The sequence below is a fragment of the Oncorhynchus masou genome, chromosome 31, assembly GCF_036934945.1.
Source record: "Oncorhynchus masou masou isolate Uvic2021 chromosome 31, UVic_Omas_1.1, whole genome shotgun sequence".
Taxonomy (NCBI): Eukaryota; Metazoa; Chordata; class Actinopteri; order Salmoniformes; family Salmonidae; genus Oncorhynchus; species Oncorhynchus masou.
Window position 1 is genome coordinate 55,679,971 of NC_088242.1, and position 144,179 is coordinate 55,824,149.

The window sequence follows — 144,179 nt, forward strand, 5'->3', positions numbered from 1 at the left end:
TAGTTTGCCTTGGGCCGACTCCAATACCAGCAAGTGAAGAAGAGAGCCCATCTCATGAAGCCTGGTGATCAATAATAAATCAGTCTACAGTAGCAACAACTTGACATGTAGTACATCTAGAACTACTGTAAAATTATTCTCATCAACTGAAAATTCAAACGACAATAGAAGTGAAACCTACTACACTTTGCTACACATATGCTCTAATAAATATGACCAATACAACGACTCAAGTTCACCTCAGTCCTAAATTTATTATTTTTTTAAACAGAATGGAGTAGACAATAAAATCAGACATAGAAGCTGCATTAACATTCATTTATAAAATAGAATAACAACCATGCACACATTGTCCTGCAATTGTCAAAATCCTTAATACTGAAAATGAAGCTGTTTATGAAAGTAATGGAATCAAACTCTTGGAAGACAGATACAAGGATGAGTGTGTCGCTAATTGTTTACTGGTACAATTCACAACCCTCAAGCAAATGATTTGTAATGAGAAATGTCTGTCTTTTCTGTTAAAGATAAATAGTTTAAAGTACATCAAACATGAACTGACCAGAAAGTTATCTAGTTACAATGGATGTATAGCAATTTGAAAGCAATTATGTAATTATTATCAATGACAAATTACATCCTTTAAACAAAAACACATTGTTCTTAGGGTAAAACGTTGAGCCAATTATACTTTTAAGTGGTAGCTGGTAGTTCATTTGTACAGTTGCACATAACACAATTATATGGCAAAGAAAACACATTGTATACTGCCAAGTGAAAAGTGTGAATTCTCTAACATATGGGCATGAGAACCAGGACTGCAAAAACATTACCGGGGATAAGTAAGGCACCTTTAGGATTTCAGGTAAAGAGAGTGTGAGAACATTAGGGTACAGGTACATCATACTGGTTATATTCATAGGGGTGCATCCCAAATGGCACCCTATTCCCTACATAGTGGACTAATTTTGACCAAGGGAATAGGGTGCCATTTTGGGAAGCAACCTATATCCCCCATGACAGGAATCACATGACTCATGGCAGCTGAGAGATTAGTCTACTATTTATGAAGTACAGTGCCACACACAAGTACATTACAACAAACACTCATGCACACTTAACCTACATATCTCCACACACACATATACAAAAAAACGATAATATCATTACAAATATATAACAAAATGATTATTTGTGTGCTAGTGTCATTCAGAACAACACAGAAACCTTCCCCATAAGGATACAGTACAGGATACACCTGGCTATTGCTAAAATGCACTTTGATGAGATCAGAGATTGCATGACTAAAGATGAGACCGTGTGGTATTAGTGCAAAACCTCATTGAGGCGAATCTTTTGGAGTTCATAAGACCATTTTGATAACTGTATGGAGTTAATACATTTCTTTAAGCAGAGTACACACTAAGTACTTTCATGTTGTGGATGAAAATACATATAAAAAGGGATAGTCAAATTAACTTACTGATGCAATGAATGACTCAGTATTTGTTGATACTATACTTATTCTACCAACCTATGAATGAAAAAGTAAATAGACAAATAAAATAAAAACATTTTGAATTCAACAATTCTTCCTACGGCCAATGTTGCTCTCCTCAGATATGAAGTACTTTACAGGAAATTAGGTAAAACAGTAACTGATAGCTAAAGCTGGTGTCTTAGTCGATATATGTGTTTCACTTGAGTGTACATAGTGTGGTCAGTATAATTTCTCTAGTTACCAGTACCTATAGAGAAGCCAACAGTTACCTATAAAGAAGCCAAGGCATCACTAGAAACCTATTATTAATCAGATAATGAAGCCTAAATATTGTTCCTCACAAGAGTTTTTTTTTTTTTTTTTACTACAAATAAGGTTGTATTGAACATTGAAGGTAAGCTAACATCTGTGCATTTGTACATAGCAGTTTCTTCACACCAGCAGAGAAAATAGAGCAAATGACTAATTTGCAACACTCGTACCATGGTATACTATGAAAACCCCCAAACGGTTTCACATTAGGAAAAGTTGTAATTTGTAGTATATATATATTTTTTTACCTTTAACTAGGCAACGTAACTACATACGCCTACCTTAAGGTACTGAAAATGCTACAAATATCACTTTAATTGTTATGAATCAGTGAAAAAGACGCTGAAATAAAATGGCGTTTGCCACACATCGTGTTGGACAAAACCAGTGTTCAAAAGTGAACAAAATCACATAGTTTGAGTACAACAATGTTGTTTTTCTTTCTTTTTTGGAAAACTAAATGCACGCCAAGAATTAGAGAAAGCCGTGCCTGATTTACAGAAACAAGCTTATCCCTCTTTCCATCTCAATCTTTCCACTAACCAAACCTGACAAACCTGTGGTATTGGTCTCTTTAAGAGAGATTTAAAGTCAGCAGCTTTGAAAATGTTGATTGTCTTCTGTTAGTAGAGCGTGACAGATCACAAAGATGGGATGAAATGCAAGGGGCAGGCTAACTACATCTATCCTGAGGGCATTCAGCAAACATGTCTTCATTTTTTTTTTTTTACTCATTTATTGTGTGTGTGTGCAGTTGTGTTGAGAGACTAACCATGTAAGATATCGAATAATAAACAACTCACTTCTGTAAACGTATTTTTCTTCCAATCTGTGCAAACTGCGTTGTTTAGTTAAGGGAAAAGACGGGTGTGAGAAGAATGCAGCAGGTTCATTTGGCAGCGCAGCAGTTGGGGACAGAGACAGCCGGTCTCAAATTGCTCCCCATCCCTCTCACTTGCCCCTCCCATGTTGCATGTCTGAAGGCTCTGGTTAGGTATAAGCAGTGCAGTGGCAAAGCTACAACAATATTGCTTTCCTCCTTACAGATCTGCAAACATTGAAAGGTTAGGGCCACGGGGAGCCTTAGGGATTGAATAAGGACTTTGAGAGAGAAGCTAGTAGGGGTTTAGCTAGTCTAGCTCAGCTCTGCAGCAGTATGGGGTCCTCCAGCTCGTGTAGGAAGGGCAAGGAACTGCTCTGACTCTCTCCTGAATCCGAGTCGTAGGGCGTGTCCGGCAGCTCCGTAAAGCCCCACGCCAGCTGGTCGTCCTCGAAGACGGAGTGCGCCTGAACCAGCACGTCGGTGTAGTCCTCCTCCTCGTGGGATTGGAAGTCCTGAGGGATGTAGAGCATCTCTGGGTAGTTACGGCTGACCAGGTCGCTGGTGGTGGTCAGGGACACCTTGCGGAAGGCGATGAGGTGCATGTGGGAGAACTTAATGTACTTGCAGCGCCTGAAGCCCAGTGACTCCACCGCCACGCGCCAGCTGCGCATCATGAGGGCGTGGCGGTTCTGGTGGGAGGAGTCGGGGGTGATGATGAGCAGCAGGCCGTGCAGTTCCAGCAGCTCGTGGGCCTTCTTGCAGCAGATCCAGCGCTGGTAAGGCGAGGGAAGTAGGAGAGGAGCAGGGAGAAGACCACCACGTTGAAGAGCTGGGCGGGCAGTGCGTCGATGGGGCTACACAGCTGTCTCAGGAAGGCTTCCACTGCGTCACCAGCCAGCTGCAGGGGCTGCTGGAGCTGGAGGTTAAGGAAGTCACACTTGTATACACTCTGGGGTGGGGGGGGAGAGAGAGAGCAGAAACAGATACTTTAGAGTAGCTCCCAGAAGATTATCAAGTTGCAGTATTTTAGACCCACATTTAAAACCCACCGTTCTTATTCCATTTGGTTACCCAAATCACTCTATGCTAATATTCTGCCAGTTCCTTCACAGCAGGTCAAGTTTCATTGCAGTTAAGCATCGAAACACTCACTGCCAAGGGGCGGCATTGTTTTGTGATCTGATATTCAAACAATGAACCAACTACCCGTCGAGAATACGGCCGCGACAGAATGTCAGGGGTTGAGGAGTGAGTAAGACAGTAAGAGTCAGGATTTGTTTTAAAGCAGGGACCGAGGGAGTGACCACTGACTGTAAATCCTTCATACCTCGACCGCAGGCACTATGTCAATACCGACTGTGAGGAACTCGTCAAACTTCAGGAAGGGGTTAAAACAGCTGCCAACGTCCAGCAGCCGCATTTTACCAAGCTGGGAGATGGACCTGAAAGTAGAGAAATCAGAGGCATTAAAGAGTTAGACTTAACACTGACACACAGGGAGTGTGCTTAATGAGAGCAGTGGCTAATAGAAGTCAATATGAATATTGAATGTCAATTATAAATCGTACAACAGAGCTGAAGTTGGGCAAAATAGTCCTGAAAATCATCAGGGTCATCCGGGTTGTAACAGTGCAGTACCTGGGGATGAAGGAGCTATAAGGCTGGGTACTCAGAGTTGCAGCTGAGGTGGCTATGGCAAGCCTGGCACTCTTCTCATCCTTCTCCAACATTCTTTTCATTCCACCATCCAGGAAATACTCCTGACAAACACTGGAAAAACAGTCCCAAAACATCATACATCATGGTATTGATGGCTCACCGCTAAAACGACACAGATGTTCAGAAATTCAACGAACAGAAGTTAGGATTCACCCCACAGCGTTGACATCGAAAAGGCTTGATGAGTCATCGCACCTAACATAGTGCATTGGAGTTCTGAGCTAGTACAGCGCTGCCAGAGGGTTATTTGTTTTACCTGCGGCACCACTCGATGCGGCCCTCTCCCTCACAAGTCTTGGCCCAGTGGTTGTCGGCCAGGTTCTTCATGGCCAGGGCATATTCACTCAGAGTCTGCTCATCCTCACAGTGCTCTCGCCAGATCTTCTCAAAATCCCCCACTGTGGAAAGAATGAGATACATTTTTTAAAAAGGCAGGAAGAAGGTACAAACAGAGAAAATAAACCAAACACGCCTACCTCACAATATACAGTATGACATAGCAAAACAAATAAGCACAAATGAAAGTGGGCCAGGCAGAGATTTGTTTCCCCATTTCATTTCATCACATTCAAATTCATAAATGGTAAGAATTGAAATTGAAAGTCCTGTCAGTTTTGTTTCTAAAAATGGCATGCAAGCATAGTACATACAGTACCAGTCAAAAGTTTGGACACACCTAGACATTCAAGGTTATCTTTACTATTTTTTACATTGTAGAGTAATAGTGAAGACATCAAAACTATGAAATAACACATATGGAATCATGTAGTAACCAAAAAAGGGTTAAACAAATCAAAATATATACGTTAGATTCTTCAAAGTAGCCACCCTTTGCCAGCTTTGCACACTTCACATTCTCTCAACCAGCTTCACCTGGCTGCTGGCTGCTTTTCCTTCACTCTGTGGTCCAACTCATCCCAAACCATCTCAACTTGGATTGAGGTAGGGTGATTGTAGAGGTCGGGTGATTGTGGAGGCCAAGTCATCTGATGCAGCACTCCACCACTCTCCTTGGTCAAATAGCCCTTACAGAACCTGGAGGTGTGTTGGGTCATTGTCCCGTTTTTTAAAAAAAGAAAAAAAAAAAAAGAGTCCCACTAAGCGCAAACCAGATGGGATGGTGTATCGCTGCAGAATGCTATGGCTGGTTAAGTGTGCCTTGAATTCTAAATCAATCACAGACAGTGTTACCAGCAAAGCACCCCAACACACCTCCTCCTCCATGCTTCACGGTGGGAACCACACCTACTCTGCGTCTCACAAAGACATGGCAAAAAAATCTCCCATTTGGACTCATCAGATGAAAGGACATATTTACACCAGTCTAATGTCCATTGCTCATATTTCTTGGCTCAAGCAAGTCTCAACTTCTCATTGGTGTCCTTTAGTAGTGGTTTCTTTGCAAAAATTCAACCATGAAGGCCTGATTCACGCAGTTTCCTCTGAACAGTTGATGTGTTTGTTAGTTGAACTCTGAAGGGTTTATTTGGGCTGTTATTGGAGGCTGGTAACTCTAAATGAACTTATCTTCTGCAGCAGAGGTAATTCTGGGTCTTTCCTGTGGCGGTCCTCATGAGAGCCAGTTTCATCATAGCGCTTGGTGGTTTTTGCGATTGCACTTGAAAAAATATTTTTAAGTTATTTTCATGATGGATTATCATTTCTCTTTGCTTATTTGTGCTGTTCTTGCCATAATATGGACTTGGTCTTTTACCAAATAGGGCTATCTTCTGTATACTTAATTTAAACGCATTCCAGGTGACTACCTAATGAAGCTGGTTGAGAGAATGCCAAGTGTGCAAAGCTGTCATCAACACAAAGGGTGGCTACTTTGAATAATCTTAAATATAAAATAGATTTTGATTTGTTAAACACATTTTTAGCTACTACATGTGTGTTATTTCATAGTTTTAATGTCTTCAATATTATTCTACAATGTAGAAAATTGAAAAAAATACAGAAAAACCCTGGAATGAGTAAGTGTCCAAACTTTTGACTGGTATTGTACATTGTGTAGACAATAAGCCAACATTAAGATGTACCTACGTGTAAAGTTGTTGTTTTTTAACATTAATTCAAGAGGAATCACTATCATTCAGCCCCACACAGGCTAACAACATTGCTTCAACATTTTCTAAAAACAGTTACTCATGCCATCCTTCTGGCATTATAGAGGTATAGCTGAAAACCAGACTTTCAACAGAAGTCTTCACATCTGTTTATTCACATCTGTTTATATATATATATATTCACAAAAATCCCGTCACCAGGTCTTCACAGGCGTACCGCAGAATGTGTTTAGCTTGTGTGAGCAAACATCCTGATAAAGAAATCCCATGATGACAAGAGGAAAGAAAGCGATATCAGATTGGCAGAAATAAAAACCACAAGACGACCGGTTGGAATAAACAGCAGTGCCCTAGTACAAAGCATGACTACTGTGGTACCAATGCCAAGCAGACCAGATCATGCTTTACTTATTAACTAATCATGGCGTCAGCTGACAGGACAACTGCCCAGTGTCTTGTCTTTTAAGACCAGTTGCTAGGCCAGTCAGTCCTTCTGCTGGTAGAGTGGAAAATACCGGTTGTATGCCGTTTTTAAACTTGTGTGAGGAGTGCAACACAGTGAGAAATAGACCTAGGCTATTCATAGATGTCACTATTTTTCACCAGGCCGGTATCTAGCCAAACCGATGCTAAATAAACCAAATGAAAACATCGAGTGGCTATTAGACCTATATTCTGCCCAGGTTGACAACCACATTCCACTATTTGCAGCCGAGCTACACACAGAACGCAGAGCTCCATTACGGTTAGACTAAAACTGAAAATGTGGCCCTGGACATTCTTCCAGTAAGATTAGCCAATGTCACGTTCCAAAATAGCTGAAGTTGACATGAGAGACTTGCCTCATCATAAACAAGCTGTTAAGAATAGGATTACTGGCAGATTCCTCAATTGGTTGTCTCAACAACCCTACATCTAAATGCAAGACTAATTCCTGCAAAGGCCAATAAACTGAATTGAACCAGAAATGCATATCATGTTTTTTACACTCATCTTTCCTCCCCAATTATATAGGCCTATGTGTAAAACAGCCGAAGTAATAGAACAACTACCCTGGTGTAGAATTTTTTATTTTTTTTTACAAAAAAGGGAAATCCCAGAAAATATACATATTTTTAAAGATCTGCTGTCGGGATGAAATATAAGAGGTATGCATGTACAGTACCAGTCAGAAGTTCGGACATACTTACTCATTATTTATTTTTACTATTTTCTACATTGTAGAAAAGTGAAGATGTCAAAACTATGAAATAACACATATGGAATCATGAAGTAACCAAAAATGTGCTTAACAAAATGGAAATATATTTTATATTTGAAATTCTTCAAAGTAGCCACCCTGTGCCTTGATGACATCTTTGCACACTCTTGGCGCTCTCTCAACCAGCTTCATGAGGTAGCCACCTGGAATGCATTTCAGTTCATTTGTAGAATTTCTTTCCTTCTTAATGCGTTTGTGCCAATCAGTTGGGTTGTGACATGGTTGGGGTAGTATACAGAAGATAGCCTTATTTGGTAAAATACCAAGTCCATATTATGGCAAGAGCAGCTAAAATAAGCAAAGAGAAACGACAGTCCATCATTACTTTAAGACATGAAGGTCAGTCAATCCGGAATAGTTCAAGAACTTTGAAGGTTTCTTCAAGTGCAGTCGCAAAAACCATCAAGCGCTATGATGAAACTGGCTCTAATGCGGACCGCCACAGGAAAGGAAGACCCAGAGATACCTGCTGCAGAGGATAAGTTCAGTTGAGTTACGGGCCTCAGAAATTAGAGCCCAAATAAATTCAAGTAACAGATACATCAAAATCTGTTCAGAGGACACCAAGTGAATCAGGCCTTCATGGTCAAATTGCTGCAAAGAAACCACTAAAGGACACCAATAAGAAGAAGAGACTTGCTTGGGCCAAGAAACACGAGGAACGGACATTAGACTGGGGGAAATCTGTCCTTTCATCTAATGAGTCCAAATGTGCGATTTTTGGTTCCAACCGCCGTGTCTTTATGAGACGCCGAGTAGGTGTGTGGTTCTCACCATGAAGGGGGAGGTGTAATGGTGCTTTACTGGTGACACTGTGATTGGTTTAGAATTCAAGGCACACTTAACCAGCATGACTACCACAGCATTCTGCAGCAATACGCCATCCCATCTTGTTTGCACTTAGTGGGACTATCATTTGTTTTTCAACAGGACAATGACCCAACACACCTCCAGGTTCTGTAAGGGCTTTTTGACTAAGAAGGAGAGTGATGGAGTGCTGCATCGGATTACCTGGCCTCCACAATCACCCGACCTCAACCCAATCGAGATGGTTTGGGATGAGTTGGACCGCAGAGTGAAGGAGAAGCAGCCAACAAGTGCTCAGCATGTGGGAACTCCTTCAATACTTTGGAAAAACATTCCAGGTGAAGCTGGTTGAGAGAATGTGAAGTGTGCAAAGCTGTCAAAAGCAAAAGGGTGGCTACTTTGAAGAATCTAAAATATATTTTTGATTTGTTTAACCCTTTTTTGGTTACTACATGATTGCATACGTGTTATTTCATAGTTTTGATGTCGTCAATATTTTTATACAATGTAGAAAAGAAAAAGTCTTGAATGAGTAGGTGTCCAAACTTTTGGACTGGTACTATATATATGCATGTATGTATAGCCTATAAATATATGTATGTGGAGAGAAAACAGGTGCACATGTTTACTGGCTGAAAATTGTCAGAACTGCATGTGCTTTATTTAGGTCTTGCCCTGGCTGTGTCAGGGTCGATCATAAGTGAAATGTATGTATCCCTTCATGGGTAGTGTGATGTGTATGGCGGATATTCACTCGCAGTCATTTGCGGCTGTCAAAATATATCTTCCATCTTCCTTTTTGCGAGAACATAACAAGGACTACATGAAATACGGAGCGCACAAAACATTAAGAATACATTCCTAATATTGAGTTGCACCCGCCACACAGAGCATTAGAACAAGTATTTTTTTCCCCCAATTTTTTTTTTTTTAAAGGTCACATTTGTCAAATTGTCAAGAAAGACTACTAAAGTGTGACTTTGTCCTTGTGTTTCTTGGCTAGTTATATTATTTTGTTCACATGCTAGGTTGTTTTTCAATGTTAGTTTAAAGCTACAATATGAAACTTTTTGGCCGATTGGACCAAATTCACAGAAATGTGTGTTAGAGATCTGTCACTCATGGAAAGTAAGTCTAAGAAAACCTTCAGTTTTGTACAACAGCTTCAAAAAGATGAAGACAAAATGTTTGATTATGGAAAAGATATTTCATGACAGTGTAGATGGTACAATGATGTTCTATACTATAATTGCTTGTTTTGTCACAAACTGAAATTAGGCTATTAGAATTTTTGCAACCAGGAAATTAGAGTGATTTCTGCATAGTGCATCTTTAAGTTTGCTGCTCGGAAGACATTGCAGTGTGAGATTTTTTCCATCACAGACAAGAGAGTGCCCTACTTACCATGGTAATGGCCAGTCCCTTAAAACGACAGCTGAACATTTGTCTCACCTAATGATTGCAATTGAATCATGGTTCACTCCTAAAAAAATAAATGCATGAACTTTGTCAATTCTTATCATTAAAACACTCAAATACTTTAATTGTTCTCCTAGATTAATTTGTGTGCTTCTACATTTCTATTTAGGAGCACATTATGTACTCCTTGTAAAAAAATGTCAGCGTAGAGCACTGAACGAAACTTAGCAAAAAAAGAAATGTCCTCTCACTGTCAGCTGTATTTATTTTCAGCAAACGTAACGTGTCTAAATATTTGTATGAACATAACAAGATTCAACAACTGAGACATGAACTGAACAAGTTCCACAGACATGTGACTAACAGAAATGGAATAATGTGTCCCTGAACAAAGGGAGGGGGGGTCAAAATCATAAGTAACAGTCAGTATCTGGTGTGGCCCCTAGCTGCATTAAGTACTGCAGGGCATCTCCTCCTCGTTGACTGCACCAGATTTGCCAGTTCTTGCTGTGAGATGTTAACCCACTCTTCCACCAAGGCACCTGCAAGTTCCTGGACATTTCTGGGGGGGATTGGCCCTGGCCCTCACTCTCCGATCCAACAGGTCCCAGACGTGCTCAATGGGATTGAGATCCAGGCTCTTTGCTGGCCATGGCAGAACACTGACATTCCTGTCTTGCAGGAAATCACACACAGAACGAGCAGTATGGCTGGTGGCATTGTCATGCTGGAAGGTCATGTCAGGATGAGCCTGCAGGAAGGGTACCACATGAGGGAAGAGGATGTCTTCCCTGTAACACACACCGTTGAGATGGTGCTTGTTGTCATTGCAGGCAGTCCGATGATGCTGTGACACACCGGCCCAGACCATGACGGACCCTCCACCTCCAAAATCGATCCCGATCCAGAGTACAGGCCTCGGTGTAACGCTCATCTCTCCGACGACAAACGTGAATCCGACAATCACCCCCGGTAAGACAAAACCGTAACTCGTCAGTTCAGTGACGGTGGGACTGGTCAAGTGACAGTGGGTTTGTGCCCATAGGCGATGTTGCCAGTGATGTCAGGTGAGGACCTGCCTTACAACAGGCCTACAAGCCCTCAGTCCAGCCTCTCTCAGCCTATTGCAGACAGTCTAAGCACTGATGGAGGGATTGTGCATTCCTGGTGTAACTCGGGCAGTTGTTGTTGCCATCCTGTACCTGTCCCACAGGTGTGATGTTCGGATGTACCAATCCTGTGCAGGTGTTGTTACACGTGGTCTGCCACTGCGAGGACGATCAGCTGTCCGTCCCGTCTTAGGCGTCCACAGTGGCATGTTGATTAATTGTTTATGGTTCATTGAACAAGCATGGGAAACAGTGTTTAAACCCTTTTACAATGAAGATCTGTGAAGTTATTTGGATTTTTACTAATTATCTTTGAAAGACAGGGTCCTGAAAAAGGGACGTTTCTTTTAATGCTGAGTTTATAATTATAAATAATATGACTCAGCCTTTTGTGGCAGGGCAGCCACTCCGTTGATTCTTCATGTTCAGTAGTAAAACTGTTCTTATTATTCTATCTATTTGAACATAAATTGGTTAAAGATGCAGGTTACAGAAATGAAATTATGCAATACACCCCATTACTTCTTACTAGTAATACATTTCTTGTTTGAGAAAAACAGAAAGCATGCTCATCCAGCGCGAACGTGATGTAATTACACAAAATATTTTCACTGGTAAAAAAAATACATCTGAGCTGAGGGTAGATTTAAAAAAATCAAATCTCCCCACAGTGGCTTGTGGACCAAAAAGGAAAAATCTCCCACCCTGGTCATGGAAAGAGCAGGTGTCCTTAATGTTTTGCATACTCAGTGTTTTATTTATTTCACCTTTATTTAACCAGGTAGGCATGTTGAGAACAAGTTCTCATTTACAATAGCGACCTGGCCAAGATAAAGCAAAGCAGTTCGACACATACAACAACACAGAGTTACACATGGGGTAAAACAAACATACAGTCAATAATACAGTAGAAAACTAAGTCTATATACAATGTGAGCAAGTGAGGTGAGATAAGGCGGATAAAGGCAGATAATGGCAAAAGGCCATGGTGGCAAAGTAAATACAATATAGCAAGTAAAACACTGGAATGGTTGATTTGCAGTGGAAGAATGTGCAAAGTAGAGATAATGAAGAATGAAGAAATAATGGGGTGTAAAGGAGCAAAATAAATAAATACAGTAGGGAACGAGGTAGTTTGTTTGGGCTAAATTATAGATGGGCTATGTACAGGTGCAGTGATCGGTGTGCTGCTCTGACAGCTGGTGCTTAAAGCTAGTGAGGGAGATGTGTTTCCAGTTTCAGAGATTTTTGTAGTTCGTTCCAGTCATTGGCAGCAGAGAACTGGAAGGAGAGGTGTATATAGTCTAGTAGCAGAGTGAACAGTCTATGACTTGTATGGCTGGAGTCTTTGGCAATTTTTCAGGTCTTCCTCTGACACAGAGGTCCTGGATGGCAGGGAGCTCAGCCCCAGTGACGTACTGGGCTGTCTCCACCACCTTCTGTAGCACGTTGTGGTCAAGGACGGCGCATTTGCCATACCAAGCGGTGATGCAGCCAGTCAAGATGCTCTCAATGGTGCAGCTGTACACCTTTTTGAGAATCCGAGAGCCCATGCCAAATCCTTTCGGCCTCCTGAGGGGGAAGAAGTGCTGCCGTGCCCTCTTCACGACTGGGTGTGTGTGGACCATGTTAAGTTCTTAGGGATGTGGATGCCAAGGAACTTGAAGCTCTCAACCCGCTCCACAACAGCCCCGGTGATGTCGATGGGGGCATGCGCTCCCCTCTTTCTCCCTATAGTCCACAATCAGCTCCTTGATCTTTCTGAGGGAGAGGTTGTTGTACAGGCACCACACCACACTGCCAAATCTCTGACCTCCTTCCTGTTGGCTGACTCATTGCAGCAGTCGGTGATCAGGCCTACCACCGTCATGTCGTCAGCAAATTTAGTGATTGTGTTGGAGTTGTGCGTGGCCACGCAGTCGTGGGTCAACAGGGAGTACAGGAGGGGATTACGCACACACTCTTTAGGGGGCCCAGTGTTAAGGGTCAGTGTGGCAGGTGTTGGTGCCTACCCTTAGATTCAAGCAAAGACCAGGGAGGTTTTCAATGACTCACAAAGGTCACCTAAATCATGGAGCATGGTGAAGATATCTCCTGCATCGAAGTTAAGAAGAATTCCTGTATCCTTGTTGTGACGAGATGTACTGATACACCTTCTTTGCGAGACATTGGAAAACCTCCCTAGTCTTTGTGGTTGAATCTGTTTGGAACTCATTGCTCGACTGAGGGACCTTACAATTATCTGTATGTGTTGGGTACAGAGATTAGGTAGTCATACCATGAGGCCAATTGTGACGTTAACACAGTTAAAGTTACAAAGTTGAATGGCTGTGATAGGAGAAAACTGAGGATGGATCAACAACATTGTAGTTACTCCACAATACTAACCTAATTGACAGAGTGAAAAGAAGGAAGCCTGTTCATGCATCCTGTTTGCAACAAAGAACTAAAGTAATACTGAAAATAAAGTGGCAAAACAATCCACTTTTTGTCCTGAATTCAGCACAATAAATACCACTACCCATATTTTCAAGCAAGCTGCATCTTGTTGTGGGTATGCTTAATTGTTAAATACTGGAGAGGAGTTGTTCAGGATAAAAAAAATAAACAAACAGAATGGAGCTAAGCACAGGCAGAGGAAAACCTGTTTCAATATGCCTTCCACCAGAGAGTGGGAGATACATTCACCTTTCAGCAGGACAATAACAAAACACAAGGACAAATCTACACTGGAGTTGCGTACGAAGAAGACAGTGAATGTACCTGATTGACCAAGTTTCTGTTGACTTAAATCTACTTGAAAATCTATAGTAAGACCTGAAAATGGTTGTCTAGCAATGATCAACAACCAATTTGACAGAGCTTGAAGAATTTAGAAAATAATAATGTACAAATGTTGCACAATCCAGGTGTGGAAAGCTCTTAGAGCCTTACCCAGAGAAACTCACAGCTGTATTCGCTGCCAAATGTGTTTCTACAAAGTATTCACTCAGGGGTGTGAATACAAACGTCAAATAGATATTTCAGTATTTCATTTTCAATATATGTGCTAAAATTTCTAAAAACATGTTTTCATTTTGTCATTATGGGGTAATGTGTGTAGATGGATGAGAACAAAATATATTAATACATTTAAATTCAGAATGTAATACAAACAAGTAACAAAATGTGGAATAAGTCAAGGGGTATGAATACTTTCTGATGGTACAGATTCCGGTGTGTGACAATAAAACATTATTTTCATATTTTTCTCGTTCTTTTCAGTTTCAGAACAGGTGACACAAAAGCCATACAATCCAGGCTCACCTGTCTGACAGTGCCCATGAGCCAGTATGTTACGATCGAACAACCTTCCCAAATGACTATGACTGTAGGTAAGAGGAGGCTATTATGAATTTTGTTGCCAAATCATACAATAATATCCAAACAAGCCTAGTTGACGTTAGTAAATACATACTGCAGCTTGAAATATTCCCAGGCGGCCCTGATCTAACGTTACATTAGTCTAGTTTGGTCATAAATAAAGTGAAATGTAGCCACACCAAGCTAGCCACCGAGCTACTATTGTATGACAATGTTTTTCTATACAGTACAGTCGAGCCTGACATGTTGCCCGTCACTTGCAGTATGTGCGAGGCACCCCAAATAATAAATAATGCTAGCAAGCTAGCTAATGTTACTTAGCTACGTTAGCGTTCTACTTGGGGCCTTATTTTCGCCAAATTTAATGGCCCGTTTGGACCCCTGACTTTCTTTTCTAGCGGGTTAAATTAACTGACGTTAGTTAGATAGAGCTAGCGACGCGTAACTACCTTCTCTGTATTTTCTTCGCAGTTTTCTATGGACATTCTTGACGACTCCGGACAGCTTTTCCTGTTCCTTCTTGCACCTCGTTTCTTTCGGAATAAGAACACAGACCGGCTCCAGTTCGGTTTCTGTATCTCCTGTCTCAGCATTGTTCACCGGGTCCATAGTCCTGCGCCGTTTCTCCTTCCTCACTAGAGCGAGGTTTTTATTTTTACAGACTAGCTACAATTCTTCACATCCTAGGTTAACTACCGGTGCCAGCCTGCACACCAGGACCACAAGCAAACAACGTGCGTGCTGATTGGTTCCCCTGGACACACATGCTGCAGTGCTGACAGCTATATGACCAATCACAGAGCTGAAAACAGAAACACCTTCTGCGTTCAGTTGCATGCGTTATTTGCTGTTTAAATCGAAATAATAGCTCAATTTAGAGGTGGCAGCTTTATAATGTAGCCCATTGCTATCTAAAATGTGTGTGCAAATGAGGATGTATGGGTACAGGTAGCTCTGGGTTTAAAATATGTCCACATTAGCTACTGTATGGAGGCCTTTCTCCTGTATGATGTTCCTGGCACAAGAATTAGTCAAATAAATTCCATCCTTTCTGCTTTAGGTTTGACGTTCCTAAATGAAGTCCCTTGGAGCCTCTCTGGCAGTCCCTGTAGAGGCCATGCCTTCAGATACAGGCCTTGTAACACACGGGGTTTGTAGCGTAGTTTGTGGCTACATACTGCCACCTTATGGTAGGTAATATTGAGACAGATTCCTCAGATCTTTCAGTCCAACATCGGACCACATGTTAGAAAACCTTTTAGAAAAATAAATAAAACATTTTTTTTTTTTTTAAATGTAAAAAGTTTGCTCAAACAGGGATCTCAATTCAGCAGCTCTGGCTGTACCATGTGCGCATAGTATTAGCATAGGCCTGTGGCTCATAAAATCCCATTATGGATTAGAGTGAATTTGACATTCGATTTATAAGATCTTGCTCCAGTCAGTTTCAGAACAGATAGTAATGACCTCACACAAAAGGCATACAACCCAGACTCACCTGTCTGCCAGTGCCCATAATGAGAAAGTGGGGTAAGTTGAGCAATTTCTTACATTCAGCATCACTCCGTCAAGGGAAATATAGTATTCTTTCTAACAAAGATATCTACATACTGTATATTTCAGGATGTTGTGTATCCCTGGAATTTATCAGAATTCATGTAAACATTACAGTTTTGAAAACCTAGCTTGTCCTAAAAAAAATGTTATCTTGGTACAATTTAAGGTGACGCTGGTCTACAAAATTCTGTACTGAATCAAATATTACCACTATTCACTGGACGTTGATTCAACCAGTTTTTGCCCAGTGGGTAACTTTTTAAAACAGTGTCTATCTTTATTTCCCAAACATATTTTAACACAATCATAATTGCTTTTTTTGTCTTTTAAAAATGTTAAGCATATTTTAACACCTAACAAACACGTTGTACTTTTTGAAACACTTTTAATTCATTTGACTTGGTGAAAATCAGTTATTCTGCCCTAACTTGCTTACCACTTTTTCCATGTGACTTCTTCCTTCACACACTCCATGAAATGATGACCTCTTTCTAAATATTTGGTCAAATTATAAATGTTGTGTATGGTTTCCTAGAAACAAGGGTGGCGCTCAACTTACCCCTTGTGCTCAGTTTACCCCACTCATGTGTGATTGAATAATCCATTTATGATTTAAGTAAAATGCTATCACCAATTCATGTATTCACCAATTCAAACCTCACAGACCTGATTTCTCACAGACCTGAGTTCTCCCAGGACTGACGAGATGGATGCATTTCCTTGAAAATATAGGCCTTCCATAGATTTAGGGCAGTCTAATAATAATAATGCATTGTATTTAAAGTACCTTTCAAAAAGAAGCAAGACCACTATATAACAAAAGACAAGAGATAAAAACATAACTGTGAGTACTGTGAAAGCTAAATGTCTCTTGTGTTCCAGATCTAGGCATTGGATCTAATGCTTAGTGAACACAGGATGTCCACTCTGCATGTGGCTGCCTCCCAGGGTCACTCTGAGGGCCTCAGACTTCTAGTGGAGAACACAGGCGCCAGCTGCTCCCTCTCACACACACACAGCTCCATCTTAGTTGAACAGGTACTCTACAGTTAAGTAGAGAGGCACATAAATAGCACATATGTCAAAAATAACTCAGTACTTGTCGAGACACCCCAAAATATATCGCTTTTCAGTAGATTGAAGAGATATAACAAATATTTGATGGGATTTCAATGGGTAGTTTTTTAATTAAAAATTGATTTAGTTGTAGTCTAGATTTTGGTCAAGATAAAACTTTGAAAGCAACCAATTGGCTCATACAATGTTGCAATCAAATGTACGAGATAATCCAATACAAAAGTTTGGAGGAATAAAATCATTGCAGTCTCATGGTAAAAAGTTAGGTCAAACCTTTACAGTCACGCTTTCAGCCCTTTAAACTTTGGTTTACATGCTTAAGAACAATTATTAAGTTAAATTATTTTTAAACTGGAGGGGCATTTCTTTGGAAACATTTCAGAACAATGCACATGTTGCTTTTTATTTGACATTGTTAGGATGTTTTTCGTATTCCAAACATCAGTAAGCACTGAGAAATTTGCCTAAAAGCTGTGATTCTAAACCATAACAATCTCGCATATGCTAGTATTACTACCACACAAGGCAGTTGTAACATCTGTGGGTGGTTCATGTCTCTTTGTATAGGCAATGATGGCTGCTGTAACTTGGCTGGCAAACTCATTGGCAGGATTCAAATTTTAACTTATCCTTTCTCCTTGTTTCCTACAAATAGAAACATGTTTCTACTTTTTCATCCCCTGCTTTTTCCACACAATTGCCAGTTGTTTTACTTTCACACAGTACAAAAGTAAACCAACATTTTCCATTTTAAATGATGAAACCAGGGAGTGTGACTGAGTGTCCAGTCTAAAGGGGCAAGTGTCAGTAATATATAGATTCTCCAGTACTTTTGTATACTTTATCCTGTAGTTCTGAAAGTAGTGCCCATGAGCCAAAGGTGGACACTGAAGATTGTCTACTACCTCACATATGTGCAGATATGTGCACCACGTCATTGCTTGCTCTCTCTGTTCTGTTGTGGGTGCAACTTGTGCATCTTGCTAGCTGTCAATCATACCCCCTAAAATAAAAAACAAAAGAGCTGTCAATCATATGGCGAGGGGCTGAAGCTCATTGGTTGAACTCAAATGACTAGGGGGCTGGCCCATGTGGGAGAACATTTTGGGAAAATGGTGCTGCACAGCTTTCAAACTAGGGATTTCGTGGCGAGTTTAGGTAAGACAGTAATTCTGCTCATAGATTATGCACGTATGAACTACACATTGACACATCCAGCCCAAAGCGGGAGGTTTAAAAATACTAAATAGTCGCTAAAGTTCAGGAGCATGTCTTTAAATGGCTTCTGGTTTCAAATTTCCATATCCTTGAATGCCATTAATTTTGGCTTGGGGGACCAAAACCCCGGACTGGAGGTTGTGTTTAAAACAGACAGGTGCTGTAGACAGTGACTTTGTGACTGATGTCCTGCAGAAGCTCTTTGATGGACTTCTCCAGATCCACCAACTGGTTGGCCTTGTCTTCCAAAGTCTTCTGGTTGTCCTCATACGACTTCTCTAAATCTAAGTGGGAACCAAAACAGGAGAGTCATGCTACCTTCAATCAAGGAACAAGATGTGTAGTATCCCTCCACACACCGGTTTTATAATCAGAACATGTGGAATTTCACACAGTGAATAGGCACACATGAGAAGAGAATGTTAGAGGGACTGCGTAATTTTATGTTCAAATCTGCATTGGAAAAAGTGAGTCAACAGGATATGGAGAGCTCATAGGTATTATAAAGTGATCATGTTTATATTGTATATCCACTAAGCAGGAACCATTGGCTCCCGAGTGGCGCAGTGGTCTAAAGCACTGCATCTCAGTGCTGGTTCGTTTCCAGGCTGTATCACAACCGGCCGCGATTGGGAGTCCCATAGGTCGAATTAAGAATAAATAAGAATGTAAATAAGAATTTGTTCTTAACCGACTAGCCTTGTTAAATAAAGGTTTAAAAGTGTAGTGTTCGTGATAATGCCTCAACGTGTTGTGAGGACATATCATGATTGGACCCCAAGGGTGTTTGTTTTAGGTTGTGATTGTACATACATTACATGCAAGGCCCTCTCCAAGCTGTTATTGATGTGTGTGTGTATAGGAGTATGCATATGTACCTTTCAGCAGCTGCAGCTTGTCGCTGGCCTGAAGCAGCAGGTCTTTTGCTTCCTGCTGTAGAAGCTCCGCCCTCTTCTTGGCATTGGCCACGCCCCCAGCCTTCTGTGTGATCAGGTCCTCCACAGTGCTGTACTTATCCTTCAGCTCCGAGTCCAGGTCCTGTACACACACACACACACACACACACACACACACACACAGTCATATACAAGGTCGGCAATTTATTTTAAGACGGACGAGGCCTGAAAATGAACCACAAACTCTCACATTTGTCCCAATATAACACGGAGTGGATCACACACACCTTTTTGACCTGCTCAGCCACTTTGTTGATGCTCTCTGTGTCTTTTTCAGTTTGTTCAGAGCTGAGTGAGGTGTTCAGTGTCTTCTCTCTGAGCAGCGTGACGTCGCGCTCTAACCGCAGCAGCCTCTGGGTGGCGTTGTTCAGCTTGTACTCCGAGTCCACTGTCTCCGACTCCACCTGTTCCAAGATGTAAAGACGGGAACAGGGTTCATTTCTGCGTCTTTACCATATTAGCTGTCAAGCAAGATACAGTGCCTTGCGAAAGTATTCGGCCCCCTTGAACTTTGCGACCTTTTGCTACATTTCAGGCTTCAAACATAAAGATATAAAACTGTATTTTTTTGTGAAGAATCAACAACAAGTGGGACACAATCATGAAGTGGAACGACATTTATTGGATATTTCAAACTTTTTTTACAAATCAAAAACTGAAAAATTGGGCGTGCAAAATTATTCAGCCCCCTTAAGTTAATACTTTGTAGCGCCACCTTTTGCTGCGATTACAGCTGTAAGTCGCTTGGGGTATGTCTCTATCAGTTTTGCACATCGAGAGACTGAATTTTTTTCCCATTCCTCCTTGCAAAACAGCTCGAGCTCAGTGAGGTTGGATGGAGAGCATTTGTGAACAGCAGTTTTCAGTTCTTTCCACAGATTCTCGATTGGATTCAGGTCTGAACTTTGACTTGGCCATTCTAACACCTGGATATGTTTATTTTTGAACCATTCCATTGTAGATTTTGCTTTATGTTTTGGATCATTGCCTTGTTGGAAGACAAATCTCCGTCCCAGTCTCAGGTCTTTTGCAGACTCCATCAGGTTTTCATCCAGAATGGTCCTGTATTTGGCTCCCTCCATCTTCCCATCAATTTTAACCATCTTCCCTGTCCCTGCTGAAGAAAAGCAGGCCCAAACCATGATGCTGCCACCACCATGTTTGACAGTGGGGATAGTGTGGTCAGGGTGATGAGCTGTGTTGCTTGTACACCAAACATAACGTTTTGCATTGTTGCCAAAAAGTTCAATTTTGGTTTCATCTGACCAGTGCACCTTCTTCCACATGTTTGGTGTGTCTCCCAGGTGGCTTGTGGCAAACTTTAAACGACACTTTTTATGGATATCTTTAAGAAATGGCTTTCTTCTTGCCACTATTCCATAAAGGCCAGATTTGTGCAATATTTACGACTGATTGTTGTCCAATGGACAGTCTCCCACCTCAGCCGTAGAGCTCTGCAGTTCATCCAGAGTGATCATGGGCCTCTTGGCTGCATCTCTGATCAGTCTTCTCCTTGTATGAGCTGAAAGTTTAGAGGGACGGCCAGGTCTTGGTAGATTTGCAGTGGTCTGATACTCCTTCCATTTCAATATTATCGCTTGCACAGTGCTCCTTGGGATGTTTAAAGCTTGGGAAATCTTTTTGTATCCAAATCCGGCTTTAAACTTCTTCACAACAGTATCTCGGACCTGCCTGGTGTGTTCCTTGTTCTTCATGATGCTCTCTGCGCTTTTAACGGACCTCTGAGACTATCACAGTGCAGGTGCATTTATACGGAGACTTGATTACACACAGGTGGATTGTATTTATCATCATTATTCATTTAGGTCAACATTGGATCATTCAGAGATCCTCACTGAACTTCTGGAGAGAGTTTGCTGCACTGAAAGTAAAGGGGCTGAATAATTTTGCACGCCCAATTTTTCAGTTTTTGATTTGTTAAAAAAGATTGAAATATCCAATAAATGTCGTTCCACTTCATGATTGTGTCCCACTTGTTGTTGATTCTTCATAAAAAATACAGTTTTATATCTTTATGTTCGAAGCCTGAAATGTGGCAAAAGGTCGCAAAGTTCAAGGGGGCCGAATACTTTCGCAAGGCACTGTACTTTAAAATATTTGAACTGCGCTTTATTTAGTTTCCCCAGTATAATGGAAACAATGTATTAGTCCCAAAAGTTCAAACTCACTGTATGTAGTAAAATGGAGGATGTTGACTCACTGAGGTCAGGAGATCATTGGTGCCTTTGATGTCAGTGGTGGCCTGTTTGATGGCCTTGGCCGCTGCGCTCTGGGCACGCTCAGCCTCCTCCAGAACCTGCTTCACCATCTCTGCTGTGTCCCTCACGTTTGTCGCCTCTTTACTGTGGGACACACACACACACACACACACACACACACACACACACACACACACACACACACACACACACACACACACACACACACACACACACACACACACACACACACACACACACACACACAGGGGGAAAATAAGAAGCACACCAAGCATAACAGTGTGTGTATGTGTGGAGTACCTGGCTTTGCACACTTGCCTCATCTTCTGCACTCTGTTCAAGGATGATCTAGAGGTTTATGTTTGTGTTACCTGACTCTGCGTGCCTGCTCCAGTAGGCTCTCGGCTCTCTGGATTTCGTCAGAGCTCTGGTTAAGGATGGTCTCCACGTGGGCTAGGTCTCCTACTCTCTCCCTGATCTCGTCTGTCAGGGTTTGGAGCTGGGCTGGTGTGGTGGGCATCTGCATGGCCAGCACCTGGTTGGCCACTGCCTCAATGCTCTCCAGGTCTGCTGCATCCTCTAGGGGGCGCCACAGGAGAGACAAGGGTTACGATGGGGGGACTAAGCTCATGAGACATTTATAAGTTACATTCTTCGAGAATCAAATGGGTGAAAGTAAAGTAAAACATTTAATTGAACAGCTGCAGATTGTACAGTTAAATAACGGGGTAGTAAACAAATGTAGGAGTTAAAGTACGAGGGCTAAGTGGAAGTTGATTGGAGGAGTACACATACGTGTGAGGAAGTCTCTGATCTGTCGGATGAGGCTGCGCAGCTCCTCGTTGCTCTTGTCCACACGCTGCTTGGTACCGTTGGTCTTCAGCAGCACGTTCTGGGCACTCAGCTTAGCCTCATCCGCCTTCACCTTGGCCTCCGACACCTGATCATACACATGCAGGTTAGGAACCAGAGGAGACGTAGTGGGGGGTATTTCTCGTCTAAAGAGAGTTGGTTCATTTGAATTTAAAGACAGGGTCTCACCATTTTGGCGAGCTTGTCCACTTCCTCCATGGCCGTGAGGATCTCCTGGTCAAAGTCCTTGGCCTTCTGCCAGGCGTTATTGGCCAGGGTGACCAGACCGCCGCACCCTTCGCCACCGCACCTCCTGTTCCCCTCGAAGTCCACACAGCTCAACCCCCCGCACGGAGAGTCCACACACGACGCATCAGCTGGGCTGCCACACGTCTGCAGAGAGGAACAGTAGAGTGAGAAGAGTTCAACTTGGATGCAAGATCGTGGTTATCTTTTTAGCAAACCTACAATTCTTCCTGACCCACATAAATAAAGCTTTGATTTAACAGCTCAAGAAAATGTCTTCTTTTTGGTGGTTTTATCTCACAAACTGGGATTAGATTGTCCCATCTGTGTCAAACTCAGTCACACCTCTGTTATGTCAACATCAGCAAGCCAGTGTCAGGCCTCAGATATGGCCTTGCTTGGACTTACCTTCACACTGAGTTCTGATAGGTCCAGTGTCTCCAGTTGTCCTGCCAGGTCATCCAGTCTCTTGGCGTGTTCTTCCTGCCTCCTGTGGAACTCCTCCCTGGTGTTGTTCATCTTGTCCTCTGTGGCTTGCCGTAAAATGGCAGAGCTCTCCACAGGGTTGCCTGGGCCACTAGTGGAGGTGTTGGCGCGAGCATCTGCAGCCAGAGACTGCTGGTAGTACTTGGTGACACTGTCTGTCGCTCCTGTCATTACAAAAACAATGTTGAATGTCACAAAGTTGACAAATGGAAGTATAATGGAGATTGACATTGTATATCTCTTCTACAGTGGGGCAAAAAAATATTTAGTCAGCCACCAATTGTGCAAGTTCTCCCACTTAAAAAGATGAGAGAGGCCTGTAATTCTCATCATAGGTACACTTCAAATTATGGTGGAAAATAAGTATTTTCTAGCTCTCACAGACCTGCAAGATTTCTAGCTCTCACAGACCTGTAACTTATTCTTTAAGAGGCTCCTCTGTCCTCCACACATTACCTGTATTAATGGCACCTGTTTGAACTTGTTATCAGTATAAAAGACACCTGTCCACAACAGTCACACTCCAAACTCCACTATGGCCAAGACCAAAGAGCTGTCAAAGGACACCAGAAACAAAATTGTAGACCTGCACCAGGCTGGGAAGACTGAATCTGCAATAAGTAAGCAGCTTGGTTTGAAGAAATCAACTGTGGAAGCAATTATTAGGAAATGGAAGACATACAAGATAATCTCCCTCGATCTGGGGCTCCACGCAAGATCTCACCCTGTAGGGTCAAAATGATCACAAGAACGGTGAGCAAAAATCCCAGAACCACACGGGGGGACCTAGTGAATGACCTGCAGAGAGATGAGACCAAAGTAACAAAGCCTACCATCAGTAACACACTACGCCACCAGGGACTCAAATCCTGCAGTGCCAGACGTGTCCCCCTGCTTAAGCCAGTACATGTCCAGGCCCGTCTGAAGTTTGCTAGAGAGCATTTCGATGATCCAGAAGAAGATTGGGAGAATGTCATATGGTCAGATGAAACCAAAATATAACTTTTTGGTAAAAACTCAACTCGTCGTGTTTGGAGGAATGCTGAGTTGCATCCAAAGAACACCATACCTACTGTGAAGCATGGGGGTGGAAACATCATTCTTTAGGGTTGTTTTTCTGCAAAGGGACCAGGACGACAAATCCGTGTAAAGGAAAGAATGAATGGGGCCATGTATCGTGAGATTTTGAGTGAAAACCTCCTTCCATCAGCAAGGGCATTGAAGATGAAACGTGGCTGGGTCTTTCAGCATGACAATGATCCCAAACACACTGCCCGGGCAACGAAGGAGTGGATTCGTAAGAAGCATTTCAAGGTCCTGGAGTGGCCTAGCCAGTCTCCAGATCTCAACCCCATAGAAAATCTTTGGAGGGAGTTATGAAAGTCCGTGTTGCCTAGCAACAGCCGCAAAACAACACTGCTGTGAAGGAGAACAGCAATGGAGGAATGGGCCAAAATACCAGCAACAGTGTGTGAAAACCTTGTGATGACTTACAGAAAACGTTTGACCAACAAAGGGTATATAACAAAGTATTGAGATAAACTTTTGTTATTGACCAAATACTTATTTTCCACCATAATTTGCAAATCAATTCATTAAAAATCCCACAATGTGATTTTCAGGATTCTTTTTCTCTCATTATGTCTGTCATAGTTGAAGTGTACCTATGATGAAAATTACAGGCCTCCCTCGTCTTTTTAAGTAGGAGAACTTGCACAATTGGTGGCTGACTAAATACTTTTTTGCCCCACTGTATATCGCAATCCTCAAGATGTACCCTTACCCCGAATGTCAGTGTTCTTGATGAACTCCACTTGGTCCATCAGATCCTTGACGGTGCGATCCAGCTTCTGGGTGTCCTCTTTGAGTGAGTCCAATTTGGTGTTGGTGCTGTTGTCATCAGATGATACCTGGGCCAGCGCCTCCTCAGTGAGGTTCAGCTTGTTGCTCATCTTTTCCATTAGATCTCTTTAGAACATAAATATATCACAAAGAAAGAATACAGTACATAATTGGTTTTGATGCGGCAACAACATTTCTTGCCATTCATGAATATTGTCATTGACCCATTTTGACCCCACTTACGTGGCCTGCTCCAGTAGCTGCTGTATCTCTGACAGCGGCTGTGTAGCCGGGTTCTGGGCCAGGATAGTTCTTATGGCCACGGCGCTCTGCTCCACGTTATCTATGGTGTGTTTATAGGGTCCGGTGATGCCGCTGGCCTTGATGGTGTTCACCTTGTTGACCAGCCTGTGGGTCTGATTGGTCAGCTGACCCACGACCAGGTCCCAGTCGGCAAAGCACTGGTGGCAGCGTTCGCAGTAGGGGAAGGTGCCAGAGTAGCCACGCGTGCAGACGTCACAGCGGGGACCAGACACGCCCTCCACGCACACGCAGCGACCATTGGCCTTGTGGCACTGCTGCTCGGCGATGCCTCGCGGGTCGCAGTCACATGCTGCAAGGCAACAGGAAACCAGTTACTACAATAATGCATGACTCAACTCACAAAACATCACTTTTTCCACATTAGCATTTTGTTCCATCCTGATCCTGATCAGTCAGTCACCCTCCAAAGGTCCTGAATGGGAGGGAGACATTTCAAACAGCTTGGTGACATCCCACAACAAGGGGACAACAGCCTACACAGTGGTCTTACAAAGCCAGGGAAGTGCTTCTTAGCAGCCCTCCTCTCTCTCGCTACCTCTTCGAAGGACGCATCTGCCTCATCAGGTCAACTCATGAACACATTTAGTCTATTGGGATCCTCTTAATCTCATTTGAAAGTGTGCCACTCGGGACAGTGCTCCTGTCGCTTTATGGGATTGAACCTTTATGGGTTTATATTTACATGTTACTGCTATGCTTGGTGGTGTTCAGCATGGTTAGCACCCTGTTGTAAGCACCTCTGAAATGTGGACTAGCTATCCTAACTCGTCTAATTATATTTGAGACTTTTTCCATTAGAATTCAAATTGTATCAAATATCCCTGTTATTTAATGGTAGAAACTAATACGCCTTGCCATATCTTCCATTTTTAAATCTACTGGTATGCCTATGTCTTTCTGGGTGAGTTAAGAGTAGCCAGGTGATGTTTTGACTTTTCCATTTTTGGAATTTCACCTAGTTTAGATGTAGTCTACTTAAGTTCTGGGGAGCCAAAGATCAATGAACTACAGCCAACTACATTACCCTGGTGACTTTAAGCTTACTACAAGCTTTACGCAGATGCAAGATTTGGAGTGTTGCAATGTCGTTTTTCGTCACAAAAAGGGGCGGCTCCTTGTAATTCGCTCCAGCTGTCGACGTGATTTTTTACTCCCTGAAAATTGAGACTGGACAGAAAAATGTGTTGTGGACAGACAAATGTAAGTTTGTGTTCGGATCACAAAGAAGAACATTTGTGAGACGCAGAAAAAAATGAAGATGCTGGAGGAGATATGGCTTTTTCTTTGCAACTCTGCCTAGAAGGCCAGCATCCCGGAGTCGCATCTTCACTGTTGAGACTGGTGTTTTGCGGGTACTATTTAATGAAGCTGCCAGTTGAGGATTTGTGAGGTGTCTGTTTTTCAAACTAGACACTCTAATGTACTTGTCCTCTTCCTCAGTTGTGCACCGGGGCTTCTGGTTAGAGCCAGTTTGAGCTGTTCTTTGAAGGGAGTAGTACAAAGGGTTGTATCAGATCTTCAGTTCCTTGGCAATTTCTTGCATGGAATAGCCTTCATTTCTAAGTACAATAATAGACCGATGAGTTTCAGAAGAAAATTATTTGTTTCTGGCCATTTTGAGCCTGTAATCAAACCCACAATTGCTGATGCTCCAGATACTCAACTAGTCTAAAGAAGGCCAGTTTTATTGCTTCTTTAATCAGGAGAACAGTTTTCAGCTGTGCTAACATAATTGCAAAAGCGTTTTCCAATGATCAATTAGCCTTTTAAAATGATACATTTCGATTAGCTAGCAACATGCCATTGGAACACAGGAGTGATGGTTGCTGATAATGGGCCTCTGTATGCCTATCTAGATATTCCATCAAAAATCAGCCGTTTCCAGCTACAATAGTCATTTACAATATTAACAATGTCTACACTGTATTTCTGATCAATTTGATGTGATTTTAATGAACAAAAAAGTAGATTTTCTTTCAAAAACAAAGAGATTTCTAAGTAACCCCAAACTTTTGAACTGTAGTGTATATTCACTTGTCTTTGTCATTGGGTCAGTGCCACTTTTGTTAAGTTTTTGGACAATAATTTCCTCCTCCAGGATGCCACCTTTCCAACAAGTCAGTTTGTCAAATTTCTGCCCTGCTAAAGCTGCTCCGGTCAACTGTAAGTGCTATTATTAAGAAGTGGAAACGTCTAGAAGCAACAGCGGCTCAGCCGCGAAGTGGTGGGCCACAGAACAGAACCGCCGAGTACTGAAGCGTGTAGCGCGTAGAAACCATCGTCCTAGTTTGCAAAACTGCCTCTGGAAGCAAAGTCAGCACAAGAACTGTTTGTTGGGAGCTTCATAAAATGGGTTTCCATGGCAGCCACACACAAGCCTAAGATCACCATTTGTAGTGGTGTAAAGCTTGCCGCCATTGGACTCTGGAGCAGTGGAAACGCGTTTTCTAGAGTGATAAATCACGCTTCACCATCAGGTAGTCGGATGGACAAATCGTGGGTTTGGCAGATGCCAGTAGAACGCTACCTGCCCAAACGCATCGTGCCAACTCTAAAGGAGGGAGAATAATGGTCTGGGCCTGTTTTTCATGGTTCGGACTAGCCCCTTAGTTCCAGTGAAGGGAAATCTTAACGCTATAGCATCCAATGACATTCTAGACTATTCTGTGCTTCCAACTTTGTGGCAACAGTTTGGGGAAGGCCCTTTCCTGTTTCAGCATGACAATGCCCCCGTGCACAAAGCGAGTTCCATACAGAAATGGTTGTGTCGAAATCGGTGTGGAAGAACTTGATTGCCCCGCAAAGAGCCCTGACCTCAACCCCATCAAACACCTTTGGGATGAATTGGAACGCAGACTGCGAGCCAGGCCTAAATGCCCAACATCAGTGCTCAACCTTACTAATGCTCTTGTGGCTGAATGGAAGCAATGTTTCAAAATCTAGTGGAAAGCCTTCCCAGAAGAGCGGAGGCTGTTAAAACAGCAAAGGGGTGACCAACTCCATATGAATGCCAATAATTTTGGAATGAGATGTTCGACGAGCAGGTGTCCTCATACTTTGTCATGAAGTGTATGTATTTAGCTAGGCTAAAGCCTGCTGCCAGATAGCTTCTACTAGCAAGGGAAGGCTACTCTTCCTTATTTTCACAAAATGAAAACACAAATATTTAAAAAGAATCCCATCACCCTCTTGTGAATGGGATCCTGCTACCAAAAGGTGTCCATTCCACCCATGTGCACACACGTAGATCAACAGAGTGAAGCTTGTTGTAACCTGTAGGCGGGGCTGGCTGAGTGAATAGGGTGGGATAGAGAGAGGGTGGAGGAGGAATGGAGAAAGAGGGAGATGTTTGCCCACTTCAAAGCCTCAGTGTGGAGCATGTGGAGAACAAAAGGGCCCCCCTACAGACTCTGCAAACAACCCTACATGGACAACGTGACATTCGGGAGTCTCTATTTACATTTTTTTTATGGGTCTAAAAACAAAAATGTAATTTAACGGTAAAAATGAATGACCTTTGAATGTGGCATGAACATGAACACAACCAGTCACGATGCTTTCCCCTGATTCTCAAACAAATCACATAAAGTAGGCTACCTGTGCATGTTTGTCCACTCCAACATAATCCAAACACTGCAATCCATGAACACTCATTTGATGAATGGAAATACAGTGCCTTGCGAAAGTATTCGGCCCCCTTGAGCGACCTTTTGCCACATTTCAGGCTTCGAACATAAAGATATAAAACTGTATTTTTTATGAAGAATCAACAACAAGTGGGACACAATCATGAAGTGGAACGACATTTATTGGATATTTCAATCTTTTTTGGGCGTGCAAAATTATTCAGCCCCTTTACTTTCAGTGCAGCAAACTCTCTCCAGAAGTTCAGTGAGGATCTCTGAATGATCCAATGTTGACCTAAATGAATAATGATGATAAATACAATCCACCTGTGTGTAATCAAGTCTCCATATAAATGCACCTGCACTGTGATAGTCTCAGAGGTCCGTTAAAAGCGCAGAGAGCATCATGAAGAACAAGGAACACACCAGGCAGGTCCGAGATACTGTTGTGAAGAAGTTTAAAGCCGGATTTGGATACAAAAAGATTTCCCAAGCTTTAAACATCCCAAGGAGCACTGTGCAAGCGATAATATTGAAATGGAAGGAGTATCAGACCACTGCAAATCTACCAAGACCTGGCCGTCCCTCTAAACTTTCAGCTCATACAAGGAGAAGACTGATCAGAGATGCAGCCAAGAGGCCCATGATCACTCTGGATGAACTGCAGAGATCTACAGCTGAGGTGGGAGACTCTGTCCATAGGACAACAATCAGTCGTATATTGCACAAATCTGGCCTTTATGGAAGACTGGCAAGAAGAAAGCCATTTCTTAAAGATATCCATAAAAAGTGTTGTTTAAAGTTTGCCACAAGCCACCTGGGAGACACATCAAACATGTGGAAGGTGCTCTGGTCAGATGAAACCAAAATTGAACTTTTTGGCAACAATGCAAAACGTTATGTTTGGCGTAAAAGCAACACAGCTAATAACCCTGAACACACCATCCCCATTGTCAAACATGGTGGTGGCAGCATCATGGTTTGGGCCTGCTTTTCTTCAGCAGGGACAGGGAAGATGGTTAAAATTGATGGGAAGATGGATGGAGCCAAATACAGGACCATTCTGGAAGAAAACCTGATGGAGTCTGCAAAAGACCTGAGACTGGGACGGAGATTTGTCTTCCAACAAGACAATGATCCAAAACATAAAGCAAAATCTACAATGGAATGGTTCAAAAATAAACATATCCAGGTGTTAGAATGGCCAAGTCAAAGTCCAGACCTTAATCCAATCGAGAATCTGTGGAAAGAACTGAAAACTGCTGTTCACAAATGCTCTCCATCCAACCTCACTGAGCTCGAGCTGTTTTGCAAGGAGGAATGGGAAAAAATGTCAGTCTCTCGATGTGCAAAACTGATCGAGACATACCCCAAGCGACTTACAGCTGTAATCGCAGCAAAAGGTGGCGCTACAAAGTATTAACTTAAGGGGGCTGAATAATTTTGCACGCCCAATTTTTCAGTTTTTGATTTGTTAAAAAAGTTTGAAATATCCAATAATAGTCGTTCCACTTCATGATCGTGTCCCACTTGTTGTTGATTCTTCACAAAAAATACAGTTTTATATCTTTATGTTTGAAGCCTGAAATGTGGCAAAAGGTCGCAAAGTTCAAGGGGGCTGAATACTTTCGCAAGGCACTGTAAACATCTGTTTACAAACCCTGAGAAGTCAGGACACCTGAAATGGGTCTGAAACTGTCAGGGGAAAAATGGGATTGTCATCCTAACACATACAGTCAATTTACTAGACTTGGCTACAATGTGTAGGCCTATTAGTATGAACTTCAAATAGGCCTCCCGGTAATCGGTGACGGTGGTAGAAAAATAGGTGGGTAAACTCTGATTGCCGTTCGTTGAATGCTTTGAGTCTTCACAGATTGTGACATAAAACGCAACATTTATTTTGTGACATTAATTACATATGACAGTTATTTGTAATTATTAAGCATTTAACAATTGAATTATGCGGCAGGTTGCCTCGTGGTTAGAACATTGGGCTAGTAACCAAAGGTTGCTGGATCGAATCTCCGAGCTGACAAGGTAAAAATCTGTCGTTCTGCTCCTGAACAAGGCAGTTAACCTACTGTTTCCCGGTAGGCCGTCATTGTAAATAAGAATTTGTTCTTAACTGACTTGCCTCGTTAAATAAAGGGTAAATGTAAAAACAATACAATAAAAATGTTTTACTTCATCGCGATCTTAAAAAATGCACTGTAAGTATAACTATACCTACGTGAAATGTCATTATGTTTTGCCGTGAAAACAGTTCTCATGGGTACATAAATCCAAAGTCATGTAGGCCCATGCCATTGAAAATCAAATGCTTATAAGTGAGAGTCAACTATAGGCCTACTGTCATTCATGTTGGATAGATTGGATGCACACTGATGTCTAGCTACAGGCTACTTGTCTAGTGACATTGGCGACCATCATCAGCTGATCCATGAAAGAGAACAAATATTGCTAGAAAAAAATACAGCTGAATAAATGGTCTACTTCTTTTTAGCCACGGACGGTCACAGAGAACACCAACACCCGAGCGAGCGCACATGAAAATCAAAGCAATGAGCGCTCGAAACAGCTGACTGACAACAGCAAGCAATGGAAAATCAGCAGATAAATCGAATGCATTGGAATAAAGGCATTAGTTATTTTTTTTAATCAAGGACGTGTCTCAAATAAATGATGAAAATGAGCACGTGCAAAATTAAAATCTAAGCGTTTAAAGGAGCTCAGCTGAGGCTGAAATGTAGCACTACTAAGTGGACAGCAACATGAGCAGGGAGACGGTTTGTGCAGACACATAGAACTAAATGATTTAAACCGCGAGAGAGAGGTCAGGATGTTAGTTTGATTTGGAAGCGTTTATTTTCATATTTACCACTGTAAAACATATTTACCACTGTAAAACATATTTACCACTGCATTTTAAACAAATGGTTAATTTAGCAGTATTTAGAGACCCCCCCCCCAAAAAAAAGTTTTGTTGCATTTAGCGTAACTAATGACTCATTCAGAGGAGACAAATGCTACTAATGTTACTAATGCCAAGTAGCTAATCGGCTGTACCTGCTCCAAAACACCTGTAACGCCTATAACTTGTTCTCCATCTTTTTAAACAGTGAGCCGACATGTTTTCAGCACTTTTGTTTCCATTACGGATCAAAACTTGTTTACTCGTGCTCTCTCGTCTCTGCAGCAGACACATAGTGAGCCATACGCAGTATCGAATCGCAATACATAGAATCGTGAGAATCGCAATATATATCGTATCGTCACCTAAGTATCGTGATAACATGGCGAGGTCCATGGCAATTCCCAACTAAGTTTTCTGAGAAAATCCTTCACCTCACTTTTCAATGAACAATTTCCAGAATATAGCCGGATCTATGTTGAAATACCTAAACGTGCCTCTTTTCTTTCGTTTCTACACAGCATGTTGTACGTTACAGCACAGATAAGATGATTGTGTGCAGGCAAGGGAGGGCATTTCCAGCGTTTTTTGTGACATGGATCCCCCATATGGCTTCTATTCCTCTGCCTAGGCCAAGGGGTGGAGGGAGGCAGAGATGGTTGTAAACTACACCTTCAATGGTCTACAGTTGGAGCAGTCTTTCATCATGGGCCAACACACACACACACACACACACACTGTTTGGGACAAGGCTTTGATGTACAAGGCGCAGTGGACATAGCTCCTACGGAAGTGTATGTAGGTTTTGCAGGAAGCAAACTGCCTTCAAATCACTGCAAAAGCCACGCAAATGGCGGGATGGACAACTGTGCAAAGTCACACTCCACATTTATAACATACTAACGAACTGCACCATTTGAAGCTAGTTTTATGTCATGTTTAGCTGTTGGGCTGCTCCGGATTGGGGTGACATCAATATGAGGTGGTCTGACATTGATGTTGTTTACCAGGATCACTCAGTTGCGCTCTGCCCAGCTGCCGGGGTTGCTGCGGAGAGTAGGTCAAAGGGGGGTGAGTGTAACTGGTGTGAAATGATTAGCTAGTTAGCGGTGTGCGCTAGTAGCGTTTCAATCGTTGACGTCACACGCTCTGAGACTGTCAGGATTTGGCCAGGGTTGTTCCGGTTTTTGGTCACTAGATGCCCCCATTGTGCTTTTTGTCCTTATGTTTTTCCCTTGATCCCCATTATTATTTGCACCTGTGCCTCGTTTCCCCTGATTGTATTTAAACCCTTAGTTTCCCTCAGTTCTGGGCTCTGTGTATGTATGTTAGCACCCAGCCCTAGTGTTCTGTGTGCTCTTGTCGATTCCGGTGGACGCTCTTGTGGAATTCTGTTTTTTGTTTTTGTTTATTTTTTGTGAGTATCTCTTGAGGCTTTTTGTGCTTTACCTACCACCTTTTGGATTTGCCATTTTTTGTATTGAAGAATTTTTTACATTATTAAATACACCGTCTTAAGTACTGCTGTGTCTGCCTCATCTTCTGGGTTCTGCTGACTATTCGTGGCTCAGTTGGTTAAGTGACTGTTTCTCACTCCGGAGACCCAGGTTCGTAACCGGGTCCTGACAGAGACCTTGAAGTATTTGTTTCCCTTTCTCTGTAAGGGCCACAGCTTTTGTGGAGAGATAGGTGACGGTGCTTCGTGGGGGGCAGTTGTTGATGTGTTAATAGGGTCCCTGTTCTATCCCAGGTTGGGGCAAGGAGAGGGACTGAACCAACACTGTTACACAGCCTGCCGAGAAGTTCATTGTTGAAGTCCTATGTTAAAGCCATCAAAGTCATCTCTACACCTTTTGGTTCGATCACTTTTGGTTTGATAGTCACTTTCTAATTTCATTGTCGACAATGTATACAAAAGTTTGAAGTAGATTCAACTACCACAGTGGACACTTCATACAGTGACTGCATATTTCGACTCAAGGGACTAGCCGACATCAGAAGCCAATTCATGTGTCCTTCCGTGGATAATTCAGCAGGCTGCTCTGCTCCATTGATTTCTACTCTGTGACAAAGAGTCCTTTGTTTTCAGCAGCAGTCACTGTGTTGGACAGCCGTCCTGCCAACAGGACACCCCATCAGAACAGAGGTGCAATGTGGGGCACCGGCAGGATATTGGGAGGCTTAGACAGGCCCCCCCCCCCCGCCTGTTTGTCATAGAAACACAGCCATCGGGTGAGAGAGCACATCTGGCCTTAATATTGGCTCCCACAGTAAGGAGAGGATGCAGTGAGTTTCTCCACCATGGCTGAAACCTCCTACACATTCCCATGATACGAAGCTCGGGGAATGTGGCTGCTTGTGATACCGTAGTCATTAACACTAAAGGCCTCCTTTGCATGTGTTGCAATTTAAAATTGTCGGGTTGGAGCTTTCTCACACACAAATGCACATAGACATGCACACACACGCACACATACACCTCAGTGTGTGTCAAGATGTAAATTTAGTCCGTGTGGTGTCAGCACGAATAACTGCAATGCTTCTGATTGAGATGTGCCAACTCACCGTTGCATTTCACTTCAGGTTCTCCCCAGAACAGCTCTCTGCACTCCCGACACGTTTTACCCCCAAAGCCAGGCTTACAGGAGCATTGGCCACTCAGCTGTGGACAAAATACATGCATAAATACTAGAAATGTGACCTTTAGGACCCAACAGAAGATGAGTGTGGTCGTGTGAGAACCCACATCATTGCAGGAAGTCCCAAATGAGTGGTTGGGGTCACAGTCGCAGGCGTCGCAGCCCGTCTCGCTGGCCATGTTCCAGGTGTCGGGGGCACACTGGTCACAGTGCTGACCCACCACATTCGGTAGACACTGGCACTGCCCGCTGCCCAGATCACAGTGGCAGTCACCCACCACCGAGCACGTGGCTGGATTGGTGCCCAGGTGGTTACAAACACACTCTGAGGGAGAGAAGAGTTGTTGCTAGCAGGTTAGCAATTGGACAATGACAACGACTTCACCTCACATTGATACGACAAACACATAACAAAGAAATGCAAGTTAACTTTTATTACTCACTTCTGCAGTTTTGTGTGAGGGCATCTCCATAGTAACCCAGCTTGCAGCCGTGGCAGCCCTGACCCTCGGTGTGATAGAGACATTTGAGACATTCACCCGTTCTGACATTACAGGACTCCTGATCCAGCATGTCAATGTTGTTGTTGCACTGGCAGGGTTGGCACTTCCCGCTGTTCTCATGGGGGTTTCCATAGTAACCTGGGGCACACTCCTCACATCTGGCACCTGTAGGGGAGAGGGAATAAGAGGTAAAGGATAAAGGGGGGAAACATTAATAACCCCTTCACCGAAATGATTGTGTCATCACTCACCTCTACAACAACAATCTATCCACACTATCAGAAATAATGACTGCCTATATGTTTACTTCCACAATAACATACTGTATGCCAGGGTTGTGTTCAATTCAGAATTTTGTAATTAACTCCCATTCAACTCATGAGCTGAAATTCTAATTGAATTGGCCACACCCCACAGGATGTAGAATTTGAGTTAGCGTGACAGGAAGTATAATTGAATTCAGTGCAATTCAAAGAAATTACAGTCAGTCGTAGAACATTTCATTTAATTTGACATGTCACACTTCCAGATACCAAAAAATATATAACTTTTCTCTGGAAATAATGTTCAAATACTCTTTAAACCTTTGTGCTTAGAATAGCCAATTTTATTTCCATCGACTATTTAATTTGTTTTGCTTTGTTTTGAAGGCTTTAGGGTCAACTTGAGGGTTAAACTAATGCACTCTTGTAAATGTAGTATTTTCCCCACAATAAAGCAAATATAAGTGATTCATGAAATATAATAACTTAGAATATTCACATATAGGTTTTGTTTTCCTTGATCATTAATTTTAAGTTTGTCCTGAAAATCAATTGTATATGTATGTACAGTACCTGTCAAAACTTTGGATACACCTACTCATTGCAGGGTTTTTCTACACTGTAGAATAATAGTGAAGACATCAAAACTATTAAATAACACATGGAATCATGTAGTAACCAAAAATCTCAAAATATATTTACATTTGAGATTTTTCAAAGTAGCCACCCTTTCTTTGCCTTGACGACAGCTTTGCACAACATTTACATTTAACACATCAGCAATGCACAACAGTCAGTAAGTAGTTACACCGGCGGCCCTGGTAGAAATAAATGAGTAATACCAAAAGATTACCTTGACTTGGAAGAGTTCCAGTGTTGTGTTGGAAAGTCATAGCCAGCTAGCTAACATAGCATCCCTCTGTTTGAGCAGGGTGTTTCAGTAGGCTAAACTAGCTAGCTGCATTTGCTAGCTAATCAAGTGAAACTGGGAAAAAAAAATGAGTCTCTTTCTCTCTCTATTTCTCTCTTGCTGCTCCTTCATTTTGAAAGAAATGTATTTGTTAAAAATTGTTCAACTATTGTCTTTCTCTCTCAACTACTTACCACATTGTATACACTGCAGTCCTAGCTAACTGTAGCTTGTGCTTTCAGTACTAGATTCACTCTCTGATCAATTGATTGGGTGGGACAACAAGTCACAGTTCATGTTGCAAGAGCTCTGATAGGCTGGAGGACGTTACTGTGTAAGTCTATGGAAGGGGAGAGAACCATGAGCCTCCTAGGTTTGTACTGAATTCAATGTACCCAGAGGAGGAAGGAAACTAGCTATCCTCCAGCTACACCATGGTGCTACCTTAAAGGGTGCTGTTGAGGCTACTGTAGATCTTCTTTGCATAATAGTGTGTTTTAATCAAGTTATTTGGTTATATGATTTATCTATCTAAAAAGGATAACTTTTTACATGTTTTACAATTTAAATTATTATGAAATTCATTGAGGAGAATGGTCCTCCCCTTCCTCCTCTGAGGAGCCTCCACTGACATCATGGAAAGTTACCCCAAGCTTCAACATGAATGCATACTAATCTTCTGCTTCCTAGGGAACAAGTCTGAACATAGGAAGCAGGGAACAAGTATAATAAGTAATCCTACCATGCTTCGCTAGTTTACTACTGTAGGTGCGCTATAAATCTTGGCAGGTGGTTGTTATTGGCTGCCTACCTCTGTACCCGGGGCTGCAGACACAGAACACCTGGTAAGGGGAGTCCAGACCGAGGTAACATTCACCGGCAAACTGTCGCCCGCTTCCCGGCCCATCCGGACACATACAGAGCCGACAATGGTCCCCTGAACCCAGGACGGGGTCGCCGTAGTAACCATCCAGACACCTGTAGGGAAAAGGCAAAAGGTGGTATCTATCACTCTATCATTCACATACATGTCTTTATTATAGACAACAACAAAACAAATCAAAGTTGTCAAGTGGCTTTATGCTACGGGGAGATTTAGGCAACCGGATGACTTCTAAGGACCAATTCTAATGCCTACCCATCCAGCCATACACCAATGAGCCACCTTAACCATTGACGCCTGACTCCTCAACCCACATTGACCCCTGGCTGACCTCTCGCAGTTGTGTCCAGTGGTCTGTTCTCGGCAGCCCAGGCATTTTCCGGAGTCGGGGTCACACTGCTCTGTGTGACCGTTGCAGGTGCAGAGGCGACAGTTGGGGAAGCCCCAGTGACCCGGCAGACAGCGGTCACACTGACGGCTGTATGCCCCGGGGATACACACACACTGGCCTGTAGCCTCATGGCAGAACGCATCCTCCGATCCCTGGGGATTGCAATCACAGGCTGGGGGGGGGGGGGGGGGGGGGGGGGGAGAAGGAGGGCAAAGGGAGTGATAAGTACCAGATTCAGTGCCTGTAATGATGCGTCACTGACAGGGAAGCCTTTTCACTTCAGTCAAACGTACGTCTGCAGCCACTGGGTCCAAACAGGAAGGTGGCAGGGGCACACTTGTCACAGTTCCTGCCTACCACGTTGGGGCGACACTGGCACTGCCCACCGCTGGCGGCACACACTGTGCTGAGGGCGCCCTGCGGGTCACACTGGCATGCTGGAAAAACAGAGGCCGGAGGAAACGTTAAAGACAAAGTGAGGGAATGGGCTTAAAAGTGAGTTGAACACACGATCTGGAATTATCTGTTCAAATGGGGGCAATAGTTACTGCTGGATACACAAGTAAGGTATTTCACCCAAACAGTTTTGAATATGGTATAGGTACTGACTGTACATAAAACCATGGTTAACCATTTGTCTCAATATATATTTGCCTCAGTATTTATTGCCTTTGACATACTGACAAAGGTTTGTTTCATTAAGGGCGCCTGAGGAATTTCCTCAACAACACCTTCTTTATCTATCAGACTGACAGGCTCACAAAGGGACCATATCCTTCTCAACAGACGTGTGGAAAGAGAGAGAGGGGTACCAGACATTCCATAGAGGACAGTGAGTCCATGAGTGGATGAGAGAGACGAATGAACTGGTATTCAGTAGGTCGTGTCAGGGGAGGGGGATTTTAAGCAGGCATGGGAATGTGTGTGTGTGCACGCGCAAGCTTAAGTACGTGCAACCGTAGAGTGTGAGTTTTGTGTCCCTATATGAACTAAACATCCCCGAAGGTTCTTCCTGGATAGCGGGTAATGATATGCTCTGAGCCAGACTCTGCCAAAGCCTGGACTCCTTCAACACTATCCTCTGAAGTCTCTATGCTGTCCTCATTAATCAAAACACGCCTGGGACTTCTGAAACACATCTAAACCACTGTGGCTCAAAGCTCGAATTTAAACAATAACAAAGCAGTCACCCTGTCTGTGTTTGGTAAAAAGCAGAGATGGGCCTGGTGAAATGTAACCACTTTAAAAAATATATTAACAGTGCTATGGATGCAAAGACTGACCGTCCATGATATAAAACGTATAGTCGTAACCATGTTTTGAGGCTATAACCCACTGGGCACAGATGTCATTTCAATGTCTAGCTTTGATTTACCTTTTGTTGAGTTTGTCAACTAATGTGAATTCAGTGTGAAATCAACAAACATAATTGGATTAAAGTTAAAAGTTTGTTGAGAAAAAGACAAAATATCCTTGCATTGATGACTTTTCGCAAATCCAATCAATTTTCCATATTGATTCAACATCATCACATTGGATTTTCTTTGTTGAAATGATGTGGAAACAATGTTGATTCAACCAGTTCTTTCCCCCAGTGGGACATTGTTTCTTTTACACGCACATTACAAACTTTGGAGTAAAACAAGCTTCTATTTTGGCTTCTGATGGGGTACGACAGTTGAACTAAGCTCATGAGGCATTTAGAAGTTCTATCCTTCCAGAATCAATGGGTATATATATCATTAATGTACGTCCAAACATGGCTGTAGCAACTAAGGATTCCAACTTTAGTAAGGGGACACCACAGCAACGTGAGGACCTTCAGATCTAAGGGAGGTGAACTGATCTGTGGGCTAGATTATTGCACACAGACCTTGAAGACTGGTTTAGACATTCTGATCTTTATCATCTACTAAGACTGGGGTAAGACTTAAACGGGACCTACGAAACCACATTGGCTTTCTGAAGACATGCAGCAATGTGCAGAAACTACATCTGTGCAGGAGACCTCGAACAACCTCCACATGGGACCTCAAACAACCTCCACGTGGGACCTCAAACAACCTCCACGTGGGACCTCAAACAACCTCCACGTGGGACCTCAAACAACCTCCTCATGGGACCTCAAACAACCTCCTCGTGGGACCTCAAACAACCTCCATGTGGGATCTCAAACAACCTCCACGTGGGACCTCAAAACAACCTCCTCATGGGACCTCAAACAACCTCCACGTGGGACCTCAAACAACCTCCACGTGGGACCTCAAACAACCTCCACGTGGGACCTCAAACAACCTCCACGTGGGACCTCAAACAAACTCCACGTGGGACCTCAAACAACCTCCACGTGGGACCTCAAACAACATCCACATGGCAATTGAGACAAGATAATGTGACTTCCACAGCTGGGAGGATTTTAAATAATATTGGCATCATTCCTAGAGACAACAAATACAAAGCCAATCAAAGAATATCACACTTATTTAAATCCTAACAATTGCTTTTCTTCACCTAGACATCTAACTACAGTATTATGCTGCAAAGTAGGTACCGTCCTATACAGTATAGCTTTGTTATAAACATCTTTACTTTTTGCCGACCATGAGTGAGAAGAGTTCACCTCAAAGATAGAGTATTGGGTTCTATTTTATATTTGATATTATGCCATACTCTTCTACTCTAAATCAGACCACCTGTGTGAAAACGTTGATTCGATAGCAGGAAACCTGCATATGGGGCGGCAGGGTAGCCTAGGGGTTAGAGCGTTGGACTAGTAACCGGAAGGTTGCGAGTTCAAACCCCCGAGCTGACAAGGTACAAATCTGTCGTTCTGCCCCTGAACAGGCAGTTAACCCACTGTTCCCAGGCCGTCATTGAAAATAAGAATTTGTTCTTAACTGACTTGCCTGGTTAAATAAAGGTAAAATAAAAAAATAAAAAATATGCTATAGCCTGTCAGTTCTCACTCTGTCTGACAGGGAAGGAGATTCACTGCTGTGGCGGGCTGAGAATGTTCCTCTACGGGCATTTCAGGATCCGAGAGGGTCTATAATCAAGCTACAGGTCCATACATGAGGAGATTATAGAGAGATAGAGACGCAGTGTAACTGTTGATGAGTGGCATGGGCCGGAAACCGGAGATGACTGCACTATGCCAGAGACACCGGAGGGGATAGAGTACAGAAGGACAGAGGAGTGACAGGAAATGAAATAAAGGGATAGGAAAAGAAAGGAATGGAAACTGCTGCTGTACTAGCGGAGAGACCGAGGCTTTTAGTGTAGACAGTCTATGAGGAGTTTGACTGATGTTGATTGCCAGACAGAGGTGGCAGGTCAATTGTTGGAATTAAATTCAGGCATTACAAAACAATGTCCACCACATGCAAACTTTAGGACAAAAACTAGGGTTGAATATTTTCCAGGTATTTTACAAATGTTCCATCCTGAGAATAAATCACTTTTCTACCGGGTTAACCTGCTATTTCCCGCCAAAACCGGAAGTGTCTTTTTTTAAAGCATATTAAGAATATACAGTGCCTTCGGAGAGTATTCAGACCCCTTGACCTTTTCCACAAAAAAAAAAAACAGAAATATTACATTTACATAAGTGTTCAGACCCTTTACTCAGTAATTTGTTGAGGCACCATTGGCAGCGATTACAGCATCGAGTCTTCTTGGGTATGACGCTACAAGCTTGTATTTGGGGAGTTTCTCGCAGCTATTTTCAGGTCTCTCCAGAGATGTTCAATTGGGTTCAAGTCCGGGCTCTGGCTGGGCCACTCAAGGACATTCAGAGACTCCAATCAAGTTGTAGAAACATCTCAAGGATAATCAAAGGAAACAGGATGAACCTGAGCTCAATTTCAAGTCTCATAGCAAAGGGTCTGAATAGTTATGTAAATAAGGTATCTGTTTTTTTATTTTTAATACATTTGCAAAAATGTCTAAAAACCTGGTTTTGCTTTGGCATTATTGGGTATTGTGTGTAGATTGATGAGGAAACTATGTTTTATTTAATCCATTTTAGATTATAGCTGTAATGTAAGAAAATGTGGGAAAAAGTCAAGGGGTCTGAATACTTTCTGAATGCACCACATATACCTATATCAATCTTGAACAGGATTATATATTTTGGTTGCAATTTTAATGGAATTGAGAGACTGTGCGAGAGTGCTCGAGCATGCACTGATTTAAAGCAACCATTTTTGAGTGGTAGGCTGTTTTAAAACTCTGCAGTAGCAATTAAAAACAATTTTTACAAATAACATTACGATGACAATAAAAAAAAATAAGGTGACCCCCAAAATCCAGATGGAGATGTGTAAACTGGCAAGCATTCAGTCTTTATATTACTGTAGCATAGGCTACGCTGCAGCAAATGTAGGGCCTACCTGTCACAAGAAACAAAGTTACCATGATGAGATGAATAGGTCTACGAGCCTAGTGATCCGCGCTCCATACTGAGATGGGCTGTATTTCCCCACACCGAGTGTTGACGACTGATCATGCAGAGAGCGGAGAGAGGGCCGTAGACACACTTATTATAATTGACTGGTTTCTCACAGTTATTTATCCCGTTGAAAAAGGGAGTGGTTTTGGGTGGTAAATCTCGGTAACCGGGTTCCCGTCATTCAACCCCAACAAAGACCTTTAGTTAAGAAACAAATACATGTGCATACCAGTATGTTGAAGAATAGTGTTGGGAGTGCGGTCCCCATACCTTTAGCTCCCCGGTGCAGCAGAGCAGATACGCTGAAGATGAAGTCACGGCAGATGTCTGTGGACGGGGTCTTCACTACGCTCTGGCTGTTCTCCAGACAGCGGTAACGCTGGAACGTGTCCCAGGCACTGTTGGTGGCCACGTCACCTCCCACAGAACCAGTGAAGATCTCCAGGTTCTTACAGTGCGGCATCAGCACAATCTACAGACGAGGAAGAGAGATACAGAAGATGGAATGAGATTTAGCATGGAGTCAGTAAAGGCTCAATCCTAATATGAAATCCGAGTAGCTGACATTTCAGCGTAAATCTACAATTGACATTGGTGGGTATTTTAAGGAAAAGTCAGAGTTGTGTGTGTGTGTGTGTGGGGGGGGGGTGGAACTAACCGAGTCGATAAGTGTATATGGGGACTGGACGTCACTGAGTGCAGAGTAGAGGGGCAGGCTCAGACGAACAGTGTAGTTCATCCCTGCCTCGAAACACACTGGTCTGGGGAGCACCATGTATCTGAGGAGACAAGAAAAATACGGATTTCAGAAAATAAAACACACTTTTTCAAACACTCCTATGACACACACACTAAATCTGTGTTCCCAGTGTGCTCCAGGGGAACTTCCAAGGTGCATACACAGAGTATACCTAGTACACAGACAGAGGCCATCACTCACTCTCACATGCACAGTCACTCTCACAAGCATTTTCGCTACACTCGCAATACCATCTGCTAATCATGTGTATGTGACCAATACCATTTGATTTGATTTGACCAGTCACCCACCAGTCCCCCCTCCCACCAACACATACACACAGACAGAGGAGGAGGTGTGTGTTTACCGTGATCCGGGATGAAGGGATATCATCTGGTTGTCGTCATCGGGCATGGTGTTGGCACAGCGACTGTCTGCTGAAATCAAACTGGGCCGCATCACTGTCATCAACACCTCCTCCCACTGGTCTGGTAACTACGCCAACACAACAGGTACATAGACATAAACAGGTAAACAAGGGTAGGGACATGACCCCATGAAGGTGGAGGGATATGTGATATGTGCTGAGGCTGACCTGAGGCTCATAGCGGATGAGGACGTCGTACTCCATGGAGTGGGGGATGTTGTCAATGGAGAACTCCAGGTAGGCCCCCTCAGGAACGTTGACAAAACCTATCCCAGTCCAGGTGGGGCTACGGTCCTGCGGGCGAGGTCTCTGCACTACTGTCAAACCCTGGAGGAAGAAGAGAGGGAGGGAAGAAGAGAGGGAGGGAAAAATATAGGGTGAGAAAGACAAAAGGTAAGTAGGCGTAGTGGACATGAATCGACCATGATCACGTGATGAGGTAGGTAACTCACAGGTCCAAACTTGGCGTCCTCGGCCTCGTAGGTGTAGTGGTCCAGGGCAATGAAATAGAAGCCTGACTCCACCTGGTCACAGCGCCGACCAAACATGTGTTCTCTACACGCACACTGGCCAGTCTCCTGAGAACAGCTGGAGTCAGAGAGAGAGAGAGGACCGAGTTTAAAAGTTTCAACATCAAGGTATTTTAAGACTTTTGTGGCTGTATCAAAAGCAGTGGTGGAAAAAGTATACAATTGTCATACTTGAGTAAAAGTAAAGATACCTTAATAGAAAATGACTCAAGTAAAAGTGAAAGTCACCCAGTAAAATACTACTTTATACTAGTAAAAGTCTAAAAGTATTTGGTTTTCAATACACTTAAGTATCAAAAGTACATTTAATTGTTAAAATATATTTAAGTATCAAAAGTAAGCAAATCAGACGGCACCATAGTTTTTTTTTTACGGATAGTCAGGGGCACATTCCAACACTCAGTCCACTCAATCCACCAAGCAGTAGGGATGACAAGGGATGTTCTCTTGAAAAGTGTGTGGAGTGGACCATTTTCCTGTCCTGCTCAGCATTCAAATGTAACTTTTACTTTTGTGTGTCAGGGAAAATGTATGGAGTAAAAAGTACACTATTTTCATTAGAAATGTAGCGAAGTAAAACTTTTCCAAAATATAAATAGTAAAGTAAAGCACAGATAACCCAAAAAAACGACTTAAGTAGTACTCTAAAGTATTTTTACATAAGTAATTTACACCACTGATCAAAAGAAGAAAGTATGAAGAATTTGTAAAGTAAATTGGGTAACAGACAGGCATTTAGATAAGAGAATTAGAGATGTGAACTTTGAACTCACTCGTTATTGAGGGCTCCACCCAGGTCACAGTCACATGGTCTGCAGCCATCCATATCATTGCTGAGCCCCCAGTGCTGAGGCTGTAGGATACACACACACACACACACACACACACACACACACACACACACACACACACACACACACACACACACACACACACACACACACACACACACACACACACACACACTGTTAAAAACACTCCTTTAATGACAGTTGTTAACGACCTCCCACTATGTTTCACTGCAAAAGCTGTTTCCAAGCTGTGGACGGATGTACCAGTCTCTTTACAAGATTTACAGGCCTGGTGACGACTAAACCAAGCCACCAAAAAACACTTACAGAACGTATGTAGCAGATGTGTAACTAGCTGGCTAGTGAAGCGCTAGTGGCCATTGGTAATCGTAAGTCAACTGACTCTCACATAGTGTCCGGGCTAACTTTTTGGTCTCTCAGTTTGCACAGTTGACTTTGAGTACAAAGTGTTGTGTACAAAGTAAGTAAATCATAATAGGGTTCCGTACCATACATTGGTCACAGTCTCTCCCTGTGACCAGGCTTTTGCAGAAACAATCTCCTGAGTCCGTATGACACGGACTCCCTCCAGGAACTGTCCCCAGGGTATTACAGGTGCAGGCTGGGAAAAACAACAAAGAGTAGTTATTCCAATAAAATGCTGAAATACACAGCTTGAAAAAGCCTATGCAAGGACTTGGAAAAACCCCAAGACGTGTGCGTGAATGTGTGTGTGTGTCTTTACCCAGGCAGCCCAGAGGGTGGTCACCCAGGCCATAGTGGGCCTGCTGGCACTGGTCACAGCGCTCTCCCTCCACATTGGGTTTGCAGCGACACTGGCCAGTGATCAGTCCAGATGACACATCAGTCATCCTGTCACAGATCCCGCCGTTCAGGGAGCCCACCGGATCACAGTTACATGCTACGGAGAGATGGGAATCATCAGGAACATTTGAGTTAGGAATTATGATGTAAAATGGGGTATTGTGCAAGAAACTAGTGGAGTAGAAATGCTGCAATGGTGACAAGCTAACGGGCTTAAGAAATGGTCAAGGTCAATATGAATGTGATGTATTTGATATTTTCCTCTTGATGAAGGGAATATACTGTAACTTCTGAAGGTTATTTGAACATCTGCATCAATGATTTATGTGCTTAACTGTAGCTATCTACGGGCTAACAAAATGACCAAACTTAAAACAAAAGGGTAGGAAATAAAAGTCTTACAAAGGAATAATGGAAGTTCTCACACACACCCCATTACACCAGGACTCCAAACACTGGAGACAAATGTGAAAACCTTAACAAGCCCATTATTCACACATCAACACAGACTGGGATGAGGTTCTCCCTAGATGCTAAGCTGAGGCCAGCTATGCATATCCAGCGGCCAACCCAGAGAGCCATGAAAGGGGGGGAGGTGACCCATGAGAAGGGTCTCTTCTACACCATACAGTGGTTTGGGATTAAAAGACCACACTGCTTTGGCTGACATAGCCTCAAAGCCCAGGTGTTCTCGCTCAGATCCAGGTCACAGAGGCAGGATCAAAGATCCAGATCGCAGATCCAGATCGCAGATCCAGGCGGGAGGAAGGGAAAATGTGAAACGTCTATATTTTCTAAAGAGAGACAGACAGAGTCACGGACGAGATGAGGGGGGGTGGAGCAAAGTGGCGGAGAAGCGTACAAGGTTGGAGGCAGAGGTGAAGAAACAGAGGTTCAAGAGGTGGAGGAGTAACGGGGGAGAATGTAACAAGGATGGCTGGAGGTAGAGAGGTGAAGGCTGGGTTTGGATGGTGGGGTGTGGAGGGGAGGGGAGCCGTAGAGGGGGTTGGAGTTGGAGGCTCGACCTACGTTCACAGATGCTGGGGTCGCGGATGTCCCTCTCTGGGTGCTGGTAGTAGAAAGGCTTGCACTGTTCACAGTTGTGACCCATGGTGTTGTGCTGGCACTCGTCACACACACCGCCGCTCACATTACCCGTAGAGACGTAAACTGCCATGTCGAAGTGACACGAGCCTGAGTGCTGGTTACAGTTACACTCTGCAGAGAGAGAGACGAAGGCAAGCAGACAACGTTGATTCACAGTGTTCATAAAAAAGCTAGTTGGACGGTTGTTAACTGACTGAGCAGACACTGCAGCCTGTCATCACAAGCGATCAATTATAAGGGGACCACAAGCTATAATATTTCCCTCTGGTAAAAAAAAGATAAGTTAGGGTAAAGTGGCATACTTTTACAGGCATTGGTGTTGCGTCCCTTGGCTGGTCTCCAGGGCAGCTCGTGGTAGAAGTCCTGACACTTCTCACAGTTTAGCCCCATGGTGTTGTGGTTGCACATACAGTGGCCATGCACCTTAGGAATATCATTCAGAAATGGAGGCGAACAACTGAATTAGACATGTACTAAGTACTTAAAAGCAGTGAATATGCCATTACTTCATATCTTATCCATGTGCATAAACTACGAACACAAATGATCGATTGACATCGACCTTAAAATGATTTCACAGGCCATATTCAGGGTTTAATAGTATAGTTCAGGGACCTATCAACTACTGTGCAGAGACCCAGGCCTCTGGTGGAACAGTGGTATTTGAAACAGCTTCCCTTGGCCATTATGGTCCATTACAGCTGAGATATCAGTGCAAAAGCAAGGGGAAACTACAGACAAAAGGAACAGCTGCTCGAGATATTGTTTTTCCTCCAGCTCTATCCGCGTATTCCCCTTCCAGATGGCAGCAGGACATGTTTACAGTGTTGGCTAGTTCTCATCTGGTCTGCAGACAAAGGACAATACGTTGACAGACAGACTGACTCGGATCCGGTTAAAATGAGCAAACTAACAATTAAATAATAAAACCTTCAAGAAAATAGCAGATACGTGCCAAGTTTGGTGTCGCTATAACAGCCACTATGCCACTCTTATGGCAGGGTTACGCAGCTTTTATGTTAGGCCTCCTCAGGCAAGGTGTTACTGTATCTAGTTTTGTTTTTAAGACATTTTAATGTGAGGGAATCCATTTGAAAAACACTGCAAAATGACTGAGAGGAAGAGGAGAGTGAATAGGGATAATTTCCTCTTTCCTGGTGAATAGGCTGTATAATAAAAGTGACCAAAAGGCAGAGTAGCCTTTCCGCAGACAGACAGACAGACAGGCCGTAGCAGAGACTAAACAGGAACTGCATTGTTTGCCTTTTTCTCTCCAGAGCATACACACACAGACAAACACGTACACACACAAGACACATGCTGTCCGCAAACACACAAACAGTCTCCCAAGCGCACGCAGATGTCGACCCACACGCTCTCACCAACACAAACACAATTGTTCTTAAACGGCAACACACACACACACTCACACACAGTGCACAAATGTCCACAAATGTCCACACATAAGGAGACCTGATGAAAACTACAACAACCTTATCAGGGAGAACTCACCATGCCCTCCACTCCATCCCCAGCCCCAGCCCCGTCGACGGGGGCGCACTCGGAGGCGTGTCCGTAGCAGAAGCAGTTACCCCGGACCACCATGTCATAGACAGCGTAGTAGTACTTCTCCTTGATCTCCATGCGGGAGTCCAGCAGGTTGTCTCCCAGGGTGTGCAGCTTGGTGAACTTCACCCTCAGGTTGGTGATCTTCAACATGTCTGAATCGTTCGGAGACATGTGTTAGCCGTTAGCTTGTAGATTATTAGCCCTGAGGTCATTATGCGTAGTAATTGTGTTTTGCAGTTCTAGTTGGCTAACAGGCAACACATAGCTGGTATTTTCCCCCCAGAAAATGGGAAGGATCAAAAGAACAGACATAAACCATTAAGTACACGTGTCGTCACTGGAACTTACTTTGGATTCTGGGGCTGTAGGGATCTTCAATACGGAAAGCTGGATCCAAAACTCGGAAGATGACCTACAGAGACAGTCACTGCGATTACACTCGACTTTCATTGTGTTGTGTATGTGATTGGTTATTACTTAGCTACAACAAATGACTTGACATACACTGAGTGTACAAAACATTAAGACTCCTTCCTATTATTGAGTTGCGCCCCACCCTCCTCAGAACAGCCTCAATGCGCCGGGCCATGGGCCTCACAAGGTGTGGAAAGTGTTCCACAGGGATGCTGGCCCATGTTGACTCCAATGCTTCCCGCAGTTGTGTCAAGTTGGTTGGATGTCCTTTGGTTGGTGGACCATTCTTGATACATGCGGGAAAATGTTGAGGGTGAAAAATCCAGAAGCGTTGCAGTTCTTGACACAAACCGGTGCGCCTGGCACCTACTACCATACCCCCTTTCAAAGGCACTTTTATAATCCTTCTTTAACCTGTCTCTTCCCCGTCATCCACACTGATTGAAGTTGATCTAACATGTAACGTCAATAACATTTACATTTGAGTGATTCAGCAGATGCTTTTATCCAGGGCAACTTACAAGAGCAATTATGGTTAAGTGCCTTGCTCAAGGCCACAGACAGATTTCTCACTTAGTCGGCTCAGGGACTCGAACTAGCGACGTTTCAGTTACTGGCCCAAAGCTCTTAACCGCTAGGCTACCTGCCACTTTCACCTGGAGTCACCGGGTCAGTCTATGTCAATGAAAGAGCAGGTGATCTTAATGTTTTGTAAACTCAGTGTATAAACCTATCATTGATAGAATTTAGACACTCTCAAAACTCAGTAATTCGGAACACACACCTCTCCCTCTGTCGACGGCTCTATGTCGGAGTAATGCGAATCGCAGATGATGTCATCCACTTTCTGCATGGGCCCCGGGGATATGGCAGGGTATGCCGCCGCGCAGTCGTATGCAAAGTAGCGGTACACCTGCCAGTTCTTCCCAAAGTCAGCCGAGCGCTCGATCACCATAGCAGCAGGCCGGAAGGTCTGTCGTGGAGAAGAAACCATACTTATGCACTTTGATGATATACCTTCACACTGAGGTTACGACCAGCAATTTGACCAGGAGTACATCTGGAAAATGGCAAACTTTTTCTAAACTAACATAATTCGCTGTAATCAAAGATGACGCGCCATGAGAGAATACAGGTGTGAACTATCTAATAGAATGATATACTACAATACCATAATTACAATGAACGTTGAGTCATACTATGTGAACATGTTGATGTTGAAAGATCTGTGAACAACAGGGGACATATTCTGGCATTTGACTTTACATCCTTCTTATGAGAAGCTGCTAGCCATTGGGAATGTCTGTTACAGTACATTCATTCATAACTGGAACTTTTGTATTTGTCACACAGGATTGATGACACAGTTGAGTTCAATATTGGCTGTATTTCAAAAGTGCTTTCACACAGCATAAATAGGTTGCGATTGTGAGTAATGTTATACAGGCTCGATCTGTGTGGAGCGAACAATCCCGGACGGGAAGGAGGTCTGTTCCACATTCCTCGGGCTCACACACAGCTGGGGGATATGTGTGTGTGTGTGGGGGGAGGGGGGGGAGACCTCCCAGACCAAGTCTTGTGCTAATCTCCTGAGTAGACAGGCCAGCCAGCATCCCCTTACACATTACCCATGCTCCCCCACAGCGAGCCCTCTGAGCCAGCATCTCCATTGGTTACCTTGAAGGTCATGATGAGGTGGGTGAAATGAAACTCCGCCTCCAAGTTCAGCTGGATGGTCACTTTCTCAAGACCTGCGGAGAAAAAGAGGAAGAGGGGGGAAAAGAGACAGAGAGGAAAAGGAGAGAGCGACATTTAAAAAAAAAAGAGGTGGCCAAAAATGGAAAAGGGGAGGGAGAGATAGAGGGGCCAGGAAAGAGAAAGGGTCAAAAGGCAAGTGAAGGATAGAATTACAAAAAGTTATGAAGTCAGAGAGGGTGAAACGGATGGAGAGAGGAAGGAGAAAGAAAAACCAAAAAATGAGCAAGCATAACACAATCTGGAATGCTTAACACGACACTGCACTTATCCACTCTTCCCAGTGCTTCCTCTGGGCCGGAACACTTGCCTTAACTCTTCGACTCTCTCGCTCCATAGTCTAATCATGGTTGGTTCCATTCTATCATATCAATCTCACGGCTGCCCTTCTGATTCCTGACATCCATCTTCTTTGCCACAAAATTACGCGGTGGGTTTTAAGCATAACCACGGGGCAGTTAAACAGCAAATAACAAAATAGCTGTTCCAAATGTCCCTATTTCTTTGGTAAAACTAATGTCAAGCGGCTATGTTTAATGAGTAGCAAAAAGAGCAACAAGGGCAACAACAAGCCACCACGTATTCCAACGGACTATAAATCATGTTTGCATTACAACAACATAAGGCAACTAAGAAGTAATAATACGCTTTCTAGCAACGATTGTTGAGTGTCAGTTGTACAGAGGGTTTGGGGGAAACCTTTTCTGTGCTTATGTATGTAAGAGGTTGTGTTTTGGTCTGGGTCATACATTGCCAGTGTCGAAGCGGATCTAGTACGGTAATGTCTGGATTATGAATGAAAATCCCCTGCCTCTTTTCCAACCCCCATCGGCGGAGTTGGCCGCTATATTCCTCCACCAAAACCTCGCCAAAGTCCTATCAGATGACTTTCTGGATCCAATATCCTTGCAGCCCTATTTTGGGAGTTAACTCTTTCAAGACAAGGTGTACTTGGGATATCAAAATTCTTAATTGAAAAAAACAAAAGTACAATGCAGCCGTTTTTATTTCAATATCAAATTATTTCTGGGTCACAATTACTTTCCTGTGATTGTTTTCAATGAAAATGTTCAAAAAGTAACAAAAAACGTCTTTTTTTTAGCAAAAAGCAATTTCTCAAGCAAGAATTTTGTAAGAACTGTATGGGAGTCATCTGAGTGAGGGACCTAATTGGAGGAGCCTCATGGGAGGGATGTGTAACCATCTCTCTTTGTTATAAGTTATTGGTCTATTAACTGATATCGCCTGGTATTATCCTAATTCTCTAAATGTCACTCTATTATTTCAACCTCATAGCCGTGGAAATATCTGTCAAATATAGGGAAATGACCTTTTGAAAGCACTGCCCATTTAAAGTTGTGGATGATTTCAATGCTGGTGGCCTCTGAGTAATCATTAAAGGCCAAGTGCTCAGGGAAGAGGCAGGCGAGCCGAGAACGGAGAGGAGAAATAACGCAAGGACATCAAGACAGCAGCGGCAGCAGTAGAGAAACCTCATCCGAAGGGCTTTTGACTTCTCAAACATGGCAGAAAGCCCCGTCCCCTTATTAATTCAGCCACGTACTTAGATAACTAGCATGTGAAACTTAGGGGTCGCGTTAATGCAGAATTACGCGCTTTTCAAGCAGAAAAAAATATAAAACACATGAGAAATATCTTTCTATGTTCCTTCTTTGATAAACATTTGAAATATGTTAGCCATGCATTGTTTTTGCAAAAAATACCTAGCTTTTTCATTGTTAGCTCATTTAATTGTGTGGCTGCCAGCCAAATAGCATTGCAGTTCTGTTGTCATCTGATGAAAATTAAGCTATTTTCTGCCTATAGTGTTGCAATAATGTATTTTCTGTGAAGGAAAACTATACTTGCATGCCCGTGATCACTCTATTGAAGCAAAAAAAAACACGGTTGGCCTTCAATATAGAACACGACCCCTGTCAGCTGGACTCACCTGCTCCTGCCTTCTCCCATTGTGCAATTTACAAACAAACACGTGACTCGTTCAACTGTTCTGGGGAAATACGGTGAGCTTCATAATGTAAAATAATGTGACAGGTGAACTGATCAACGCGATCTGCATGATCTCCTAACGTACTGCACAAGTTGACAGCAGGTATTTATTTAAATAGGTAGCCACAAATATTGAAATGTATTGAAAAACTGCAACAACAAAAAATAGTTTAAACTGTAATCTATATACGGTATACTGCCCAAGCCTAGTAAGAAGTGAGAACTTCCTTACGAGCATCCATTACACGGTGTACACAGTGTGTCATCCCAACGGCCACCTAGCTAATCATTCCCAAAGGGTTCATCCTGTTATTCCAACGTTTATGAAAGGTCAGCCATTACTGCTTTCTCTTTGAAGCCTTCCCTCACATTGATTAAAGCTAAGGGATTGGAGGGTGAAAATATGCCAGGAGGCGGGAGTGAGAGAGTCACCATTAATTGAACCCCTCTGCCTGCTGCCCCCCCCCCCCACGAGAACTCACCATTCTCTGACTGCCACCAGGTTTTCAAGCGGTTGGGGGCGAATGTGGTCACGACGTTCTCCACCCGGTGGCCGGTGGTGGTGTTCACCACGCTTTTGACGTAGACGTCGGTGGAGTCACACAAAAAGCATTTCTTCTCATCCTGAAGAGACCGTGGGGGTTGGGAGAAAGAGAGAGAGATGAGACTGCCAGTGATGCCAAGCGGATTTCTCCCACTCGGGGACAGATAGGAAACAAAGCCCATTCATACAGAAGTGAATGAAAATGAGTTATTTTATCAAGAGTAGATATGGATGCTGAAATGAGTGATTGCGCCAAATAGGCACTTAACAACTTTAAAAATAGGAGCTTATCTTGCCCTGGCCTCATCAGCGAATGCTTATCTGAGGCTGCTGACAATGTATGCTTCATTTGGCCACCAGATGTTCAGAAGACACACAGTGTGTGTAGTGGTTGTGTGTGTGTGTGTGTGTGTGTGTGTGTGTGTGTGTGTGTGTGTGTGTGTGTGTGTGTGTGTGTGTGTGTGTGTGTGTGTGTGTGTGTGTGTGTGTGTGTGTGCTTTTAAGGGTACAAATTCAGCACCATCTAGATATCCTTCCAACGTCTTTTTATCACTTCACTTGAGGAGAAACAACTTTACAATATTCTAAAGCATCTATACATCAGGACCATGAAACATTGAGCCCACAGGCACACACTAGAATTTAAATTCCACTACATATAGATGTGTTTGATAAGACATGGAACCTCCACCTTCTCTAGAATCCTGTTGGATCACAATCTGGTTTCTCTCTGCTTCAGTGGTCACACACATTATAAAAAATTGTATTGGATTAGATTTCAATCTTAAAATGTTAGCATGCTCAGGACATACCATACTTTAAACAGATGCACGTCATGAAAGTATTCTCAAGTAGTACATTGGATATAGGAGGATATAATACAGACCGATGCGGGTTTAGAACTACAAAGCTGATAAAATAGGATGATTTCTCAGACAAGGTATGGTCTGTCTTTTTTATGTAAGGGAGAACAAAAGCACAGCCACTTTCAAGTTGTTGAAGACATTCCAAAACTCTTTTGTTGGTCGGAAGCTCAATAATGCTGCTAAAGTGATTGTGTGACTGAGGCAGGAAGTGGTCTAGACAACTCAGAGTGTTGTGCGACTCCCAAACATCTCTCCCACTCCTACGCTCACATTGAGAAAGCAGGAGTTTAATGAAAACATATCTGAAAGGAAGTATTGAAAATAAAAGCACAATGATTATTTTGAATATACACCATTGATATATTCCACCCCCAACAGACAAGGGATTGACTGTAAACCTTAAGGTGATTATTATAACATCTGAATGCCAAATTGACCACGGCAAGAGCGTTTCCATTTTTAGAATTTATTTATTATCCATATCTCTTAATAAGTAAATAGATTTCCTGTCACTATCGAAGTCAATCCAAAGGGTAGGTTTAAAAACTTCTTTGGGATCGGTGTCCCTTCCGAGGGACGGTTAAGATAACTTAGGCTAATGCGATTAGCATGAGGTTGTAGGTAACAAGAACATTTCCCAGGACATAGACATATCTGATATATATATATAGCTTAAATTCTTGTTAATACAGCTGCACTGTCCAATTTACAGTAGCTATTACAGTGAAATAATACCATTATATTGTTTGAGGAGAGTGCACAGTTTGAACATGAAAAGTTATTAATAAACAAATTATGCACATTTGGGCAGTCTTGATACAACATTTTGAACAGAAATGCAATGGTTCATTGGATCAGTCTAAACGTTGCACATACACTAAATTGCACCTGAACTGTAATAATAGATTATGGCCTTTCTCTTGTATTTCAAAGAAGATGGTACAAAAGAAATACAAACAAACGGTTTGTTTTTTCTTTGTATTATCTTTTACCACATCTAATGTGTTATATTCTCCTACATTCCTTTCACATTTCCACAAACTTCAAAGTATTTCCTTTCAAATGGTACCAAGAATATGCATATCCTTGCTTCAGGGACTGAGTTACAGGCAGTTAGATTTCGGTATGTAATTTTGGGCTAAAATTTTTTTTAAAGTGGCGGATCCTTTATCAGAGTAAATGAAATGTAACCATACTTTATAAGTGACATATCATCTATTTAGGCCTATATAGCATTTGCAAAGTCATCAACAGCTATTGTTTCAATTCAACCAAGGGGTTCAAATAAAAATAGACAATTCATATAGGCATATTTCAATTCAACCTTTATTTAAGTAGGCAAGTCCGTTAAGAACAAATTCTTATTGACAATGATGGCCTACCGGGGAACGGAGAGTTAACTGCCTTGTTCAGGGGCAGAAGGACAGATTTTTACCTTGTCAGCTCAGGGATAAGATCCAGCAACCTTTCAGTTACTAGCCCAACGCTCTAACCACTAGGCTGCCTCCCCTGGTTTTCAAGCTTTGGTTGATTTAAAATGTAGTCTTCAAGTTAATAATTAATATGTTGGATTCATGTCTCCATCGCAACCAAAAATGTAAGTTAAATAATATGACTAAATCAAATCCAACTTTATTTAAAAGTGCATTTAAGGTTTGATTTGGTCCTATTCATTTAACATATCAATAATACATTTGTAAACAAACTGGAAATCGAATTGTGTTTGGTTGTCAACACAACCAAATATCAACATTTGAAGAACATGTAGGCTTTCTTCTGCTTGAGTAGTTCTATCTGAGCCACTCTGCCACTGTGCTACAAATTAATAACTGATATGTTGGATTCATGTATTCATCTCAACCAAAAATATAAGTTCATAAAAATAAGGCAGAGGCTCAGATTTAACTATTCAAGCATTAGATTCCTCTCCTTTAAATGTTGATATTTGGTTGCGTTTTCAACCACATGCAATTCAATATTACTTTTGTAACACAGTAAATAGCCTAAAGTCAAGGCTCTCTTACAAACTAATGTAACAGTATTTATTCAACCTTAAAATAAGAAACACATCCATGGTCACATTTTTCACGTTTTATGCACAGCAATATGTACACGGCGGTAGGCCTGTTCTAAAATGCATACAACACATGCGAGCGGTTCCATGCACCGAGACGGAAATATCTGTTAGAAATGTAGAAAGAAGAGTGACCTTAAGATGCAACAACTATAATGGGTTGCTAATATGACTAGGATGATGCCTTTGGCTGCTAGACAATGAAAGACAGTTCATTTTAAAACCAATAGAACGAGAGAAGGCATATAGTGTAGTGTTAGCTAGCTACATAGTTGGCTTTGCTGTCTTCGTATCCAAGGTAATTGTGTAGTTTAGAGTGTGTAGACTTAGAGTGATTATCTTAATTTACCGAGGTTAGCTAGCCAGCTATTTGTCGTCCTTAACGTAGGAGTCACTGCTAGCTAGCTAGCCAACAGCTAGCCAACGTCTTCCGAATTGAACTTCAACAACCCGGTCAACATTCCGCCTCGCTCCACAGGTAGTATCACATTTTCATTTCACTTCATTACAGTACAACGGTTTGATTTGTTTGATCGTAGCTAGCTAGCTACATAGCCGTCTTTGTATCTAAGACAATTGTGTAGTCTGGAGCGATTTTCTAGGTTAGCTAGCCAGCTATTGTCTTTCTTTTAACGTAACGTTACGTAATCAACACTGCTAGCTAGCCAGCTAGCCCCCGAATAGCAGCACTGTAGAAACTATTACACTCGACGGAACGACTTGATTAGTGTAGTGTCAACAATGTAGCCACTGCCAGCTAGCCTACTCCAGCAGTACTGTATCATTTCAATCATTTTAGTCAATAAGATTCTTGCTACGTAAGTTTAACGTTCTGAACATTCGATAAGTGTAGTCCACTTGTCATTCCAATCTCCTTTGCATTAGCGTAGCCTCTTCTGTAGCCTGTCAACTATGTGTCTATCTATCCCTGTTCTCTCCTCTCTGCACAGACCATACAAACGCTCCACACCGCGTGGCCGCGGCCACCCTAATCTGGTGGTCCCAGCGCGCACGACCCACGTGGAGTTCCAGGTCTCCGGTAGCCTCTGGAACTGCCGATCTGCGGCCAACAAGGCAGAGTTCATCTCAGCCTATGCCTCCCTCCAGTCCCTCGACTTCTTGGCACTGACGGAAACATGGATCACCACAGACAACACTGCTACTCCTACTGCTCTCTCTTCGTCCGCCCACGTGTTCTCGCACACCCCGAGAGCTTCTGGTCAGCGGGGTGGTGGCACCGGGATCCTCATCTCTCCCAAGTGGTCATTCTCTCTTTCTCCCCTTACCCATCTGTCTATCGCCTCCTTTGAATTCCATGCTGTCACAGTTACCAGCCCTTTCAAGCTTAACATCCTTATCATTTATCGCCCTCCAGGTTCCCTCGGAGAGTTCATCAATGAGCTTGATGCCTTGATAAGCTCCTTTCCTGAGGACGGCTCACCTCTCACAGTCCTGGGCGACTTTAACCTCCCCACGTCTACCTTTGACTCATTCCTCTCTGCCTCCTTCTTTCCACTCCTCTCCTCTTTTGACCTCACCCTCTCACCTTCCCCCCTACTCACAAGGCAGGCAATACGCTCGACCTCATCTTTACTAGATGCTGTTCTTCCACTAACCTCATTGCAACTCCCCTCCAAGTCTCCGACCACTACCTTGTATCCTTTTCCCTCTCGCTCTCATCCAACACTTCCCACACTGCCCCTACTCGGATGGTATCGCGCCGTCCCAACCTTCGCTCTCTCTCCCCCGCTACTCTCTCCTCTTCCATCCTATCATCTCTTCCCTCTGCTCATACCTTCATCCAACCTATCTCCTGATTCTGCATCCTCAACCCTCCTCTCTTCCCTTTCTGCATCCTTTGACTCTCTATGTCCCCTATCCTCCAGACCGGCTCGGTCCTCCCCTCCCGCTCCGTGGCTTGACGACTCATTGCGAGCTCACAGAACAGTGCTCCGGGCAGCCGAGCGGAAATGGAGGAAAACTCGCCTCCCTGCGGACCTGGCATCCTTTCACTCCCTCCTCTCTACATTTTCCTCCTCTGTCTCTGCTGCTAAAGCCACTTTCTTCCACTCTAAATTCCAAGCATCTGCCTCTAACCCTAGGAAGCTCTTTGCCACCTTCTCCTCCCTCCTGAATCCTCCTCCCCCTCCCCCCTCCTCCCTCTCTGCAGATGACTTCGTCAACCATTTTGAAAAGAAGGTCGACGACATCCGATCCTCGTTTGCTAAGTCAAACGACACCGCTGGTTCTGCTCACACTGCCCTACCCTGTGCTCTGACCTCTTTCTCCCCTCTCTCTCCAGATGAAATCTCGCTTCTTGTGACGGCCGGGCCGCCCAACAACCTGCCCGCTTGACCCTATCCCCTCCTCTCTTCTCCAGACCATTTCCGGAGACCTTCTCCCTTACCTCACCTCGCTCATCAACTCATCCCTGACCGCTGGCTACGTCCCTTCCGTCTTCAAGAGAGCGAGAGTTGCACCCCTTCTGAAAAAACCTACACTCGATCCCTCCGATGTCAACAACTACAGACCAGTATCCCTTCTTTCTTTTCTCTCCAAAACTCTTGAACGTGCCGTCCTTGGCCAGCTCTCCCGCTATCTCTCTCAGAATGACCTTCTTGATCCAAATCAGTCAGGTTTCAAGACTAGTCATTCAACTGAGACTGCTCTTCTCTGTATCACGGAGGCGCTCCGCACTGCTAAAGCTAACTCTCTCTCCTCTGCTCTCATCCTTCTAGACCTATCGGCTGCCTTCGACACTGTGAACCATCAGATCCTCCTCTCCACCCTCTCCGAGTTGGGCATCTCCGGTGCGGCCCACGCTTGGATTGCGTCCTACCTGACAGGTCGCTCCTACCAGGTGGCGTGGCGAGAATCTGTCTCCCTCGCCACGCGCTCTCACCACTGGTGTCCCCCAGGGCTCTGTTCTAGGCCCTCTCCTATTCTCGCTATACACCAAGTCACTTGGCTCTGTCATAACCTCACATGGTCTCTCCTATCATTGCTATGCAGACGACACACAATTAATCTTCTCCTTTCCCCCTTCTGATGACCAGGTGGCGAATCGCATCTCTGCATGTCTGGCAGACATATCAGTGTGGATGACGGATCACCACCTCAAGCTGAACCTCGGCAAGACGGAGCTGCTCTTCCTCCCGGGGAAGGACTGCCCGTTCCATGATCTCGCCATCACGGTTGACAACTCCATTGTTTCCTCCTCCCAGAGCGCTAAGAACCTTGGCGTGATCCTGGACAACACCCTGTCGTTCTCAACTAACATCAAGGCGGTGGCCCGTTCCTGTAGGTTCATGCTCTACATCATCCGCAGAGTACGCCCCTGCCTCACACAGGAAGCGGCGCAGGTCCTAATCCAGGCACTTGTCATCTCCCGTCTGGATTACTGCAACTCGCTGTTGGCTGGGCTCCCTGCCTGTGCCATTAAACCCCTACAACTCATCCAGAACGCCGCAGCCCGTCTGGTGTTCAACCTTCCCAAGTTCTCTCACGTCACCCCGCTCCTCCGCTCTCTCCACTGGCTTCCAGTTGAAGCTCGCATCCGCTACAAGACCATGGTGCTTGCCTACGGAGCTGTGAGGGGAACGGCACCGCAGTACCTCCAGGCTCTGATCAGGCCCTACACCCAAACAAGGGCACTGCGTTCATCCACCTCTGGCCTGCTCGCCTCCCTACCACTGAGGAAGTACAGTTCCCGCTCAGCCCAGTCAAAACTGTTCGCTGCTCTGGCCCCCCAATGGTGGAACAAACTCCCTCACGACGCCAGGACAGCGGAGTCAATCACCACCTTCCGGAGACACCTGAAACCCCACCTCTTCAAGGAATACCTAGGATAGGATAAAGCAATCCTTCTCACCCCCCTTAAATGATTTAGATGCACTATTGTAAAGTGGCTGTTCCACTGATGTCAGAAGGTGAATTCACCAATTTGTAAGTCGCTCTGGATAAGAGCGTCTGCTAAATGACTTAAATGTAATGTAAATGTAATATATAGTGTTTCTATGGTGGGATCTAGGCTACTTTGGAGCAAGGTAAGAAATGCCTCATAATATGGACTAAAATGTCCAGGTTTCGAACAATCAAAGAACAGGAAAAATATAGAGACGCTAATGATAGGCCTAACCGTCTTCTGGTAGATGGAAAAGCTTTGCCAAAAATCTTCTCAATTAAATGTTAACTAGCTACAAAGTAGCCTACAAAGTAACCTGGCAGAATTATATAATGATTATTTGCATCTAGTGGCCATTTGTTTAGCAAACTCCATCTCTTGCACCACAGAAACGCTAACCAAACAACAGTACTAGGTGCCTGCACACTTGAATTAAAGGTTAACTACACCATTCCCCCTAGACCTCAAAAGTGGTCCCCTGATGTGGATTAAGCATTGTAGTGGATTTAGAACATCCCATTTGTTGTTTGTCTGTTAAAAAGTGCGACTGGGAGCGAAAATCTAATACAATAAAATACATCTGAAACCTGTGAATTTGACTCAGTTGACAGCATCATTTGTTATTTTAAATAGTAGGACACTATTTCTCATTAAAAACATTCCACATGGCCTTCCCGGGAAATGTTGGCAAGATTACCCACTTCTCCAGGCACCACTGCTTATGAGTATACCCACTTCTCCAGGCACCACTGCTTATGAGTATACCCACTTCTCCGGGCACCACTGCTTATGAGTAAACCCACTTCTCCAGGCACCACTGCTTATGAGTAAACCCACTTCTCCAGGCACCACTGCTTATGAGTATACCCACTTCTCCAGGCACCACTGCTTATGAGTAAACCCACTTCTCCAGGCACCACTGCTTATGAGTATACCCACTTCTCCAGGCACCACTGCTTATGAGTAAACCCACTTCTCCAGGCACCACTGCTTATGAGTATACCCACTTCTCCAGGCACCACTACACCACTGCTTATGAGTAAACCCACTTCTCCAGGCACCACTGCTTATGAGTATACCCACTTCTCCAGGCATCACTGCTTATGAGTAAACCCACTTCTCCAGGCACCACTGCTTATGAGTATACCCACTTCTCCAGGGACCACTGCTTATGAGTATACCCACTTCTCCAGGGACCACTGCTTATGAGTATACCCACTTCTCCAGGCACCACTACACCACTGCTTATGAGTATACCCACTTCTCCAGGGACCACTGCTTATGAGTAAACCCACTTCTCCAGGCACCACTGCTTATGAGTATAACCACTTCTCCAGGCACCACTGCTTATGAGTAAACCCACTTCTCCAGGCACCACTGCTTATGAGTAAACCCACTTCTCCAGGCACCACTGCTTATGAGTAAACCCACTTCTCCAGGCACCACTGCTTATGAGTAAACCCACTTCTCCAGGCACCACTGCTTATGAGTAAACTCACTTCTCCAGGCACCACTGCTTATGAGTAAACCCACTTCTCCAGGCACCACTGCTTATGAGTAAACCCACTTCTCCAGGCACCACTGCTTATGAGTAAACCCACTTCTCCAGGCACCACTGCTTATGAGTAAACCCACTTCTCCAGGCACCACTGCTTATGAGTAAACCCACTTCTCCAGGCACCACTGCTTATGAGTAAACCCACTTCTCCAGGCACCACTGCTTATGAGTAAACCCACTTCTCCAGGCACCACTGCTTATGAGTATACACACTTCTCCAGGCACCACTACACCACTGCTTATCTCCCTACCTACTACAGGCATGAATGAGAGACTCCGACTGCTGCCCGAGTGGACACCACAAATCAGAGAGCTTGCTTATGATGAATATGGTAGCTACTAGCCAGGCTAACTTTACATAACGCGCTGGTGCCACTGTAACAATAACGGAGCCTTTTGATAACAGCACCACCGTGAGTCTTACTGTATTAGGTTTTAACTGTTGCCAACTTGTCATAACAATATGAGTATGATTAAAAGCCCAGAGTTAATTACTTTTATAGGTCTATAATAACATATTGGACCTAGTTCAAATCCGTTCTTTATTGTGCCAGACACATTTACCTGTAAATGACTGACGATGCAGAACGGCTCGGGCCGGTGGAGGCCACATGTGGAGTTGGAGGAGAGCTGGTGTGCTCTGCCAATGAGAAGGTCTCCGGTAGCCGGGTAGCAGCTCCCCTCCGTGCATACATCGCTGAACTCGGGTATGCCTACCTGGGCAAGGACGCACGACCCTGCGGCTTTGCAAAGAGGAGGCAGATTTGAACAATGGAATTTATTCAGGCAGGGTTGTTTGAGTGTTGTTTTATTATCAAATATATCTAATGATAGTATAGGAATAGGCTACATTAGCCCACTCTCTTAAAGTGCTCAGAATGGTGTCCCTATGCTAGGCCTACATAATAAAACAGTTTTTTTTTGTTTTCGTTGTTGAAAACACAAGCCTATGAGACTTTGATTTAGCCTATATTAATGTCACATGCGCTAAGTTCTTTAAATGTCTCGTGCTGAGTTGAAAACAAGAACAAGATGGTTCACAGTAAAAACAAAAAAGCCAAACCACTCCACAATAACGTTTAATCAAATGATGACGCGTTTACTATTCAAACCTTATAAGAACTACTGTCCATATAGGAATATACAGTATTTTATGAATTACTTACAACGTTATTATGCTCTTTCAGTTGACTCAATGTTGGCCATGCGTTCTTAAGAAAAACATTTGAAAATAATTTAACTTACATAGCATGGTCGCAATTTGAAATATAAACATTTTTGTTGATATTTCCACCTCTTCTGTTGCGGGTCCTCTCAGTGGGACTGTGTGTGGTTCCTTATAGTATAGTTTTGCGCCTCACCTTTTTTCTTGTCGCCACTGAACAAACCGAGTTTTTTTCCTCCCCTCTCCTCAAGCATGCGCACAGTAACTAGCCCTCCCCCTATTCAATAATTCCAGTTCAGTCAATAAAGTAAAAACCACCAAGCTCCAAGTGCTCATCAACTTGTAAGATATGTTTAACTACAAATTACATAGGAGTTACATCATTAGGCCTAGCTGCGGGTTATCTCAAATGTGGCAGATTATTTGGAGCAGAAAGGATCATGCTGACAGCATCTCGCTCTGCACACATTGAGAGAGCTTTCACACACACACACACGCACGCACGCACGCACACACACACACACACACACACACACACACACACGTTATGGGATTGTGAAATGGTCCTCTCTTAGATACGAACCCCCATCTATACCTACTCATCTAGAACTAAGGACATTTCTCCACTAAGGCAGGAAGCCTCCCTATGTCCCTAGGCACAGGTAAACCAGAGGGTACATCTAGGTACTGAAGCCATGCTACTAATTTACTGTACTGGAGGGAAATAAGGCAAAGAGAGCCTTGAACAGTGAGTTTCCCCTCCACCAAGCGGAACTCAAAAGTATGTACCACAACCACATGTGCCACCACCACCACATGTACCACCACCGCCACATGTACCACCACCACCACCACATGTGCCACCACCCCCATCACATGTACCACCATCACATGTACCACTGTCATATGTACCACCACATGTACCACCACCACAACTACATGTACCACCACCACATGTACCACCACTACATGTACCACCACCACAACCACGTGTACCACCACCACATGTGCCACCACCACCATCACATGTACCAGCACCACATGTACCATCACCACCACCACATGTACCACCACCGCCACCACCTCATGTGCCTCCACCACATGTACCACCACCACCACATGTGCCACCACCACCACATGTGCCACCACCATCACATGTACCACCAACGCCACCACATCTACCATCACCACAACCACATGTACCACCACCACTACATGTGCCACCACCATCACATATACCACCACCACATGTACCACGGCCACATGTACCACCGCCACCACATGTGCCACCACCATCACATATACCACCACCACATGTACAACCACCACATGTACAACCATCATATGTACCACCACCACATGTACCACCACCACATGCACCACCACCACCACATGTCCCACCCTGTTATTGGAGCTGTCCATTGAATCTCAAATTGTAACGTTTTCCCTTGTAACTTTCCTGTACGGTTGTTGGTAATGACAGGCTAGCACCAAAGACTGAACTATCACCTACGGTGAATAACCTACCACCATAATTATATAACACGGTGTGTGGCTGCAAAAGCTCAGAAGGCTGGAGAAGAAACAGGCCAGATGTCCTAATTCAATTACCTGTGAGAAGACAGAGGGGGACTGTGGGAACAAATTCAATAAGATTTTTGAGTCAAAGAAACTAGACCATGTTCACATCCACTAGGCACATTAAAGAAGGAAAGAACTGATTGACCGCATCACATGGCTTTGAAAACATACTTGTGGTATTCATGAAGCATTCCTTGTTTTACTGCTGAAAATAACAAAGACGTATGATACCTGAAGGGACATGCGACTAGTCTTGCAACACAGAAAAGGGGTCTCATTTGCAAAAAATAAATGTAGGCCTTCATTAAATGACACTAATACAGTGAACGCAATCTCTCATTCAGAAATAATTCCTAATAATCCATGGTAAGAAATACCACTGACAGGCTAAACATACCACAATCTGTCCATTCAAGAACAGACAAACGCAACTAAAAAACCTCAAAAGGTTTAAAAGGTTCTCAAATAACCACCGCCCTCTTCTGTAATTAGTTGCATCACAGGAACCAGTGGCGACCTTCAATCAGGCAGCGCAATCAGTGGTCTGTGAATTCCTCCTGTCTAAAAACACAACCAGGGGGCAGGGAGGCGATTCGGACCCCAGTCTGTGACACATTCCTTGGGGTGAGTGATCTGACTGTGTCCTGGGAGGAATGGGATGGAACTCACCACTCACTAGGATTTGAGCAAACAAGAGCCCTAGCGATTGTTCATACGCATTCCGTCCATGTCCACGCGTTTACTTTGATGAAATGCCATATCATTTCTACCTGTGAGGTACCCGGTTTTATTTCATACCCACATTCTGCAACTTCATTTGACTTTTGGGAGAAACGTATAATTCAATGCTACTATGTAAATACTGTAGCCTGGCTCGAGATCTGTTTATGCTTTCTTTTGCTAAAGCATATACAGATCTAGAACCTGGCAATAAAGGCTGCTAACTCAGGTCAATTGTATAGAGCACAGAGTCTTACTGAAGCAAAACAAGCATGGCAGTTAGCCATTAACAGCTGGACGGGAAATGACGTTAGTAGTAAGTGGTGTGTTCTCCTCACCACAAAGCATGGTCAATGAGCTGGAAAGAGGTAGAGAGAGAAGGAGAGGTAGAGAGAGAAATAGGTAGAGGGAGTAAAAGAGAGGTAGAGAGAGAGAAAGAGGCAGAGAGAGTAAAACCGAGAGGGGGGGGGGGGGTGGTCCTTAAAGTGGATGCTGGAGCTTAATGCAACTGACATCTGGGATTTTACACGTCAATTACAAAATTGACAATGTACATTTAATGCCCACCTGTGCAAAAGGCAAAGAGAGAGTGAACATTCCGGGCCAGAGTAGTGACAAATGGACGCATACCAAACCCAGCTGGGACCCATTCCAAACCTGAGAGTGTGTTAAATCTCATCACATCCTAAGCCAGGCTGGGGGCAACATTGTTTCAGGCCAATAACAAGTTCAAAAAACACCTGTCAAATCTTACAAAGAGGTCTACTTCCATCAAAGACCAGGGTAGAAACTGGAAAATGATTGGAAATAATGTAGATGCAGAGTAGAGGTAGAATAACCTGAAAAAGGTTAACAAGAAAGCTTTCCTCCTTTTTTCACATTAGACCATGTAAGCAGATAAGTAGGTTAAGTTGGTAAAATAATAATGCATTTTACAAGATAAAGTAAAGAACGAGCACACAAGAGCCTTCTCTCTCAACTGTCAGTTTCATGATCACCAAATGCCTCCCTGTGGAGCGTTAGGAGAACTACACTCTCAAATTCAGCCGCAAAACTCAAGAGCTTTTTATTTTATTTTATTTAACCTTTATTTAACTAGGCAAGTCAGTTAAGAACAAGTTCTTATTTACAATGATGGCCTATCCCGGGCAAACCCGGACGACGCTGGGCCAATTGTGCGCCGCCCTATGGGACTCCCAATCATGGCCGGATGTGATGCAGCCTGGATTCGAACCAGGTACTGTAGTGACACCTCTTGCACTGAGATGCAGGGCCTTTTGTGGCGCAGCGGTCCAGATGTCTGTGACCCTGAATCATCTCTTGATCCACCTTGGGGGTGTTAGGAGGTACAGTTAATGTAACCATCCACACGCGCAGCAATCTCCTTTTGGAGGGCTTCTACCATCTCCAGCAACATGGCAACCTCCTTGGCCTTGTCCTCTTTGTTTCTGATGAAGTCTTGGATCTTTTTCTCCAAGTCTGAAGCAACAAAGAGAAAATGAAGGCCATGATTAGTCAATTCTTTGAAACAGGTGTGTTACTGCTGGTGTGGAACAAAAGCCAGCACACCTCGTGGCTCTCCGGGATAGGAGTTGGATAGCTCTGTTTTAAAGTCCTGAGACTTACCGTCAATTTGCTGAATTTTATCTTGGATGTCTTTTGCGACTTTCTCTGCCTCCACAGTAATGTTCTTCAGGCGTTCGTTGGCCGCTTCATTATTGGTCTGGTTTGTGTTTCCCGTCTTTAGCCTATCAAACAGCGCAGTCACCTTGTCAAGCCCCTGGCAAATAAGTCAGAGGAAAACAAAAACCCATACCTATTTAGCATTATACTCACAGTATCACAACGTCGCATCAAAGTGGTAAGTGAGTAGTGGTTATCAAGTGGAGACAACGTACCTTCTCTGCGTCAGTAGTGGCACCTATGGCTGCATCTGCATCAGCTTTGGCCTGCTCCGCCTGCTCTCTGTTCATCTCGGTCTTGCTCTTCAGAACCTCAATCTCCTCCAGCATCTCTGGAGTTCTAGTAGAGTTCAAGTTAGTCTCTATGTTCTTCAGTTTCTTCTCAATCTGGGGGCCATGACAAATAGATCAAGTTATGAGAAAGAGTCTGATGGATGTTTAGACTAATACAAATACGCACCAGCAGGAATGGGTAGAGGGACAGAGACAGAGAGAGAGAGAGAGAGAGAGAGAGAGAGAGCGCAAGAGAGAGTCGGAAGGTGTTAAGAGAGAATGACCTCTTTAATCATCTTGTCCGCCACGCCATTGCTTTCCTTAGCCTTCTCCAGGTCTTGCTTGACCTTGTCCTGTGTATTCTCAGTGTCCGTCATGGTTTTCTTGAGATCCGTAACATCAATACCCCTGGTTCTGTCCCTAATGAATTGACAACCGTGGTACAAATATGGTCATTTAGCCTGCAGGTTTGTACAATGTGACAGTTACGCATATAAAAAACATGGTACTGGCTAACCTGATAGCCTGAGCTTTCTCCAGCAGGTCCTGGGCTGTCTTGGTTTGGTCCTTCAGTTTTTTCAGATCCTCCTTGAACTCAATGAAGTTGGTCAGCACGCCCCGGATGTTCTGGATCATGGAGCGGATGTCGTCCGGAGAGCCCGGCAGCTGGATGGCCAGAACAACCCTGACCAAATTCTCTATGTCCTCTGGCGCCACCATCTCATCTGTTAGCAGAGAAGTCGGCCACACAAGTCAAGTCAACAAATCACATTTTTAAGGGATCTTTACATGGAAAGTTCAAGCTTATATCCAGCCAACAATCACACTGACCTGTGAGGTAGTCTTTGACCCTATTGATGAGGTCCTTGGTGTCATTCTTCTCCCTCTTAAACTTCTCCTTGCTGTCAGTGATCTTCTTCTGTAGCTCCTCTGCCTGCTCATGAGTGCCTTGGGTCATCTGTTTGGCCTCATTGATCTGAACAGGAGAGATTGAGACTTGTGTCATATACTATTCTGTATTAAATATATATTTTTCCATTTTAAAGCAGAAATAAGTATTTGGGAACATGCCTTGATCTTGGAGTCCTTTAGTTTTTGGAGCAGGTCGATAAGGTCATTCTCTACTTGCTCAGCTGTTTTTGTGGCATTGTGGCTCACAGGGAAGCTGCCCTTGCACGTAGGACCCCCACATTCTCTCTGTCCCAGGAAGTCTCGACACAGCGCACCCCCACACGCTGATTTGGAGCATTCCTCATCACCTGGGCCTCCACAGATCTAGGAGGAGACAAAGAGTGTAACATGGTTAATATCCTGACTACCAAAATGGTGCTGGCAACAATTGAAACAGACTGCCATTCACGCTAACGCATCACTCTATTGATGCATGCAGTGCAAGCACTACAATAAGGGACACTCACGTTTTTGTTGAGTTTGGCCACACTCAGAGCCTTGACCTTCTTCTCCAGCCCCTCCATATCTCCCAAGATGTTGCAGCTGGACAGATGGTCTTTGATTTCCTGCCGTGTGTCCATGGAGTTCTCCAGGGCCCTCTCGGCCTCCTTCACCTTCTTCTCATCAGCCATGAAGTCTGCATGCTGCTTCCGGATCTTCTCCAGGGCCTCTGGATCAGCATCAAAATAAAAGTCCACACAAATCAGAAACCCTTTACATTTGATCACATTACATTATATAGAGTTGCTCTCTACACACAGTGAAGTGACAGTGAATTCCATTTTATTTTGTAAACAATATGGCCCTATGTACCCTGCATTTCTTTTAGATCTAGTGTTGGAGCCTCGCCGATTTTGTTCCTTAAGTTATCCAACAGCATCTTGAACTCGTGGTGGATGTTGTCGATCTCAGTGTTCAGAAGAGATGATGAGTCCACGAAAATGGCGTTGGGGTCTATGGAGTCTTTGAGCTTCCTGTGAGGAAGAAAAATGTGTACAGCTCCAAGATTACTGCTAAACGTACAGTGTAAATCATTTCACCTCATGGCTCAATATTCAGAAATGCTGTTTACATACGAGATTATGACACACAGCTTCTCCACGTCTTTCACCCGAGGTAGAGATCTCCCTGTCAGGTTCCCCAGATAGTCCAGCTTGGAGTGCATCTCCAGCATTCGTTGCATCTGACGACTGTGTCCAGGCTCCAGCTGTTCGCCGTGGGGAGGGATGAAGGTGCGCATCCTCTGGGCGGCCCGGTGGACGTCGGTGACGTTGTCCGCCCACAGGACGGCACAGGGGTGGCACGGGAGGCAGGCAGGGAAGACTTGGTCATACCCAGGGGCACACTCATCACAGAAGATGCCCATCACACCAACGCGACACAGACACTCACCCGTCAATGGGTTGCAGGCGGGGCGGTCGGTACCCTCCATGTTACAATCGCAGGCTACGCAGACGTGATGAGGAGGGAAGGGATAAGTGTCAATCATTATTATTTTACGGTGAAACACTATTGTCTCTCTTTGTGGTGCTAGAATCTAAAAGACCCAATACTTAGCCATTTATCAATAATCACTTTTGGCCACAACTTACAAACACACTGCAGGTCAGGGTTCCCAAAGTGATTTTCCCCACACTCATCACACTGTCTTCCTCCAAACTCAGTACGACACTGGCAATGACCAGTCACCTAAAGAGTCAAATATGAAGACTTATATAGTTTGGACAAATACATATCTCATTGTACCATGCTTTGACATAGAATAGTATAGAACATCAGGTCCATAATTACTGGCAACCTTGATAAAGCCCCATATACTAGCCACCATTGCGACCTGTACGCTCTCGTTGGCTGGCCCTCGCTTCATACTTGTCGCCAAACCCACTGGCTCCATGTCATCTACAAGACCCTGCTAGGTAAAGTCCCCCCTTATCTCAGCTTGCTGGTCACCATAGCATCTCCCACCTGTAGCACACGCTCCAGCAGGTATATGTCTCTAGTCACCCCCAAAACCAATTCTTTCTTTGGCCACCTCTCCTTCCAGTTCTCTGCTGCCAATGACTGGAACGAACTACAAAAAGCACTGAAACTGGAAACACTTATCTCCCTCACTAGCTTTAAGCACTAACTGTCAGAGCAGCTCACAGATTACTGCACCTGTACATAGCCCACCTATATTTTAGCCCAAACAACTACCTCTTTCCCTACTGTATTTTATTTATTTTGCTCCTTTGCACCCCATTATTTTTATTTCTACTTTGCACATTCTTCCATTGCAAATCTACCATTCCAGTGTTTTACTTGCTATATTGTATTTACTTTGCCACCATGGCCTTTTTTTGCCTTTACCTCCCTTATCTCACCTCATTTGCTCACATCGTATATAGACTTGTTTATACTGTATTATTGACTATATGTTTGTTTTGCTCCATGTGTAACTCTGTGTCGTTGTATGTGTCGAACTGCTTTGCTTTATCTTGGCCAGGTCGCAATTGTAAATGAGAACTTGTTCTCAACTTGCCTACCTGGTTAAATAAAAGTGAAATAAAAAATAAATAAATAAATAAAGATGAGCTAAGAATACTGTATAAAATCAATAACACAAATTCTGAGCTATATTGTATGCTACATTTTATTATTATTATTTTATTGGACACTGATCCCATTATTGATGCCACTTGTTAAATCCACTTCAAATCAGGGTAGATGAAAGGGCGGAGACAGGTAAAAGAAGGATTTATAAGCCTTGAGACAATTGAGAATTGGATTGTGTGTGTGCCATTTAGGCCAGACAAAAGATTTAAATGTCTTTGAACGGGGTATGGTAGTAGGTATCAACAGTCGCTCAACAGTTTCCCGTGTGTTTCAAGAATGGTCCACCATCCAAAGGACATCCAGCCAACTTGACACAACCTTGTAGAGTCCTTGACCCAATGAATTGGGGCTGTTCTGAGGGCAAAAGGTGGTGCAACTCAATATTAGGAAGGTGTTCGTAATGTTTTCTACCGTGTATATAAAACACAGGAAAATCGTATTTTTGAACAAAATATATATATTTTTTTACAAAATCTTACTTCGAGCAATTGTATTAGTATACTATAAAATATAATTTTCCCAAAATATGTGGAGCATACAATATAGCTCAGTATCTGCACTATTATTTTATACAGTCTTTTTTTGCTCATCTTTAACTTCTTATGGCTGCAGGGGCACTATTGAGTAGCTTGGATGAGAGGTGCCCAGAGTAAACGGCCTGCTCCTCAGTCTCAGTTGCTAATATATGCATATTATTATTAGTATTGGATAGAAAATACTCTGAAGTTTCTAAAACTGTTTGAATGATGTCTGTGTGTATAACAGAACTCATATGACAGGCAAAAACCTGAGAAGAAATCCAAACAGGAAGTGAGAAATCTGAGGTTGGTATATTTTCAACCCATTCCCTATTGAAATCACATTAGGATATGGATGAAGATTCACTTCCTATGGCTTCCACTATATGTCAGCTGTCTATAGAAACTTGAATGAGGCTTCTACTGTGTTGTGGGACTGAATAAGAGGGGAATGAGTCAGCTTACTGCCGGAGAGCCATTTCCTGGTCACACGCATAGCACATGATATCTTCCTGTGCTCCGTTCCTCCTCAAGACACCTAGCAATTCTCCGGTTGGAACTTTATTGAAGATTTATGATAAAAAAACAGCCTAATGATTGATTCTGTACTTAGTTTGAAATGTTTCTTCGACCTGTAATATAAGTTTTCAATGTTTTTGTCCAAAGAAATGGTCGACCAGCACCAGCGTTTGGATAGGTGTACCAAACAAATCAAGCATTTATTGTGGACCTGGGATTCCTGGGAGTGGATTCTGATGAAGATCATCAAAGGTAAGGGAATATTTATCATGTAATTTCTGGTTTATGTTGACTCCAAAATGGCGGCTAATTGTATTATATTTCTTAGCGCCGTCTCAGATTATTGCATGGTTTGCGTTTTCCGTAAAGTTTGCATTAAGGAGAGGAAAATCTATAATTCCATGTGTATAACTTGTATTATCATCTACATTTATGATGAATATTTCTGTTGAATCGATGTGGCTATGCAACATCACTGGATGTTTTTGGAACTAGTGAACGTGAGCGCCAATGTAAACTCAGATTTTTGGATATAAATATGAACTTTATCAAACAAAACATACATGTATTGTGGAACATGAAGTCCTATGAGTGTCATCTGATGAAGATCATCAAAGGTTAGTGATTAATTTTATCTCTATTTGTGCTTTTTGTGACTCTTCTCTTTGGCTGGAAAAATGGCTGTGTTTATTCTGTGGCTTGATGGTGACCTAACATAATCGTTTGTGGTGCTTTCGCTGAAAAGCATATTTGAAATCGGACACTGTGGTGGGATTAACAACAAGATTACCTTTAAAATGGTATAAGATACATGTACAGTGCCTTGCGAAAGTATTCACACATTTCAGGCTTCAAACATAAAGATATAACATTTTATTTTTTTGTGAAGAATCAACAACAAGTGGGACACAATCATGAAGTGGAATGACATTTATTGGATATTTCAAACTTTTTTAACAAATCAAAAACTGAAAAATTGGGCGTGCAAAATTATTCAGCCCCCTTAAGTTAATACTTTGTAGCGCCACCTTTTGCTGCGATTATAGCTGTAAGTCGCTTGGGGTATGTCTCTATCAGTTTTGCACATCGAGAGACTGACATTTTTTCCCATTCCTCCTTGCAAAACAGCTCGAGCTCAGTGAGGTTGGATGGAGAGCATTTGTGAACAGCAGTTTTCAGTTCTTTCCACAGATTCTCAATTGGATTCAGGTCTGGACTTGGCCATTCTAACACCTGGATATGTTTATTTTTGAACCATTCCATTGTAGATTTTGCTTTATGTTTTGGATCATTGTCTTGTTGGAAGACAAATCTCTGTTCCAGTCTCAGGTCTTTTGCAGACTCCATCAGGTTTTCTTCCAGAATGGTCCTGTATTTGGCTCCATCCATCTTCCCATCAATTTTAACCATCTTCCCTGTCCCTGCTGAAGAAAAGCAGGCCCAAACCATGATGCTGCCGCCACCATGTTTGACAGTGGAGATGGTGTGGTCAGGGTGATGAGCTGTGTTGCTTTTACACCAAACATAACAATTTGCATTGTTGCCAAAAAGTTCAATTTTGGTTTCATCTGACCAGAGCACCTTCTTCCACATGTTTGGTGTGTCTCCCAGGTGGCTTGTGGCAAACTTTAAACAACACTTTTTATGGATATCTTTAAGAAATTGCTTTCTTCTTGCCACTCTTCCATAATGGCCAGATTTGTGCAATATATGACTGATTATTGTCCTATGGACAGAGTCTCCCACCTCAGCTGTAGATCTCTGGGGTTCATCCAGAGTGATCATGGGCATCTTGGCTGCATCTCTGATCAGTCTTCTTCTTGTATGAGCTGAAAGTTTAGAGGGACGGCCAGGTCTTGGTAGATTTGCAGTGGTCTGATACTCCTTCTATTTCAATATTTTCGCTTGCACAGTGCTCCTTGGGATGTTTAAAGCTTGGGAAATCTTTTTGTATCCAAATCTGGCTTTAAACTTCTTCACAACAGTATCTCGGACCTGCCTGGTGTGTTCCTTGTTCTTCATGATGCTCTCTGCGCTTTTAACGGACCTCTGAGACTATCACAGTGCAGGTGCATTTATACGGAGACTTGATTACACACAGGTGGATTGTATTTATCATCATTAGTCATTTAGGTCAACATTGGATCATTCAGAGATCCTCACTGAACTTCTGGAGAGTTTGCTGCACTGAAAGTAAAGGGGCTGAATAATTTTGCACGCCCAATATTTCAGTTTTTGATTTGTTAAAAAAGTTTGAAATATCCAATAAATGTCATTCCACTTCATGATTGTGTCCAACTTGTTGTTGATTCTTCACAAAAAAATACAGTTTTATATCTTTATGTTTGAAGCCTGAAATGTGGCAAAAGATCGCAAAGTTCAAGGGGGCCGAATACTTTCGCAAGGCACTGTATGTTTGAGGAATTGTAATTATGAGATTTCTGCTGTTTTGAATTTGGCGCCCTGCACTTTCACTGGCTGTTGTCATATCATCCCGTTAACGGGATTGCAGCCCAAAGAGGTTTTTAACAAGGTTGTCAATCATTTTGGACCTGACTGTATACAGTTGAAGTCGGAAGTTTACATACACCTTAGCCAAATACATTTAAACTCAGTTTTTCACAATTCCTGACATTTAATCAGAGTAAAAGTTTCCTGTCTTAGGTCAGTTAGGATCACCACTTTATTTTAAGAATGTGAAATGTCAGAATAATATGTCAGAAGTTTACATACACTCAATTAGTATTTGGTAGCATTGAATTTTCCAAGCTGTTTAAAGGCACAGTCAACTTAGTGTACGTAAACCTCTGACCCACTGGAATTGTGAAATTATAAGTGAAATAATCTGTCTGTAAACAATTTTTGGAAAAATTACTTGTGTCATACACTAAACTTCCCGACTTCAACCGCATCTTTATTTAATTATTATCCAAGTATGTAAAATGAAGTGTGAGGGAGTATAGAGGCCATGCCTTGTCACAGTGGTTATTGAAGGAGTTAGCAGGGTCACATTGGCACGGTTGGCACCCGGACTCTCCCTGAATGTTCCAGAAGCCGGTGGCACACTCGTCACACAGCGTGCCCACCGCGCCTGCCCGACACGGGCACTGACCCGTCAGCGGGTCACAGAAGCACGGGCTGCCCAGAGGGCACTGGGTCACATCCGTCCCCTGTCGGTCACAGGAGCACTCTGGGGAACACGCAAACAATCATAAAGACAGTAAAACACACATAAATAGCGACATATCATATCCAAACAGCCTGGGATTTGATGACGATTTTGATACTGTGTGTCCCTGCTATACCTTTGCAGTTCTGGGCCAGTGCGTCTCCATAGTAGCCAGGCTTACAGCTCTGACAGCGGGGTCCCTGGGTGTTGTGCAGGCAACGCAAACACTCGCCCGTCACACTGTCACACGCGTCACTGTCAGCAGGGTCGATGTTGTTGTTACAGAGACACTCGTCGCAGCCACCGCCGCCCGGCGCGGTCAGGTCGCCGTAGAAACCAGCGGAGCAGGCATCGCAGCGGAGACCTGAATGGAATGTGGGCGGGGAGGGAAACGTGGTTTAAAGGTCAGTATTGAGCAGTCAAACTAGCCCGTAGCTTTCATCAAATGTTGAAAAGAGTGCACATGCAGAAACACACAAACACACCTGTGTGTCCAGCCAGGCAGTCACAAGTCAGGCTACCAGACTCTGGGTCCTTGTTGCAGGTGCTGGCAAAGAACCGTCCACTGGACTGAGTGTCAGGACACAGACAAGGCTTACAGGGCTCCCTGGAGACTGGGTCACCAAAGTAACCCTCCACACAGCTGGAGCAACCAAACACACAACATTCATTGTTCAGTCTGATTGACACTGTGTGCACTGCACACTGGCAGATATGTGACTGTAGAAAGAATGATAATCAGAGGAGTCGGCACACGTAGATATGGAACCAGGCTATAGATATGGGTTGATTCTAATATGGAAATGAATAAACGAATGAAAGAGCCTTCACCTCTCACAATTGTATCCGGTGGAGTGCTCCCTGCAGTCCAGGCAGGCTCCAGTGTCCTGGTCACACAGTTCAGCCAGGCCGTTGCACTTACATGGCCGACACAGTGGGAAGCCGTAGTACCCAGACAGGCAACGATCACAGCGTCGCCCGCCCACCTCCATACGACACGGACACTGACCTCTGACCTGGTCACACAGCTCCGCCACTGCACCGCGACGGTCACACTCACATGCTGGAGGAGGGGAGGTGGGATGGAGAGAGAGAGAATATCTTCTCTTATTCAGGAAAAGGTTTGGTCACAATCAAAACACAACAAAGACCTCACAGCATCTTTTCAAACACACACATATGTGGCATGGCCTCTATACTCCCTAGCACTTCATTTTACATACTTGGATAATGGATAAATGAAGATGCGGTTGAAGTCGGGAAGTTTAGTGCATGACACAAGTATTTATATATATATATATATATTATGGTATGTAACCATAGAATGTAACCATAGGAAGCCGTTGTCATGGTGACATACGTGCACAGCCGTTGGGTCCGAAGCCAAAGTTCAGGGGGGCGCAGGAGTCACAGCAGCGGCCAACCACGTTGGCCTTGCACTCACAGAGCCCTCCGAATTTACTGCAGTAGGGGCCATGAGAACCCTGGATGTTACACCTGCAAACTGGAGACACAGGTAATGGCATTAAAGTCTCTTACCTTCGCTCAGGGCTCAGCGCTAGCTGAAAACAAGTGCTGTTTTCTGTTGCCAGAATGAATATATACCCACAGTGTACACTGTGATAGCGTGGAGATGTTGTTTAGTGTAGGCCAGGCTTTACTCACGCATGGCACCGTTGTGTATGCGAGCCGACAGGCTTCCAATGAGGCCAGAACACACATCGGGCAGGGTCTCCTGCTCAGCAGCCAACTCAAAACAGCGGAATCTTCTGAACGAGTCCAGCTCACTCTGCGAACAGAAGTCCTGCACAGACTCCATCTTAGGGATCAGACCCATCTAGAAACAGGAAGTTCATGGGTTTAATCGGGGTACCTCAGAAGACTACATCTCCCATGACAAATGATATTATGATAGAAATGATAAGGTGATGGTATTCTCACTGAGTCGACGAGGGTATGTGAGCTGGACTGAGGGTTAGAGTTGGGCTGCTTCCTAAAAGTGATGTCCACATAATATCTTCTTCCCTCGTTCAGACACACAGGCGTATCCAAAATGGCAACCCTGGGGACAAACACACAATCATAATGTTATCAGACTTAGGGGTAAATACTGCACAATTCACCTCGGGTGTGATCTCAGGTTGATATTGGTGATATACTATGTTAATGAGTGCAGTTGTCTTTTACCTGGCAGCCCCAGGTATGGTGAGAGTTTTCTCCCCTTTCGGGCTAGTGGGACAACCTCCGTCACTAGCCAATAATGGAACAATGCTCACAGAGGCCATCCAGTCATCTGGCGACTTCAGAGACCAAAGTAAGCACAGTGTCCAACTTTGAGGGCACAATAAATACAAGCTCAAACTCACACAGAAATGATTTCACACGAACACACATCAACACTTACAGCGTGTTTCCATGGTTTCAGATTTGTTTTTAGTTGCTATCGTTGCCCTCACCTCTGGTTCATAGCGGATGACTAGATGGTAGTCGAGGGACGCTGGGAGGTTGTCCACAGTGAACCTAAGCCCAGCACCATCCAGGACCCGCACGAATCCTGGGCCGGTCCAAGTGATTGGTACATCTGGTGTCCTCTCCCGGGGCACAATCTGGAGGGCTGAGCCTGGTTCCAGGGGAATGGACCTCTGATGGAAAGAAACCCAGTGTTAGTTACTAATTAGTACTGCGCCAGTACTGTGTAAGTAAGGTATTGAGCCATTGCTAGTACCTGTCCCTGTCTTCTCCTCCTGGCTTGTCTTTTGCTTCTCCTGGTCAGGACCAAGCGGCCATTTTGATATTTGATGTCATAGCCCTGCTGTCTGTAGTATTCCTCACACACAGGCAGGTCTGTGGGTTTCAACTTGGGGAGGAACACACACAGACATCAACTTAGTGTTTTTGAATTGCTGCCAAAATCCAATATCAAAAGTTTGACACTGAAGCTTTCCATCCACAGCCATTTGCCACAATGCTGGAGGTCAAATGTCATACTCAGGCCTTACCAGAGGGGAGGAGCTTTTTCCCTCCAGTGGGGCAGCGTTCTCTGCCTCGTACAGGTAGTAGTCTAGAGCAGCCAGGAAATGTCCCGGGGCAGGATCACCACAGCTCCGGCCCACCATGTTTGGCAGGCACTGACACTGGCCGTCCAATGAAGAGCACCTGTGGACATAACAGACAGGGAGATACAGCCAATCAGGTTGGACAAGGGAGCAAGACAGAACATGCTTAGCCTGGGGTGTATTCTGTTTCAGAGGTGAAACGTTCAGAATGTTTACATAGAAATGTATTGAGTAGGACAGATGGGATTGATGAGGAGTGTTTCACCTCACTGAAAAAAAACAGGTGTTAATGTCAGTTAAGTGAAGTAAAGGTCTAGTGTGGCCTAGGTATTCTAGTGGTCTAGGCAGCTGCTTCCAGTGCACATGTACTGCTGCAGCATGGGTTCAAATCTGGCCCACTGCTATTTCAGCACACTCTTCTCCATCTTTCAGCTCCGTCCAAGACTTAAAAATATATACACTACCGTTCAAAAGTTTGGGGTCACTGATAAATGTCCTTGTCTTTGAAGGCCAGCATCCCGGAGTCGCCTCTTCACCGTTGACATTGAGACTGGTGTTTTGCGGGTACTATTTAATGAAACTGCCAGTTGAGGACTTGTGAGGGATCTGTTTCTCAAACTAGACACTAATGTACTAGACAAAATGAGAAAAAAAATCCAGAAAATCACATTGTAGGATTTTTAATGAATTTATTTGCAAATTATGGTAGAAAATAAGTACTTGGTCGCCTACAAACATGCAAGATTTCTGGCTCTCACAGACCTGTAACTTCTTCATTAAGAGGCTCCTCTGTCCTCCACTCGTTACCTGTATTAATGGCACCTGTTTGAACTTGTTATCAGTATAAAAGACACCTGTCCACAACCTCAAACAGTCACACTCCAAACTCCACTATGGCCAAGACCAAAGAGCTGTCAAAGGACACCAGAAACAAAATTGTAGACCTGTACCAGGCTGGGAAGACTGAATCTGCAATAGGTAAGTAGCTTGGTTTGAAGAAATCAACTGTACGAGCAATTATTAAGAAATGGAAGACATTTCTCACCTCGTGGGGTCAAAATGACCGGTGAGCAAAAATCCCAGAACCACACGGGGGACCTAGTGAATGACCTGCAGAAAGCTGGGACCAAAGTAACAAAGCCTACCATCAGTAACGCACTACGCCGCCAGGGACTCAAATCCTGCAGTGCCAGACGTGTCCCACCGCTTAAGCTAGTACATGTCCAGGCCCGTCTGAAGTTTGCTGGAGAGCATTTGGATGATCCAGAAGAAGATTGGGAGAATGACATATGGTCAGATGAAACCAAAATATAACTTTTCGGTAAAAACTCAACTTGTCGTGTTTGGAGGACAAAGAATGCTGAGTTGCATCCAAAGAACACCATACCTACTGTGAAGCATGGGGGTGGAAACATGCTTTGGGGCTGTTTTTCTGCAAAGGGACCAGGACGACTGATCCGTGTAAAGGAAAGAATGAATGGGGCCATGTATCATGAGATTTTGAGTGAAAACCTCCTTCCATCAGCAAGGGCATTGAAGATGAAACGTGGCTGGGTCTTTCAGCATGACAATGATCCCAAACACACCGCCCGGGCAACGGAGGCATTTCAAGGTCCTGGAGTGGACTAGCCAGTCTCCAGATCTCAACCCCATAGAAAATCTTTGGAGGGAGTTGAAAGTCTGTGTTGCCCAGCAACAGCCCCAAAACATCACTGCTCTAGAGGAGATCTGCATGGAGGAATGGGCCAAAATACCAGCAACAGTGTGTGAAAACCTTGTGAAGACTTACAGAAAACGTTTGACCTCTGTCATTGCCAACAAAGGGTATATAACAAAGTATTGAGATAAACTTTTGTTATTGACCAAATACTTATTTTCCACCATAATTTGCAAATAAATTCATTAAAAATCCTACATTGTGATTTTCTGGATTTTTTTCCCTCATTTTGTCTGTCATAGTTGAAGTGTGCCTATGATGAAAATTACAGGCCTCTGTCATCTCTTTCAGTGGGAGAACTTGCACAATTGGTGGCTGACTAAATACATTTTTGCCCCACTGTATGTAGATATTCCATTAAAAATCAGCCGTTTCCAGCTACAAAAGTCATTCACAACATTAACAATGTCTACGCTGTATTTCTGATCAATTTCATTTTATTTTAATGGACAAAAAATGTGCTTTTCTTTCAAGAACAAGCACATTTCTAAGTGTCCCCAAACTTTTGAACGGTAGTGTATATATACAAATATGACCTATAATGAATTAAAATATCAGTGAAATTGTGAGATTTTCACTGGACAGCCACTTTAAGAAGTCATTATGTACTGTACAATGATGTTTTACACACGTGCTGCTGTAGGCTCCTCCATGGTCACAATCACAAGGTGAGCAGGTGTGTACAGTGTTCCCCAGACCCCAGTAACCTGGCTAGAGAGAGAGAGCGAGACAGCAAGAGCGAGAGAGAGTGAGAGAGATCAATCAGGTCGTTGGTGGCAGTAAGTTATTGGTGAGAGCTAAATCAAAATAAATGTGGCAGAAAGAAACAACTCCATCGCTACAACACTGGTTGTCATGGACACATGGTCCTACCAGACATTGGTCACACAGGGGTCCCATGGCGAAGCGTTGACATACACACTGGCCTGTCACCTGGTCACATGGGTAGGGGGTCAGGACACTACCCAGGAAGTTACACCTGCACCCTAAACACAGAGGACCAATCAGAGAGAGGGGATGAACCACAGGGAGGCCACCATAGATATAGAATGAGTCAAGCAGATCTGGCTCTTGGTAAAGATTCTTACTCTGGCAGCCAGTGGGGTCCTCCTGACTGAACCCGTAGAAGCCAAATTTACAGCGATCACACCTGTCCCCCGCCACATTCTCCTTACACACGCAGCGGCCCGACACGGGGTCACACAGGCCGTTATCCAGGGACCCCGTCAGGTCACAGTCACATGCTGGAGCAGAGGGAGCCAATGAGATCCACCGTTAGAACAAGATGGAGAGAGATTGAATGACGTCATCGATGCACAGCTTCATATAGGATGACATCAATGCAAACGTCTATTGACTGCACTTCATGGGAGTAGTACAAGACTTACAGGGACAACTTCATATAAATCATTGGCAGATTATTTGCCTAGACCAAAAGCCCAATCTAGATCTAAACCTGCTAGAAGCTGACTTACAGATACAGCCCCGAGGGTCTTCCATGGAGAGCTGGGGGTCCTGATAGAGATAGGGTCGGCAGCGTTCACACTGGGGACCCATGCGGTCGTGTCGGCAGCCGTCACACACCCCCCCGCTGACCCCTCCACTGGCCTGGTACTGGTCTATGTCGAAGTGACACGTCTCCGAATGACCGTGACAGTTACACCCTAAGTGAAGAAACAAACACCAATTTAATACTTATACAATGTAATACACTCCCAATTATACTATTTTCCACATAAGCATCTCGGGTTTGAATTCCAGTCAATTCATGCATAAACACTAGTCAAATAGTAAATAGGCCATTAAAAGTGCATTACTTCTGCAGACATGTGGGTCAGATTGGCCGGCCGGCCTCCAGGGGACATCGTTGTAAAAGTCCTGGCATCTCTCACAGTTTGTGCCCACAGTGTTGTGTTGGCATACACAGCGCCCGTGAATCTAAGAGAGCAAGATCAGAGACATACGGCGGTAAACAATACTCGAAGAAACCCCCCAAAAAAGAAGAAAAATAACCCGTTCAGGATTCAATGTGGCCATTATGGATACAGTACAACTGCTACATTCCCTTTCTGCGCCATTCTCACCACGCCAGGCTCATTTAAGACGTCACCCCTGGTGCCATCCACGGGCATACACATGCTGGCATGGCCATTACAGAAGCAGCTGCCGCGCACCACCATTTCGTACAGGGCATAGTAGTACTTCTCCTGAGGGTTCCTCTTCTTCCGCCCCAGTAGGGTGTCACCCAGGGTGAACAGATGGGTGAAGTTGACCCGCAGGTTGGTCAAGGTGATCTGCTCTGAAGGGGAGAACATTTCAAATGGGTGAAAGTGTGTGTGTTTTTATTTTTAAAATATATGTATAATTCTACATTGTTCCACCGATGGTAATAATGCAATGAAATGTATGGGAGCTGTGTCTAACCTTGAATATGGGGAGCATATGGGTTCTCTATGTCAAAGCTTGGATCTAGAGCCTTCAACACCACCTGCAATGGAATCACAGATAAGTTTGGTTATTGCGTTTTACATGTGTGTGTGTGTGTGTGTGTAAGCCACTCTAGAGAAGTGTCTGCTAAATGACCAAAATGTGAACGCGTGTGTGTTTGTGTATCTCACCTCTCCGTCAGTAGATGGCTCTGAGGCGGAGTATCTGCTGTCACAGACGACGTCATCGGTGCTGTCAGCCGGCCCTTGTGAGACCCCAGGGAAGTGGGAGGCACAGTCCTCGGCAAAGTAACGGAACACCTTCCAACTGTACCCGTAGTCTTTGGACCTCTCCACCAGCATGGCGGCAGGACGGAAACTCTTCAAGGTAAACAAAAGGAAATATTAGCACACCACAGGAAGTGGCAGTGCAGACAGAGCGAAAATGGTTAGGAACACTGTGTTATGGTTTGGCTGTGAGAGGTCTTAGACAAGGGGTGTTAGATACCTTGAAAGTGAGGACAAGATGGCTGAACTGGAACAGAGTCTCCAGATCCAGCCGGATACTGACTTGATGAACCCCTACAGTTATGGATGGATAGTGGTATCAGTGAATGTTGTAAGAATATATTTACTTGTGTCAAGGACAAGGTCTTTTGTATCAGGTGTAGTCCAAAAGTCCCTAAAAAGGGATTTCCCGTAGCTGTCATCGTATAGTAAGCTCTGGCCGAGCCATTCTTAAGGTGTTGGAGAATTCTTGCTCACCTCTTGATATGATCCGACTTGGATTAAATACATGCGTCAAATACTGTACTTTCAAGTGATGTAGTTCGCCCTGTCGGTACTCAGGCTAAAGCTCACCCCAAATACTTTCACGTAAGTAACATTATGTTTTTTGACCCAGGCCTGGCTATCATACAAACAACATCTGGAGCGAGACCCACCGTTCTCAGACTGCCACCACTTCATCTTGCGCTCAGGGCCAAAGGTGGTGATGACGTTCTCAATCTGGTGGCTGTTGTGGTTGTTGTAGAGGTTGTAGGGCTGCCTGGAGTCACATTTGAAACACTTCTGCTCATCCTGAGAGAGACAAAAAGGGACATTTTCCATTTTGTTACTCAAAATAAAAGAGTGGTTTTACACATCTAATTGGTTTGTCATGGCAACAACTCCAATAACTGAGTGAGCGATTAAGTTGCAGTTTTTGTTCGAAAATTAGTTCTTAACTGCCCCACCCCCCTCCCAAAAAAAAGGAGGCAGTATTTTACGAACAAACGTAACTTATAAAGCCATAAGACCACAAATCATACAAAAGTGTATGGAACTTCCTTGCGATGGTAGGCGTGTGAGGACAAGGATTCACAAACACTGGAATAATCGCATTAAATCAACTCAGTCAGACAAGGTATGAACCAGAGGGCATCTTAAGACTACTGTTGTTCACAACTGTCAATCGGTAGTTAGAGAACAACATTTGTCATGCATCTGTTCTGACTAACTAATAAGAAAATGAATCAAATAAAATAACCAAAATGAACTAGAAAATGACATGCAAAAGAGGAACACACCCCACATACCTATCACCCTGTCAAGGGAGAACAGGGGGGAGAGCTGAGAGAGAAAAGGATAAGTAGAAGGAGAGACAGAAAGTGAGGGAGAAAGGCAGAGTGAAAAAGACAGAAAATTGAAGGGAAAATTGAAGCAAGAGGACTATACACGCAATCATCATAGCGAGAGCAGAAAAATTAGTCCCAGAGCATGTTCAGGGAAAAGACAGGTAATGACCTATAAATGTAGCAGATCAAGACACGTCTGCAGTATGAGGCATTTTAAGGGCGAGGCACAGGCCTGTCAATCAAATGAAGAGAGTTGTTTCTAAAACAACACTTTATATACTATTCTAACCTTCAACGTCTGGCCTTAAAGCCTGTTGAAATTCTGTAGATAATACTGACCAGGTTTGGGTATGTTACTTTCTAAATGTAATCAGTTACAGTTACTAGTTACCACGTTTTTTCAAAATCTGACAGTTACTTTTGGATTATTTTTTCCCTTAAGAGGCATTAGAAGACAAAAAAGGATCCATCAAACGTATTTGGTGTGTCATCATAGCGGTCGCTGACTTGTGGTCAGACTCACTCAGGTGAAATAAACTTGCACTTACACTTGCAAACTTTTTCAATGCTGAGCAAAATTTCATAGAGAAAACTAAGGCGTCAATGTATTTATTTTTTCTCGCAAACATCCTTTTTGAATTTATAAAAGTAATCAAATAAGTAATCATCTAGTTTTGTAAAGTATCTGTAATCTGATTACCGTATTTTTTGCTGGTAAATTCACTGATGAACGTTAGTTTTTTTGTAATCAGGTTACATGTAATCAGTTACTCCTCAACCCTGGTACTGGCAAGGCTGATGTCTTTTTGAGTGGGATCACAGCTATAGTACCTGCACGCGTTTGTCAATCTGTCTGTCTGCGTTTGTGGAACATCTCTGTTAGGACATTACTACTGTGTACAGAGAGACAGGTAAAAATATGCAGACAACACTGCCTTCAACACCACGTCTCTAGTTTGTATTTAGGAACGGCGCACCACAGAGCCCCCCTATCAAGGTTTAAGTCCTGACCTCCAGGTATCCGAGGATGCAGTAGTTCTGGGGCCCGTTCCGTCCACAGGTGGAGGAGGCGGAGAGCTGGGCAGCGCGGCCCACCATCAGGTCCCCCAGCTGGGGGTGGCAAGAGTTGACATCACAGTCTTCCTGGAGGAGGGCCCCGGGTACCAGCACTGGAACAGAGAAACTGAACTGTCAGAGGTGTCAAGTAAGTAAACATGTTCTTATCCTTTTCTTTTGCTTTAACCTGTTTCGTGTTTGTTTATAGATTATAGATTAACACTAAATGTAAGACAGGATTTCCGAATGAAAAAGTATGATATCAAGGCTGCACTATAATAGCTAGATTATGGAGTATTGTGCTATTGTGCTATTTGTTTTGGTAGGGTTTAAACCCTATGCTCACAAATGAACAGCAATAGTGAACCAGACAAAAGGATAGACGATTTGACTATAATTACAGTAGGTGTAAGCTGTCATTATGTAAACATTACAGGTCATTATTAAAGACTTGTGTGCTGTTGATTATATCCAGACACTGTAATCACACACAAGCCAGATGTTGTTCTTCTTTTCATTTTCTAAGTAAACATTTTAAGTCAATTACAAATTGTTTTAAAGACATGCAGTCTTTGATGGGGCCTTTACGAAAATAAATATTTTATTCAACAGAAATAAAAACGAATTTAAAAAACTAAAATAATACAACTTCATAAGTCACTTTTTATAACACTTAACATTTCTACTTGACAATAGTAAAGTCATCCATACATGACTGAAATGATATCCACCATTTTGAATATTAGGGAAAATATGCAAATAAAAATGTCTCCCGCTAGAGAAAGCAAGTGCCAGCAAGTGGAAATATTCTCCATCGGTGTGCAGCAAGTGATCACACGCTTGTGGAAAAGAGGACTCATGGACTATAATGGCAAAGAGATTCTTCCTGCCAAAAACAAGACAATTTAATCCCGCCCCTGTTGAAACAAATAGCTCTGAGGATCTGTTTTTTCCCTTTTCTGCTACATGTGATTTGCCTGTCATCAATTCAAATAGTGCCAAAGGAAGGTGCATGCGACTTACACACAAGCAGGAACAGAGAAACCATCCTGCAGGTCGTTGACTGCCAGACCTACTGAGTGGTAGAAAACAACCCAGAGTGTGAAAACACAATATATTTCCTAGATATTACTGCACTGTTGGAGCTAGAAACATAAGCATTTCCAATAAACGTTGATTTGACTTTGAAGACAGAGTCACCATGTTCAGTTCACTTGGACCCAGATTAAGCCTTTTCCCTGACAAAGAAGCAACACTCAATAGAGATGCTCTAATGGAGGTGCTTTTTAGTCCAAGAATGAACAAGGGTCCAGTGAACCAGGCCAAAGTGGTTATCACTGTCAAGGAGAAGGGAGGGAGAGGGTCTGTCAAAATGTAATTAGTCAGATCTTGGTCATAGGTCAGACATTGAACAACACATGAACTGCTGAAATGAGTTTTTTTTTTTTAAACAGAGACTTTCTACCAGTACAAGTAGGTGAGGGTATTCACGTTATCACAGATAAATCAAGGTTTCACCAACATGCTGATAAATAGGTCCAGACATGCTGGGCAGGCCATTATTTTGGCTATCATGGCTATGCCCATATAGGATGACAACGCCCCCATCCACAGGACACGAGTGGTCACTGAATGGTTTGATGAGCACAAACATTATGTAAACCACATGCAATGGCCATTTCTGTCTCCAGATCTCAACTCAATTGAACACCTACAGTATGAGAGACACCAAATGATGGAATTACTCGTGGAAGAATGGTGTCTCAATCCTCCAATAGAGTCCCAGACACTTGTATCTATGCCAAAGTGCATTGAAGCTGTTCTGGCTCGTGGTGGTCCAACGCCCTACTAAGACACTTTATCTTGGTGTTCCCTTTATTTTGGCAGTTACCTGTATATTGTCACAGCAAGATAATTCTGCAGCAACAGGATTTGAACGTTTAGTCCATAAGGTTACTTGATCGGTGGTTAGGCTATTAGCTGGACAAAAGTAGGCTAAATGCAAAGTGCAATGCTGTTTAACACATGAAACTGTGTGTTAGTGTTGGTTTTCAGTGAATTTATGTAAATCATCTGCATTTGCTGCAGCGCAGGAAAATTCTCAACACCAGAAGAGTGATCAAATTAATAATCCTAAACCACCACATGTTAAGGCAATTTATTGTAAACACAACGTGGCTGCAACAGTCAAGTTTACACATACCACAGAAGGCATTTGCTTCATCAGTAAATATTCCGATCTTTCTGGTGATGTGATATTAGCTGGGCTGCAAATGCCGTTGGTGGTGTGACTGATATGACCGTCTCCCTAATTGTATGGGCTACTTTTCTCACATCGTGGGTCGTATAGCCAATTCACAATGGGAGACTTTCAATGCATGGCAGCAAAATAATACGCCCAAGGGACTACATTGGAATGTACAATGCCGTATATCACTGTTCCCTGCAAAAGTGAACCCTCAAGGGAGGAATGAACCTCAATGGGAATGTATGGGCCTCAAGAGAAAGTATGCGGATTTACTCTTAGGCTATGCTTCGACTTGCATCATGGAACCAATCCATACAGTAACTCCAATCTCAGGTGGAAAACAGTCGCTAACATTTAACGTAAAGCCACCTAACCAACATAATGTAGCTGACATTGCCTGAATGCACATCAAACAGTCATTTAACATCACATATAAAAGATTGTTGGCAATAATGTAGGTTTTAATGGACAGTATACTGTAGAACAAAGTATGTACATATTTCCTCGGCATTATGTGATCGCTAATTGCATGAAAACAGAAGATGGTTTTCCATATGATCTTCTCCAACAGCGTGAATCGAATGAATGTCCCACAAAAGCCCTCAACGAGGCAGTGGAACAAGACGTCTTATCTCAAATACATCACACCAAAAGACTGCCAACAATTCGGGGGAAAATAGTATGAAACCTATATCTGAGATCTATGGGATACCTATATTTGATAAGTGATCTACTGCACCACATTTGCCTCAAGCCAATTTCCCAATAGAGTATCTGATAAAAAGAGGTATGATTCAAGAACAAAACGCATGTCCCATTCACAGCTTATTACAGATCAGTATCATAAGATCGGTGCAACGTTACAGTAGCTTTCTCATATCATAACTCAGACAGTAGTAGTACTTACAGTATGAGCAGTCTTCCCTGTACGCTTCCAGAATCAGCGCTTACCTGCTCCAGACCCTGACTGTGACTAGAGCGGTAATGACATGGAGTCTCAGCATGTAAGAGCACACCTGAGCACCATACAGAGAGAAAGAGAGAGAGAGAGGGGGAGAGAGAGAGAGCAGGCCAAACGAAGCCCCCAGGGGTGCAAGTGAAGGAGAAGAAGGATTAGGTTTCATTCAAAGCTGACACATCCCTCTCTGAGTTATAGCTGAGGTACAGTACAGCAAGGGGGAGGGATTTACCTGGACAAAGACATGGAACACAGAGTGCACACAGAGTTACTGAGGTATGCTCACCTTCCCTGGATGTAGTACAGCATGAGTACTGAGGTATGCTCACCTTCCCTGGATGTAGTACAGCATGAGTTACTGAGGTATGCTCACCTTCCCTGGATGTAGTACAGTATGAGTTACTGAGGTATGCTCACCTTCCCTGGATGTAGTACAGTATGAGTTACTGAGGTATGCTCACCTTCCCTGGATGTAGTACAGTATGAGTTACTGAGGTATGCTCACCTTCCCTGGATGTAGTACAGTATGAGTTACTGAGGTATGCTCACCTTCCCTGGCTGTAGTACTAGTACATTCTAGTTTCTTTACTTTTATGTTGGTGTGGTTCCCAATCAGAGGCAGCTGTCTATCGTTGTCTCTGATTGGGGATCATATATAAGTTGTCCTTTTTCGTTTGGGTTTTGTGGGTAGTTATTTTCTGTTTAGTGTCTATACTTGACAGGACTGTTTCGGTTTTCACTCTTTGTTATTTTATTTGAGTGTTTTGAGTAATACATTTATCATGAACACTTACCACGCTGCGCTTCGGTCCATGCCTTCTGACGAGAGACGTGACAGACCTACCCACCACAAAAAGACCAAGCAGCGTGGTCAGGAGGAATGGACGTGGGAGGACATTTTGAATGGGAAAGGATCCTGGACGTGGGAGGAGATCCTGGCTGGGAGGGATCGTCTCCCATGGGAGCAGACGGAGGCAGCAATTTTACAAGGGGTCACGGCTAGCACGGAAGCCCGAGAGGCAGCTCCCCCCATTTTTTGGGGGGGCAGCACACGGGGAGATTGGCGGAGACAGGGTTTAGACGTGAGCCAACTCCCCGTGCTTACCGTGGGGAGCGTGTGACTAGTCAGGCACCGTGTTATGCGGTGATGCGCACCATGTCTCCACCAGGCTTCCAGTACGTCTCCTCAGTCCGGTGAGACCTGTCCCGGCTCCACGTAAGAAGCCTTAGTGATGATCCATGGTCCGAAGCCTCCAGTGATGATCCATGGCCCGGAGCCTCCAGTGATAATCCATTGTCTGAAGCCTCCAGTGATGATCCATGGCACGAAGCCTGTAGTGATGATCCATGGCACGAAGCCTCCAGTGAAAATCCATGGCACGAAGCCTCCAATGATAATCCATGGCACGAAGCCTCCAAAAATCATATTTGGAAGCTTTTGATAAAACATGCCTGGTACAAAACTCAAATCATAAAAGGAAAAAGGAATACTGTCACCTGCTGGACAACGTCAAAATGTTTTTTTCTTGTTTTTGTCTTGATCCATGGCCCGAAGCTTCCAGTGATGATCCATGGCCCGGAAACTCCAGTGATGATCCATGGCACTAAGCCTCCAGTGATGATCCATGTCAAGAAGCCTCTAGTGATGATCCATGGCCCGGAGCCTTTAAGGATGATCCATGGCACGAATCCTCCAGTGATAATCCATGGCCGGGAGCCTCCAGTGACAATCCATGGCACGAAGCCTCCAGTGATGATCCATGGCCCGGAGCCTGTAGTGGCGATCCATGGCAAGGACGCTACGGTGCAGGCCTCCGGAGCCTGCAGCGACGGTCCCCAGTCCGGAGCCTCCAGCGACGGTCCCCAGTCCGGAGCCTGCAGCGACGGTCCCCAGTCCGGAGACTGCAGCGACGGTCCCCAGTCCGGAGCCTGCAGCGACGGTCCCCAGTCCGGAGACTGCAGCGACGGTCCCCAGTCCGGAGCCTCCAGCGACGGTCCCCAGTCCGGAGCCTGCAGCGACGGTCCCCAGTCCGGAGACTGCAGCGATGGTCCCCAGTCCGGAGACTGCAGCGACGGTCCCCAGTCCGGAGACTGCAGCGACGGTCCCCAGTCCTGAGACTACAGCGACGGTCCCCAGTCCGGAGACTGCAGCGACGGTCCCCAGTCCGGAGCCTGCAGCGACGGTCCCCAGTCGGGAGCCTCCAGCGACGGTCCCCAGTTCGGAGCCTCCAGCGACGATTCCCAGTCCGGAGCCTCCAGCGCCGGTCCCCAGTCCGGAGACTACAGCGATGGTCCCCAGTCCGGAGACTGCAGCGACGGTCCCTAGTCCAGAGCCTCCAGCTACGGTTCCCAGTCCGGAGCCTCCGGCGATGATCGGTGGTCTGGTTTCTCCGGCGATGATCTGCGGCCCGGTTCCTCCAGTGAAGGTCCAAGGACCTAGTTTCTTTATTTCTATGTTGGTGTGGTTCCCAATCAGAGGCAGTCTATTGTCGTCCTTTTTCATTTGGGTTTTGTGGGTAGTTATTTTCTGTTTAGTGTCTGCACCTGACAGGACTGTTTTGGTTTTCACTCTTTGTTATTTTGTTCGAGTGTTTTGAGTAATACATTTTTAATGAACACTTACCACGCTGCGCTTTGGTCCATGCCTCCTGACTAGAGACGTGACAATACCATTTTTTTCACGGATCAACTGCAGTACCGCAGACCACAGGTTGGAAATAATTGCAGTAAAGCATATATTTTAATTGTAAAAATGTGCCTGTATAGTTTTCAAAAAAGTTTGCTTGAATGTACGTATCAAGTTATTGAATAAAGGTGGTTAATTTTGAGCACATCGCTTTACATTTCAAATCACTCATTCTTCACTGAAAGTTTGACCTACAGTACAGGACACAATACAGTACACAGTACAGTACTACAGGTATCCCAATTAACAAGTTTCAAACGGACAAAAACTGTAATGCCGTATTGTAATTGTAATGCAAGTTCATTGACAAATATGTCACCATTACACCATGTCTTTTTTCCCTACTTTAAAGCGCTTTCAGATTCTTTATGCAATGAAAAGCGCTATAAAAGCTTCATAAAGGAAATTACCACTTTTATCTTATGTATCATTAGACTAGTTTGGCACAGAGCACAATGTATAACATTATATTACAAAAAAAGGCGACCTACAATAACATTCTGTGGAAAGTTCAGTTTGTGGTGAAATACAGTATATCACTGAGAGGTAAGGTTTCTCTGCGGTGTGCAGTCAGATGTGTGTTCTTAAATGTTCCGGCTGAAAGAAACTCGTCACAGTAAGTGCATGTGTGCCGTCTCTCCCCCTTGTGAAATAGCAGGGGCATTCCGAGACCCTGAGGGTGACGGTATCCCTTCCTCACATTCAGGGTTTTTACGTGGTTTCTCTGCTGTGTGAATGAGCATGTGAATCCGAGAAGTCTTTGCGATGTTGAACGCTTCACCGCACTCTTTACAAGAGAATGACCTCGCTCCTGTGCCTTTTCACATATTAACCTTCAAGGAGCCACTGTGTCAACCGCACTCTTTGCAAGAAAAGGATGTCTCCCCTGTGTGAGTGTGGCGGTGTACAGTCAAATCTCCGACCTGTTTGATTTTTTTTTACCACACTCCGCAGAAGTGTTCCACTTAACATGAACTTGTTTGTGACTGGCCAGCTAAGTGAGGTTAAGAATTTTTTTCCCACCCTCCTCACAGAGGCGGGACTTTTCTGGTTTGGGCTTGTGTGTGTGTGTGTGTGTGTGTACCGGTGCCTCTGAAGACCCTGCAGAAAAAGTTATTCCCACACTCTTCACAAGAATGGGGTTTGATACCAGCACGGTTTGACTGACGCTCTTGCAATATGGACAGTCATGTGCCTTTTTAAGAAACAGGTCTACACAACGCATCACCGGGGGGAAACTACCTGCCCTCCAGGACAACAACACCACCCGATGTCACAGGAAGGCCAAAAAGATAATCAAAGGACAATAACCACCTGAGCCACTGCCTGTTCACACCGCTGTCATCCAGAAGGCGAGGACAGTACAGGTGCATCAAAGCTGGGACCGAGAGATTGAGAAACAGCTTCTATCTGAAGGCCATCAGACTGTTAAACAGCCATCACTAATTCAGAGGCTGCTGCGTACATTAAAACCCAATCAGTGGACACTTTAATAAATTGATCACTCGTCACTTTAAACAATGCCATTTTAAATAATGACACTTTAATATTGTTTACATATCTTACATTACTCATATCACATGTATATACTGTATTTTATACCATCTACTGCACATTGCGGCTGTGGTGTTCTTTCATCAAGTTCTCTTGATAGATGGAGGGAGGTGCAGTCTAATTTTCTGTCTGGTGAAAAAAGACAAAACTATTTGTGAATAGAAGAAAATAGAATAGAATAATGATAGGCTAATAGGCTAATGCAAACAAGCCACCCACTGGGCACACCACGTCATTTCAATGTGGATCATTTGGTCATATTTGGTTGAGACGTTGATCATTGAGATTACAACCTATATTCACCCACTCAAAAAGACAGCCGAAGGATGGTTGAATTTCCTGTGTGTTATCACTATGCTTTCAACCATCTAAAAGCACAACCAAATTCCAATGGAAAAACAGTTTCTGTTTTTTGGTTCAGTTGTCACCCAAATGTCTATCACTGTGCTTTCAACCATTTAAAAACACAGCACAGTTCAAATGGGAATGCAATGTCAGGTATTTATATATATTTTTTAATTTAATATTTTTTTTTTTTACAGTATATCACAAAAGTGAGTACACCCCTCACATTTTTGTAGATATTTGAGTATATCTTTTCACATGACAACACTGAAGAAATTACACTTTGCCACAATGTAAAGTAGTTGTCAGGACCCGGTTACGAACCTGGGTCTCCAGAGTAAGAAACAGTCACTTAACCAACTGATCCACGAATAGTCAGCAGAACCCAGAAGATGAGGCAGACACAGCAGTACTTAAGACGGTGTATTTAATAAAGTAAAAAGGAGAGGTCCTTAAATACAAAAATGGCAAATCCAAAAGGTGGTAGGAATAGCACAAAAAAAGCCTCAAGAGACACTCAAAAACAAAAACAGAATTCCACAAGAGCATCCACCGGAATCGACAGGAAAACACAGAACACTAGGGCTGGGTGCTAACATACAAACACAGAGCACAGAACTGAGGGAAACTAAGGGTTTAAATACAATCAGGGAAACGAGGTACAGGTGCAAATAATAATGGGGAACAAGGGAAAAAACATAAGGTCAAAAAGCACAATGGGGGCATCTAGTGACCAAAACCCGGAACAACCCTGGCCAAATCCTGACAGTTGTGAGTGTACAGCTTGTATAACAGTGTAAATTTGCTGTCCCCTCAAAATAACTCAACACACAGCCATTAATGTCTAAACCGCTGGCAACAAAAGTGAGTACACCCCTAAGTGAACATCTACCAAAATTAAACCAGGAATTAAATTCCACTTATTTAAGTTTATCTAAGACTTAAGGAACTATATTGAGCCATTACATCACTTCCTGTTTCACTAGGGTATAAAAAAATGAGGTAACACACATGCAATATCCCTCTGTCATCCAACACCATGAAGAAAAGAAAAGAACTGACAAGGTTAAGGAACACAGTTCAAAAGAGGAACAGTTCAAAAGAGACAGATGGTCACAGACCTTCATAAATCTGGAAATGGCTACAAGATCCACAAACAATTGAATATACCACTGAGCACTGTCAGGGCAATTATTAAAAAATTCTAAAGATATGGAACAGTTGAAAACCTCACGGGTAGAGGATGCAAATGCATTTTGTCCCCCAGGATAGGGAGGAGGATGGTGAGAGAAGTAACAAAATCCACAAGAATCACTGTAAAGAATTGCAGGCCTTGGTGGCGTCTTGAGGTCACCAGGTTTCAAAAAGCACCATCAGACGCCACCTCCACAGGCTCTTTGGAAGGGTTGCCAGACTAAAGCCCTGAATGACCCCAAGACACAGATGCAACCTCTTGGAGTTTGCCAAACATCATTTAAATTATGATTGGAAGAAGGTGCTCTGGTCAGATGAGACCAAAATTGAACATTTTGGGTCACATACAGCATCGGCATGTTTGGCGTCGAAACAGAGATGCATATAAGGAGAGGCACCTCATACTCACGGTGAAATATGGAGGGGGGGTCAGGGATGTTTTGGGGCTGTTTTAATTCCAGAGGTCCAGGGGCACTGGTTAAGATTGATGGCATAATGAATTCTACCAAGTACCAAGCAATTTTGTCTGACAATCTGGTTGCCTCTGGTAGAAGGCTGGAACTTGGCCGTAGGTGGACTTTCCAACAAGACAATGACCCGAAACATACCTCAAGATCCACACAGAAATGGTTCTGTGACAACAACATCAATGTTCTGCCATGGCCATCTCAGTCGCCGGACCTCAATCCTATCGAGTTGAAGAGGGCAGTTGATAAGCGCAAACCCATGAATGTGAAGGCTCTTGAAAGGATCTGCATAGAGGAATGGTCCAAAATCCCTCCAAATGTGTTCCTTAACCTTGTCAAACATTACAGGAAAAGACCATGCTGTTATCCTTGCCAGAGGTGGTTGTAATAAGTACTAAATGAGGAGTGCCGATAATTAAGAAACCTTGATTTTGGTTAAATTGATTTTGTATGAAATAATTGTATGATTTTGGTGGGTTCCATTGAAACATGAATAAAGTACAGTATTTCTCACATGTTGGCATTTTGAGTTTATCTCTATAATTATTTTGTTTATATTTTTTTAAGTATTGTTTGTGCTTTGCCAGTCAGGGATGCCAGTAATTTTGGAGCCCACTGTATATGTGTGTGTGAGTTATTTAGTGTGAAAAGTACTTAAGTAGATTAAAAACATGAGCAGGCGCACACAGAAAAATTGTTTGTGTGGAGGTGCTGACGAACGGGAAATAAACGATAAACTATCAAAATAAAGAAAGTCGCTCACTCCGGATATAAACTCCCAGTAATTTATTGGGTATTTGCCAACGTTTCGGCATCACTGTGCCTTCTTCAGGGTAAGTTTCTAAAATCATCCTATGGAAGAGATACATAGATGATGTCTTTGTGCTCTGGGAAGGAGGTCAGCAGGAACTAATTGAATTCTAAACTCTACTAAACGAGAGCTCTGAATACCACAAATTCACCATGCAGACTGATGAGAGAAAAATAAACTACCTGGACTTGTGGATCATCAAAGAGAATGATGCAGTACACACAGACTTATATACAAAGCCCACAGACTGCAATACCTTGCTATGTGTGAATAGTATGCATCCCCTCCCCTCAAGAATGGTCAACCATACAGTCAGTTATGCAGGATCAAACAAATCTGTGGCCACCAGACAGATTTTGACAGCAATGCTAAAATAAAATGACAGATAAATTCAAAATGAGAGGCTACAAGGAAAAAACACTTGATGCTGCAATGATGAAAATATCTCCAAACTGAATATTGACTTGATCTCAGACCCTTCTTATGATCAATTCTTTCTTTTATGAATAAGTCTTATAAATTGATATATTCTTTCTACAGCTTACTAGTGCACACCTAATATGTTCCCCCTGTTGATGATGCTCATTATAGATTAAGGTTGAACCAAAATATTACATGTAACAAATATGAAATGAAATACGAAACAATTAAATATGTGAAATTGAGTTCAACAATAATGTATGTGGATGCTAATATGATGTACAATATTCAATTATGTTTCTATATGATAACAATAGCCTAATATATTTAATATGCAGACTGTATTTTTAACAGTTTCACTAATTCCTAGTAAGAATACTTTAAAGTACAGTATCTGTACTTTACTATTTATGTTTTTGACATATTTAACTTTTACTTAACAACAATTCTAAAGAATATAATGTACTTTTTACTCCATACATTTTCCCTGACACCCAAAAGTACTCAATACATTTTGAATGATTAGCAGGACAGAAAATGGTCCAATTCCCACACTTATCAAGAGAACATCCCTGGTCATCCCTACTGCCTCTGATCTGGTGGATACTTAAGTATATTTAAAACCAAATACTTTTAGACTTTTACGCAAGTATTTTATTGGCTGACTTTCACTTTTACTTAAGTCAATTTCTACTAGGGTAACTTTACTTTTACTCAAGTATGACAACTGAGTACTTTTCCACCACTGGTAATTTACATTTTAGTCAACTCTGGCGACAAAACCACACTGTGCTTCATCAAATAGCAGAAACAAATGACCTGGTTTGAAGTTGAGATGACATGGTGCAAGTGATCAGTGCCGTTCGAGATTCTACATTGACTACAGCAATTGTGAATTTCTCCACAGATCTCCACAACCTACAGTATAGTATGAATGCTATCTTGAACATGCACATTTTATATGATTAACTTTACATACAAATAAATATATAGTTACAGTAGCCTCAAAATGTGGCCATGGATCTGTTACTTATTTTAAGGTTGAATAAATACTGTTACATTAGTTTGTAAGATGGCTATTTACTGTATTACAAAAGTAATATTGAAATGTGTTTAGTTGACAATGCAACCAAATATCAACATTTAAAGGATATATTTACTGCTTGGATAGTTCAATCTAAGACACTGGCTTAATTCCATTCTTTAACTTTTATTTTTGGTTGAACTGGAGACATGAAGCCCAAAAAATGTATGAATTTGTTTTGTCGACAAATTAACAGGCTATTTATTGTATTTCAAAAGTGATATTGAAATGTGTTTGGTCGACAACATCAATAAAGGGATCAGGCATTTCACTTCCCCCATTGGCTGACAGTGCTAAAACCGAATGGGACCAAAATATTGTGGGTTTGGCGTTGACTCAAAACGAATGCACAAGAAAACACACACAACTACTACAATTATCCTCTTACACTTATGGTGGCGCTATTTCATTTTTGGAAGAAAAACGTTCCCGTTTTAAACAAGATATTTTGTCACAAAAAGATGCTCGACTATGCATATAATTGCTACTGTTCAAAGAAAACACTCTGACGTGTCCAGAAATACAAATATCTTCTCTGTGCGTGCCCTTTAACGTGAGCTTCAGGCAAAACCAAGATGACTTGGCATCCAGGAAATGACAAGGATTTTGAGGCTCTGTCTTTCATGATCTCCTTATATGGCTGTGAACGCAAGAGGAATGAGTCTGCCCTTTCTGTCGTTTCCCCAAGGTGTCTGCAGCATTGTGACGTATTTGTAGGCAGATCGTTGGAAGATTGACCATAAGAGACCACATTTACCACGTGTCCGCCCGGTGTCCTGCGCCAAATTGGTGCGCAAAAGTCACCTGCCAGTATTTTTCCATGGGGCACAGAGAGAGAAGCAAGCTTCCATGAACTGCATGTCAATGAAGAGATATGTGAAAAAACACCTTGAGGATTGATTCCAAACAACGTTTGCCATGTTTCGGTCGATATTATGTAGTTAATCCGGAAAAAGTTTCACGTTGTAGGTGACTGCATTTTCGGTTCGTTTCGGTAGCCAGGCGCAATGTAGAAAACGGAACGATTTCTCCTACACACAGACGCTTTCAGGAAACACTGCGCATTTGGTATGTGGCTGGGAGTCTCCTCATTGAAAACATCAGAAGCTCTTCAAAGGTAAATGATTTTATTTATTTGGTTATCTGGCTTTTGTGAAAATGTTGCGTGCTACATGCTACACAAAATGCTATGCTAGCTTTGCATACTCTTACACAAATTAGTCCATTTCTATGGTTCAAAAGCATATTTTGAAAATCTGAGATGACAGTGTTGTTAAGAAAAGGCTAAGCTTGAGAGCAAACGCATTATTTTAATTTTATTTGCGATTTTCAGAAATCGTTAACGTTGCGTTATGCTAATGAGCCTGAGGCTTAGTCACAATCCCGGATCCGGGATGGGGAGTTTCAAGAGGATATAGTATAGAAGTCAAAATACCTGTAGCTATGTTCCTACTTGGACATAATCAAAAACATTGACACCACAGTGATTCTCGTTCGAAGAGGATGATATAATAAATAGATAATTGCGATTTTCAAATTTATTTCAGTACTGGGAATTTATTTGTCGTGCATATATGCTGATAAATTGAATATGAAACTAAAATCGTGATTTTTTATCAAAGGCGTCTGTGTGGCGTCAGCTGCGAACGTTCCACACAGATGTTCAATGAGCGATCGAGTTCTACTAAACTCACTAGGTCTACTCTCATTTTAATAAATTCAAAACCACGACTGTAATGAAAATAAAAGCCAATAAACTGAATAATTACTGTCAAACGATTTCTATTTCTATTCAATTGTTGAATTGGGCGTATTATATTTAATTTTACATTTCATTCCTATTCAAGTGGTTTTGACAAAATGTTATGATGTGGACGGCTGCTATGTCATAATGTACATGATGTCATAATGAAGCATTCTTTTGTTAAATGAAAACATTCCATAGACAGGTCATAGACGCTCGTCCTGAACTAAGGTAGGACTGATAATTTTATGAAATAATCTCAAATACATTACCTTTATCTTATGAGAACTTTATTTGATCAATAACTGTCAGAAAAACTGTTTTGTGATTGGTGACCAAAAAAATTATTATTATTTTTTTTAAACAAGGTCTTGTGTTTCTGTTTTCAAGAATATATTGGTTTAAACTGTATAGTCAAATCCTACGTGTGCAAATTTTCTGGAAGTCCAAATTGAAGGTAGGCCTTAGTCTGAGAATCTTCCAATTTTATGAATTCATGAATTCTATTGTAATATATGTAATTTATTCTATATTATTTTTCTCAAACGTGCTTTTTGTTGATGTTTGCTCCTCCACTGTGACTCTCACAGCAATGAAAGGCAGAGGGAAGTCCAGCTCTCTGTTGGCTAGTACACAAGAGACCAGTCAGAACAGTTCTGAGAACAGCCTGACAGACATCCTTAGTGTCCGGTGTGCCAGTGATATTGTCCTACAGCCAATGCCACCAGGGAGAAAGAATAGCCGATCCCAATTCCACAACATGGATGTGACTAAAGAGGGGGCGGACATGGGAAGGCTTCCAAAGGCCACTCCACCCATCAGCCTCCCAATGCTCACTGTGACCTCTCTCAATGCCCAAAGGATCAAAAACACCCTCAAGGTGCCTCGAATGCCTCGTCTGCAGCTGGAGTGACAGATGGGTAGCAAGCGTCTGGATCCGGTCAAAACCAAAACCGGAGGGAGCACATTTACCTCCAGCCCCAAGCAGGAGCCAGAGGTTAAATCCAGCAGACCACAGACACCAGGAAGCATCCCTAGGAGGCCCAATGTATGCTCCACTGCAGCCAAGGCAGTAGCTCCTTTATCTGGGACTACATGCAGCCAGTCTGAGGTCAGGATCCAGGCCAATCCTCTCCAGAGGTCTAACATCCAGGACCAAAGACCCCGCTCTCCTCCTGCTCAGGCCAGACGGTCTCTGTCCGACGGGAGCCTCTTGCAACCGCCATGTTCTCCTGTGGATGTCCTCCAGCCGGAGGTCCAGGCCAGCAGAAGCCTGGCTCGACCCAAGACCGCAATAGCTAGGATAACAAGACATACTGATGGCAGCACTCTGAAGTTCCCTAACCAGACCTTAGAGCTTATAAACTCCATGGGTAGGAGGGAGAGCACCAATTCATTCCCTGTGCTGCCAACCATTGCAGTGTCAGCCTCACCTGCCCAGATAGCCATACCATTGCCTAACCCAATGGTCAGCCATGTGCCTGACCTTCTGGTGCCTACTCCATCTGCTTCTCCGGTTTCTTCCAGCCAAGTGCCTGCCCCAACTGCGTCCCCAGTGCCAGCCCGGCCTGCCAACTCCAGATCACGGCGTGTGTCGAAGAGGATCCAGCTCTTACAGATCCGGTCTGCTATGCTGGACCAGCAGCTACCAGAACAACTGGGTGACAAACAAATCATATTACCCTCTGAGCCCCTGTCCTTCAGTTCAGCACTGAGAGGATGTTCCTCTGTGGTCCACCTTTAGTCTGTGGAGATGATGGCTGTCACCCCCTGACCAGACCTACGCCCAGCCACACAGGTAGCACCGACCATTCCGCTTTAATTACCAGTAGGAGAGCCATGCAAGCGGGCGAGAAGTTCCCCTCTGGAATCCTCTTGACCCCCTTGGTCCCACTGGCAGAACAGCCTCCTATCAAGCGGGGGCACATGCCCGCCTCCCGTGCCAAGGCCGAACGGGAATGGGAGAATAGCCAACAAGGGCGCAGGAAGAGAGTGAAGCCCATTCACTGGGACGTTAACTTTAAGTCTGGGCCTTTCTTCCCAGTGTGTGTCTCTCCATCACTGCCCTCGATCTTGGAGGTGGATGAAGAGTCTCTTTCTGAAGAGATGGAGCAATGCCAGTTGTAGGGGGTCACACACACACACCTATATCTTCATTTTTTATTAACTTTATTGAAATAGGCAAGTTAGTTAAGAACAATTATTATTTACAATGATGGCCTACCCCGAACAAACCCTAACCCGGACGACACTGGCCCTTAGTCCGCTGTGCCAATCGGGAGCCCTATTGAGACCTCATGGCCTCCCATGGACCAGAAAGGATCAGCCAGCATCTTCCCAGCGTCTGCCCTGCCTGCCATCCTAGTACCTCCACTGCCCTTTCAACCCTAAACCACTAATGGCAGGTGACAGAAATGATCCAGTGCCCACCGATCCAGGCTGTTGTGCATGAGCATCAGCAGCTACTGTCAGAAGTACTGTTGGAACAGACTTTTCCTATGAGATTCAACAGGAGCCACAAGCTGTCAAAGTACTTTAATTCCTGGGGTGTGCAGCTTCTCAGTGTTCTCTTCCTGAAGATGGACTGCTTCAACCCCTTAGGAGTATCCAGAGTATCTAGTACGCTGGTGTGATGATAGAATATGTCCCTCAGTATCAACTAGAGATTAATATTAATCCACTTGTTGTTCTAGTTGGGCAAATGTTAATTTATCATCACCATGTTCCAAAGAATTCTGTTTCTATAAAGTTTTATTGCAGTTGAAAATGATCTGTGGTGTGTTGTTGGTTTCTTGTGAGCTATGAAGTATACCCTTTTAGTAGAATGTTTATTTCTTCATTGGATTTGTTGACCAAATAGTAGAGGTTAGTGCTGACCGGACTAATATAAGTGAAGGTCCGATTCAAATTTGTATTAATCAGAAGGAGGCACATTTGACTCACAACTTAGTGTCATAATTCTTCACGTTTTCAATGTATAGCAACACTGACAAATTCTAAGGTGGAACTATTTGTACTACAGCACTGGAAACAAGGATCTATCCAAACACAGTGTTTATGAAATAAGAGAATGCTGAACAACATTTTCTGACCAATAGGCTTGTTTGTCGTAATATTTGGCCAAAGGTTTCTTCGCTTGAGTCAAGAGGCCCTGTCTCAACTTGCACATGTAAGGGAAGCAGACAGCTGCAGATTTAATATAACTGCTGGGTTACACGGTAACCAGGTCTCACTTGCCAAAATAACCCACTTTTGCAAGAAAGACCTGGATAGTGCCACATAACACAACACTTATATAATTCTTCATTTTATACAAATAAAAATTACCCCTTTATCTGGAATAGATGTAGTTTTGCCTTACGTTTGTGAAATGTGAAGGACATTTGCTTAGCCTTCAAACTGTGCTTCGTTTAAAATACTGTTGGTTGGACTGCGAGGCAGTGATTGTATCGTTTTTCTTTTGATCTGAAGCCTGACACTGTACGACACGTCGTGTCTCATCCTCCGTCATTTGAATAAAGCTTCCTCAGCATGATTTTATTCTAACATTACCCATGTTGTTTTTGTAACCCTCACAAATGTTGATCCCCGTGTAATGACACGTGGTATTCCACAGGGGGGGCACTAAAGGTCTGTAACGAAAGGAGGTTGAACACTTTGGACCTTGAACACCATCTGAACTTACACACAGCCTCAACTATTTGCTCTCACACAGTACATGAATAGATGATGATCCCTTGGGTTTTTCACAGTCCATCATAATAAATACTTTTTGACAACTTATCTACTGTTGTCTAAGGTTCATTCCGAAACGCATTCTCTCCACCAAAGCCCAAAGCTTCCTAGCATTATAAAGATATCACTCAAGTTTAAGAGGTGTTACCACATTTTTGTATAGATTTATATGGGGGCCAGTGCAACGACTCACATTACACTGTAAGATCAGTCATGCATCGTACCCAGTTTCTCTCTAGAAACATGCATGAGAAAGCTATGACTAAGCAGAGAAGTATGTCTGTATCAATTGTTCTAGAACTGGTTCAAGAAAGAAGAGCGAGAGATAGAGAGCAAAGCATAGAAGGATGTTGGGTTACATATGAACACTTTCCATCATACTCTCAGGAAGGTTAGGTTAGTTAGGCTACAGCTGATTGTGCGTCGCCATAACTGAATCATGGCCTTCTTTCTTTTACGGTTTCACGTCATGGTGCAAGTATTTGCATAACTGGGAAACATTTGCATACATTTCAATTTCTCTGGCCGGCAGTGAAGGGGTTAATCAGCTGTGTGCTCTCAGTATATGGCTCACTAGCAGAATCTGTCTGCCACAGCTGCTGTGCTTAGGCTAATCTTCTATCACAGAGAGGACTGACAACCAGAGGTGTTTCCAGAGGCCAACAACACAGAGCAGGTTAGAGAAGCTTCAAACCTAACCACGCACGCACACACACACACACACATACTGTACATACATTTAGACCCCATCATAGCACTGAGACGGCACTTGTGAAGGTGGTAAATGACATTTTAATGGCATCAGACCGAGGCTTTGCATCTGTCCTCGTGCTCCAAGACCTTAGTTCTGCTTTTGATACCATTGATCACCACATTCTTTTGGAGAGATTGGAAACCCAAATTGGTCTACACTGACAAGTTCTGGACTGGTTTAGATCTTATCTGTCGGAAAGATATCAGTTTGTCTCTGTGAATGGTTTGTCCTCAGACAATTCAACTGTAAATTTCGGTGTTCCTCAAGGTTGCGTTTTTGGACCACTATTGTTTTCACTATATATTTTACCTCTTGGGGATGTCATTCGAAAACATAATGTTAACTTTCACTGCTATGCGGATGACACACAGCTGTACATTTCAAAGAAACATGGTGAAGCCCCAAAATTGCCCTCACTGGAAGCATGTGTTTCAGACATAAGGAAGTGGATGCCTGCAAACGTTCTACTTTTAAACTCGGACAAAACAGAGATGCTTGTTCTAGGTCCCAAGAAACAAAGAGACATTCTGTTGAATCTGACAATTATTCTTAATGGTTGTACAGTCGTCTCAAATAAAACTGTGAAGGACCTTGGCGTTACTCTGGACTCTGATCTCTCTTTTGACTAACATATCAAGACTGTTTCAAGGACAGCTTTTTTCCATCTACGTAACATTGCAAAAATCAGAAACTTTCTGTCCAAAGATTATACAGAAAAATTAATCCATGCTTTTGTTACTTCTAGGTTAGACTACTGCAATGCTCTACTTTCCGGCTACCCGGATAAAACACTAAATAAACTTCAGTTAGCGCTAAATACGGCTGCTAGAATCCTGACCAATCATATTACTCCAGTTCTAGCCTCCCTACACTGGCTTCCTGTCAAGGCAAGGGCTGATATCAAGGTTTTACTGCTAACCTACAAAGCATTACATGGGCTTGCTCCTACCTATCTCTCTGATTTGGTCCTGTCGTACATACCTACACATACGCTATGGTCACAAGACGCAGGCCTCCTAATTGTCCCTAGAATTTCTAAGCAAACAGCTGGAGGCAGGGCTTTCTCCTATCGAGCTCCATTTTTATGGAATGGTCTGCCTACCCATGTGAGAGACGCAAACTCGGTCTCAACCTTTAAGTCTTTACTAAAGACTCGTCTCTTCAGTGGGTCATATGATTGAGTGTAGTCTGGCCCAGGAGTGTGAAGGTGAATGGAAAGACTCTGGAGCAACAAACCGCCCTTGTTGTCTCTGCCTGGCCGGTTCCCCTCTTTCCACTGGGATGCTCTGCCTCTAACCCTATTACAGGGACTGAGTCACTGGCTTACTGGTGCTCTTTCATGCCGTCCCTAGGAGGAGTGCGTCACTTGAGTGGGTTGAGTCACTGATGTGATCTTCCTGTCTGGGTTGGCGTCCCCCCTTGGGTTGTGCCGTGGCGGAGATCTTTTTGGGCTATACTCGGCCTTGTCTCAGGATGGCAAGTTGGTGGTTGAAGATATCCCTCTAGTGGGGCTGTGCTTAGGCAAAGTGGGTGGGGTTTTATCCTTCCTGTTTGGCCCTGTCCGGGGGTATCATCGGATGGGGCCACAGTGTCTCCTGACCCCTCCTGTCTCAGCCTCCAGTATTTATGCTGCAGTAGTTTATGTGTCGGGGGGCTAGGGTCGGTCTGTTATATCTGGAGTACTTCTCCTGTCTTATCCGGTGTCTTGTGTGAATTTAAGTATGCTCTCTCTAATTCTCTCTTTCTTTCTCTATCTTGGAGGACCTGAGCCCTAGGACCATGCCTCATGACTACCTGGCATGATGACTCCTTAATGTCCCCAGTCCACCTGGCCGTGCTGCTGCTCAGGTTTCAACTGTTCTGCCTGTGATTATTATTATTTGACCATGCTGGTCATTTATGCACATTTGAACATCTTGGCCATGTTCTGTTATAATCTCCACCCGGCACAGTCAGAAGAGGACTGGCCACCCCTCATCTTCCTAGGTTTTGGCTTTTCTAGGGAGTCTTTCCAAGCCACCGTGCTTCTACACCTGCATTGTTTGCTGTTTGGGGTTTTAGGCTGGGTTTCTGTACAGAACTTGGAGATATCAGCTGATGTACAAAGGGCTATATAAATAAATTTGACTTGACATATACACACACAAACAAACTGTATGCTAATGAATATTTGGATGCACTTGCAGGCGCATACAGTATGAAAGAAAAACAGCAATGTCTGAATGCCGAGGTGAGAACGCAGCCCGGGGCATTCCATTGTTCTCTACCAGCATTTAAGAGTTAAGTACTGTTCAAGGTATGAGCATGTGCACTGGCATTCAGCAGGGTCAGTGCAATTACAAAAAACACTCATTTACACTGACAGAGTTCATACACTAATTGTGTGCAGAGCTGCAAGCATGTGTCTTATTTCATCTTATTCAATGATATTACTACATGTTAAAGAGCACGATTCTTATTTAATCTTATTCAATGATATTACTACATGTTAAATAGCATGAGTGTGGAGACCAATGCCAGGTTGGATGTGTGAAGAGAAGAAAATAGAATAGAATAAAACATGGCTAATGCAATCAAGCCAATCACTGGGCACACCACGTCATTTCAACGTGGATAATTTGGTAATATTTGGTTGAAATATTGATCAGTGAGATCACAACCTATATTCACCCACTCAAAAAGACAGCTGAAGGATGGTTGAATTTCCAATGCGTTATCACTATGCTTTCAACCATCTAAAAGCAGAACCAAATTCCAATGGAAAAACAATGTCTGGTTTTTGGTTCAGTTGTCACCCAAATGTCTATCACTGTGCTTTCAACCATTTAAAAACACAGCACAGTTCAAATGGGAATTCAATGTCAGGTATTTTTTTATATATATATATTGTGGCGTACAGCAGGTCAGCCACCAGGGGGAGACTCGTCGAGGCCTGGTGACAGACGGAGTATGCGAGGCAATGGCTCTATCTACTGGACGTGCCAGGTCTCGACAGGCTCTCCCCGCCCAGGACTAATTGGGGCTGACTGGGGAGTTTGTGAGTAATCGAGGGCTGATTGCTTACCAGCTGTACAAGTCCCATAAAGCTGCCAGAAGGGCAGCACACAAGGGAGGACTGGGGGAAGTAAGGTGACTTCCGTGTAGTTGGAGACGGTGCCCAAGCTAAGACGAGGGAGTTTGTGTGCAGGACAGGATACAGCAAGACCCGGCGCCCAGAAGACGGTATCCCGGCGAGGCTCTCATGGGGGAGACTTATCCTTTTCTTTTGATACATTTTTTTAATAAACACCCATATCGGATTCCGGAGTCCCGAAGGAAGGCCGTGAAACAGGAAGTGGAGGCTATGCTGAGGATGGGGGTCGTTGAACAGTCCCACAGTGCATGGTGCAGCCCCATCGTGTTGGTGCCCAAACCGGACGGTAGCCTCCGCTTCTGTAACGATTTCCGGGGGGTGAACGAGCTCATCGACCGATTGGGATAGGCCCGGTATATCAGCACCCTTGACCTGACCAAAGAATATTGGCAGGTACCGTTGGCATTCTCCTCCCGGGAGAAGGCGCCGTTGTCGACACCAGACGGGTTGTACCAGTACCGGGTGCTCCCGTTCGGTCTCCACAGATCCCCACCCACCTTCCAGAGGCTGATGAACAAGGTACTTCGACCCCACCAGCAGTACGCAGTGGCCAATTTGGATGACATCATCCTCCACAGCCAAGGTTGGGAAGAGCACTTGACGCGCCTCCAGGCGGTATTGGATGCTCTCAGACAAGCTGGGTTGACCGCAAACCCCAAGAAGTGCAAACTCGGTTTCGAGGAAGTGGAGTACCTGGGGTATTTGATCGCACTGGGGAATGTCAAGCCCCAGGAGAGGAAGGTTCACGCGGTGCCCGTTCAACGCACCAAGGCAGGTCAAGTCCTTCCTGGGACTGGCAGGACACTATAGCCGATTTATCCCCAACTTTGCGGCTATAGCTTCCCCCCTCACCGATCTAACCAGGGGGCCGCCTCCCAAAAACAGTGAAATGGACGAACGACACAGAAGCAGTGTTCAGCTGTCTGAAGGAAGCGCTGTGCTCCCATCCGATTCTCGTAACGCCCGATTTCCAGGTGCCGGTGGTGGTCCAGACGAATGCGTGTGATACGAGACTAGGCACCGTTCTGTCCCAGACACACGATGGGGAGGAGCTCCTAGAAAAGTACTCCATTGTTGAGTGTCTAGCGGTGAAGTGGGCGCTAAACACATTTTATTTATTTTTTTACAGTTTCACTAATTCATTCTAAACAACTTAATCAATATGACACACCTTGATTTCACTAATTGCACTTTGTCTACATAACCTGAAATGTTGGTAAATACCCAATAAATTACTGGGAGTTTATATATGGAGTGTGCAACTTTCTTTATTTTTATATAAAGTATTTAGGTAAAAATACTTTAAAGTACTGTATCTGTTCTTTACTATTTGTTGTTGATGTACTATACTTAACATTCCTAAAGAATATGATGATTTTTACTCCATACATTTTCCCTGACACCCAAAAGTACTCATTACATTTTGAATGCTTTGCGGGACAGAAAATGGTCCAATTCCCACACTTATCAAGAGAACATCCCTGGTAATCCCTACTGCCTCTGATCTGGCGGACTCACTAAACACAAATGCTTTGTTTTTAAATGATGTCTGAGTGTGACCCTGGCAATCTGGTTTGCTTAATTGAAGGAATTTTAAATTCATACTTTTACTTTTGATACGAAAGTATATTTTAGCAACTACATTTACTTTTGATACTTAAGTATATTTAAAACCAAATGTTTTTAGACTTTTACTCAAGTATTTTATTGGCTGACTTTTACTTGAGTCATTTTCTACTAGGGTAACTTTACTTTTACTCAAGTATTGCAATTGAGTACTTTTCCACCACTGGTAATTTACATTTTAGTCAACTCTGACGACTAAACCACACTGTGCTTCATCAAATAGCAGAAACAAATGACCTGGTTTGAAGTTGAGATTACATAAAAGTACATGGTGCAAGTGATCAATGACGTTCGAGATTCTACATAAACTACAGCAATTGTGAATATCTCCACAGATCCGCCACAACCTACAGTATGCATGCTATCTTGAACATGCACGCTTTATATGATTAACGTTACATACGAATAAATGTATAGCTACAGTAACCTCAATGTGGCCATGGATCTGTTACTTATTTTAAGGTTGAATAAATACTGTTACATTAGATTGTAAGAGAGCCTTAACTTTAGGCTATTTACTGTATTACAAAATTAATATTGAATTGTGTTTAGTTGACAACGCAACCAAATATAAACATTTAAATTATATATTTACTGCTCGGATAGTTCAATCTAAGACCCTGGCTTAATTCCATTCTTTAACTTTCATTTTTGGTTGAGTTGGAAACGTGAAGCCAACATATAATTTATGAACTTGTTTTGTCGACAAATTAACAGGCTATTTATTTTGTTTCAAAAGTGAAATTGAAATGTGTTTGGGCAACAACATCAATTTAGGCATCAGTCATGTCACTTCCCCATTGGCTGACGGTACTAATACCGAATGGGACCAAAATATTGTGGGTTTAGCGTTGACTCAAAACGAATGCACAACAAGAAAACACACACAACTACAACAATTATAGTATGTAAGGCAAAATACCTGTATCTGTGTTCTTACTTGGACATAATCAAAAACATTGACACCACGGTGATTCTCGTTGTAAGAGGATGCTAAAATAAATAGATAATTGCGATTTTCAGATTTATTTGAGTACTGGGAATTGATTTGCCGTGCATATATGCTGATGAAGTGAATTTAAACTAAAATCGTGAATGTTTTTCAAAGGCGTCTGTATGGCGTCAGGTGCGAACGTTACACACAGATGTTCAATGAGCGATCGAGTTCTACGAAACTCACTAGGCCTACTCTCATTATAATACATTCAAAACCACGACTGTATTGAAAATTAAAGCAAATAAACTGAATAATTACTGTCAAACTATTATGTCTATTTAGTTGTTGAATTAGCACTATTGTGTTTATTTTTACATTTCATGCCTATTCAAGTGGTTTTGACAAACTTTTATGATGTGGACGGCTACGATGTCATAATGTACATGATGTCATAATGTACATAAGGCAGAGGGAAGTCCAGCTCTCTGTTGGCTAGTACACAAGAGACCAGTCAGAACAGTTCTGAGAACAGCCTGACAGACATCCTCAGTGTCCGGAGTACCAGTGATATTGTCCTACTGCCAATGCAACTAGGGAGAAAGAATAGCCGATCCCACTTCCACAATATGGATGTGACTAAAGAGAGGACTGACATGGGAAGGCTTCCAATGGCCACTCCAACCACCAAGGTCCCAATGCTCACTGTGACCTCTCTCAATGCCCAAAGGAACAAAAACAACCTCAAGGTGCCTCGCACGCCTCGTCTGCAGCTGGAGGGACAGATGGATAGCAAGCGTCTGGGTCCGGTTAAAACCAAAACCGGAGGGAGCACATTTACCTCCAGCCACAAGCAGGAGCCAGAGGTTAAATCCAGCAGACCACAGACACCAGGAAGCATCCCTAGGAGGCCCAATGTATGCTCGACTGCAGCCAAGGCAGTAGCTCCTTTATCTGGGATTCGATGTAGCCAGTCTGAGGTCAGGATCCAGGCCAATCCTCTCCAGAGGTCTAACATCCAGGAACCAAAGGCCCCGCTCTCCTCTTGCTCAGGCCAGACGGTCTCTGTCCGAGGGCAACCTCTTGCAGCCGCCATGTTCTCCTGTGGATGTCCTCCAGCCGGAGGTCCAGGCCAGCAGAAGCCCGGCTCGACCCAAGACCGGGATAGCTAGGATAACAAGACATACTGATGGCAGCACTCTGAGGTTCCTTAACCAGACCTTAGAGCTTATAAACTCCATGGGTAGGAGGGAGAGCAACAATTCTTTCCCTGTGCTGCCAACCATGGCAGTGTCAGCCTCACCTGCCCAGATGGCCATCCCATTGCCTAGCACAATGGTCAGCTATGTACCTGACCTTCTGGTGCCTACTCCATCTGCTTCTCCGGTTCCTTCCAGCCGAGTGCCTGCCCCACCTGCCTCCCCAGTGCCAGCCCGGCCTGCCAACGTCAGATCACGGCGTGTGTCGAAGAGGATCCAGCTCTTACAGATCCAGTCTGCTATGCTGGACCAGCAGCTACAAGAACAAACTGGGTGACAAACAAATCATATTACTCTCTGAGCCCCTGTCCTTCAGTAGCGCTGAGAGGATGTTCCTCTGTGGTCCACCTTTAGTCTGCCACCCAGCTTAGGCGGAGATGATGGCTGTCACCCCCTGCCCAGACCTACGCCCATCCACACAGGTCGCACCGACCACTCCCCTTTATTGACCAGTAGGAGAGCCGTGCAGGTGGGTGAGAAGTGCCCCTTTGAAATCCTCTTGACCCCCTTGGTCCCACTGGCAGAACAGCCTCCTATCAAGCGGTGGCACATGCCAGCTTCCAGTGCCAAGACCGAGCAGGAATGGGAGAATAGCCAACGAGGGCGCAGGAAGAGAGTGAGGCCATTCACTGGGACGTTAACTTTAAGTCTGGGCCTTTCTTCCCAGTGTGTCTCTCCATCACTGCCCTTGATCTTGGACATTTCTGCAGAGATTTATATGGGGGCCAGTGCAAAGACTCACATTGCAGTGCAAGATCAGTCATGCATCGTACCAAGTTTCTCTCTATAAACATGCATGAGAAATGAGAAATCTATGAGAAATCTATGACTAAGCAGAGAAGTATGTTTGAATCAAATGTTCTAAAACTGGTTCAAGAAAGAAGAGCGAGAGATAGAGAGCAAAGCATAGAAGGATGTTGGGTTACATAGGAACACTTTCCATCATACTCTGAGGAAGGTTAGGTTAGTTAGGCTACATGTGATCGTGCGTCACCATAACTGAATCATGGCCTTCTTTCTTTCACGGTTTCACATCATGGTGCAAGTATTTGTATAACTGGGAACCATTTGCATACATTTCAATTTCCCTGGCTGGCAGTGAAGGGGTTAATCAACTGTGTGCTCTCAGTTTACGCTCACGAGCAGAATCTGTCTGCCACAGCTGCTGTGCTAAGGCTAATCTTCTATCACAGAGAGGACTGACAACCAGAGGTGTTTCAAGAGGCCAACAACACAGAGCAGGTTAGAGAAGCTTAAAACCTAACCACACACACTGTATGATAATTAATATTTAGATGCATTTGCAGGCACATACAGTATGAAAGAAAAACAGCAATGTCTGAATGCCGAGGTGAGAATGCAGCCCCGGTTATTCCATTGTCCTCTACCAGCATTTAAGAGTTAAGTACTGTTCAAGGTATGAGCATGTGCACTGGCATTCAGCAGGGTCAGTTCAATTACAAAAAACACTCATTTACGGCCTCCCGGGTGGTGTAGTGGTTAAGGGCGCTGTACTGCAGCGCCAGCTGTGCCAACAGAGACTCTGGGTTCGCGCCCAGGCTCTGTCGTAAACGGCCGCAACCGGGGCGACGCACAATTGGCCTAGCGTCGCCCGGGTTAGGGAGGGGTTGGCTGGTAGGGATGGCCTTGCCTCATCGCGCACCAGCGACTCCTGTGGCGGGCTTGGCGCAGTGCGCGCTAACCAAGGTTGCCAGGTGCATGGTGTTTCCTCCGACACAGAGTTACAGCTGGCTAGCTGGCTTCTGGGTTGGATGCGCGCTGTGTTAAGAAGCAGTGTGGCTTGGATGGGTTGTGTATCGAAGGATGCATGACTTTCAACCTTCGTCTCTCCCGAGCCCGTACGGGAGTTGTTGCGACGAGACAACTAAAATAAGAAAAACACTCATTTACACTGACAGAGTTCATACACTAATTGTGTGCAAGCATGTGTCTTATTCAATGATATTACTACAATGTGTTATATAAATTGAATATATATATGTGTTATTTACAGTGGTGTAAAGTACTTAAGTAGATTTAAAACATGAGCTGGTGCACACCCAGAAAAATGTGTTTGTGTGGGGAAATAAATGATAAACTATCAAAAGAAAGTCGCTCACTCCGTATATAAACTCCCAGTCATTTATTGGGTATTTGCCAACGTTTCGGCATCACTGTGCCTTCTTCAGGGTAAGTTTCTAAAATCCTCCTATGGAAGAGATACATATATATAAACTTTGAGAGATGATTGTTATCATCTTGTTGGGAGTTTATAATTAACTACTTGCACATCATCATCTGCTCATTTATCACTCCAGTGTTAATCTGCTAAATTGAAATTATTCGCTCCTATAGCCTATTTCTTGCCTAACTCCTAATGCCTTGGCACACAGTATATAGACTTTATTTTTTCTACTGTGTCATTGAGTTGTTTATTGTGTTATCAGCTTGTTTACTGTTTACTCCATGTGTAACTCCCACCTCTTCAAGGAATACCTAGGATAGGATAAAGTAATCCTTCTCACCCCCCCCTTAAATGATTTAGATGCACTATTGTAAAGTGGCTGTTCCACTGGATGTCAGAAGGTGAATTCACCAATTTGTAAGTCGCTCTGGATAAGAGCGTCTGCTAAATGACTTAAATGTAAATGTAACTCTGTGTTGTTGTCTGTGTCACACTGCTTTGCTTTATCTTGGCCAGGTCGCAGTTGCAAATGAGAACTTGTTCTCAACTAGCCTACCTGGTTAAATAAAGGTGAAATACAAATATTTTAAAAATTACCATTGTGAATATGTATGGGCCTTACCAACACTTTGGACTCGTAGATTTATGGAGATTTCACAACCAAAAGGTTAAAAGATACTATTTTACTCCCCTGTCCATAACAGTCACTCTAGAATAGACTTGTTTCTTATTCCTGCAGCCAAGGGAAGTTTAACTACTGGGTGTAAGTACTTACCAAGATGTATCTCAGATCATTCTGACCTGCTGGCTTCAGTACCAGTTAGGAGAGTAAAGCCACCCTCAAGAAGATGGAGGTTTGGCACATACTTACTAAATAATCCCACATTTGTAACATTTATGAACACTCAAATAGACATATTTTTTAGCACCAATAACAACTCTGTCCTCCTCCCTAATTTTATGAGAAGCTCTCCTTGCATATCTGAGGGGGCAAATCATAACCTTTATGAAACATTGTACAAGTATGAAGGGGATGCCCCTGCCAAAATGCATGAGTTTTTGAACAAACTCAATTTACAAACTTTAACTGATGAGGCTAGAGAGCACTTGGAGAAAGAGATTACATCAGAGGAAATTAGGGAATCCATTTTCAACACTGCTGGGGGAAAATCACCAGGGTTAGACAGATTCCCTATTTAATTCTATCGATCCTTATTACCCAAACTAATTGAGCCTCTTTGCAGTATGTTTAATTATGCCATAGAGACAGAAAAGCTCCCAGACACACTTGAATAGGCACTGATCACAGTTTTGTTAAAACCTGGGAAAGATCCTATGCTTTGTGGGTCTTATAGATCAATATCTCTATTGAACACTTCAGAAAGATTCTTGCGAAACTCATTGCTCTTAGACTGGATAAGGTTCTACCGGACTTGGTTGATATGGACCAAACAGGCGTTTGTAAGAAACCGCTCATCTCCTGATAATATCAGAATATTATTTAATATTATGCATTATGTAGAGAATGACCAAGAATCTGTATTGGCGTCTTCATTAGATGCGGAAAAGCTTTTGACCGCATAGAATGGAACTACCTGTTTGAAGTTTAACAGAGATGAATATTGGACCTAAGTATGTAGGTCTGACTAGATAACTTTGCAAAAGTCCGGTAGCTCAGATCCTGACTAATGGAAACATTTCCTCACAGTTCTCCCTATCACGTGGCATAAGACAGGGTTGTCCCGCTAGTCCGCTCCTTTTTTCTTTGGCTATAGAGCCACTGGCAGAAGCTTTTAGATCTCATCAATCCATGGTGTTTGTATAGGTGGGCGTGAACATCTGGTCTCGCTATATGCCAATGACATTTTGCTTTACCTCACTAAACCAGAAATTTCACTCCGAACATTAGTTGACATCCTGAAAGAATATGGGACCTTTTCAGGATATAAAATAAACCTATTGAAGAGTATAATTATGCCTTTTAACAGGACAGATATGCAGAACGCAATCTTAGACCAACGGTTATCTTGGAAACCACAGAAAATAACATATCTTGAATTCCTTCTGAAACTATTAAGACATATAAACTGAACTATACTCCACTTCTCAAAAAGGTTGGGGAAGAATTGGATAGAAAACGGGATTTACCAATTTCCCTTATTGGGTGGGTCAATTGGGTAAAGATGAATATATAACCAAAATTCTTGTACCCTTTTCAAACCTTGCCCTTTCCTATTCCCATAGTTTTTTTCCCAAACTTAATAGGAAGTGTAAAGAAATGTTAATTCTTATGCAGGTGACCATCTTATGCAGGTGACCAACTTACTGCTATTGCCTTGCTGTAACTTAGACAACACATAGCAACGTATTTTCACAGACACACTTAAATCATCCACAACACTGTCAAAATAGGATACATCCTAGCCACAGGTGCTAGCCTTCAGTTCGGCCACAACATCCAGTGAGGACACGAACGCACACACATTACACACTAACTACCGAGGACATACAGATAAGACTCCTACACACATTGGCAGGGAGAAACAGAATAGGGAGAGACAACCTTGACTTGGAGACAAACCAGCGCACACACATAACCTCCTTTTTCTAGCTGAACATTGTGTGACTGAGAACAGGCATGGAGGGATTCTACGATGACGGACAGACAACTGAGCCAATGACGGAAGACTACACCCCAGCCTGAGCCTGAACCAATCCGAAGAACCGAACTTATAGAATCAACCTACTTTCTGTTCTGTATTAATTGCTTGTGCAAACGATTAGCGGGGCTTTTTTGTTGGTTCCTCATGAGCTAATAGAAGGGCCCGTATATACGCTGTACCAGATATCTTTACTCTGAATAAACTGTCGCTTGTCATACAATCTACCACCTTGTCTGCATCGATCCTTGACCGGCTCGCCCTTCATCATATCTCATTATCAACAGAAGTTTTAACATTTCTTTATATGATTTATGTTGCATACAAATAAATGTATAGTTACAGTAACCTCAAAATGTGGCTATGGATCTGTTACCTGTTTTCAGGTTGAATAAATACTGTTACATTAGTTTGTAAGAGCCTTAACTTTAGGCTATTTATACCGTATTACAAAAGTAATATTGAATTGTGTTTAGTTGACAACGCAACCAAATATCAAAATTTTAAAGGATATATTTACTGCTTGGATAGTTCAATCTAAGACACTGGCTTAATTCCATTCTTTAACTTTTATTTTTGGTTGAGTTGGAGACATGAAGCCAAATAAAATGTATTAACTTGTTTTGTCGACAAATTAACAGGCTATTTATTGTATTTCAAAAGTGATATTGAAATATGTTTAGTCGTTAACATCAATTTAGGCATCAGGCATGTCACTTCCCCCATTGGCTGACGGTGCTAATACCGAATGGGACCAAAATATACAAGAAATCCAGTTTTTCCAACTTAGCAACTTTGTCGCTATAATTAGCGACTATTCAGACTCCTCTAGAGACAGATTTTCAAAAAAGCTACTAGCGATAAATCTAGCGACTTTTTCTTGTGTTTATTGGAGACTTTTGGAGACTCTGAAGTGAAGCAGGTATCGCTCTTACATGTAGAGCTGCTTTCTCAGCTACCCACTTCAAAATGCACCTTTTTGGCACATCAGCTGCTTACTCATTTAAGTCAGGTCCCTCAGTTGCTGAACCTGCCATAGAGAGAGAGTGACCAAAATGACAATGACCCACTCTTTCTGTGAGCCACCACAGCCTGTGTGTGTGTGGAGGGGGGTCTGGAAAAAAAAAACAATTAACCTGAATTAGGGCCAGACGAGTTACCATAATTTTCTCACGTTGCCATTGACAGTTTTTTATATTGTCTCTTTTTGGTCCATTTAGATTGTTAATGTAGATTGTATACAAAAAAAATGTTTTTTAAATGTATGATTAAAAATGTTAATGTTTTACTGTGACTTATTGTAGGCTCCTAATTGGACCACAAGGTTAAAAACCAAACAAAATAAGAAAACTAAACTAATTTTAAAAAATAAGTAACTCCACCAGTGTCTCTTTTGGGTCACTTTTGCCAGTCCCAAGCCCGGATAAAGGGGGAGGGTTGGAATTGTGACGTTAAAAAAAAATCACCAGAAGTTAATTTGTAGTTCTAAACATATTTAGGGTGTTTTTTTACTCACTTTCTGTCTCTACCACAACGTTATTCCTCTCTCCTACAGCGTCCATCACAATTACATGCACATGGCCATTTATGCAAATTAGGTGAAGTCATTTTGCGACTTCTAGGACAGCCAATGGCTACTTTCCTTACTGAGGACTTGGCAACCCTGAAGAAAACACACACAACTACTACTATTATCGTATAGAAGTCGAAATACCTGTAGCTATGTTCCTACTTGGACATAATCAAAAACATTCACACCACAGTGATTTTCGTTCTAAGAGGATGCTATAATAAATAGATTATTGCGATTTCCAGATTTACTTGAGTACTGGGAATTTATTTGTCGTGCATATATGCTGATAAATTGATTATGAAACTAAAATCGGGATTTGTTTTCAAAGGCGTCTGTGTGGTGTCAGCTGTGAACGTTCCACACAGACGTTCAATGAATGGGTCCGACCCGAGTTCTACTAAACTCACTAGGCCTACTCTCATTTTAATAAATTCAAAACCACTACTGTATTGAAAATAAAAGCCAATAAACTGAATAATTACTGTCAAACTATTATTTTAATTCAATTGTTGAATTACCCTATTGTATTTAATTTTACATTTCATGCCTATTCACGTGGTTTAGACAAACTTTTATGATGTGGACGGCTGCTATGTCATAATGTACATGATGTCATAATGAAGCATTCTTCTGTTAAAATAAGACATTCCATAGACAGGTCATTGACGCTCTTTCTGAACTGAGGTAGGACCTACAATTTAATTAAATAATCTCAAATGGATTACTTTTATTTTATGAGAACTTTTATTTGATCAATAAATGTCAGAAAAACTGTTATGCTTTGTGATGTGACAAAAAAAAATTTTTTTTTTTAAACAAGGTCTTGTGTTTCTGTTTTCAATAATATATTGTTGAAACTGTAGTTAAATACTACGTGTGCAAATGATCTGGAAGTCCAAATTGAAGGTAGGCCTTAGTCTGTGAATCTTTCATTTTTATCAATTTATGAACATTTTAGCAGGAATTAGAATGTCCTTTGAAAGTGGAAAAACACTAGATTATAATAACGTAATGGCCTGGATCCTGACCTCAGACTGGCTGCATGGAGTCCCAGATAAAGGAGCTACTTCCTTGGCTGCAGTGGAGCATACATTGGGCCTTCCTGGTGTCTGGGATCTGATGGATTTAACCTCTGGCTCCTGCTTCTGGCTGGAGGTAAAAAACATCCGGTTTTGGTTTTGACCGGACCCAGACGCTTGCTACCCATCTGTCCCTCCAGCTGCAGAGAGGCATGAGAGGTACCTTGAGGGTGTTTTTGATCCTTTGGACAGTGAGCGAGGTCACGGTGAGCATTGGGAGGCTGATGGGTGGAGGGGCCATTGGAAGCCTTCCCATGTCAGCTCTCTCTTTAGTCACATCCATGTTGTGGAAGTGGGATCGGCTATTCTTTCTCCCTGGTGGCATTGGCTGTAGGACAATATCACTGGCACACCGGACACTGAGGATGTCTGTCAGGCTGTTCTCAGAACTGTTCTGACTGGTCTTTTGTGTCCTCATCCTGGACTTCCCTCTGTCTTTCATGGCTGCGAGAGTCACAGTGGAGGAGCAAACAACAACAAAAAGCATGTTTGAGAATAAGAATATAGAATAAATTACATATATTACAATGGAATTTGATCAAAGTTGTTATTATAAACTAGTGTTTTTCCACTTTCAAAGGACATTCCAATTCCTGCAAAGATGTTCATAAATTCATAAAAATGAACGATTCACATACTAAGGCCTACCTTCAATCTGGACTTCCAGATAATTTGCACACAATGTTATTCATGAAAACAGAAACACAAGACCGCAATCCCTAGTTTTCTGTCACAAATCACAAAACATAATAGTTTTCCCTAGTTATTGATCAAATAAAGTTCTCATAAGATAAAAGTACTGTATTTGAGATTATTCCATTAAATTACAGATCTACCTCAGTTCAGGAAGAGCGTCAATAACCTGTCTATGGAATGTCATATTTTAACAAAAGAATGCTTCATTATGACATCATGTACATTATGACATAGCAGCCGTCCACATCATAACAGTTTGTCTAAACCACTTGAATAGGCACGAAATGTAAAATTAAATACAATAGGCCTAATTCAACAATTGAATAGAAATAATAGTTTGACAATAATTATTCAGTTTATTGGCTTTTATTTTCATTACATTAGTGGTTTTGAATTTATTAAAATGAGAGTAGGCCTAGTGAGTTTAGTAGAACTCGATCGCTCATTGAACATCTGTGTGGAACGTTCGCAGCTGATGCCAGACGCCTTTGAAAAACATTCACGATTTTAGTTTCATATTCAATTTATCAGCATATATGCACGGCAAATAAATTCCCAGTACTGAAATAAATCTGAAAATCGCAATTTATTATAGCATCCTCTTAGCACGAGAAACACTGTCAATGTTTTTGATTATGTCCAAGTAGGAACATAGCTACTGGTATTTTGACTTCTATACTATAATAGTAGTAGTTGTGTGTGTTTTCTTGTCGTGCATTCGTTTTGAGTCAACGCTAAACCCACAATATTTTGGTCCCATTCGGTATTAGCAACGTTAGCCAATGGCAGAAGTGACATGCCTGATGCCTAAATTGATGTTGTCGACCAAACACATTTCAATATCACTTTTGAAATACAATAAATAGCCTGTCAATTTGTTGACAAAACAAGTTCAGAAATTATGTCTCCAACTCAACCAAAAATAAAAGTTAAAGAATGGAATTAAGCCAGTGTCTTAGATTGAACTATCCAAGCAGTAAATATATAATTTAAATGTTGATATTTGGCTGCGTTGTCAACAAAACACAATTCAATATTACTTTTGTAATACAGTAAATAGCCTTAACTTCGGGCTATCTTACAAACTAATGTAACAGTATTTATTAAACCTTAAAATAAGTAACAGATCCATGGCCACATTTTGAGGTTCCTGTAACTATACAGTCGTGACCAAAAGTTTTGAGAATGACACAAAAATGTATTTTCAAAGTCTGATGCCTCAGTTTGTATGAAGGCAATTTGCATATACTCCAGAATGTTATGAAGAGTGATCAGATGAATTGCAAAGTCCCTCTTTGCCATGCAAATGAACTGAATCCCCCAAAAAAACATGTCAACTTCATTTCAGCCCTGCCACAAAAGGATCAGCTGATATCATGTCAGTGATTCTCTCATTAACAGGTGTGAGTGTTGACGAGGACAAGGCTGGAGATCACTCTGTCATGCTGATTAAGTTTGAATAACAGACTGAAAACTTCAATAGGAGGGTGCTGCTTGGAATCATTGTTCTTCCTCTCTCAACCATGGTTACCTGCAAGGAAACAGATGCCGTCATCATTGCTTTGCACAAAAAGGGCTTCACAGGCAAGAATATTGCTGCCAGTAAGATTGCGCCTAAATCAACCATTTATCGGATCATCAACAACTTCAAGGAGAGCGGTTCAATTGTTGTGAAGAAGGCTTCAGGGCGCCCAAGAAAGTCCAGCAAGCGCCAGGGCCGTCCTCTAAGGATGATTCAGCTGCAGGATCGGGGCACCACCAGTACAGAGCTTGCTCAGGAATGGCAGCTGCAGGTGTGAGTGCATCTGCACGCACAGTGAGGCGAAGACTTTTAGAGGTTGGCCTGGTGTCAAGAAGGGCAGAAAAGAAGCCACTTGTCTCCAGGAAAAACATCAGGGACAGACTGATATTCTGCAAAAGGTACAGGATTGGACTGCTGAGGACTGGGGTAAAGTCATTTTCTCTGATGAATCCCCTTTTCGATTGTTTGGAGCGTCCGGAAAAAAGCTTGTCCTACCATCAGTCCTGTGTCATGCCAACAGTAAAGCTTCCTGAGACAATTAATGTGTGGGGATGCTTCTCAGCCCATGGAGTGTGCTCACTCACAATTTTGACTAAGAACACATCCTCCGAGAGCAACTTCTCTTCCGAGAACCATCCAGGAACAGTTTGGTGACGAACAAAGCTTTTCCAGCATGATGGAGCACCTTGCTATAAGGCAAAAGTGATAACTAAGTGGCTCGGGGAACAAAACATTGATATTTTGGGTGGCCAGGAAACTCCCCAGACCTTAATCCCATTGAGAACTTGTGGTCAATCCTGAAGAGGCGGGTGGACAAGCAAAAACCCACAAATTCTGACAAACTCTAAGCATTGATTATGCAAGAATGTGCTCCATCAGTCAGGATGTGGCCCATAAGTTAATTGACTGCATGCCAGGGCAGATTGCAGAGGTCTTGAAAAAGAAGGGTCAACACTACAAATACTGACTCTTTGCATACACTTCATATAACTGTCAATAAAAGCCTTTGAAACTTATGAAATGCTTGTAATTATACTTCAGTATTCCATAGTAACATCTAACAAAAATATCTAAAGACACTGAAGCAGCAAACTTTGTGGAAATTAATTCTCAAAACTTTTGGCTACAACTGTACATTTATTTGTGTGTAACGTTAATCATATGAAGCGTGCATGTTCAAGATAGCATGAACGCTGCAGGTTGTGGGGGATCTGTGGAGATATTCACAATTGCTGTAGTCTATCTAGAATCTCAAACGGCATTGATCACTTGCACCATGTACTTTTAATGTAATCTCAACTTCAAACCAGGTCATTTGGTTCTGCTACTTGATGAAGCACAGTATGGTTTAGTTGCCAGGGTTGTGGGTGCGATTCCCACGGGTGACCAGTGTGACCGTATGCTAAATGACTAAAATGTTAATAAACAGTGGTGGGAAAAGTACTCAACTGTCATACTTGAGTAATGTCACGACTTCCGCTGAAGTCGGTCCCTCTCCTTGTTCGGGCGGCGTCCCCAATTACTTATTCATTAATTAACCCTCTCCTCTGTTCCCCCATGTATGTTTGTGAGTAATTGTTTGTATGTAGTACGGTCCGTTAATTCGGGCTCTCTTTATTGTATCGCATTTGTATATGTTGAGTAAAGTACGTTTCTTTACTCATATCTGCTGTCCTTCACCTGACTCCTCTACACCAGCTACACACAGACCGCATTACAAGTAAGTATTCTTACCTTAGTAGAAAATGACTCAAGTAAAAGTCAGCCAATAAAATACTACTTGAGTAAAAGTCTAAAAGTATTTGGTTTTAAATATACCTAAGAATCAAAAGTAAATGTAGTTGCTAAAATATACTTAAGTTTCAAAAGTAAAAGTATGTTTAGTGATTAGTGAGTCCGCCAGATCAGAGGCAGTAGGGATGACCAAGGGTGTTCTCTTGATAAGTGTGGGCATTTTCTGTCCTGCTAAGCATTCAAAATGTAGTGAGTACTTTTGTGGGAGACACGTATAGCATGTAGGCAGTTAAACAGACTGTTTTTTGTTAGAACTCAAACTTAACAATAACAGAAACCAGTTATGTGATAACGGTATCTACGGAATGAGCGCATAGATACTATACTATACTCATACTATACTCACAGCAACAGCTTTATCTATCAACTGGAGCGCCTGGGGGCTGGTACCAAATCGTACGCCAACAATCAACGATAGGCTGGGTGAGTCTAAACCACGCCCAGTCTCTACTCTGTGACAGGCCGGCTCAGAAGCAGGAACTACCTCTATCAGAGTATATTTATAATATCTGTCAGGAACGAGTCAGTTCTCTGTTTGCCCTGCAAGGTGGGACAGAGAGCCCGTATATACGAAAATTGCATTTACCACTTATTGCTTAGCTAATAAAAAATACATAGTATACAATTGGTGACTCAATGTCATATTTATCCCGATACCAGATTCGAATTGACGCAACCCTAACACTGGATAGTCAATGTTCAAACACCTGATTGAGCTGCTGTGTTAAGCTATGTCCTAATTGTCTTTTCGTTTGTTCTACGTAAGCTTTTCCACATGAACAGGTGATGAGAAAGATTACTCCCGTGGTCTTGCATGAGATGATACCCCTAACAGGGTTGTTTCGACCTGTATGTGGGAGTCTGAAGAAGGATGTTTTTACAATGCTATTGCACTGTGCGCATGATCCACATTTGTAGTTCCCATTTGGGATAGGTGTCAAGAGTGTCTGAGTGAGCTCTGGGGGCATGCCAGATCTCACCAAGCTATCTCCAATATTGTAACCACGCTTATAGACCACCAGCGGGGATTCCTTGAAGGTGTGCAATTATTTTTTTTGTCTGATTGCAGAATATGCCAGTCCTTTTTCAGGATTGCTTTCATTTTCTCCGAACCCTTGGTGTATTTAGTGCAAAAGATGGTTGCATTGTTTTTCTTCTTTGGTTGAGTTTTTAGTTAATTCCTCTCTTGGTTTTTTAAGATATTTTCATCATTGCAACATCAAGAGTTTTGTCCTTGTAGCCTCTCATTTTGAATTTATCTGCCCTTTTTTTTGCATTGCCGTCAAAATCTGTCTGGTGGCCACAGATTTGTTTAATCCTGCATAACTGACTGTATGGTTGACCATTCTTGAGGGGAAGGGGATGCATACTATTCACACATAGCAAGGTATTGCGGTCTGTGGGCTTTGTGTTTAAGTCTGTGTGTAATGCATTATTCTATTTGATTATCCATATGTCCAGGTAGTTTATTTTTCTCTCATCAGTCTGCATGGTGAATTTGAGTTTTTCAGAGCTCTCGTTTAGTAGTTGGGAATTCATTTAGTTCCTGCTGACTTCCCTCCCAGTGCACAAAGACATCATCAATGTATCTCTTCCATAGAAGGATTTTAGAAACTTACCGTGAAGGCACAGTGATGCCGAAACATTGGTAAATACCCAATAAATTACTGGGAGTTTAGATATGGAGTGTGCAACTTTCTTTATTTTGATCTAAAGTATTTAAGTAAAAATACTGTTTCTGTACTTAAGTACTTGTTGTTGTTTTTTTACATATTTTACTTAACAGCATTGCTAAAGAATGTTGTCATACCTACTGCCTCTGATCTGGCAGACTCACTAATCACTAAACACAAATGCTTTGTTTTAAAATTATATCTTGAGTGTGACCCTGGCTATCTGGTTTGCTTAATTTAAGGAATTTGAAATTCATACTTTTACTTTTGATACTTAAAACCTCTTAGCGATCGGGCTACTTTTTTCATCATTCTGTTAAAAATCGCGCAATATTTCAACGTCCTGCTACTCATGCCAGGAATATAGTATATGCATATGATTAGTATGTGTGCATAGAAAACACTCTGAAGTTTCTAGAACTGGTTCAATGGTGTCTGTGACTATAACAGAACGAGTTCCGTGGTCAAAATCGCCAGAAAACCTGGTCACTAAATCGACGGAGAAAAAATCAATCCGCCAGTCCATGTATTGTCTATTGGAAGGAAAAATACTTAAGGCTGAGAATACAGTTCCTATAGCTTCCACACGATGTCGCCAGTGTTGTGATTTTGTCAAAGGTAATGAATGTTTTATATTTTATTTCTGCGTTTTGTGTAGCGCCGGCTACGCTAATTCCTTTGTTTACGTCCCCTTCTGGTATTTCGGCGTGTTGCCTGCTATCAGATAATAGCTACTCATGTTTTTGCCAAAAAGCATTTTACAAATCTGACTCGTTGGCTAGATTCACAACGAGTGTAGCTTAAATTGAGTACCCTGCATGTGAATTTTAATGAACGTTTGAGGTTTAACGAGTGCTATTAGCATTTGGCGTAGCGCATGTGCATGTATTGTTGGCAGAGGGTGCGGTTGCGTCCCGGGTGGGCCAGACAGGTTAAGTATATTTAAAAATTAATACTTTTAGACTTTTACTCAAGTAGTATTTTATTGGCTGACTATCAATTTTACTTGAGTCATTTTCTACTAAGGTAACTTTACTTTTATTCAAGTATGACATTTGAGTACTTTTTCCACCACAGGTTATTTATATTTTAGTCATTTAGCATATTGTCACACTGGTCACCCGTGGGAATCGCACCCACAAACAACCTTGGCGACTAAACCACACTGTGCTTCATCAAATTGCAGAACCAAATTACTTGGTTTGAAGTTGAGATCACATTAAAAGTACATGGTGCAAGTGATCAATGCCGTTTGAGATTCTACAGACTACAGAAATTGTGAATATCTCTACAGATCTGCCACAACCTACAGTATGCATGCTATCTTGAACATGCACGCTTTATAAGATTAAAATGTTTTAACTTATTTTGTCGACAAATTAATAGGCTATTTATTGTACTTCAAAAGTTATATTGAAATGTGTTTAGTCGACAACATCAATTTAGGCATCAGGCATGTCACTTCCCCCATTGGCTGACGGTGCTAATACCGAATGGGACCAAAATATACAAGAAAGCCAGTTTTTCCAACTTTTCAACTTTGTCGCTACATTTAGCGACTAATTCAGACTCCTCTAGAGAATTTTTTTTTTTTTAAGTGACTAGCGATAAATCTAGCGACTTTTTCCTGGATTATTGGAGACCGATTGTTCTTACTCTTCCTCGTTACTCGTGCAGCAGGCCCTCCCAGCTCCAGTCAGAGCAGGAGATGTTCACCTCTCCAAGTACAAACTGCAAATGAATTGCGCATGCGGAAAGCTGCCGTTGGCCAATGTAAATATAAAATGTTCTTTGTCTAAAATAAATCACTGCATTTGACTCACACAGCCTCAGTCACTTACTCACCTTGTCCACTGTGTGTTTGCCTCTCTGTGACATAAGCTAAACATCTGTTAGTTGCGTAAATTCGAATCTGCTATCAGGATAAATATAACAATGAGTCACCGATTTTATACTATGTATTTTTTATTAGCCAAGTAATAAATGGCAAATGCAACTTTCGTATATACAGGCTCACTGTAATACCACGCAGGGCAGAACAGAGAACTGACAGGATGTATGTAAACAGTGTTCTTATACTGTGATGGACATAGGCCAACAGATCGGTTGGAACTATCACAGTAGAGGCTGGGCGTGGTTTAAACTTGCTCAGCCTATTGCAGGCGCTCAGGCGGGTCCCCGCCTCTTGGCGCTTCTGTTGATAGATGTAACTGTTGCATGTGAAGAACATCCAGGTTCTCATGCTCCATACCGTTATCTCGTTATCTGGCACCTGGCTCCTGTTATCTTACAAAAGACCGCTTGTTCTCGCAACACCCCGCTCTGAATGTGCCCCCCCCAACTCATTGCGTCTTCTGTATTTTTCCATCTCAGTTAAACCTCGGGATGACCACCCCTCCCTATCACAACTTTGTAAGATACAGCAAGTCACACCATGTGCTCAATATTGTTACATACAAACACAAGGACAAAGCATCTGCTGGGCTGTTATCTAGAGTTTTGCAACATGCAGGTCACACCATGTTACTCAGTTCTTGTCACACACAAACAAGCAAGTAGCAAGCAGTTGTTTAATCTCATAATGATGCTTCAGTGCACAAATGCAGACACCTCACACAACCAACATCAGATGATATTTAATCATATATATACTAATGGCTATAATGTAAAATACAGGATCCAACAATCCCCCTGTTGACACCCGCCAGGGTGTCACTCATCCTTATTTCAGCGGACCCAACATATTAATGTGTTAATAGCATTTCATGAAAATAACAAAAAGTTTATTATTAATAAAACAGATTTTTTTTTTTTTTTTACAGAAAAACTGAAAATACAAAATCAACCAAGAAAAAATAAAAATCAAGTGATATATGTTTATGTCTCCCCCTGTTGACAAAAACAGGATAAGACTTTATTGTTTATTGACATGTAAGATGTAGGATAAAACTTTGGTCATGGAAAACAGAGTAAAGCAGAGCAAAGCATTATTATAAACCATCTGGTCCTCTCAGCTATTCCTATCCTGCACCAGGTGGGCACCATGCCACCCAGGGACTCCAAACCATGGGTCATCCTCAGTCAGTCTCATCCTCCCCTGAAAGCATGCTTCAGTATCAGCATCTCCAACTGGAGCATCAAGCAAAGGCATCATGCCTGAAGCCTTCACCACATCTGTAACAGACTTCTTAAAACACAGTATGATGCAAGCAGCACAACACATAAGCAACAAAAAAAATACAAGAATTAGGGTCAGAAATCCAGTAACCACCATACCAGTGTACTTACTAAACCAGGCTACCAACCAAGAGAACAGTCCAGACTCCTCCACCCCCTCCATGGTCCTCATCTCAGCAGATAGATATACTACCATCTGGACTGGTGTTATTAGGAATATACGTGCATTGTTCACCGAACATCTTGCAGACGCCCCCCTGACTGGCAAGAAGCATTTCCAAAGCAAGTCTATTCTATCTGGCAACCCTAGATATGGCCTCAAGCTGTTCAGACATACCAGTGAGTGCATCACGGGAGTAATTCACAAAACGCTGTTGATTATAGTAGATATAATTAATCCATGCAGTCTGTCTTGCATCCACTATGGCTGGACCCATAATAGGTAGTCAGTGCCAGAGTCCATCATTCCTACCCAAGGCCTGAAACTCATGAGGAACCCCCACTGGCACTCCCAACAGGTTAGTGTGTATGTCAACTACATCCTCTGTCCATGGAGCATTACGTCTATGTCTCCCATGGGATGGAATGTTTTCAGGTCCCCTGGATACAGAACCCAACAGCTGCTCAGCAGTAACATCAACAATGGTCAGTGGAATTATCAAACTGGTCAGAGCACACGTACCTTGCCAGTATCCTCTAAGAATGGGTCTCAGCACTCTTTTGGGTCCACATATCCACCACACATCAGCCAGACCACTAGTTTGGTTTAGGCCTGTAACTGGCCAAGTGGAATTAATGGTTATGTTACTACTGCAATCAGCTTCAGGCAATCTCCCATAATCAATGCCATTACCTGTACCCGTGATGCAACTGTAATTGCCCCCATATGCCTTAACACACCAAGGGGCCCGATGAGGAGGTACTGTAGGAAACGCAAGGCTCAAAGAGGAACAGAGTTGAATTGGGCTGAACCTGGTAAAAACCTCTCAGAATACACAACCACCCCTCTCCTTCTCCTATAGCAAATGGGTGTGTAGCCAGAACAGGTCTAGCATGACCAATGTTTCATGTAACTCATGCAGTCCTTTCTTTTCAGGGTCTTAGCTGTATACCTCATATAAGACAGCCACAAATTGTCCCTACCATCAAAACCAGTCTCAGTGCCTAATTGATCAATAGCTGAATAGTCTCTAACATTAATTACCTGAATGGGATTTTTAACACAGTGGTGGCAGGTTCGGTCCAGGGGTGGTAGAGGAGTGTGTCTGGCCCTGGTTGTCTGGGAACCCTGGTTTAGGCAGCACCTTAATAGACAACACACCCATCGGGTCTGTCCCGGTCCTTTGTAGTCCGAGGGTGTAAGTGCCTGCATCAGAGAGCTTAATAGTTTTGATGGTAAGTAGGATTTCATCACCTTTACAGAGTTCAACAGTGCTCCCAGGTTTTCCCCATATCATGGAAAACCTATCCACCTTTGTGGGATCCCCTATGCTATAAGGATACCCTCTTCTCCAAACCCAGAACTGTCCCAAGTCGGTTATCATGTAATCCCCATACGGACACCCTCCCAATTTAATATAATTTAATTGATCATTTTTGTCCACTTGTTCTGTAGACATGCATTCAGCACTCCACGGGTCAGAACCTGGAATCCACTGGTACCTCACCATCTATTGCCATCGATTTCTCCAGAGTCCTGGAAATAAGGCCTCATACAAAGGGAATTAGACAACAGCCCCGTAAAACTAAACAGTCACACAGGTAAATGTAGCCCATAATACAGTGATCATAATATTTTTTCCCATTTTCCGAACATACTTATCAAACCAATTAGTCAGAGAGGTATCCACCCCAGAGTTTTCTGCCAAACCGTGAGCCAGGGTGGTCAAACCAGCTGAGGCTTCGGGCACTGATTCGTCCGGAGCTGTGTTATTTGGGATGTAAGCACAAACATGGTCCCGATAATCACGCATACTTCTCCCTTTTCAGCCAATAACATATCTAATGCCATTCTATTCTGCCAAGCCATCCGGCTGGTTGCTTCAGACTGTTCTGCAAAACCTTTAATAGCATCTCTGGTATAATTGTTAAGCGCCGTTGATTATAATAAATATAATTAATCCAGTCCACGTCCGTGGAACCCCAATGATATCAATGTATACTTTGTCCTTCAATACTGGGTGAGTAGATTCATATAGCCCTCTCTCTCCAAACGAGCTATGACCTGTGTCCACGATCAATATGGGAACCTGCACCGATATATCCCATAATGGCTCAGTGTCCTAGACTGCCATGTAGTTAGAGATTCCATTTTGGACTACATAAAACTCCATTGAGAGATCCTTCCCAACCTCTACTCTAACTTCCAGTCTACCCAGATCTAGGGATCTCTTATGCTTATTTTGGAACAAAATCCTCATCGTCTAAACCATGGGTCAAATTACCACTCTCCGCATACTCAAGTAGGACGTGCTGTATCAGGAATATGTCACCCACGATAAGACAGCTCAGACGAACAGCTTCCATGTGAAGCCCCACCCTTTCCCCGCGAACACATCACTTAGCAAGAGCCAGACACATCTTCACTTCTATGAACAAAAACAGGGGTGACAGGACAGGGAGGGTTACTTCATTCGAGAGATGGCCCCTGGAATTCTGTTAATTCCAGTTCTCCTCTCGAACACTGTTTATTGTTTGTCAGTGTCAATGTGTCTTACCCTCCCGCCGTGCGATAGGAATCCGGGTAGCTCTTTCAGCTAGCTGTCACCAGGAGTCCTTGGCATGGTCCCCCCAACAAGCCTCTGGGACTGGATTGAGTGACTTCACCTGTAGTTCACCTGTAATGCATAAAATCCTGGACATACAGGCTTGGTTAACAAACAGTTTCTCATATGTTTTATCTGATTATATCTTTAACTTATACGCATAATTGTTAGCTAAAAATGTTTTTATTTATTTTTTATTATTAGTTTTTTATCCAATAGGCCACTAACTTAGTAAATTATCCTTATTTTCTGACATCATGTATGTCCAATTCTCTCTTGGGCAACCATTCATCCCAATGCTGTATCAATTCTCTGTCCAGTGGCTTATCTAGTTTAAGAAGTATCTGTGCTATTTATATATGTTCTTAAATATCTATATTTACCGATTTAAACAGTAATTCCTTTCTCTGCTATCTCTCAAAATGCCACTAAGCATCTAAAATCCTTGATTTTAGAAAAAACATGTCTATAAGTGGCCATCTATAAAGTCCTTACATTTCCTTAATCAATCTATCTTAATCCTTATAATAATCCTAAATCACCACAGATGTCCTATATTCCTGTCAAATGTGGTACTATTTAAAAGACCTCCTAATGGTTAACTAGAGCCTGAACAAATGGTAACCATATCGAAATCCTTCCTACACTTTACAAACTCTTTACTTCAGGGATTCACAGTATTCTATCTGACAATATAACATGGAATACCTTATCTACAGTAATTTATCACCCCTATTTATTCTCTATGATAAATATAACTATTTTCTGTTGTAATATCAAATCCATAATAGCCAATTCAAAACCTTCCCAGCTAATATTGTGTGTAATTAAAACCCATAAAATAAAAACTCAATAAGGTTCCATATGTGAGCGTGCCTCTTTAAAATACCTTTGCACTAAAACAAATAGTTCTAACAATTGTTTTATGTGTATATATTTGCAAACCATAATGGATAATCAAGACTTCTAGACCTTTTTCAATTTGGTCGTTTATGGCCGCTCTCTCCCCCACTCTCCCCAAGATTATAATCCCAGGAGGCTTCTAAAAGTGAGACACAACACGCCTAACTAGCATTCACTATGCTACTTCGATTCAGAAACTCAATAAGTGAACTATAACTAAACCTAAAGATAATTCCCCTTTGACTCAAATCATTAATCATACATTTTTTAAACATTGTCTACGTATATGTTTACTTAAATGAACATGCTACCCTTAGATACAATTAAACCGGATAACATTATTATCCAATGTATTACTTTTTCCCTCTGCCGCAAATGTCGTACATTTCTCAGTGTAAGAAATCCGTAATTTTATCCCAGATATTTAATAAAAATGCATTCGCATTCTCCCATGGCTCCTTTAATTTACTTATTTTAGATAACTCCCATCCGTCCCGGAATAAAGAATCCTACTTAAACACGCCAAAACACAATGTTTGACTAAGTTAAATCAAACCCTAAAATTGACCATAACCAGTAAACAGATAAACAAACCACTTTTATCAGCAAAAACAAACTATACGAAAACTCACTACTATAATGCTTTAGATGGCAAAATTACTCAGAGACTCACGTTTACATCTGTTAGTTCCTCAAGAGAGAGAGAGAGAAAAAAAACTTGCGCCTGTTACAGTCTACGTATCAGGGGAAAAGCTCATAAAACATTTCGATGGGCATAAATCGTAATTGTCTCTTCATTATTTTTTAGAATTAATTTAGATTTAAATAACTGTCTCGTCTTTGACTTAGCATTTTAATTACGATTCTATTCCCAATACGTTATTCCATTGTCTAATTAAAACTCCTAAATAATCCATTTATGAGTGTATCCCTTTAAGATATCTTGTCTCTGGGAACATGGAAATCCCCTTAACCCAAACGTTTACTACAAAAACAAACCTAATAATTATGATAATCCCCTCAAACTCAAATAATTAGTCTCGATGTTTCATGTTTCATTCGTGTTTCTCCAAATTGTCTCCCCAAAATACTTCTTAAATACCCAGCCATTAGACACACACACACAACTGTGATAAACGTATACTGTCCCTTTAACATAAAAACTCAGCCTGCAATCCACTCTGCGGGCCTTTCATTGTTCCCCATAATGAAAACAGATTCTAATGTTAGTATACCTTAACCTCCTGTTTAATTTCAAAGATGTTATCTGAACAATCAAACCAAAATCAATAACCGGGAAGTACTTGTGTAAATTAATTAAAAGAACAAAATAAATCTAGCTTATTTCTCAGCACTTGGTTAGAACACCACTCCCGTCTTACATCGACCACACCCGTCGCCCCGTACCTAGTGTATATCTTATCTATTACTCAGTGGCTCAATTCATGTCAGATGTTGATTATGTAATTCTACAATATTAGTATAGTTCAAACCTCATAATATAAATCTACACACAGAATTTTACGTTAATAGCCGATATTAGTCCCCGACTGAATATCCAGCATATTTCATGCACACGATTTGAGTCTCACAAATCTTCATTTACGCCAGTAAGCTTCAATTTACACCATACACACACAAATCTTCATTCACCCCAGCAAGCAGACCAGTGGGATACGCAATGGCCCCGCCTTCTGTCCATTTTCTGTCCAGCTTCTCACCCAGTCTCTTCCACTCCTTACCCTCTCTGCCTTCATTCAATTCTAGAGTGGACTTCAGCGTTTTCAACACCTTTTCTATTTCCAACGACATTTTATGTACACTACAATACTGTCAACAATCTATGCCTTTACTAAAACCCAAGTGGTACCCTTTCCTTACGGCTAAATCGGCCCCCAATTAGGTCTAAAGTAAGAACTCAATTATGTACTGTGGGTCCCCTAGGGTATCACCTTTACTTCAAATTTTACCTTTATTTTACTCGGTAAGTCAGTTAAGAACGAATTCTTAGTTTTCAAAGACGGCCTAGGAACAGTGGGTTAACGACATATTTGTACCTTGTCAGCTCGGGGATTTGAACTTGCAACCTTTCGGTTACTAGTCCAACGCTCTAACCACTAGGCTACCCTGCCACCCCAAATGTACAAAATAAAAAATACAATCACTCCATATGACGAACGTGTCAACCGGATCACGTTTCTAGTACAACTTAATGCCTCACTCAAACTTGGTAGTCAGTGCGACGACTTTACTCACCGATGTACTTCACACACACCTATGCTTTGTCAGGACCTTAGAGAGACCCTCTCCTTAAGGCTAAATCGGTCTCAAGTCCAAGTAATCAATTTAAATATCCTTCATTCACACTTGGCCCTGCTTAGTACATCACATTCGCATCATATGGCTTTCCATTGGCACTTTGGTGGTCACTCGTTACCCACCACTCATACATGAAGTCCCAGACTATCCAGTCACACTTTTATAATCAGCTAGAATGAATCATACATGTAGTCCCAGACTGTCCATTCAAGCTTTGGTGGTCACCCGTTACCCACCATTCATACATGTAGTCAGTGTTCTCTGTTACCACCTACCAGCCAGGCATACTAGTACATCCCATACACAATGCACCATTAAGTATTGTTGATCAATAATAAAATTGCAGTTGCCAATGGAGATATTACTTTCTCAACAACTTTCCAATGTCACACATCATAATAGTTTAAATTTAGTAACTTACATCAAACAGGTGTCTCACAAAACTAAATTTGGATATGCCCAATGTGCAGAACTTTAGTTTTTCACAACAGGTGTCTGCTTACCTCTTTTAGTTGCCTGGTCAGGATTTGTGAGACACACCATCCGACGACAGTACTGGCCAATCGTCCGGACAATTTCCAGCGTCGTCCTTCTACCAGATCACGTCGGGGTCACCATGTTAGAGTTGCGTAAATTTGAATCTGGTATCAGGATAAATATAACAATGAGTCACCGATTTTATACTATGTATTTTTTATTAGCTAAGTAATAAATGGCAAATGCAACTTTCGTATATACGGGCTCACTGTAATATCATGCAGGGCAGAACAGAGAACTGACAAGACGTATCTAAAACAGTATTCTTTATACTGTGATAGACAGTTCCAACCCGTCTGTTGGCCTATCACAGTAGAGACAGGGCGTGGTTTAAACTTGCTCAGCCTATATATGTATTGTATATATGTATTGCTCAGGCTAAACAAGCTGCCATTTATCGTTGACTATGCAAAAAAGGCTGAGGCCACCATGGCATTAGCTATTGCTGAACACTGTTCCATGCTGGCATGTGATCACATTGGAGAAACATGTAGAGCTGTTTTCTCAGACTCCACTACTGCTACCCACTTCAAAATGCACAGGACAAAGTGCACATAAATGATTAATGGTGTTCTAGCACCATACTTTCTGAAAAAGTTGGTCGCAGATGTATGTGGGTGACCAGCGTTTCAGCCTCCTCCTCGATGAGTCCACTGATTTAAGTGTTTCTAAGTACCTGGGGGTTGTGATAAGGTACTTTAGTGACATCAAGCAGACAATTGTATCAACATTACTGGGGCTTGTTGAGTTGGAGGGAGGAGATGCCAAATCTATAGCCCTGTGCTGTTGTGGCTTTCCTCGAGAAGTGTTGTATGGCCTCAGGAGGAGGAGTATGGCCTCAAATATCTGGTTCTTATTCGCTGTGTGTGCCACTCTCTGCAGCTTGCTGTAAGTCATGCTTCCAATGACACCATCCCCGTAGTGTGGAGTACTTGGTATGAGAGACTTTTATAACTGGTTTTCAGTGTCTCCAACGTGCAGGGAGGCCTACAAGGCTATATATGAGACCATCAAATGTGGGGAGAAACCTTTACAGATAACCAAGGTGTGTGCCACACGTTGGCTCTCCATTGAACCCGCGGTTTCACGCATATTGGACCAGTGGGAGGAGCTTAGGCTGCATTTCACAGTCACCATGTTCAGTGAACACTGCTACGTGGCTGAGGTTTTATACTCCATGTACAGTGATCCTCAAAACATATTGTATCTGACTTTTTTGACATCAGTGCTGGGTGAGGTACAGTTGGCCATCAAGGCTTTTGAGGGAGAGCAAGTAGATCCTCTTAAGCTACTTGACAGCTTGGTTAGCCTGATCAAGTCTGTGAGCAGCAGGGTGCTGAATCCACTGGCAAATGTTGATGTACTCAAAGGGCCAATAAACAGATGGATACATCAGTCCCAAACCGTACCTTGGTTACCTTTTTGAGTCAAATGCAGCTGAGCTCCACCTTGCGCCTGAGGATGAAAACAATGTCTGAAAGCGGTGTGTAGCCTTCACCATCTCCCTCACTAATGAGTTGAGGGTGAGACTGCCGGACAACATCGAAGCATTGCAGTACATGTCAGTTTTCAATGTGGAGGAAACTCTAAAGCACAATAAGAGCCCTGGAGAAATAGAAAAAATAGCCAAGCTCATTGGCTACTCCCCTGCAGAGATAGACAAGATTGTCCAGAAATGGCGTTGCCATCCATCTTAGTAAATGGAATGAGACAAAAAACACACTGGGCTTCTGGAGTGAGATTTGGAAGTTCAGGGATGCAGCTGATATCAACCCGTTTCAAGAACATGCCATGGCTGCTGTGTCTGTGTTTGCCTTGCCACACTCGAATGCTGAAGTCGAGAGAGTATTCAGCCAGATAGATGAGTGTGGTAAAAAGTAAAACTTAGAAATCGGATGTTCTTGCAGACCCTTAACTCCATCCTGTACATTCGATATGGACTGAAGCTGTCTGGTGAGGCTTGCTATGAGCACCAGCTGCCTGATAATGTTTTGCAGCTTTTTGGCACATCAGCTGCTTACTCATTTAAGTTAGCTCCCTCAGTTGCTGAACCTGCCAGAGAGCCTTGCCAAAAAGACAGATGACCCATTCTTTCTGTGAGCCAGCACAACCAGTGTGTGTGTGTGTAGGGGGGGAAACAATTAACCTGAATTAGGGCCAGACTAGTTACTATAATTTTCTCACGTTGCCATTGAATGTTTTTTCTATTGTCTCTTTTTGGTCCATTTAGATTGTATACAGAAAAATGTAAAAAATGTTAGGGTTAAAAATGTTCATGTTTTACTGTGACTTGTTGTAGACTTCTAAGGTTAAAAACCAAACCAAATTTTAAAAACTAAACTAAAAAATATAAAAAACTGAGGAGCACGTGATGCCGCGGAGCTGAGCAGACGTTGACAAACCGAGCTCTTCAAAGTTATTCTATTTTTACCTAAATAACAACGTTGAAACAATATTCTAACACCGGCTGATAAATTGTCAAGTACTTACCTTCCCAAAGAGCCATGGACCTCCGACCGAGAAGGACGACCAAAACGTTGTTGATTCCCAAGATAACAATAACGCTACAGCTAGCAAGATTACCATTAGCCCTCATAACTCAGACGACAGTTCCAGACTGTTGCTCTCAGCAGCCTCTTGCGAGCCTGCCGACATGCTGGCTACTCTCCTCGGGGAAATTCAGGTTGGTAACAGAGGTCTTACTCTGAAAATCGATAAGAAATCGGCTGAACTCCATTCCTCCATTGACGACCTGAAATCCTCCATGAATGATCTCCTTTTGAGAACGACTGAGGCAGAGTTGCCGCATAAGCACAGTTGAAGATACCATCGCTAGACATGACCAGGTCTTGACACAACTGCAAAAGGACAATGCCTACCTCAAAAACAAAGTAGATCAGATGGAAAACCAGAGTAGACGTAGTAATATCCGTGTGGTGGGATTGAATGAGGACAGCGAGGGCCGTGACTTGTGACCCGGTCCGTTTCTTCACTCAATGGATCCCGGAAGTCCTAGGCATAATCAACTTCACCAAACCGCTGGAAATCGAACGCGCCCACAGAACATCAGTGCCGAAACCCCGGCCAGATGAGCCGTCCTGATCAGGTTCCTCCGTTTCCAAGACAGAGAGAAGATACTGCAACTCGCAAGAGCCAAAGGGGACATCACCATCGATGGAAAGAGGGTCAGCCTTTTCCCAGATATGAGCGCGGATCTCGCCAGACGCCGCAAGCAGTTCAGACCTGCCGCCAAAGCACTGAAGGAGAAGAACATCACCGGCTACCTCATCCACCCTGCGCGGATGAAAGTTCAATACAAAGGCCGAAGCCATCTCTTCAATACACCGGGAGAAGTGCACACTTTTCTCAAAGAACTGAGCAAGGTCTGAGCCAGGACGGTCTCTCTGGGGGATAAAACGCAGTTTGTTTGTTTTCTCTTATCCGGATTGAACTGCTGATATCTCCCGGTCACTTTAATTGATTTGTACATTTTCAACTAACCGTATCTTCCTGGGGTGAGTTCTATTACATTTACAGGAGACTATATTTTGGTTTAGTCCATATCTACTGGGCGAAGCAATAAGTGGGCTTAGGCCCACTGCTTTCCCCCTCATTTATGTTAATCTTTCGTAAAGAGGCTCAAGCATCCCTTACCGTGGGCAGTAAATATTCAGCCATAAATATCTATTCACAACGTTTGTTTTCAATTTAGAGAGCTCGCAGGTTTTAGTTTACGCCAAGGTTTAGCTAGTAAGAGCAAGATGGAAAGCGAGCAGCAACGTATCTCTACAAGTGTATTCATGTTTGATTGTTGGGATTGTTGTTCTAGCCTGACAATCGGGGTGGGTGGGATTTTTATTATTTTTTTCTTCCTTTGTTCTATGTTTATTGTTTCCTTCCTAAAGAGACACACAGGTCACTTGTGCTCAAACCAAAGTTGAAACATTTCCTAATTATCTGCATATGATAGATTTCTATTCAGTAACATATTTGAAACCCAACCTATGCGTAACCCACTAAAATATGTCACATTCAACGTAAAAGGTCTTAACAGCCCGATTAAAAGGAAAAGAGTCTATACATACCTTAAGAAATTAAAGGCTGACATTGTGTTTTTACAAGAAACACATCTTACAGCCAGTGAACACAAGAAATTGAAGAGGCAATGGGTAGGACAAGTTTTTGCATCCTCTTTTAACTCCAAAGCAAGATGAACTGCAATTTTGATAAGTAGACACATCCCCTTCTGCGTCAACAACACCATCTCTGATCCCTCTGGCAGGTTTGTTTTGGTGCAGGGGCATATGTTTTCAGAGTCTTGGACCTTATTGAATATTTATGCTCCTAACTTCGATGACCATATGTTTATTCAGAATGTCTTCCTTCAGGTTGCTCAAGCACCACCAGGATGGCTACTGGTTGGAGGAGATTTTAATTTTTGCTTAGATACAGTTCTTGATAGGTCTTCTGATAAACCCTCACATCTTACCAAAGCCGGCAAGCTCACCATGTCATTCATGAAAGATCTCAATTTACTAGACATCTGGAGACAGTTGCACCCACAGGATAGGGACTACTCTTTTTATTCACACCCACACAAGACACACACGCATAGATAACTTTTTACTTTCGACACAACTGTTTCATAGAGTGTTAGATGTCGAGTATCTCCCCAGATTGCTTAGTGACCATTCTCCTCTGGTATTATCAATCTCCATTCCTACCAAGGTAAATGGAGCATATAGATGGAGACTAAATCCTACACTTCTAAAGCAACCTGAATTTTGTGCATTCATCAAAGAGCAGATCAATATTTTTACTTTGACAAACAAACCCTCTGCTCCTGACAGCTTCATTCTTTGGGACACATTGAAGGCCTATCTGAGGGGACAGATTATTTCCTATACTAAAGGGCTGAAGAAAAAACACGGTGCGGAACTGATTGCCCTTGAATCTGAAATCTCAGAGCTAGAGAAAACCTACCAAAGAGGCCCGACTAAAGATCTATACAGGCTTTTGGTAAATAAAAAACTTAAATATAATATTCTGAACACATATCAAGCTGAGAGGGCCATCACTAAATCAAAACAACGTTATTATGAGCTTGGAGAGAAAGCTCACAAAGTATTGGCATGGCAACTGAAAGCAGAGGAAAGTAAGAGGACAATTAATGCCATAGAAACTCTTACTAAAGAGATATCCTTCGACCCTACTGAAATTAATAATACTTTTAAGAAATACTATGAAGACCTCTACACTTCCCAATCAAGCGATGATCTATCAGAGATAGACTCCTTTCTCTCCTCTCTCAACCTCCCATGCCTGTCAGGGAAAGACAGCGAGCACCTGAGTGAACACTTCTCAGTTCCTGAATTGTTGGGGGCCATTAAATCCCTACCTTCTAATAAATCTCCTGGGGAGGATGGCTTCCCTCCAGAGTTCTATAAAGAATTTAGGGAGCTGTTGGTCCCCTACCTTATGGAGGTACTTAAAAAAACCAGAGAAGACAACTGCTTTCCAGAGTCCTTCTCTCAAGCAGTGATTACAGTAATCCACAAGAAAGGGAAAAACCCGCTGAAGTGCGCCTCCTATAGACCAATCTCTCTACTTAGCACAGATTGTAAACTGGTCACCAAGATGCTATCTAAGAGACTGGAGTCATGTCTTCCCCTGTTGGTCAACCCAGATCAGACTGGCTTCATAATTAATAGATTGTCCTCCAACAATCTCAGAAGGTTCTTTGATATAATTCACCTTGCTAACAAAAACAAAATACCTAGTGTCGCAGTCTCCCTCGACACTGAAAAGGCCTTTGATAGGGTTGAATGGCCATACCTCTTTCGCGTCTTGGAAAAGTTTGGTTTAGGTACCGTGTTTGTAAATTTGATAAAATCACTCTACAAATCTCCTAAAGCTAGGATTGCTACCAATGGGATTACTTCCTCCTCTTTCCCTCTTTATAGGGGGAACAGACAAGGTTGCCCAATTAGCCCCCACCTCTTTGCCCTCGCCATCGAACCGTTGGCTGAGGCTATTAGAACGTGCCCTGACATACATGGCTTTGAGGTGGGCCCACATACCCATAAATTATCACTCTTTGCGGATGACCTTGTCTTATTTCTAACAAACCCAGAACACTCCCTCTCTCACTTGCAGATCCTACTACAGTGTTATAGTTCTTTCTCTGGATATAAGGTCAATCTTGATAAAAGCAAAATCTTACCGTTGTCTGTCTTTGACCATCATACCATCAAACACAAGTTTCCTTTCAGATGGTCGCCTATGGGCTTCACATATTTGGACATAATGGTGGATGGTAATCTGAACAACCTCTATAAACTCAATCTGGCCAGTTTGTTGCAAAAGGTGGAGGTTGACCTTTGTAAATGGATGGACTTACCTCTCACTCTACTGGGTAGAATCAATGTAATTAAAATGAATGTCCTGCCCAGGTTTCTATCTGTTTCAATCTCTCCCTATCCCTGTTCCCGCAGCATTTTTTCCTCTCTCGACAAGCTGACCAGACGGTTTATCTGGCACGGCAAAACCCCTAGGGTTGGCCTGGATAAACTGACCCTTGATTACAGTCAAGGGGGCTTAAACCTCCCCAATTTTAGAATATACTACTGGGCTGCACAGTCTAGGTTTCTGGCTCAGAGGTTTGACAAGGGTCCCTCTCCCTCGTGGTTGAACATTGAAAAGCTTGAGGTAAATGATGACACTGGGGCAGATTTGTTTTACAAATGGGACAGAAAATCTATAAAAACCATCACAGACAACCCTTTAATCATACATTCTGTCCTGGCATGGTGCAAACTGCATGAGCTGTTCGGACGAGGGGGATTCCTGTCCCCTAAAACCCCTTTATGGAACAATAGATTGATCCCTATGTTTTTCCAGAATAGTAACTTTAGACCATGGTCTGATAAGGGGATCACTCTTCTGGAACATTGTTACGAGGAGGGAGTTCTTATGTCTTTTGATCAGCTGAAACAGAAATACCACTTGCCTAACAGGGACTTCTTTAGCTACCTACAACTACGAAACTTTATTAGGGGACAATGGAAGGGACAATGGAACAATGGGACAATCTCAAGGGACAATGGAACCTACCTAAGATGTCACCTATTGAACAACTCTGCCACGCAGACCAACCACTGTTCAAGACTATTTCCCGTGTTTACAATGCTCTTATGTCAGGACTAACACTGCCTGGGCTAGATAAACCCCGACTTAGATGGGAGAAAGATCTGGGTATTGATCTTGATGAGGATCTATGGAGTGACCTATGCAGGGATGGGGTTACATCCACATTGAACTCCAGATACAGACTGATCCAGTTTAATTTCCTCCATCAGCTTTATATCACCCCATCTAGACTGCACAAGTTCAACCCAGATATCTCCTCCCTATGTTTTAGATGTGGCTCAGATGAAGGAACATTCCTCCATTCCACTTGGCAGTGTTCAAAACTACACGGTTTCTGGCAGGGGGTATGCGATACCATATTCACAATTCACGGGGTTGCATTCCCTTTAGACCCGGAGGTCTGTCTACTAGGTAACTTTACTAACACCAATCTTAGGCAAAGCCATACTATAAAGCTAACATAAATATTGCTAGCGATTGCCAAGAAATGTATTGCCTTGAAATGGAAATTTGATTCCTCCCTGCCAGTTGCAATGTGGCTTTCGGAAGTTAATAGTTGTATCCCTTTGGAGAAAATCACTTACTGCTTGAGGAATAAGTTAAAGACATTTTACAGAATTTGGCAACCTTTTATTGACTATATGGAGAATCTCCCCCCACATCTCATTGATTGAATCTATATATAATCCTCACATAATGTTTCACACGTAATGTATAATATGTAGCCTACGGCAGGTGATCCAGTGTCTCGTTATTTTGTTATTTTTTTTTTTATTATTGTATGTTTGTTTATATAATTATAATTTATTTTTGTTACGTTCATCTGTTACTGTCACTTTGTCCTATCATTGTCTAATATCTTTTCACTTTTGTTTTGAATGTTCTTAATTGGAAAATGCAAAAAAAAACAAAAAAAAAAATTTAAAGATACAGTTTTAGAACAAAGTTCTACAGTATTAGTGAAAATGTGATCAATAAATGTATCCGTACAATTAAAAAAATATATATATATAACAAACTAAGTAACTCCGCCAAAGTGTCTCTTTTGGGTCACTTTTGCCAGTCCCAAGCCCTTATAAAGGAGGAGGGTTGGAATTGTGACCTGAAAAAAAAAACAAGCATCGACAGAAGTTCATTTGTAGTTCTAAACATATTTAGGGTGTTTTTTACTTGGAAGTTATTCCTCTCTCCAAAAGCATCCATCACAATCACATGGCCAATTATGCAAATTGGGCAATGATGTCATTTAGCGACTTCTGGCGACCTTTAGGACAGCCAATAGCTACTTTCCTTACTGAGGAGTTGGCAACCCTGAAGAAAACACACACAACTACTACTATTATAGTATAGAAGTCAAAATACCTGTACCTATGTTCCTACTTGGACATAATCAAAAACATTCACGCCACAGTGAATCTCGTTCTAAGAGGATGCAATAATAAATAGATAATTGCGATTCTCAGATTTATTTGAGTACTGAGAATTTATTTGGCATGCATATATGCTGTTAAGTTGAATATGAAACTAAAATCGTGAATGTTTTTCCAAAGGTGTCTGTGTGGTGTCAGCTGCGAACGTTCCACACAGATGTTCAATGAGCGATCGAGTTCTAGGAAACTCACTCGGTCTACTCTCATTTTAATACATTCAAAACCACTACTGTAATGAAAATAAAAGCCAATAAACTGAATAATTACTGTCAAACTATTATTTCTATTCAATTGTTGAATTAGGCCTATTTTATTTAATTTTACATTTCATTCCTATTCAAGTGGTTTTGACAAACTTTTATGATGTGGACGGATGCTATGTCATAATGTACATGATGTCATAATGAAGCATTCTTTTGTTAAAATAAGACATTCCATAGACAGGTCATTGACGCTCTTCCTGAACTAAGATAGGACCTATAATTTAATGAAATAATCTCAAATACACTACTTTTATTTTATGGCAACTTTATTTGATCAATAACTATAAGAAAAACTATTATGTCTTGTGATTTGTGACAAAATACTTATTTTTTTAAACTAGGTTGTGTGTTTTCTGTTTTCAAGAATATATTGTTGAAACTGGAAAGTCAAATCCTACGTGTGCAAATGATCTGGAAGTCCAAATTGAAAGTAGGCCTTAGTCTGTGAATCTTTCATTTTATGAATTTATGAACAGGAATTAGAATGTCCTTTGGAAGTGGAAAAACACTTGTTTATAAAAACTACTTAGATCAAATTCTATTGTAATATAAGTCATTTATTCTATATTCTTATTCTCAAACATGCTTTTTGTTGTTGTTTGCTACTCCACCGTGACTCTCACAGCCATGAAAGACAAAAGGAAGTCCAGCTCACCGTTGGCTAGGACACAAGAGACCAGTCAGAACAGTTCTGAGAACAGCCTGACAGACATCGTCAGTGTCCAGAGTGACAGAGATATTGTCCGACAGCCAATGTAAACAGGGAGAAAGAATAGCGATCCCACTTCCACAACATGGATATGACTAAAGAGAGGGCTAACATGGGAAGGCTTCCAATGGCCACTCCAACCATCAGGCTCCCAATGCTCACTGTGACCTCTCTCACTGTCCAAAGGATCAAAAACACCCTCAAGGTGCCTCGCATGGCTTGTCTGCAGCTGGAAGGACAGATGGGTAGCAAGCATCTTGGTCCGGTCAGAGCCAAAACCGGAGGGAGCACATTTACCTCCAGCCACAAGAAGGAGAAAGAGGTTAAATCCAGCAGACCACAGACACCAGCAAGCAACCCTAGGAGGCCCAACGTATGCTTCACTGCAGCCAAGGCAGTAGCTCCTTTATCTGGGACTCCATGCAAGCAGTCTGAGGTCAGGATCCAGGCCAATCCTCTCCAGAGGTCTAACATCCAGGACCAAAGGCCCCGCTCTCCTCCTGCTCAGGCCAGGCGGTCTCTGTCCGACGGCAGCCTCTTGCAGCCGCCATGTTCTCCTGTGGATGTCCTCCAGCCGGAGGTCCAGGTTAGCAGAAGCCTGGATTGACCTAAGACCGGGATAGCTAGGATAACAAGACATACTGATGGCAGCACTCTGAGGTTCCCTAACCAGACCTTCGAGCTTATAAACTCCATGGGTAGGAGGGAGAGCACCAATTCTTTCCCTGTGCTGCCAACCATTTCAGTGTCAGCATCACCTGCCCAGTTGGCCATCCAACTGCCTACCACAATGGTCAGCCATGTGCCTGACCTTCTGGTGCCTAGTCCATCTGCTTCTCCGGTTCCTTCCAGCCGAGTGCCTGCCCCACCTGCCAACGCCAGATCACGGCGTGTGTCGAAGAGGATCCAGCTCTTACAGATCTGGTCTGCTATGCTGGACCAGCAGATACCAGAACAACTGGGTGACAAACAAATCATATTACCCTCTGAGCCCCTGTCCTTCAGTAGCACTGAGAGGATGTTCCTCTGTGGTCCACCTTTAGTCTGCCACCCAGCTAACGTAGCCGGAGATGATGGCTGTCACCCCCTGCCCAGACCTACGCCCAGCCACACAGGTAGCACCGACCACTCCCCTTTACTGACCAGTAGGAGAGCCGTGCAGGCGGGTGAGAAGTGCCCCTTTGAAATCCTCTTGATCCCCTTGGTCCCACTGGCAGAACAGCCTCCTATCAAGCGGTGGCACATGCCCGCCTCCCGTGCTAAGGACAAGCAGGAATGGGAGAATAGCCAACGAGACGCAGGAAGAGAGTAAAGCCCATTCACAGGGACTTTAAGTCTGGGCCTTTCTTCCCAGTGTGTCTCTCCATCACTGCCCTCGATCTTGGAGGTGGATGAAGAGTCTCTTTTCTAAAGAGATTGAACAAAGCCAGTTGTAGTGGGTCGCACACACACACACACCTTCATTTTTGAGAGGGGAACGCGCAATACCATGCTGAAATGAAGGCAGACTCCATCAGGGTGGATCCTAACCTTTTTCACACCACTGAACAATCCAAACTGAACCGTTCTGTGCTGGCATGGTTGGAAATACACTAACTGATGAAGACAGAATTGATCTAGACCAGCACAGTATGGCCAGAATACTTATGGCGCTAACAGAGATGGTCGGCTCGCTATCATCCAGAAGGCGAGGTCAGTACAGGTACATCAAAGCTGGGACCGAGAGACTGAAAAACAGCTTCTATCTCAAGGCCATCAGACTGTTAAACAGCCATCACTAACAATGAGTGACTGCTGCCAACATACTGACTCAAATATCTAGCCACCTTAATCATTAAAAATTGGATGTAATATATGTATCACTAGTCACTTTAAACAATGCCACTTTATATAATGTTTACATAACCTACATTACTCATATGTATATACTGTACTCTATACCATCTACTGCATCTCGCTCCTCCATATACTTACTCATTCCTTTACACTTGTGTGTATTTAAAAAATATATATATATATTTAACCTTATTAAACCAGGTATGCTAGTTGAGAACAAGTTCTCATTTACAACTGCGACCTGGCCAAATAAAGCAAAGCAGTGGAACACAAACAACAACACAGAGTTACACATGGAATAAACAAACATACAGTCAATAATACAATAGAAAACGTCTATATACAGTGTGCACAAATGAGGAAGGATAACGGAGGTAAGGCAATAAATAGGCCAGTGTGCCGAAATAATTACAATATAGCAATTAAACACTGGAGTGATAGATGTGCAGAAGATGAGTGTACAAGTAGAGATACTGGGGTGCAAGGTAGCAAAATAAATCAAATAGATAACAGTATGATGATGATGTAGTTGGATGGGTGGGGTAATTACAGGTGGGCTATGTACAGGTGCAGTGATCTATGAGCTGCTCTGACAGCTGGTGCTTAAAGCTAGTGAGGGAGATATGAGTCTCCAGCTTCAGTGATATTTGCAGTTCGTTCCAGTCATTGGCAGCAGAGAACTGGAAGGAAAGGCGGCCGAAGGAGGAATTGGCTTTGGGGGTAACCAGTGAAATATACCTGCTGGAGAGCGTGCTACGGGTGGGTGCTGCTATGGTGACCAGTGAGCTGAGATAAGGCGGGGCTTTACCTAGCAAAGACTTATAGATGACCTGGAGCCAGTGGGTTTGGCGACGAATATGAAGCGAGGGCCAGCCAACAAGAGCATGCAGGTCGCAATGGTGGGTAGTTGACAAAACGGATGGCACTGTGATAGACTGCATCCAATTTGCTGAGAAGAGTGTTGGAGGTTCTTTTGTAAAAGACATTGCCGAAGCCAAGGATCAGTAGGATAGTCCGTTTTACGAGGGTACGTTTGGCAG

General features: G+C 42.9%; 3 protein-coding genes across 5 annotated transcripts; all 3 read right to left on the minus strand.

Moving 5' to 3' along the window:
- Window positions 1–229: 229 nt before the first annotated feature.
- On the minus strand, window positions 230–15,093 carry LOC135524147 (S-adenosylmethionine sensor upstream of mTORC1-like). The gene is given in 6 exon segments (XM_064951366.1): window positions 230–3,420; window positions 3,423–3,585; window positions 3,964–4,078; window positions 4,275–4,406; window positions 4,612–4,753; window positions 14,833–15,093. Coding segments are annotated over 6 exon segments (1,179 nt in total). The 5' UTR covers window positions 14,993–15,093; the 3' UTR covers window positions 230–2,953.
- Window positions 15,094–16,256: 1,163 nt separating this feature from the next.
- Window positions 16,257–62,458, minus strand: LOC135524148 (laminin subunit beta-1-like). The gene is made up of 33 exons (XM_064951367.1): window positions 62,119–62,458; window positions 61,438–61,616; window positions 52,410–52,551; window positions 49,840–49,913; window positions 48,947–49,135; window positions 48,097–48,160; window positions 47,692–47,900; window positions 46,482–46,602; window positions 46,102–46,290; window positions 44,993–45,169; window positions 44,757–44,869; window positions 44,230–44,309; window positions 43,379–43,514; window positions 43,095–43,253; window positions 42,867–42,994; window positions 42,419–42,539; window positions 42,031–42,232; window positions 37,604–37,747; window positions 37,251–37,482; window positions 36,848–37,014; window positions 34,804–35,028; window positions 34,468–34,685; window positions 34,287–34,383; window positions 25,101–25,470; window positions 24,799–24,983; window positions 22,938–23,179; window positions 22,473–22,676; window positions 22,227–22,371; window positions 21,803–22,010; window positions 21,413–21,554; window positions 19,419–19,595; window positions 19,114–19,273; window positions 16,257–18,519 (listed from the first exon to the last, which is right to left on the minus strand). Exons 1-33 carry the CDS (start codon window positions 62,147–62,149, stop codon window positions 18,380–18,382), a joined length of 5,370 nt encoding a protein of 1,789 aa, XP_064807439.1. The 5' UTR covers window positions 62,150–62,458; the 3' UTR covers window positions 16,257–18,379.
- A 2,944-nt stretch (window positions 62,459–65,402) lies between these two features.
- Window positions 65,403–87,286, minus strand: lamb4 (laminin, beta 4). Of its 3 annotated transcripts, none has more exons than XM_064951370.1 (35): window positions 87,073–87,286; window positions 84,941–84,989; window positions 83,873–84,030; window positions 82,190–82,325; window positions 81,754–81,827; window positions 81,438–81,626; window positions 81,244–81,307; window positions 80,904–81,118; window positions 80,637–80,757; window positions 80,295–80,483; window positions 79,908–80,063; window positions 79,693–79,805; window positions 79,451–79,530; window positions 77,046–77,202; window positions 76,772–76,903; window positions 76,503–76,688; window positions 76,234–76,346; window positions 75,988–76,108; window positions 75,712–75,883; window positions 75,407–75,550; window positions 74,878–75,109; window positions 74,532–74,689; window positions 74,183–74,410; window positions 73,850–74,067; window positions 68,838–68,934; window positions 68,322–68,691; window positions 68,059–68,219; window positions 67,713–67,915; window positions 67,366–67,569; window positions 67,126–67,270; window positions 66,812–67,019; window positions 66,579–66,714; window positions 66,238–66,408; window positions 65,966–66,119; window positions 65,403–65,818 (listed from the first exon to the last, which is right to left on the minus strand). In XM_064951370.1, exons 2-35 carry the CDS (start codon window positions 84,963–84,965, stop codon window positions 65,679–65,681), a joined length of 5,370 nt encoding a protein of 1,789 aa, XP_064807442.1. In that variant the 5' UTR covers window positions 84,966–84,989; window positions 87,073–87,286; the 3' UTR covers window positions 65,403–65,678. The 3 variants fall into 3 exon arrangements, with proteins under 3 accessions (XP_064807442.1, XP_064807440.1, XP_064807443.1); XM_064951368.1 differs by having other exon boundaries at window positions 84,941–84,992; XM_064951371.1 differs by lacking the exons at window positions 83,873–84,030; window positions 84,941–84,989; window positions 87,073–87,286 and adding an exon at window positions 82,823–82,986.
- Between the last annotated feature and the right edge of the window lie 56,893 nt (window positions 87,287–144,179).

Coding starts and splice junctions, on each gene's coding strand:
- lamb4 (XM_064951370.1), bottom strand. CDS start 84,965: ATGGTTTCTCTGTTCCTGCTTGTGT. Junction 81,627..81,753: donor ATCTTGTCCTCACTTTCAAG/GTATCTAACACC, acceptor TTTACCTTGAAG/AGTTTCCGTCCTGCCGCCAT. Junction 76,347..76,502: donor TCATCCGCTATGAACCAGAG/GTGAGGGCAACG, acceptor TGGTCTCTGAAG/TCGCCAGATGACTGGATGGC.
- LOC135524148 (XM_064951367.1), bottom strand. CDS start 62,149: ATGTTTATATTTCAAATTGCGACCATGCTAT. Junction 49,136..49,839: donor ACCTCATCATGACCTTCAAG/GTAACCAATGGA, acceptor TCTCCACGACAG/ACCTTCCGGCCTGCTGCTAT. Junction 34,686..34,803: donor CCTCACACAAAACTGCAGAA/GTGAGTAATAAA, acceptor TCTCTCCCTCAG/AGTGTGTTTGTAACCACCTG.